This window comes from Periophthalmus magnuspinnatus, chromosome 6, assembly GCF_009829125.3.
Source record: "Periophthalmus magnuspinnatus isolate fPerMag1 chromosome 6, fPerMag1.2.pri, whole genome shotgun sequence".
NCBI classification, from domain to species: domain Eukaryota; kingdom Metazoa; phylum Chordata; class Actinopteri; order Gobiiformes; family Gobiidae; genus Periophthalmus; species Periophthalmus magnuspinnatus.
The window spans coordinates 26,071,203-26,215,381 of NC_047131.1; the positions used below are offsets into that span (position 1 = coordinate 26,071,203).

The 144,179-nt window shown below is 39.5% G+C and overlaps 2 protein-coding genes and 1 long non-coding RNA gene across 4 annotated transcripts; all 3 read right to left on the reverse strand.

Annotated features, from left to right (window-relative positions):
- Window positions 1-63: 63 nt before the first annotated feature.
- Window positions 64-5,059, reverse strand: tigara (TP53 induced glycolysis regulatory phosphatase a). 2 transcript variants are annotated; one of them, XM_055222718.1, is made up of 6 exons: window positions 4,922-5,059; window positions 2,231-2,268; window positions 2,056-2,150; window positions 1,746-1,823; window positions 1,553-1,663; window positions 64-573 (listed from the first exon to the last, which is right to left on the reverse strand). In XM_055222718.1, the coding sequence occupies exons 1-6, from the start codon at window positions 4,999-5,001 to the stop codon at window positions 178-180; spliced, it is 798 nt and encodes a 265-aa protein (XP_055078693.1). In that variant the 5' UTR covers window positions 5,002-5,059; the 3' UTR covers window positions 64-177. The 2 variants fall into 2 exon arrangements, with proteins under 2 accessions (XP_055078693.1, XP_055078694.1); XM_055222719.1 differs by having other exon boundaries at window positions 2,029-2,150.
- A 944-nt stretch (window positions 5,060-6,003) lies between these two features.
- ccnd2a (cyclin D2, a) lies at window positions 6,004-21,181 on the reverse strand. The gene is made up of 5 exons (XM_033967423.2): window positions 20,779-21,181; window positions 19,346-19,561; window positions 16,772-16,931; window positions 11,388-11,536; window positions 6,004-9,267 (listed from the first exon to the last, which is right to left on the reverse strand). The coding sequence occupies exons 1-5, from the start codon at window positions 20,971-20,973 to the stop codon at window positions 9,091-9,093; spliced, it is 897 nt and encodes a 298-aa protein (XP_033823314.1). The 5' UTR covers window positions 20,974-21,181; the 3' UTR covers window positions 6,004-9,090.
- An 18,444-nt stretch (window positions 21,182-39,625) lies between these two features.
- On the reverse strand, window positions 39,626-110,672 carry LOC129456347 (uncharacterized). The gene is made up of 3 exons (XR_008648722.1): window positions 110,538-110,672; window positions 47,685-47,730; window positions 39,626-40,183 (listed from the first exon to the last, which is right to left on the reverse strand). It is a non-coding gene; the product is annotated as an uncharacterized LOC129456347 (long non-coding RNA).
- Between the last annotated feature and the right edge of the window lie 33,507 nt (window positions 110,673-144,179).

The window sequence follows — 144,179 nt, forward strand, 5'->3', positions numbered from 1 at the left end:
TGAGACTTATTAGTTAACAGCGCTGTTCCTATTTACTGTAATGAACAACTACATTGTGCAAAGTGATGGCCATAAACTTTTAGTAAGCCCCACAACAACAAAACACTTGAGCTATCCCTCTATATTGAGAGTATAGGTTTGTGTATGTTGTTATCACATGTATTAACTGTGTTTTAGTCATTCCTGTAAGAGCTGAAGATGATCTGCTCTGTGCATGAAAACACAGTGGATCTGTGTATGTCTGAACCAGTCCTTCTCTTTCTCAAGGGAAACTATAAAACGACACAAGCCAGTGTTGGGACTCAAAGACAACATATGTGATTTGTTCAAAACCTGAGGAATGGAACAATTTAACTCTTCCATTAAATACTTGACAGCTTGACGCATATAGGCTCCATGAGTGACAATAAGCACATGGACGGGGGCATCCTGAATCCCGTCGTCGGCCCTCCCCTCCACAGGAGCGAGTCTTGGCGCTACAGAGGAGCCACTCTTTCCTCCTTGCATATCCCAGTGCTCGTGCCCAATCTGCTGGAGCAGTTTCTCCCAAAATGTTTTGAAACGCTCCTTGACCTGAACAAAAGTTAAAAATGTAAACCTAAACAATAGAAAAAAGGTAAGCGTACCCTCTCTTGTTGCATTGTTTGTACACATATGTGTACATAAAATATGCAACAAAGAAACCTTTTTTTCAAAATCACACGAAAGCTGACTTCTTTTCTGCTGTGCAGTGTGCACATCATATTTCCTTTACTGTTTTGGTGAGACTCGCAGCAAAGCACTGAGGTGATAAGTTTGCCCTTTGTTTAACGTCAAGCTTTACTTTGCCTACAGTCATTATAATGACTTACAAAATGGATTGTCACATAGAGGGATGTGAGTTAACATCAAAGAAAAAAAATAATGGATGAAGACAAAGATGAAATCTCTTTAAATAGAACAGATTCTTCTGACACCCCCACACAGAAGACCAGTCTAGTGACTTTTTAAGCCATGACTCTGACTGTGACTATGAACCTAGCAACCTTGTTATATAGATGGTGAATGAAAAGATTGAGGCTTTAGTGACCAAGTAAATGTACACCAAGTAAATTATTATGGGTTCTTCAAAAGGTAAATGAACGAACAAACAAAAACGTATATTAAGAGGATTTGTTTTACAATGCATGGTTAGTCATTACCATATACTGTTTATTCCAGTCTCTGGTCTCAATGGAGAAAATTTAGTAAAAAAGGTCAATTAAACCTGCTTTGTTATGGAATGAATTAAAGATGTTCAAGAATTCTTGATCACACTTACTCCTTGCTCAACCTAGCTCTGTTGGATCATGCTCTGTTTATACAAGCCGCTACTGCTATTTGGTACTCAATGAAACTGCAACTATAGATGGGGATTTTACACATATGTATCTAATTGTGTTTATTTCTAGTTTATTTACTGGAATTCATTTGTGGAGGTGGCACGTAAAATGACAAACATTCACAATATAACTTTTATATAAGTTATGAGTCTGTGTTCACCTCTTTATTTGTGTCATGTAACTGGACTCACCTGTTCTTGAGTCTCTCCCCCTGGAGGAGTGAAGTCTAGAAAAGACTGACCTGCTGCTTTGGCCAGTTCTTTAACTTCCTTCATTTGTTGTCCCTCTGCTATTCCAAAACTCTGTAATATAAGTTCAAAGTATAGAAAAAATGTGATATACTGTACACAACAACATGCATTTTATATAATGTAAATCCCAAACCTTTTCTTTAAGTAAAGAGTCATAAATTATTTGCAAAGCTGAACAGCTACAGTTGTGTTTCAAAATGGATTCTGCAGTCTGAAAATAAAATGGAAATTGTTGAGTTATTTAAAATGGAAGTTAATAGCAAATAAACCAGCAAAGATTATTTCATATTAGTGACCTGTTAAAAGCCCTCCAACTGACTGGTGTTACAAATTAAAGATAAAAGCACTATCAGCCTCACATCAGATCACTACATGTGAATTTCTGTTTGTTGAATCAAAATTAAATAAATAAATACCTGTCGTGCTCGTAACATATCGCTCACATAAACATTGCTGAACTTGTTGTCCTTAAGGTAGAGCCCTGCAGCGTCTGCCTGTTTAAATCCAATATCAGACAGTGGTGAGTCTATCGCTTGACCTGGATACAGAAAAGACAGATTCATTTTTTATTGTTAAAGAAGTAGCACATAGACTATTTACAGACATACTTACTCATACCTTGTAAAATACCCTTTCTGTTAAAGCTGGTTTCTCCACTGCAAAAGAAAAAAAATAGTGTTTGCTATAAGGGCTGTTTTACATCTATACACACTCTTTAATACAAAATGTCACATAAATAAAATGTTCTTAGTTCTTGTCATATCTGCATCCTCTCTCCTGGTAAATAGTTTATGTCCAGGGTGAAAAGGGTCAGCTGTTATCCAATCTGCTTGCCCCCGAGTCCTGGAGACGTACAGGTCCTGGAGAGATGGGAGGCTGCAGTAGATCACCTTCTTAGCACAGCACACAATTTGCTGCAGTCTGTGTCTGTGCCTGTCTGTTGTCACACCGTAATGGAGGAGGTGAGAATGGACTCAGTAATGGCCATGTAGAACTGCACCATCATCGGGGCTGGTAGCTTAACTTTCCTCATCTGCTGCAGGAAATATCTTCCCTGCTGGGGCTTCTTGATGAGGGAGCTGATGGGTGGCTCTCCCTTGAGGTCCTAGGTGATGATGCTGCAGCTGAAGCAGTAGGAGTCCATGGTGGTGTTGGTGGTATCAGGCAGAGTGAGGGGGGCCGGGGGCTGTGACTTTTCTGAAGTCCATCATCATCTCTACTGTCTTCTTGGAACTAAGTTCCAGGTTATTACCACTACACCAGGACACCAGCTGGTCTATCTCCCTCCTGTAAGCAAAATTATTGCTGTCTGAGATGAGCCCAATGAGGGTGGTGTCATCTGCAAACTTGATCTGCCTTATGGAGGAACAGCAGTTAGTGTATAGGGAAAAGACCAGGGGAGAAAGTACACAGTCCTGTGGAGTCCTGTGCTGATTCGAGTGTCTGAGACATGCGTCTCCTTTGGCATGCATTGTCACCGTTCTGTCAGGCATGGGCATGTTGTGCAAAGAGAACTTGTCCTGGAATGGAGCAGGAAGGATGGTTTTGAAAGCAGAGCTGAAGTCCGCAAACAAGAGTGGGTTCCCACAGAGCCCATGTGCTGTAGGATCAAGTGCAGGGCAAGGTTTATGGCATCACCTACAAACCTGTTGGCTATGTGGGTGAACTGCAGAGGGCCCAGGAGGAGGAAGGTGAAAGACCTGAGGTGGGACAAGACCAAACGCTCCGATATCTTCATGACTACACATACTCAAAGAAGCCAGGTGTAAGAGGTGACTGGTGGCCCAAAGGAGTATTTTGCCAGGACTAATTCAGCCGTAAATCTAAAAAGAACATGACCTGTGTGGGTCGTAGATTGCTCATTCCCTTGTTCACCACAAAACCCAACCAGAAAATGTGGGACAGTACTGCTCAAGTGTGGCCACTGTGTTTGGAAGTAGGTGTCAATCTATTCTCCAAGACGGATGAGGTTTGCTCCAGTCTCTAGTAGCAGGGCAGGAGATGGGTTCCATCTGAGGACACAGAGGCCAAGCAGGAGTCCTCTGCAGAATGTTTAATTTATATCATTTATATTTATCTGAGCATATGGTTATACAGCGTAACACAAAGAAGACACTCTTCAAATAAGTAAATTAAAAAAATTGACACAACAATGCTCAAAAGGAATAGACAGCCCCTTTCACATGAAATAGCACCAACTTTTCAAGTAGAAGTCCTAGGCCTGACAATGAAGGGTGGAAAAGAACTCAAGCAGTGGTGAGTTAATTTTTCTATCTTGATAGTAGCCTGTCTTATGGTTTATCTGTTATTCGCGGCATATTTTGTTTTCTCAGGGCTAGTCTGAACATGGACTAGCCAATAGCCAAAAGTAAAACCTGTGAGGGGCGCAGCACATATGACATAGAATGAAGTTGTAATGGAAAACAAGGGACTGGAAACTGCTGCCTAGATTTATGTGTTGGCCTATAGATAAACAAAACAAAAAAAACACAAAACAACAACATTAAAGGTCCTTTATTTTAGTTCAGGTCTCCCTAAATGACCTTTAAGCCATGCAGTGGTGTAATGTAAAGTGTTAACAATATGCTATATAAGCAACCACCGCTCAAGTGTACAGTTGGGTGAAAACCATTATCCCAGGTGCATGTTTTTCCATCAACAACATCAGTTTAACATCTAAGATAGAGATGAGAGCTTCTTCTTCTTCTTCTTCTTCTTCTTCTTCTTCTTCTCATATCCATATTTACATAATGCATTACTGTCATTTCTCTAAAAAGAAATAAAATATTCTGCACCTTATTAAAGATACACTCGATGATGTTATTGCATTGCCTGGAATGCTCCACTCTATGGTATTAACCTCATCTGTCTTGCATTTATCCATTTACAGGTGTTTTAATTGCTTGGAAAAACTTTGAAAAACATGCATGTTTACTGTGGTCACCTCTGTACAGATCTCCAGTCCAGTTACATGGTGCATCTTTAACACACAGACTATCAAAATAGACTTGAGGCTGCATGAAGGACATTGGGCTCGGCTACACACAGCTATACTGACACCTCGTGGTCAATGAACGCAAGTACGTTCTAGGTTTATATTTAGATTTTTGTGTTTTTGTGTTTTTTATGTTTTTTGTTTGTTTTTTTTACTTTTAACTTTGTGGGCATCTTCTTGTACGCCTGATGGCAAATAAATTGTAAACTAGACTAAGCTTAGCCAATGCCCTGTCCCATATGTGTCGGTCCTACAGTCTTAACGTGACATTTCAAAGTTTTATGGCACACACGCGTTGAGCTATTGAAACTTACTGTCGGACAAGAGTAAGTCCACAGATTAGAGCAGTCATTCTCTCTCGTTGGATATGAAAGCACCGTCCTGGTTTAATCATAACCTTTAGGCCACAGCAGAGGGACGAAGCTGACCGAGGCTCTGCTCATGTGTCCGCAGCCAGATTGACGCACGACACGGGGCGACAGCTATTAGGACTGTACCAACCAGCAGTGTCTGTTATTGTGTAGCCTGCCCATGGATCTATTCAAATAACTGCCTTCTGTATACTATGGATAGTTCAATCAACGTAATACATGATGCGTGGTGATTGACTGTTCTTAAAAACCGTCCCTGTCAAAGGACTCAGAGGAGAACAGTCTTCCTCTGCAATGCCACAGGGTCACAGCGACGTTCGGGGTTTAATTCCCTGTTAACATCCCTATTAAAAGTCGTCATAAGAATGCGTCCAAATGCAACCATTGATTTCAAGGATAGGTCTGTAAATGTAAAACACTATAGCCTAGGCATATAGAGGGGCTTGAACTCATCAATAGGCTTCTGACAACAGACAATGCACATTCGTCGTTCAATAAAATGTATAAACTAAAGATTATATAACCTTGCCAGAGGTAGGACTGTAAGTAAGTCTCAACTCCTCATGCCCAAGTCAAGCCTATAGTCCTATGCTTTGAATTTCAGGTCTTTTCAAGTTCAAGTCAAGTAGCCTGTACTAAACAGGCCTATTCAAACACAGCTTGTATTGTTTATATGATTTTTGTAAATGGTCTTTCTTAAAAAGAAAAAAAAAAACTCTTAGTCTCAAATAGACAAGTGGGGATGGAAATTTTCCAGTTTGTTTCATTAAAATTAAGAATTGAAAGTAGCCTAGTCTACACCTAACAATCAATTGTATAGAGAAGAGTTTATACACATTTATTATTAGAGAAACTTCAAGTCATCTCATGTCACACGGCTCCAAGTCAACAGTCACTGGCATTCAAGTTCAAGTCGAGTCCCAAGTGTCCTTAACATAGTGACTCAAGTCTAACTTTTATGTGGGCATGTGCACCAAAAGATGGTGCAGACTGTAAACAAACAAACAAACAAACAATAGACTTCATCAGTGAACTGATGTGGTGTCACACCCTTTAAAGCAGAAATTTATTGAACAGAGGTTGTGCAACAGACATTTGAGGTACATGACAAGAGTTACAATGTAGGGGAAACTTGACATCTGCACAGATGACATTTTCAGCTTTTGATTATGGCAGATTAATCAAGTTGTGCATATTACAATTCTGTAGCCTATGTACAATTGTTTAAAAGAATTTAAACTGAATCCAAATGGCTAAGATGTGTAGATAAGGCCACTGTTGTAGGAATGCTCAACCCCTGAACATAACAATCAAATGTAGCACCGGAATAAACACAGTGGACATGTCTGAACTGTTTCTGTTGAAACAACCCCAAAAGTATGTAAATGCAAGATGACTCTTGCTCCAAAAGTCCTTGGGGATGCAGTATACACTGACTGTTCCCTCTTTTTAATTAGGCGTTGTAGAACAGAGAGATAAGCCTGTCCAGGCTTCCAGACTGCAGAGGTATAGGTGATAATTAATGAAGAGTCTCCAGTAATCCTGAGGTATCTGTAATACCACTGATGCAGAATGTGACTAGTAGAAGTAGAACAAAGTAGATTTACAAATGGAAAAGACATGCTAACTAAACTGTCAAACTGTACAAAAGCATGTCCAGTCAAATACTCGTATCATGTTCTTCTATAACAATCTACTTCGGTTTTCTGAATGTATGTCTTAAGCAGTAAAATAATTATATTATAATACAAATGTTTATAAAATAGCAGCACACTCATGTGACACATCACGACTAGGCAATGTCATTTTTTGTATAAATGAAACAAATTCATAGCTTTTAGCAGCGCAAAACAACAAACCTAAATTCAAATATTGACACTTTTTCTTGATGTCTTCACACCTCCTTCTCTATCCTTGCTTCACTTTGGAATACAGTATCTCTCAATAGTAGAAAGCCCATATGTGGGTCTGGTCACCCCAATAATATGTGGTACATGATAACAAATAAACACAAAATGGCAGGGAGAGCTTACATAGGGCTGAGGAAAATGAGGGGTAAAACATTGTATGGCAAGTATCATAATTGCTTGGTTAAATTAAAACCATAAACTAAATCCATAATCTAATGGAAATTACACTCAAAGTAATAAACAATTTGAGCAAATAAGTCTGACACCGTGCAGTGCAGTGTCCCCATGACTATATCCTTACTTTGTGCTCTTTCGGCTGAACCCACATTACAACTGATGTAAAGCAGCAAAGCTCATAGGGAAGATGCAGTGGCAAACATAAACTTAAAAAAGCTAATTACAAGCCAGTACTGTCCACTGACCACCAACTGCAACACATTACTTCAGTTGGTTCAAAAAGCATACCTCATTGTGCAAACATATGATGTAAGACCTCCTCTGTTGTAGCTGTGAGACTGTTTTATGCAGATAAATAAAAAGAAGAAAATTCAAGTAAAACAATGTCTTGATCCCAAAATAGAGCCGATGGTCAGATTTAGCCTCTAATTCATATCAAACTAAAAGAGTCACTTTCAGTTGGACTCTCATATTTTGTTGCAGGAATGTTTTTGTTGGAATGCTGGAAAGCCTAAATTTGACACTTGCTTGAGAAGGGTATGTGTGATGATTGGGAAACCAGCCCTACAAAGTAAACCAAAGAAAAGGCTAACAAGAAAAAAAGGAAACATCCATTCATCTCCAATCACCAAATGTATTTTACTTATCTCCTAGGGAGCATGTTCTCAAAGTGCTTTACCATTGAAATCATATAAGGGAACACAACTCTATCTGGGACTCCAGATACATTGACAGTATTTCCTCATCATGTTCTCCACTAAGATGATTTTCACATGATCGGTATAGAGTCTTAGTTCCTCATGTATATCCATTTGTTTGGGCAGTTTAGGTCATATATCCAGAAATAAAATGATGCCGTTTCTTGAGTTAAAGATACTTTGTGAGGCGTTCTGGCAGCTTTTATTCATCATTTCCAGCTCCAGGCTGTACATTGTCCTTACAGCAGCATGCACCTGCTCCTCAGACATCCTCTGTCCTATCCAACAGCGCCACACGGGGGGGTCTCCATATACCCAGTTCACAAGTCACTCCTTACAGTAACATACCAAGCCTGTCTGATTTAGTCCACTGCTGATGCAGACAAGACTAAAGTCCTCTTGACTTTCTATACGTTCTGTCTGGTCTGACAATGGATTTTACACTTGCATTACCCACACAGGCTGTTTCGCTAAGCCCACAGACGTCCTGTAATGCAGTGATATAACATTGATGCCCTCCATATATTTGGACAAAGAATGTGTAGCCTTGGCTTGCTCTGTGACATTAACAGAAATTGCAAATCCATGACTTGAATGTGTTCTAAGCGTCTAGGAAAACACACTGCTGCAAACGCAGCATCACATGTAGCATTTACATGTTCCACTCTTTCTCTCATTCACTCTCTCACTTGCACACACAAGCAGCCTTACAAAAAGAGCTTACTGATCTAAAAGTTCAAATATGACAAATAATCATAATTATTATATATTAACCATGACGATTAAAATCCCATAAAATATGGAACATGATTCATTATTGTTTTTGTGTGTCTCAGCCATTAAGCATGTATTGACCTTCTAAAAACCAAGGAGCTTTAACACTTATTCCCATCTCAACAGTCTCATATTTTATAGTGGACTACTATCGGATACAAAAAGTGTAAGCAATTGTCAATAAATTCAGAATGGTCTCCACAGCATATGACCAAGCAATCTCATTGATTTTATCTATACAATCATAGGTAGAATGCAAATTATTGGCTTCCCTTTTGTAAATCCAAGGCACCAGAAGAGCTTCATTTTGAATCAAATGTGTTGCTTGTGAATTAGAAAGTCAAAATCTATTTCATGGGCAGGGTTTTTGACTTTACAAATAAAAGTCTACTAAAAATAATAATAAACTATCAAGCATAGTCCTCTTTCTTAAAAAGCATGTTTTTGCATTTTTTGTTTTTTAGCTTTTTTTTTCTGCTTTTAAGAAATCAAGTTTTTTTATTCCATGATATTTTTTGTAAATCCTGTGCAATGCCGCCCTCTGGTGGTTCATTCATAAGTTGATATCCCGGACATCTGTGGGTGTGGAAGACTGGTCCAGCTCCTCTAAGCCTTTGCCACTCGAGCCTCTCTGTGTTTGCTGCTGCTGCTGCTGCTGCTGCTGATGGCCCTCACGGAGACTGCTCACCAAAACACGCTCGATGTGCTCCTGGCATGCTTTGAGAACATCCTACAAGATACACAAGAAACAACTCTTTATCAAACTATATCACAACAAAAAGTGCGCCATGTTTCTTTATTAATAAATAAAATAAAACGGCAATATATTTAATGCAATCATTTTGATGTTTGACCGAAATGCAGTACCAGCTAAATAGTATAAATTTTGGCTCCTGCTGGTCCTCGACAAAGGAGACCAGAGTTTTAAATGACCACTGGTAGACACAGCGTGGACTTAAACATTACATCAGCCCACCAGAGTAGAACACCCAACACCCCTTGAAGTACTAGTGGGCATGCATTCCTCTCTTATCCCAGCACCCATATCCCACCTCCACTATCCTAAAACACACAAAACCCAAACACAAGTAGCCTTGACAACAGAGGCTGAAAACACAGGTAGTACTAAAGCTATGTTAATTACATCCACCTCCTGTGGGAACGCAGACTTGGGGCTTTCTTAACGAGAGCCAGTGTGTGTGCCTGCCTGCCTTTGGGGGAACTACTGGGATCTGAATGACTCGCCTTTCACCATCAAAGGCCACCTTTGCAATTTGAGAACCCACCTGGGACAAGAGCCTCTCAGCAGCCTCATATCCTCCAGGACGGAAGGTTGACAGAGCAGAGAGGTCAGGCAAGCAAGTCAGAAGGAAGGGAAGGAGGAGACAACCACTCAATAGCCTGTTAGCAGCTAGGTGGTACACTAACTGTTTTTGCTCTCTGGTGGCGTCAAAGTGCACAGCAATTGCACTCACAGAAATTGAGAAATGTTTTACTAATTCAAACATGATCTTGAAACTTCATTTTAAAAAAAGTACCTCCTCAAGAGTCATGCACAATGGAGTCAGAGCCATACTCAATATTTAGCTAGTAAGGGGAAGCAATGTTAATTGGCTTGAACACTTTAAGTCTTTAAGATACTTTGTCAATGAAATGTCCTTTCTTCCTTAAGCACCTGCATGTGCTCTGAAGGGCGATTTTTTAGTTATGTTGACAGAATTGGTCTCCTGTGGACTGGATTGGAAGGCCTGCTTCTGGGACCACATTTTCAGAAATTACTCTGATGTCAACGAAAACCAAGCAGGGCTTTCTCTTAATCTGCTCCAGAGGTTGGCCACAAAGAGGGGCGTGTGCACCCTCTCACACACAGTAACCCACTAACATGTGCTCGACTGGCCATAAAAACTCAATTCCTGTGAGAAAATTAAGTAAAGTGCAGAACATGTAAAGGAACTGCCTGTGTCTTGCCACAAGTATTCTCCCAGTGCCCCTTAAAAGGCATTCTTCCACAGTCACTGCATGGCTGCACTGCACTGCGGCCGTTCACAGTCTACGCCAAGCCCCTTGGGCTTTATTTGCAAAATGTTAATGACTTCAATGTGAGACTACTGGAAACACCATTAATGTGTTAGAGGTTTGAATATTATACAAAGGAGTGTACTGCTAGAAGAAGCAACATTAATAAAAATGACTGCTCAAACAATGACACCCGCCTAAACAATGATGCAGGCAAAGTTTCAGTCTTATTCTTGCTAGATCTGTGTGCAGTCAATCATGTGATCCTGGGCGTCTCTGGCAGTTCCCTCAGGCAGTGGCTCAGTGGTAGAAAACAAGAAGTACTATGTTGATATTGGTCTCTGACTCTCCAATCTAACCCTAACCAAAACTGTGGGGTGCCCCAGGGGTCACTGTTGGAACCCCTTCTGTTTATTTTTTACACATTATCACAAGGCTAGCTAATACACAGCTAAAATGTGTCCTATCACAACAATGCAGACTGTTGCTGCATAGTTAGTAGTACTGTGATTTGAATGCAATCAAAGCACTTTATGTACTCAATTTTGTCCACATAGTTGAGACATCATGACATGTTTTTAAGCCTAGGGCTCTCCGGGGCACTACAAGTAGTGTGAAAGTACTCTACTAATAAAAGTTATTTATAAAAGAAGACAGTGCCTCACTAATTAATGAAAATATTTTTCACTAAAGGACTCCATATATATTTGTCATTATTGTGCTATCCTGTCAAATCTATAGTAAACCACGCTAAAGCTTATGAAGACTTGTACCACGTTAGTTGTACCTAAACTCAATTAGATATGGTACACAAAGAGAGTGAGACAGACTTACCACCTCTGTGTTTGTGATTTTTGCCAGCAGGTCTGTCAGACTGTCGCCCCACTGTGATTGGTTACTTGAGTTGAGTTGTAAGCCACAGATAGCTGCTCCCACACTCCCAGTGGCAATCATCGAAGGAGGGTACATAGCAAATGAAAAATCTGAAAAATAAACGTAAATATATATTTTTCAATTAATACAAATATTTTATAGAACAAACTGTTATTTTCTATACAGTATGCATTTAAAAGACGAACGCAATGGTCATCCTAAAATATGTCTTGTATGGTTCTGGCTCTGGTCACTGCTGTCACTAATGACCAGGGGCCTGGATAATGAGGGTTCACTCGGCTTGTAAAGAAGCTGAAAAGCAACTACCCCAACCCACTGCCCACCCCACTCTCCTCTCCCCAGCCGGCCCCTTTTCTTCCTTCCACTGAGTAAATCGTGTGCTCCCTGAAAAAGCCCCATAGCCCTTGGAAAGGCAAGAATAAAGAGGCTCAGTGCCTCTGCCAATGCTCACTGCTGTAGGTCCTTTTTCCACGTGTGGTCACAGGCGTGCGTCTCAAAGACCAATAACCTTGTTAGCTCCCCTCACTGTTATTCATAATGCAAATGAGACAGCTTGTGAACGGGCCAGAATCCCGAAAAGGCAAGGCAACTGGCACACAGGGAGAGAGAGGCCGGCAGACAGGCAGCAGACGGACAGAGAGTCACACTCCTTTCTCTTTTTTTCTTTTTATATCTTGCTCAACTTCTACCTTTCTTTTTTGACAACACATGGCCTGCTTAGATGGGACTACTGAATGGCACACATGCCTCAGGCTTTGTTGCTACAACAAGCAGCAGTTTGCATTGGCTTTGCTCTTATCTCTTAGCATTTTAATTGAGTAGTGGGCCTTGTGAGAAGGCAGCCAGTGTGAGTGTGACTCTATTGTTCAGAGTCATCACCTCATTTTACCCGATTGACTGACACAGCATCTATTCCCTTCTCTGCACATAGGATTCAGAGAGTTTGCAGCGGACAATGAACACAGCCTGATGGGGGACAGGGCGGACAGGCGGGACAAGGGGACAGTGGGTCGAAGAGGGGAGACTGATGAAGGAGCTGGGACGGAAGAGGGATGGACCCTGTGGTCACAAGCGCACATTTCTAAAGAGAAGGGAGAGGTGGTGGGGGTGGGCAGCCCTCTGCACATCACTCTGGAGTCTGTGTCCAGACGCGGCGAGGCTCTACAGAAAAGAAAAGAGCCGCCCTCCAGTGACCTCTCCCTCCTGCTCCCCCCATAAGCATGCCTCTGTTCCTGGGCCACCTATAGCTGGAGGAGTGAGCAGTGAGGCAGAGAAGGAAATGGCACATTAACATATTGCCATATTCAGCAGAGATTGTTCTTCCTTTTTTATTTGGAATCAAAGAGGTGTGCCCATGGATAGCCCCTTAGTGCCTTTTTAACATGCACAGCCAGGCGCATTCCCATCTTGTGGGCTCAGTGTTGACAAATAAATGAACTTATTATACACCCTGTGTGTTAGCTGCTGGGCCCCTGCCAAAGAACCATTTATTAAAGACGACCTCAAGCCAAAAGGAAGGAGCGGACAAAGCCCGGAGCATTACATCACTGCAGTGAAGGCAAGTTTCTATAGTGGGCACATGGACAAAGGCATACATGGATTTACAGTACGTGTGCAGAGACAGCAGAGTGACACTGAAGGGGCAGCACAAGACACAGGGACAAAAGAACAACGCTTGCATGTAATGACAGATGTGGAAACAGACGGATGTGCACACAGCATAGGCAAAGTTTTGTGGAAGAGTGGAGAGGAGTGGTAGGCAGTGGGCAGCAAGCTGACTTTTCGCACTCCAAACAAGACAGGTCTGTGAGAGAACAAGGATGTGCGCGTGCAGCCGATGTGAGTCGACACTGCAGACTGGTGGCCACTGCATGTGGGGGGAAGAATGGCTGTATTTCAGGAGGGCCTCATTGATATTCATGTGGAGGATAAACAGTGTATGTAGCTGAGTGGGGACGCCTGTGATGGAAAGCTGCCTGTGCGCAGCGGCTGGCCGGTCTGGCCCGCACCCCTCTCACTCTCAATGAGCCTTTCTGCTGCCTTTGCCCCCTCTCCCACACTGCCCTGTGCTCCTGCCCTGGAACTATCCCCAGACCCTGGTCACTCAGACTGCTGCCCTACAAGACACACTCCTCCTGGGTGGCAGCAATGCACAGTATGCACATTAAACTTGTAAAGTAATTAAAGTTGGAAACTTGAAAAACAGCCAAAAATAGGAAAAGAGCTCACACACTCTGTCTGCCCTCTACCCTCTTTCCAGTGCTATAAATCAACTTCTTGTATTCTATACATGCTGCATTTAATAACCTTATTTATCAAAGAGGATACATTACAGCTTCTCTGCGCCTGCTGAATGATAAAACTGAAAACAAACATCATATTTGAACTGGCATCAGTTTCTCCACTAATGCCTGGTAGCTAAAACAAGGACTATGGAGAGTTCAGTTGGGCAACTATTTGGTAAAAACAAAAACAAAAGCCAAAGATAAAACAAAACAAACACAAAACAAACTTAAGGTTTATTATTTATACCAAGTACGAGTGCGCTGGTTGCTAAAGTGGCTTTATATGGTGCATCTTTTGTAAGTATAATTACTAGTAAGTTCTGTGGGGTTTTAAACTAGACAAACCTCCACGTCAGGAGCACCAGAGAGATGAAAATTTCTCTGGTGCGTATGAAAGTATGAAGTATGTATCTAAATTGTTAAGATTTTAACTCATCACGATGAAGGCCTGAACACCAGAGAGGGCATTTCCATTGACATATCCAGATGAACCATGGTCCTGAGAATATATGGAATTCTCCACACAGTCTCAATTAAGCAAATGTTCATTTCAGTTCAGTTTGTTACTATGAACAATGCTTCCGTTCCAGTCTGGAGAAATTATTTGTTGTTATAAACAATTTGGGAATAATCAGAAAGGTTCACGACTGTGGAACTCTTTGTCGGGTTACATTCCATTTGAGAGCTGTCTCTGTTCAAAGCCAAAACGTATTGTTGATATTGATTAATGTACTAGCACACTTTGGTCAACCCTGGTTGTTGAAAGACACTATAGAAACATAAATTGATTGATTCATTCTTTATTTCTCTGAGCTGTGTTTAATCATGTTGGATCCTTGTAATGAATGAACACTGTGACACACTGAATTGGTGAATCATTAGTACTTGTCTGTCTGTAGGCACTTTGGTTAATGTTTGTTAGCAGAGCGATCAGACTACTATCTTGACATACCACAGACAGTGAGCACATACTTCCCACAAATAACTATTGGACACCTGGTTACCTAAATGAAATAGCTCTTTAGCAAATGTTTAGCATTGCAAGTTACTTTTTCTTACACCACATGGCTGGCCTTGATCCAGAGTTTTCCTTTGATCATCTATGCCTATTCTCACATTTCTTGCATACTATTACAGCAGCCTATTGGACTGTGTGTTAAAAACTTAATCCGTCGCAATATGGCCTGAAGATGGAGTTCAATAACGGCTGCAGACAGGTCCGGGTGCATCTGTCTGCCCCATGCACCCATCCTTTCTCCCACTTTACCTCCATTGAATGAGAATAGAAGAGGAAGCTTGGAGTGCTGGGTGTCTGTGTGCAGGAATGGAGTCTCATAATCTCCCTTAATGAGCTTGTTTCTAGACTATTATCTGGCGGCCTGCCTCAGGGAAATGCTGCTGTTTCCTATCGAGTGGCCCTGCAGCACCGACCCTGATATGGCTCTGCATATGAAATGTAAGGACTGGCTCTTTTGTCTCTATTCTCACAGTCTCTAGCTGAGCCCCCCACCCATTTGCATAGTCATGAATGGACCAGACAATGTTATTAATTAATACAGAGCCAGCCTGCGCCACCTGACAAAATCCCACCGAGTGGCCCGAACGGAACTGTTTCATCAAAAGAGAGGAGCTATTAGGAATGAGGAGCTGTATTCTGCTCTTGTTCTCATCTCTCTCTTGTTTCTTTGCAAACACAGCAGTGGTTGTATGCATGCTCTTCTCTTGCAGTTGGCCTATAGGAGTAGTAGGGGTAGGAGGAAAGGAGAATAGGGCTTAAATGAGACTATGGATGGCCACAGGTGACCTCAATTACGGTGCTGATTTAAATCCACAGTCTTTTCCTTCTCAAAACATCTTAGGAGAATTCTCACCATAATCACTTAGGATGGGAGCCATTTATCAAACAATTTACTGAGAAAAAAATGTTATCTAATAGAAAATATATCTATTCACAGATACTTGGTTAAAAATTGTGCATAAGTCTTTTTGTATTCATCTACCCATCCACACACACTTAATAATATATAAAAGCAGTTTTTCATCAGAAAGTATACTTAGGTGACTATCCAAATGAAGATTGGTGAGTGAATATGTGTCTAAAGGGGTGAGTGGATCCTTGGCGTAAAGTGTTTTAAGTGCTTTGAAGGTGGAAAAGTGATGTAAAAAATGTGACCATTTATCAAGATATAATCAATCTCTCGATCTGAACTGCTAACAAAACTTGGGGAACTTGTCTTTTGGAGAATCTCAACATGAGAAAGCCACCATGTCCCACAGCTGTACGGCGGAGAGGCGTGAGAAGAGAAGTGGGTGAAAGAAAAAAGGGAAGTCAAGGCAGCGGGGGAAGAGATATAAAAACATGACATGCCTCAGAATTGGCCACACAAAAACAGAGTGCTCCTCTGGCTCCCCTCTCACTCTGCCTGTCTCTTCAGATCAAGTTAAAGGCTCTATCCCACGACTGGCCCAAATGTTTGAACTTTAGGGAACCATTCACCTGAAAAGCAGTAAGACAATGGGCAGGGCTCAACTCCACCCTGGTCCGCTCCTCCCATCCACACTTGTGTGTGACATGGGAATGGCCCTTAAGCATAGACACTGCTTTGAAATGTTATAGGGTGGCCTGAAAGTCAAGTGATACATCTCCAAAACATGAACAAATTGTGCCTCAAAAGAGATGACAATTGCATATGACAAAATATGATTTCCCCATGTAGATGACGTTCAAGAAGCCTTTCTCCAGTTTGTCCATAAACAGTCAAGTAATTCAATCAAACATAAAAAAACAAAAACAAAAAACATTCCTGATAACCTTTTTAGCTCCATTTTTATTTTGTTTTCTTTTATTTCTTTTACTTCATTTCAATAACCAAATTGTTGGAATTAAAATATAATAACATGCAACTATGCTAAAACACATACATGAGCCTTTTTGCCTGAGTCCCTAATGCCATCCCTGTTAAAAGGTAAGTCAAGTGCACAAAAATGCTAGAATTAATTTTTGATATAATATCTATGGTTATTTAGTGATTGTCTCACCTGTTGCACAAAGGGCAATGAAGGTTTGGACATGTTTGCGTATAAGTGCCAGCTTATCCTCGGGCAGGGGCAGCCTCCTCAGAATGTACTCAATGAAGTCGTTTGGCGTAACAGCTGCAAGGTTCCACTTCAACTTCCCCAACACCACCAGTTCCCATTCCTGCCAACAAAGAGAAGTATAAGACAACAACAATTTTACTTGTTACTTGTTTTTACAATATGCAAGATATCTAATGAACCCTTTATAAGAGCTATGTGTCCATAATAATGATTCACGTTAACCATAGTAACAATAAGGTTTCACACTGAATCTAAAAAAAAAGAAAAAAAAAAAAGAACCACATCCATGCTAAGCCTTGAAGCTATATTGTAGCAACTTTAACAAAGAAAGTAGCAAATGTGCTCCATTCACATGATTCACACATGTCAACTTGAGGTTCTGTGTTGGGATTATTGCCTTTTCACAACCTCACACTAGACAGTATTTTACAGCTGATAATGCTTAATGATGGTTGAAAAAAAATCACATGTGATATTAGTGGAATTAGCAAGTGCTCAGGCTGGAAAAGAGAAAAAGCAGTTATGCCAGGTGACCTCACTCCACTGTCTCCCTGTGCGCAGTCTATGTGTCTGGCATCTGGGGACTTTCCTAAAGAGGCCCACCAGAGGCTGCATTGCCTGTGTGCTGTGTGCGCTTACATAACTCTGTAAGAACAAGCTTATAACCACTCAAGAGAGGATCGAACTAGCTCAGATAACTATACTTCAAGATCTTGACACAAACCCTTATATAAACTTATTTTATAATAATAACAATTATTATTATTATTGTTACTTTTACAAATACTCACATATGTCAAAATGCAGTACATATTTTGGTTTCACTTTATAATAACTCCACCTTAATTAGCCTCAATAAAGCATGGACAAATGCTTAAATAGTTACTAACTCTGACTGATTCTTAGTCAGAGTGAGTAACTATATGTTCATTAAAAAATGTTCTTTCTTCATTGTAGTATAGTATTACCTTTTTTTATTTTTTTATTTGATAGGATAAAACGTTCTAATGACTAAATATTTTCAAATACCTCTGAGCGTACTAGCAAAGTATAACTGTCCCTCGGTTTCACCAGTTACCACTGTGAATGGAACGCTAGTTAACACATGTCAGATTTAGGTGTGGTGTGTGCTGTTTGAATCTTACTTTCACTTCCGGGATGAGAAAGGAACAGGGGGAAGGTTAGCTGATGACTAATTTGGGAAAATATTTGGTAGTTTGGTTCCGAGCTGCAGCCTTGTGACTGACGGGGACCAGTGATGCTCTTCATTTTTCCCTTTCATAGACATACAATGGACTCAATAGTTAAAGGATCATAGGATACTCTGGAATGGCTATCATTGAACAGATATTTATTATGAAATTCTACTAGTTTTATTTTTCTTCTAAAAGTCCATTGTTGTAGAGAAATTGCGTCATAATGTTTACAACTGATAAGATTGTCTGAGTGCATTATAGTTTGTGACAAATCAGTGAAGCCTGTTTTCTGTACAGAACTTAGCCACTTGACTATGAATGTCCTTAAGCGTCTTTGGCCTAAACCCAGTTTGAACTGTACACCTTACAACACAGGCTATATGCTGACAGAGGCACGCCAGCACCACTTCCTTCTGCCTTCCTCTGGTCACACCTTCTTTGTAACACTGTGGTTCTCTTTACAAGAAATTGTTACCAAAGATGAAGAGAAAAAATGTAGTGATCACATGTCCTGAGCAGCTGATCTGTTTCCTGTGTCTGTATGTTAGCCAAAATACTGCCTTATACAGAAAGACTGAGAAGAGGCTTCGCTAGAGCAGTTCAAGGCCTGACAGACACATCCTTAAACCAAAAGCTGGAGCAGATCTTCATAATATTCTATTTCTGGTTTGTACACAACAATGCTATAACAATACCCACAGTCATTATGGAAGACACAGTATGCAGTAGTCACATTGTGTTGTATTGCATTATAATTATTTCACAACATGGCTGAGATTGTTTGGTAATGTTGATGCTGCATTGGACTAAGAAAAACTGACTAATTAAATTGATAAATCCACAACAAGGGGACATGCGGCAACTTATACAACATATAAAACTGATATGTTCTACCCTTACAACCTATTAATGTATTTTTAATGTTTAAAGTATTGGAGTCTAACCCTGTGTGTGTCTCTCTGTCTGACAGCAACAGAGTCAACTTTCTGGCTGTTGTTCAAGCTGAACTCATTGCTCTATGCAAATAACTACCACTAGATGGCGATGGAGACCATCACACAGTGGTGGATACTGTAAGAGCTCACAGGCGCTTATGCAGTACAGTAAGAAGGAGCAAGTCCTCGTGGGCTATAGATCTATTTGTACACAACTGGCTGACTACATATCACGTGGCAATAGACGTGATTAATGGTTGCAAATAATATCTTATTAGTGCAATAAATTGGTAAATCATAAAAATATTCCCAGAAAAGAAACATACATTTGATAATAGAATTAGAATTTTACATAATGGCCACATGTGGCCTATAGACTTTACCAGGAGCTCTTGTGGTCTGATGGAGTTGTCTGTGTAGATGCAAAGCTTCTCCGCGGTTAATGGGCGCGTGTCTTTTAATTTGGATGCGAGGAACATGCAGACGGCTCCCAGCAGCTGCAGGTTACACTTTTTTGTGGGTACCACGGCTAAAAATCTGTCTAAGTAGTTCATGGCCAAAGGGAAAACTTCTTCCTCGCACTTCTGCTCCTCACAAACCTGTGCAGACAAACAGAGCATTAGAGACCACTTGGGTTAAAAGACTCTTCACATAAAAGTGCATATAAATTCAGTGACACACATAGTTGGTGCACAGCCAACAATTTGCGCCCAGCCCTGGAACCAGTTGCAACACCGTATTAATTCAATAGATATGATTTTCCCCAAGTACCCAAAAAGGTTACATGTCAATAGAATGGCATTCCACATTTCCATTCACTATAAAAATCAATTCAAGTCACAAAGCACTGAGCCAAAAAGAAACAAGCCCACAGCAGCGCCACAGCAGCTCCATGCGGAAACACGCTTTTCTTCATTCGTCATATTTTCATAAAATATTTAAAAATACAAATAAATTAGCTAGTTTCACTTTTTTCACATGACAATGTCCTAGAGACCCTTCTTTATCAAAACCGACAGTTCCTACATATAAGCCACCGCAGAATTTATGAATAAAATGACAAAATGTAAGACGAACGCCAAGTCAGACTGAGTGCGTCACACAAGAGCAATTGCGTTAGTGATTTCAAAAATTAAATAAAATTAGACGCGCCGTCTCAAGTGCATATTTCTTGCATGAAAATAAAGCATAAGGTCTGCTGTGCGTTCCTAGATGGCTAATGGGTAAAATTATCAAACACAGACGTGTCATTTGAACACACTTTTACAGAAAAGGCGTCGCGACAAAAGGGAGAGTCTCAGTCAGATAAGGCCCTAGCCCTTCGGACATTTCAAATATATATATAAAATATACGCAGAACTTTTTGTCAATATTCATCGTTAGGCATGACACAGGAGAACCTCTTCTATCCGGTGTTGTATGTCTCTAGTGATGTTATTACGTTTATGACACTATAAACAGTCGTTAAAAGAGCGAGCGCTCCTGTAAACCAACATGGCGATCAGAGCACAGGGCTGTCTTGCTGTTCTGCATACGTGTGCATGGAAATATTCAGCATACATTAAATAATAAGAGCACAAACAACTGCTCAAACCATTAACATTGGGTTCTTTCGCAGAAATGCTTTAGCAGTTCAATCGGCTTGACTCGTTTTGAGTGGACTTTGACAATATGACACAGAGAGACGCTGACAATGAGGAATAATCGCACTGGGAGGGCTGGGAGTTACGTTTAAGAAAATTGCACACAGTTTACCAAAGCAGCAAAGAAATCAAAGTTTTCAAAAGCAGAGAATGGCGAGCTTTGCTGTCTGTACCTCCAACATCCAAGTAGCGACCATCCTCCTCATAAAAGGCTGAATGTCTTTCTGGACGCCTTTGAAATAGGAATACTGCGGTAGGAACCTCTCTTCTATGGTCAACAAACTGTGCAGTACTCTGTCATCACACAGGAGGTTCGGGTCAGGTCTAGCGCGTATGTTCGTGTCCAATTCGAGGCACAGCAGCTCCATGGTGCCACTTTGTTTCACTGCCTGTCCGAAAGCGACGCTGGGCTTTGTGTCCGGAAGCGGTGGCGTTACGAGGATGGAAGAGAAAGTGTCGGCATAAAGACTGCAGGGGCTCCGTGATCGAGTCTAGTCCTGCCTCTCTGCGTCTCGCGTGTGCTCTGCTGCGTTAAGAACTTTTTTCCTTTGCCTCTTTCATCCGCCTGCCCTGCGTGCGGTACTGACGCAATCGCTCGCACTCTGTATGGACCACAGCACCCCCTCCCCATCCCCTGCTCCGTCTGCATGTAGCTTCACTGCCTCATTACCAATGCAAGGAGCAGACAATGGGGAACATCCACATACATTCAGACTTATAGTGCATTGAAAACTGTTGGTCTACTCTGAGCACATTTTACACACCCGTTTAGAACATCTTTAATCTTTAAAAGTCAGAATATATCCGGAACATATGAGTCTTGCACTTGCCCTTTTGCCATATTATTAGGCAAAAAACAAACTTAGACACAGCATACAAAGAGTTATAATAGCCGAACTTCTACAGGCACATGGGAGTGCACGAGAATCAGCCTCGTGCCTCCCACGCACCTCCTGCACGCACAGAGCGGACACACATGGGCACACTTTTTTCTTTCATGCTTTTTTTCAACAGCGACAAACTTGTGGTTTATGAGATAGCTTTCTAGGAAATGTGAAGCTGCTTGTGAGTTATAAGATAGGTCTATATTGAAAGATGAATGCAAGACTGTAGAGCCCAAAAATGAGGCAGGTGGAAACGGACGGGTCATTGAGGACATCATTAAAAGTGAGAGCCAAATGATTTCCCCCCGGACACAATCTGCATGTGTAAATATGTTAATCCCGCCTTTTATTCTGCACTTCAAAGAAGACTCCTGAATGGACGGGACTCGAGGCGCATGAGTACTGTAAAGAGCTGTTCACTTCCCTCCCAAACTCTTGGCTTTATGTGCTGCTTGGAGAGAAGTCGGGGAAATATCTCTTTAAAGTTTTTTTTAATGCTGCCAATGTAAGTTGTTTCCTCCGCCCTGCAGTGCGTCTATTTGCATAGCCAATAGTTCCTCAGCGATTGTTACTGGGCAGACTTGTTCTATACCTCCCTCCTGTCGCTCCGGTCATTCATCAGACGCGCGCGCAAACACCGTGCGTCTGTTGCGCGCCTATCGTCCACACGACCATCATCAGTTTACTATCGTTCATGTCAAATACTTTACTTAGGGAGTAAAGTTTTTAGGCAAACAAAAAGCAATTTAAAGCAAAATGCGTTCTTATTTAAAATGTAGCTATTTAAATATCTGGAATTTACAAAGATATCTATTGAGTGGCGTATTATATAACGCAAATAAGGAGCGCTAACACATGCTCCAAGAAGATCCTCAAGAGCCAGGCTGATGTGGGAGATAAGCAGGTGTTTGATAACAACCGCGGAACTTCTGGTGCGTTATGCTCCTGTGGCTTCTCCCCATTTCCCAACAACAACCAATTTAATAATAGCTTATTGTGTGTATTTTTTTACAGGCGCGTTGGGGGTTTATTTGGAGACAAATATCATAAACTCAACGGATAAGTTGATAAGTGCCTAAGTGGAATTTCCTTAATTTGTTTGATGAAAAAAACAAAACAAAAAAAATAACCAAAAAAAAAAACCAACAAAAAAAACAAAAAAAAAACCTGCTCATAAATTTCAAATAACCTTAGGCACGATTAGCCTACTCTATAATTTTGGGTCAGACCGTAAATAAGGAATCTGCGAGACAAGTATGTAATGGTGCGCAGCTGCAGCAGGCGGTGCGTCAGGAGCCGCGCTGGCCCCTCTCTGCACCGGAAGCGATCAATTAAACTTCAACATATGACGCGTAGCCTTCCTTAGACCTGACTGACCGACACCTCAAAAAGTGGCTGACTTTTAAATGCCATCAGGCTATAATATAACATTAAAGGGAAAACATTAGATTTATTTCCCAGACGACTATAACCTAAATAAAATGAAGCAGCCTGACGGTACACGCAGCATGTTAATGATTCCTCGGCTGCTCCAGGATGACAGGCGTGTGCGTTATTATCAATTCACGTTTTTTTTTTCGTAAGTTCCTTTGAAAAGGAAACCAGTGCTGGGAATGTGAGCCGACACATAATGGTCCCGTGTGAGAGAGCACAGGAGCGCAGAGGAGTGAGGGGAAATCATCACCTCAGAGATTTTACCAAGTGTCGAGAAATGACAGCTCATCAGGTGAGAGTATACACACTGACTAAAAGCCTACCAGCTCTGACCTTTAAATCTATGCATTTAACAGCATAGCCCACGTAATGACTCTTCACACTTTCTGTACAACTATGCTATAAAAGCAAGTTTGATTTATTTTTTATATTTTATTGTATTTTTTTTTTTTTTTAGATCGTTTTAGGGAGCATTTAAATGGCATAATTTGAATTGAAAATTCAATATATAAATATATAATTAAATATCTGTTTTTCATGATTTGATGTGACCTGTTTTAATGCAGTTATATGTCTTAATTAAAATAGGCCTATTAACTACATTTAAAAAAAATAATTATAATTGAATAAATAGTTTCATATCTGAAAGCATTTAATCATTGAGGATTTATGGACTCACCATTTGTTTCACCTTTTCCTTTTCAAAACATGCTTTCATAAAGTTATTATTATTATTATTATTATTATTATTATTATTATTATTATTATTATTATTGCAATAATATTTACATAATGTATAAACATTAATATTTTGGCACACAATTAAAATGTATTTTATGAGCCATACAAACTGTGCTCAGCTGAGCAGAATTTTATTGGCTTTTGCTTTTGATAAAGTCACTTATTTTTTACACGGTTTCATGTCAAAACCAACAGTTACTACTTCATAGACTTTGGAATGATTTTGTATCAGATTTTATCACAGTTTTCCAAATTCCTCAGATGTGGACTTTGAGTAGTAGCTTTTTGGTAGTATTTGGGAGCAGGGGGCACCTGTGGAGTCTGTCTGATGATGTGCCATGACTGACACCACGACAATGCAGCTTTGGCATTGAGATGAGCTATCAAACACCTCTCAGACTCCCCCAGATTCTTTGAGCAAACACATTCTTCCAAATGTTCCCAAACGCTGCTCTTATCTCATTAATAGGAAGAGAGAGAGGGCAAACAAATGGGCTGAAACATCACCAATAAGTCCCAACACTTTGTGAACGAAGCACCTGCCGTTACAATAGTGCAGCTCCTGTCTTATAGGACACTGGTCTACTCAAAGTGCATGCTCCACAGTCTCCCATTTAGATACAACCAAAAAAAGATGACATGATGCTAAATAATGTGAAAAATAAATATATATTTTTAATATATACATTTAATAAATTATGAGTTCCACAGGCTGCAAATGAATAAACCTCTGTTCATCCCCAATATTCTGTATACACACACTTAGAAGAAAGGAAGAGAAAACAAGATTTCAAAAGATTACAGCGGTAATTACTAATAAGACAAATAAATAATATGTGATAATGCTCCATTCAGTACATGCTATAGGGCAGTATAGCCCTTCCCTTAAAAAATACATAAGATAAATAGAGAGTCATCTCTTGTTTGAATCTTAGTCTACATTTTACACTGTTGTACTCTCAAATCCTGTAGATCGGTGGTTCCCAAACTGTGGTCCCCAAACTGTGGTCCCCCGCAGGGTCCCCCCCCCCAAGATTGTCCACACAACAAGCAAGAAAGACAATTGTTTTAATTCAACTTTACATAAGGCATTTGTTCACATTAGTCTCTTTAAGTTCTATCCTCCAATGGTTCTGTCTCTGTATGTATGAATGTGTGTGTCTCAGTGTGTGTCTCAGTGTGTGTCTCAGTGTGTGTCTCTGTGTGTGTCTCAGTGTGTGTCTCTGTGTGTGTCTCTGTGTGTGTCTCTGTGTGTGTCTCTGTGTGTGGAAGGGTGCGGTAGTTTTAATACATGTATGTGTTTTGTGTTTCAACTCCTTGTCACTTGTTTGTGTTTTATCAAATGTTTGTGGGATGTTCTTTTCATTGTCACTGTTTTAATTGTACATAGTCCCTTTAAAAAAATTAAAATAAAATAAATAAATACATTAATAATAATAATAATAATAATAATAATAATAATAATAATAATAATAATAATACAATATAAACCCAAGGAGAAAAAATGACATTACTTCTATATGTAGTGTCAAATATTCTTAGTGGGGCCCTGTGTGATCGAGGGGCCGTAGCACAGCAGACTTTGATAATAGCTGCTGTAGATAATTAAGTTCAGTCCTCAAATTACTGTCAAATGTTCTTTGTTTTATAATTCACTCAAATTTGTGAATCAGGTTTAAAGAAATGATTCATGTGCACAAATGGCAGTGATTTTCAAACATGTTCAATATAAATAAAAATTCTGAGAGTAAGTACACCACACTGTCCAATAGTAACTTAGTTTTGCATTTTAAGAGTTCTGGGGCCAGCTGTGACACGATCTGAGGTAAAAATAAAAAAAGAAGGGAGCGGACAAAGTACATTATGTTATGTTAGTTTATTATTTTTTTCTAAATCTAAATGCTGCTCTTTTTAACAGTTTTGGGTGGAAAAAACAAAACAAATAAAGAAATAAATATCTTTTATTTACACAAAATGACATCTATACTGTCCTAAACAATGCATCTCATCAGGCCCCTGCCTCTCCCTCTCTGTCCTCTACCTCTCCGTCCTCTGTCTCTCCGTCCTCTGCCTCTACCTCTCTGTCCTCTGCCTCTCCCTCTCTGTCCTCTACCTCTCCGTCCTCTGTCTCTCCATCCTCTGCCTCTCCCTCTCTGTCCTCTACCTCTCCGTCCTCTGTCTCTCCGTCCTCTGCCTCTACCTCTCTGTCCTCTGTCTCTCCCTCTCTGTCCTCTACCTCTCTGTCCTCTACCTCTCCATCCTCTCCCTCTCTGTCCTCTACCTCTCCGTCCTCTGTCTCTCCGTCCTCTGCCTCTACCTCTCTGTCCTCTGCCTCTATCTCTGTCTTCTGCCTCTCTGTCCTCTGCCTCTACCTCTCCATCCTCTGCCTCTCCCTCTCTGTCCTCTGCCTCTGTCCTCTGCCTCTCTGTCCTCTGCCTCTACCTCTCCATCCTCTGCCTCTCCCTCTCTGTCCTCTGCCTCTGTCCTCTGCCTCTCTGTCCTCTGCCTCTACCTCTCTGTCCTCTGCCTCTACCTCTCTGTCCTCTGCCTCTACCTCTCTGTCCTCTGCCTCTACCTCTCTGTCCTCTGCCTCTACCTCTCTGTCCTCTGCCTTTCTGTCCTCTGCCTTTACCTCTCTGTCCTCTGCCTCTCTGTCCTCTGCCTCTCTGTCCTCTGCCTCCTCTGCCTCTCTGTCCTCTGCCTCTCTTCCCTTTGCCCTTTGTCCTCTGCCTGTCTGTCCTCTGCCTCTAGCTCTCTGTGCTCTGCCTCTCCATCTTCTTCCTCTCTGCCCTCCATCCTCTGCCTCTCCATCCTCTGCCTCTCCGTCCTCTGCCTCTCCATCCTCTGCCTCTCCATCCTCTGCCTCTCTGTCCTCTGCCTCTCTGCCTTCTACCTCTCTATATTCTGTCCTCTGCCTCTTCATCCTCTGTCTCTTTATATTCTGTCCTCTGCCTCTCTATATTCTGTTCTCTGCCTCTTTATATTCTGTCCTCTGCCTCTCCGTCCTCTGCCTCTTCATCCTCTGCCTCTCTATATTCTGTCATCTGCCTCTCTGTCCTCTGCCTCTTCATCCTCTGCCTCTCTGTCCTCTGCCTCTTCATCCTCTGCATCTCTGTCCTCTGCCTCTGTCCTCTGCCTCTACATCCTCTGCCTCTACGTCATCTGCGTCTCTGTCCTCTGCCCCTCTGCCCCTTTGTCCCTCTGCCCCTTTGACCTCTGCCCCTCTGACCTCTGTCCTTTGCCCTCTACCCCTTCTCTGAAACTTAATACCTGCTTTCATGAGTGCATCACCTCCAAAAGCACTGAGCTACAGACAGTTTGTACTTCTGTGGCAGGACAAACTTTATCTGTTTCTCACACTATTCGAACACAACAGAAGAAACAATGTAGACAGTGCTGCGCTCAGCTGCTGCTGTGCACTGTCTCTCCCTCGGGCTCCTCCACTATTTCCCATGTTCATATCATGAGCCCTTGACTTTGTCACTCATGCAACAGCTGCTGGCTGATATGACAGCAGTGCTGTAGCCCGCTCCTCTCCTCTTCTACCACACGCTCCAGAACAATTGTTGAATTGTTCCATCGGGAGAAGTCCTTGGTGCAGAATGCAAGGACTTCTCGAGTGCCGTTGTCTACGTCAAGACAATAACTACATTTTTGCACAAGACACCTCTCCAGATTGTTAGAAATTGTGTCTGTTGGTCTTGTGGAAGGATCAACATCCTGAAGACTTCCACCTGCTTGCAAAACAGTCATACAAACACATTAGACTTGAGGTCAGGAAAGTCCCACAACAGTTTAGAGCATCACACTAAACCTGTCAAGTGCAGAAATATTCCAATACTTGGAAGTTGTTTTTTTTTGACCCATTTAAATATTACTCTCTCTAAATATGTCAGTCTCTCGCAGAAACAGGTGCTTTTTCAGAGATGTTACATTAAATTGGGTTTCCTGACACGGCCACAACCTCAAGTGGTAATGTCTTTGCTGCTAATAATAACAATAACACAAAAATAATAATTAAGTGATGACAACGTGTGCAAAACGTGTGAAAGATACATCCTTCAGACACTTGATCCAAATTACCATCCGGGTATTAGGCATATGCTGTTCAATGCTTAAGAGTGATGGGATGAATGAGAGCCCACCACACTGGCCCCTTGCTGTTCCCACCAGCACACACAGCCGCCTGAAAAACCTGATCCTTTTGGGAAACTGAGGTGTTGGGCTGTAATTTATAGGCAGTATCTTTCAAGTGTTTCCGTGGCTGCACTGGTGGCGTCAACCCACAGCCCTGTGTGTGTTTAACAGCTACATGTGTCGCTCCCTATCTCACTCGGAGAGTGGCACAAAGGTAAAGGGAGGCTTAACGGCCTGGGAAAAAAGTTGAACAGTGTGAAATTACCTTGATCCAAAGATTCCTGCCGCATACCAGCCCAATGAACCCATAACAGAGCAGGCAGTCAGTCAGGACAGAACAGCTGACACACACAGAGGCACCGAGGGGAGGGGCTGGCCAGGGAGGTGAAAGAAAGATAAATGAAGCAGGAAAGAGGCCCACCTCCACTAATCTTACACAGTCCAGCCACTGCTCAGGGTCAGTGTATCTATATCTAATGTACATCTTATGGTAATGCTGGACAACTGGTAGACGGCTCACTTGGTAACATTTCACAGACAGGAGCTGCCGTGGTGTGGAGCAGCTGGAGAGCTGAGCTATGTTGTTATAGAATTTAGGGCAAATTAGATGACAATGATTGAAGATGAACTGGGTTACACTTTCTCATATTGTCAATGATTTTTTTTGTTCCATGTCTTTGATGACCTCTGATATTTGGCATGCTATAGCATGTGCTTTATTTAGAATAACCACTTTCTGTGTTTGTGGGTTGCACCTGCTTTAGTTTGCCTGTATGAGATAAGTACCCTGCCCTGTCTTCTGCACAGTGCCATACTTAGGCACATGTGTTGATGAAACAATGGGTAGGCAGCCCTGGTGATTAGGCTGCTCCGGATATGAGCACGTCTGCACTATGTGCCGTATGTAGAGCAGTCAGGCCCAAAGCTGACTGTTGTGTCAGAGTGAGGATCAGGTGCAGTCTGAGGTTTTAAATACAGAATGAATAAAAAAATGAATAGAACAAGTGTTTTTTGTTAACTTTCACCCATTTTTCCACCAAAATCATATTCAATCATATATGTATCAAAATCTGGCTTTGCTACAGTTTTAAGGGTTTGCAAACCTCATGTGAAGATAAGTTTAATAGTTTGCATTGTGAAATGTCTGGATCACATTTCATAAAGGGCATATCCGCACAGAAATGGCTTTAGTTCCAGCGGAAAGCTACACAAACTACATTTGTTATGGGTGTATTTTTAACAGTGTAAAAATACACACTCAGTGATAACGATCAATAATGTGTAGGTATGTGCAAATCGATGTTACAGGGGTTTAACTGTCTCAGCAGTACAGAGAATGAATGTGTTACAGTCATCAATAAGCACTAACCTCAGAGTATACTCCACTGACCACTAACACTTCACAAATCAAATTAAAGATTGTGTTTAACATGATAATCCTCCTCTTATGACAGATGCAAAAATATTGGAACTTGCATAACATAATAACATAATAACATAACTATCCTTTTTGTTGTATATGTAGTCCTTTTTCTCATTTCTTGTTGGTAAAATAAACACAATTGTACATAAAAGGGGGTAAATTTATTTTTTTCATGCTGACAAGGTTTTGTTCCTATTAACGTTTATAATAAAAATGTATTCTTGACCGTCAAACTACAGTCCTGTTCTAAAGTAAAAGGAATATGTTCTTTTAAGTCCCAATGATGAGACTAACTTGACTTTACAGTGCATTCTCAACCATTGCCTTAAATAATACATTTTGATGATTAGATGAAATGTTTTTCTACTTCTATCTTAAACACTAGCTTAAAGCACTTGCACTAGCTTAAACCGAATTTTGGTAATTTTGCTTGTTAACGTGAAGGCAGCAGATCCATTCATGTTCCATTACTTTTGGAATGTCTGTTTGGAACAAGGGAGGCAGGAGCACATCACAGACTGGCGTTCACCTTTTAACTGGCCCCCTCCTACCCCACAGCTGTAATCATGTTAGCTCATTCAAAATCACATTTCAATTACTGACAGGAGTGTGACTGCTCAACATTTCTAATCTAATACATGTGTTTCCCCAAACACACTGGGTTGCCTTGTCTTGAATATAGTGGAAAAAAGGACAGAACAACATGCTGTCATGCAAAAGCTATAAAAAGAATGCTCCTCACTGATTCAGCCTCAAAAGTCAAAATCTATTTTTAGTCTGTTGCACTAAATGTAACACTGAGCTTTAAACATGCAAAATGAGAAGGTGCGGTATTACCTTCTCAAAAAACAGATATAGAGTTTTCATCATTTCATAATCATCTGACATCTGATGTCTGATATCTCTTCCAGATAAATTGTACAATCTCTGGTCAACTTGGTTACTGTGGAGTTCTTTATAGTCGCAGCTAATTAGCTTTTCTCCACACGCCAACGATCCAATGCACACCTCAACTATAGAGAAAAGTAAAAGAAAATCACCCAACCTGCTCCTCTGGACAAACACTTGACCCAGCCACACTCAGCACTAGGGCCCTGGAAGTATCGCCCCAGATGGGAAAAGTGGGCGTGACTGTGTGCCAATAGCCTTGCAATCTGCAACAGAGCAGGCTGAGGTCTGTGTGAGCGTGCATGTTTGTAAAGGGCTTTCCTCTCACCATCCCAGTGCTCTGGAGATAGCAGTGAAAACAGCAGAGGTACCCATTGCCGTAAATCTGTAGTCTGTCCCACTGGATGAGGCTAAACCTCCTCTGTCTCTCTCTCTCCTTCTCATCACATCTGTCTTTCACTCCGTCTCTCAGCCTCTGTGTGCTTAGCGGCCTTGTGTCATTATTATGGGCCAATTTGTGTCAATGCTAACATCCCATTCATCATAGGGTGGAATGGTTTCCGTCAGGCCTCCAGGAGCCTGCATACCTCACCTCTCACATTTTCACCATGGTGGCATCCACTCCGCTCTGAGGTCAAAGGTCAGAGTTCCAGACCTCCTGAGTGATCACTGGCTTCTCTGACTTCTCTGCGAACACCCCCAACCCTCCCCTGTGTCCACTCTGCTCCATTCAGAGACCTCCCATTCCTGCTCTGGGAACTTTTGCCTTCAGCTAATCAATGTAGACTAACCTACAGATCATTGCTTGCTAAACTTTATGGATCCCCCTAACTCTAGCACATCAAATTACACAAATTGGCTGTAGCTCTTAAATGTTACAAATTATGAATTAACAAATATCATAAAGTATCAGGAGTATGCCTATTAAAATAGTGTATTACAAAAATAGCCACGTTTATACTAAGCTGTGTTAACATTAATCTTTGCGGGGAAGGGAAAATGATGTTGTGTATCTATAGTTAAAAAAGTTCACTTCCACAATCTAACCACCACCCTCTACAGAAAAACATGTATTGCTGAAATTCGCATATCATATCAAATATCATTTGATATTATCATATCAAAAAGGAAGTTAGAAAGATGGCCGTATAGAGCAAAATAAGTATGTTGTCTACAGAGCAGATTTTCTTACCCAACATTTTCGGACCCCCATGGTCGTCTCACTGGAATCCCTGCATGTGGGCTGATGCTTTATTTCTTATGAATGACGAGCTGAACGAAAGTGCATTCCTTTGTGCTCTTGCAGGGGAAGTAGCTTTCCACTTACTTTAGTCTTAGAGGATAAAAAACAAACTTCAACACCAGGCGCAGTATATGATCCATCTGAAGATAAGAAGATGTCTACAGGCGTGACATTTGTGCCTGACATGCTGGTATCACCTGAGGTCTCCCCTTATGGGTCGCACAAAGACGGGATTGAAGACCGATGTCAAGGTGAGAGGTCAGGATTCAAAGCTGAGCAACACTACACTGGTTCTTCTGACCTTCTTATCTCAAACGCGGTTCACATGTCCATGTCCAAACCCTTGCATACATGCCTTCATCTCTTATTCAGAGCATGGCAAACAAATTAAGACACACAGATGTCTTTTTTAATTAGACAAGAGGTTTAAAGAGAAAAGTCCCAAAAATATTTATGGCAAGAAAAAATATATTTTTTGTCTTGTTTTGCAGTTAAAAATCTGGTTGGCATCAAAGATTGCAGTTAATCAAAATACTGCTAAGTATAAAAATATGGTAAATTAATAAATGTAAAACCACAAGAGGCGATAAAGGCCCTTGTCTCGGCATGCATCACCCTTCCTTGCAAAAGCACCTGCCTTGGCTTAGCCCCAACAGCACAGTGATCCAGGTTTAACATGATCAGACAACAGAAGTGCAATTTACAAAGAATTAAAAGTAATTAGCAAGCAATTTGTGATAGCCACACTCACTTCACACAACATAAAATATGACATTGGTCTAATCTAATTTTTACTTGGTCTAATGTGTGGAATGTGTTTCAAAAAATGTGGTGAATATTAGGTAAGTGATGCAATGTGATAGAGCAGCTGACTGTGGCTCCCCATTGCAAATGTTCCACAGTATTATACAGTTGTATCCATGCTCATCCAGTGTACGAGTGATTCATATTTCAAGTTGATCAGACAAAGCATGTGATTTACAAAGAATTATGCACCACCTGGCTCAACTACAGTTTTTACTTTGGTTTAATGTGTTGAATTTTGTAAGGTTTCAACATGTCCAATTTTACGATTGTTGCTTGTGATCACATTTACAACAGCCAGTCAGAGCAGTCAGTCTGCTACAAGCTTCGTTGCCTAGTGACAGCTCCTAAACTATAGAAATAGTGCGGCGGACACAAACACAGAGTTTGTACATTTTTTTTTTTTTTTCATTTATCATCATCGCTACAATAACTGTAACAGGCTTCTTACCTTCAGATCACACTGAGGAGCAAATATACAGCTCCTGTGGTCTTAACAAACAGGGTTTAATCCACAGACGTTTTTTCTTTTTATTTCTTTTTTGCCAATGTAGCCGATTTCTTGGCTTGGGATAAACTAATTGCTTTTCATTAGTCCAAAATATATTCTGATTAAGAATAATTTTGATGATTGTAGAGAGTGCTGTATTAGACTGACGCCCCGACAACTCCTGTGAATCCTATGGGGGTGTGGACAATAAATACAGTACCGGTATTTTTGATTCCATGTGATTTAAGAATGGTGATGATGATGATAATGATGATCATGATGATGTTGATATATAATGTAGCATGATAAGAGTATTTACTCTGCTTCAGCTCTGATTGGTCCACAGTTGATAAAAGGGGATACAGCTTCCCACAAGTAAAGTTGGGTTATGCAAAAATACTAATACATAACTTGAGTAAATAACTGGGTTGGGAGGCTTCTCCAAAGTTATTATTGAGATTTCTCTTACACTTTACTACAATTCAGCATTTGATTTTGGCACATCCCTGGCCTCTAGTGAGGCTTTGCAGCTACAAGCTAAAAGGATCCTTGTTGCCGTGGTATTTGCAGAAAATCTTTGCAGGACATTGGCAGACTGGCAAGGAAAGCACGTAGAGCACGCAAACTTGATTCCTCTCTCTGCCTTTGCCAGCTCTCAATTATGCCCAATTACACCTTTAACACAAGTGAGCTGCTGTGGACATTTTGCAGGGTGCGAGGTCAAGCATTTCCTGTGTCTCTCAATGACCCGACATGAGGGGAATTCTCTCGAAAGGGGGCCTCGCTCTCTTCCTCCCTCTATCACTCACTCTCTCTTTCCCTGCGTTTGACCCCTCCTCCACTAAAAGTCCAGACCCATATCTTAACCAATAAGTCAGATATTTGGGGCTTAACCTCGTCGACTTGTTAAGGCTCCCCTCTCCCAAATGCAAACAAACAGGAAAAGGTATGCACACTACAACAAGCACATGGGCCTGTTACAGGGCAGACATCAAAGACAGCTAAAATAAACACTTGTCCAAAGGAAAATGAGTGTTAAAAGATAAATGGTACAGCAAGGCAAAACTCTTTTAAATGGACATATGTGCTGTCATCTAAATTCATTAATACTTCTTTTTTGGCACTACATTCATTTTGATGAATACAAAGTTAGACATAGGTAGGTAGAACCCATGCTCAATCTTTGCAAACAGTTTTAGCCCAGTTTTAGCCCTGTTATACTCCATTTGTGTTTGAGCTTTATAACACAGCAACAGTCATTGCTGTACTTAAACAACTTTTCATAGACTGCTCTTTAGCCTCTGAAAATCCCCCACAACCTTTGAGACATGTTTGAATACACGTTTAGTAAATCTTATATGGCCCTGACCTGTAAAGAATGTGTTACATTTACATGTAGTAGTGGGCCATACGCCAATATCTAATGTGTGTGTGGGCGGAAGTTTACGTGTCAATATGTGAGTCAAATCTTTGAAAGAAAATGCACAATGGTAGTGTACTAACAGGTTGGTTTCCCACGCCCAGTAGGAAAATAAATACTCCATAATCACCGCCTATCAAAACAGGCAACGTACGGCGGCTGAACCGAAAATGGCACATTCCATGGGAAATCCATAGCGAGCAAGTACATGCTCGCTGCTCTGCGCTGACATTTCAGAGACACAAGGGAGAGATTAGAGACACATCTGGGAGGGCCGCAAAACCAGGATGAAAGATGGCCCAGGGAGATGGGGGTTAGGCCCCCTATTTTTATAAGATAAATTGGTGGTCGAAGTGACATTGCAATGAATGAACTGACAAAGATTAAATCCACCAGAGGCTTATAGGTGAACATACACTTCCGGGCTGGATGATTTTCATTTCCACATGAGGGAAAATATTAGTTGTTTAGTCATTCATTTGTTAAAAAAATCATTAGCTTTAATCTAGAGACTGACAACAGTTTGATACATTTTTATTGAAGGTAATGATAGCAAGGGAAAAAGGATTTTAAACCATATTCAGCAATTAGAATGAATGCATTGTTAGGTGTTTACATAATACCCAATGTGTGAACTTGTTAATATGCTCGCACAAACATCAACTAAAGTTTAATCCAGTCATAGGAGGCACAGTAAGTTTTGGAATAAAATTGCACGCTTTAAACATCTTTGAAAATACTCATCCACCCACCACCCCACGCAATCCAGCCTGCAAGCCACCATGCAAACAGGCACCCAGCTACTGGAATGAAGAACACTCCTGCCAACACACTAGGAGTGGAAACAAATATGAGAAAAGCCCTTTCAGGGAAAAAAATGTCCTTTTTCCCTTCAAATGCTGAGTAGTTTATAATTGAAGGTGGGGAAAATGAAAGAGGTCATTCATGACAAAGAGCCAAGATATGAGGAAAGCACATTTGTGTCAGTGAGGAGGCTCAGCCAAGTCGTGCTCTCAGCTGTTGTTCCAAGCCACACATATATCACACAGCCACTTCCTCAGCAAGAGAAGTACAGATTTGGAGGGGGTTATCGATGTCCATCAATACCAGAGGATGGTAGGTTTGTGTGGGCTGAAATGTAACCCTATTCTAGCCCCTGTCTGTTGCGATCTGGTAAATATTTGGTTGGATTTACTTTTGTGGTTAAGTATTGGGATTAAGCCAAACAAAGACAGACTGCTCCTTTACACGCTTCATGTTTGGAAAAAAAATATGGAGAAGGTGGCAGGAGTAACAGGTAAATGAGCCCAAGCGGGGCCACACTAAAAGACCATTGTGTGGCATAGGCTAGCCCATTATAGGAAAGCTTTTCCAGCTTTGGGCCATATGTCACTTTTATGAACAACGCGGTAGGAAATTGGGTCTTTTTGAGTTGTTTGGCCTGGGAATAATGAACCACTGAAAATGATTGTTATAGATGACCTTTCGGCACTGTTCTCATATGGAGCCAATTGAGGAGCTGCACCAGAGGCAGTCAGACAATCAGGGATAAATCAATTGAATGTTATGGGTCAAGGCGGCGGCTGCTACAGGAGGTAAGGCCTGGGAACAAGGTAACAACAGACTTCCTGCATGGAGGAGGGTGCAGAAAAAAGAGGCCCCCAATGGTAGTTCCTATTCATTCAAAAGGGGCAGGGGGCTTCAGTGCTGACTAACTGCAGGACAGGGCAAAGGGGTGGTGTCAAGTGATAGTTTTGAAGTTTTAAGTGGGCAGGGGTAATTCACAGCCGGTCAGTGAGTTTTAACAGACAGCAATCATGGGGAGGTTTTTGGAAAGCAGCGAGGAGTGTCCATGGAAAATTAGTAAAACAATAAACATCTTTCTAATTGAACTGACAATATCACACTAATGCATCTCTCACAAAAAATGGTTTGATTGAGTGATTGCTGTATTTATTTAGCATTTGATTTTATGTATTGTGATTTTTTGCAGGTTTGGAACTGGAGAACAAGGCATGACTCAAACATTTGAACTATATGTAATCCTTAATATGATGAAGTTATTAAGAAGAAGATATTAAGGATCACAGAAAAATCAGTAATGTAGTATTTCATGCCAGTTTTCTTCACCACATTCAGTTACACTTTATAAAAACTACACCATGAAGAAACGCCCAACTCAAAATGAACAAATAGTTAATCAATAGTTAATTAACAAAAGATTCAGGCTTACTTAATTAAGGGTTAAGGAGTTGAGGTGGATGGTTTGAATTTCATGGTGGAAATCGTCTGTTTAACTGTCAGATTCCACATTTGTTGATGTGGTTCACGATTAATAGTTCTGTAATTACTGGGCCTATCCACATGAAACAAAACATGACACAAAGTTCAAAGTGTTCTCTGTCAACATAAATAAACAAAAGTGAAATCATTTTGTCACAACAGTCTCAGAATGTGGCTCCATTATTCAACGCTCGATTGTTGTCATTTGAATAAGCCATAAGATTAATACGACAACTTTGTGGAGCCAGTCCCTAACCCTTTCCCTAACCTTTTTCCAAAATAGTTAATCTCCCAAAGACATTTACAGACCTCTGCTCTTCAACTGAAATTATGACATATAACGTGAACACAACCTATATACACACACACAGTGCAATCAATGACAGGATGAGAGGGGGGCTATGGACAAAGGTGTTTGAAGTCTTGTCGGTGGTTACAGTAAGCCCTCTTCAGACGCCCCTCAGACAAAACACACCCAGCACCTGATAAGGACCATGGTGAGACAAATTCCTCAGGGCAAAGAGCATGAGGATGAGGGCACGTTGTGTGGTCAACGTCTCAATACAAAACTCCCACACACTAAGTCATCCTTATCATTAGCTGTATATCTGCATTCACTACAATCACTTTCATTTTCTTTTTTAGCATTGTGTAGAGACAGTTGATGATCTTGTTACCCAGAAGAGATCAGACAAGTCCAGTTACTCAGGTTGTATTATAAGGTTGAACTTGGTTGGTAGGTATAATAACTCTCTCAGCCCACACAGGAAATGAATGCATGGACAACAGTTAAAAAAAACACATCTGTAACTGCTCTTGCTCATAAAAATAATGTTTGAGTTTGTAATATTTCACTGCGTTTCTTTATGATTATGATTTTGTATGCAAATGTAGCATTTCACATAAGTTCAATTCAATAGACAGAGGGGAAAAAGAGGACATGCAAACCAGACTAACGAGGCTTGCATCCACCTGTGCTATGTAAAATGGACAAAACATACATTTTACCACAAATCAGCCCTGTATAAACAATATGCACACTGCACAAAATACCAGTTGGTTGTCAGGAAGCTAAGAATGCTTCACTACTGTTTTGGTGGCTTCTATAGGTTGGGCAGTGACGGTAAATGTGCCCACAGTCAAGGCAGACCATCACAGCTGCTGCACACCAAAATAAGACACAAAAACATCAACAGGCTGCTGCCTTCATACAGTTAGACCAGGAAGCTCCCAGATTAGTGGACAGTCATTTTGCCTGTCAACACTATTGTTTAGTTTTAAGACAGCCATATGCCCATTCCCACTACTCTTTACAAGGCCCCCTTATAGACGCTACATATAAAGCAGAGAAAAGCTATGTTTTTGGATCATGTCTGTGAATAGAGTTGTCTTAATGGAAAACAACAGATTGTTTCATTTTAAGAACACAAGCACAAACCGTTGCAGCTGGTAATTGACAGACGGTATGTTATGGGAATATTTACAGCAAATACAGTTTTGAATATGATCGGCTTCAACAAAAAAACTGTGCGGGCTGTAAATAAAAATAATATAAAGTAATGTCACAACAACACATCATTCTAAAACTCCTAATAATGAACAACTCAGTGTAAAGAAAGGTGTTCAATATTATTGAACTGAAATGCAACAACAGGAAAAGCATACATGGGACCTACAGTAAATCAAAAGATGCGGTGAACATACATGAAAATCATAATCTTTTTGGTCACATTTTTATATAGAGCTTTTCCACCTTCAAGGCACTCAAAGCGCTTTACATCAAAGAACTACACAACCATTCACACACACATTTATACGCCAGTATACACAGGGCGAGGTGGGTTAAGTGTGTTGCCCAAGGACACAACGACAACATTCATCTGTGAAAGCTTTTTATGTTGTTACATAATTAAATTAACTGAACTAAACGGCTTCAGATACTTCAGGTACCAAAATAATAAATTATGAATGTTTCTGCATGTAAAAATCAAACTACAAACACACTTAAAGTTCCTATATTAAGCAAAATTGACTCTTGTGAGCTTTAAACACATGTTATAGTGTCATACAACACACCTTGTGTTGTCTGTTGTTTCATTAACACATGTTTGAGAAAACCATTTTTCATTAGTCTGTCTTCATCTCCAAAGCTCAAAATGCTCTGTTCCATCTTGCAATGTCATATTGTTGCAGTTGTAGTTTTCAAGTTAACAATTACCTTTTACTTTTTGTTCAATAAAGACTGGCAATTCCGCTGCTGAAATTATCCAAATGATTCTAGTTAAGGTGTATGGAGTTTAAAAACACAGTGAAGCACTTCCTGTATTACCACATGACATCACGAGGTGGAACAGAGTGTTTTGTTCTGTTTGTGAAAAGAACACAACCTAAATATGTATGATTTCTGTGTTATGAATGAACATGTCTGAACGAAACAAAACAGAACTCTGGGAATGTTTTTGATGAGGAAACAACATTATTGCATAGATAAGAAGAAAAGTGTAATATGGGCCCTTTAAGCTATACGCTATACCCACAGATAATAAGATAGGAGGAGCTGGAGAGAGCGAGAGCGAGTGAGAGGAGAAGGGGAGGGCGCTGTGCACAAAGAGAAGCCTGGATTAAGTCATGAGTGGCAAGCGACATACGTTGGATTTTTAACTTGTGAGATCACATCCTTTTTCCTAAACAGAGAAGGAACTCATCCCTGCACTGGACAGCTCTGTTTCCTTCTGTCGCCCTCTGTCTGTGTCTCTAAATGTGACGTCCACTAGCCTCAAAGAGTGGCCTGCTGACCATTCTTTGCAAATACAGCCTTCAACAAACTCTGCAGTAGTATGCAAGATAAAAGAATAAACGCAGCCATTTTAGTAATCGGGAAACTAACTAAAATAGACCTCATAATGAATGCATTTTGAATCCCGAACAAGTAAAGCATCAGACCAACTTTAACAGCATTTTAGGTTGTTAGGTGCCGCCGTGTGATTCTGTGTCATTTAACAATATGCAGCACAACCAAAGAAATGTATAAACTGCTGTTATTTAGACTGGTATGACCGGTTGACTTTGCGTAGTATGAAAGTGATGTGTGCGTGTGTTGATGGCGGCTGAAAGGGGCAATGGCACAAATTGGCAGTCTCACTTTTGACAGTCTACCCTAAGGCAGATTTGGCTACAAGTAATTTAAATAATGCAATGTAAAGCTCTTTGGGTGTTATACTTTTTATTACACATGTACCCAGAGTAGCTTTCATTAGTAACATGACTGTCTTCTTCCCACACTCCGCTCTTCTCCTCAGTGTTCCCATGCTGACCAGACGTGACCCTGAGTACAGTGTGCAGGGTGGAGCAGTAAACGTCTAGGCCTGGTGCTCTCAGTGGAGATGGTGCACAGATGGAGATGTTCTCCGCTTACAGTCGCAGAGCAGTAAAGGAGAAATCTGATGGATAGCGGAAGACACAGAGAGGAAGAGACGAGGGGGGCCATGCGCAGGAGGAATACAAACATTTGCAGCTTGTTATGGGAATTTTCCTCCCTCCTGGAAATAGTTTCTTCATGTTTTTAACTAAGTCGCCAGTTATTCATCCCTTCTCTGTCCCTCTATACAGCCTTCCTCCTCCCTGCGTCGATTACCCCGCTCCAGACTGGGCTTTCACTTTGGGGGGCCTCAGCCTCCCTCCCGGCTGACCAGGGAGCTTTCAAGGTACCCTGATGGATGCTAATGCCGGACTCTTTCAGATCGTTTTACAGCCGCAGTCTTTGATCTGCCAGCAGGCCTCTCTCCATGGCTGCCTGTCCTGAGAAAATGTAAATCCCCGCCTTACAGACACCTGTGAAAAAAATACTGCAGAATGAGAAGTTAGGCCAAAGAAAAGGGAAGAAAAGATACAGTATAGGGGCAAAGAAGGGGCATACTTTTGATTGCAACAGAGTTACAAAGGGCGAGATGGAAATTGTGCAGAAATAAGAGCGAGTGGCAAAACGGGGCCGGAGCGGAGAAACTGAAACATGCTCCCAACAAAGGCGCAAAAGAGGAATGGTCTCCACAGAACACTGGGACAGAAGGGACGCATTGGGCAAAAGAAAGAAAGGCTACAACGGCACCCAAAAGAAACAGGAAAGTCCATCTTGAGATGTGGCACTGGAGACAGCAGCAGAATAGCTGGGTGAGAATGAGCACGAAGCGAACAGTGGAGTAACAGTGGAGACAGATGGACAATTTGACTTGGAAAGAATGAGCGAGAAGTCAAAAGCAGGCCCAGACAGACAGATGATGCCTGCTGTGCAGCTCCAGAGGCGGATGTGGACAGCAGAAGTCAGGCAGGAGTAAAGAGGATCTCTGAAAGGATCAGTGCTGCAGGACAGCTGTGCAGCTGCTGCCACAGCCTCACTCACAGCAGCCTCATTATCGATCAGCACAGGCAAGTGTACACCACTGTACTGCACAGCACAGCTGCTGCACACAGGCCTTTACCAAGAAATCAAGTCAACTTGGGAGGAAGTTACTCGGACTGGTTTAGACAGAGACATTGTTTTACCATGGTCCTACGAGCAAGTAAGACTAGCGCATGTTCACTGCTCAGCACCTCTGCTTCCTGCTCTTCCTGTTGTACAAACAGGAATGATGTCATGTGCTGGTGGCTCCGGATGACCGTGGACAGTAGCAGTAGTGGCCTGTTCCTTGTCTGTTTGATTGGAGCATGTCCGGCCATCTTGGCCCCCCCTTGTCTCCCCCACAGAGCCCAGTGTCAAAAGGAAGGAAGCCACAGCCAGCACAGACAGTAAGGGGGAAGTGTGAAAGGCTGTTAGCTGGAGCTCATACACTCGAGTGAAGCTGCTCACTATAGAGGGGCAGTGTGCAGTGTGGGCAGAGACAAGGCCAGACTCACATACTGTATGTGTGCCCAAAGGTACACATCAACTGCACCACAGCTTTCAGGGTCAGGGTCAGAACTCCCTCCCCTTTGTCATCACTGTCACTTCCTGTGGCCAAAGAATGAAGCAGAAGAGATACTCTTATTCAGATCAGAGGACTTAAACATTCATTGTGATTATTATCATTATTAACCACAATAAATGCGACACAAAATAATACAAAAATACAAAAATAATTTTAATGTCAGTAGTAAGAAGTATTATTAATATATTATTCATATTTATTCATATTAATAGAAATGCATTGTGTCCCTTGAGCTTTGAGGTACATACAAACACACAAGCAGGCTGACTGTGTTGTTATGGTAATTGGTGACTGTGCATATAAGCTAGTGTTGCAACTAGTGCTATGGTGAGGAGAGTGACAGCTTACCTCAGTGGAAATTCAACTGACTCATGCACAGAGACTTTAGCAACTCTTTGTTCACACTTTACAGAAGACATACAGATATAAGCACTTCTGCTCACTCCAAAAAAAAAACAAAAAAACAAAAAAAACAAAAAACAAAAATGAATGTAGCCTGAAAAATCCCATTCATATAAAGTTGTCTAAAGAATGTGTGAGTGCTGAAGCAAATAGCAACACAAGCCTATTTGGGTAAAGGCCTTCCTATATGTTTGACAGTACTCATGATAGAAAAAGACATTAAATATGCTCTTGGACAACCACTGACAACAAATGAACAGTTTTGAAAATATTGGTTCCCTTGGGCATGACACTTCACCCACCTTCACCAAAAGTGTGGCAATTGGAGAAGGTGTAAGTTGAAATATATTGTGGTTGTTCTTGTATATGTTGTCAAGAGGGTTTGCAAATGATTATGTTGACTCGAAGACAAATTGTTGAAAACAAGTTTTGATTTATTTTTTTGAACAGTTAAAAACCTGTTCAATGAGATATCACATTAAACAAATATATCTGGACACAATAAAATATACAAAAGCTTAACTTATATAATGCCATAGTACAGAAATAACAAGCAAAGAAAAAAGGTGTTGGTAATGAACCTGCAGACTGGACTTACGAGTTAGAAAGTGAAGTTTGCATTGGCTGTAGACCAGTAGTCAAGGAATGAATGACAGTTACACACTAGGAAAACTGGTGGCAGAACTTCCCTTGCTTGAGGTAAAACAAGATGCAAAACTCAGGTGACAGTTAAATCCGTGTATGCTATAATTACCTCATTATACACCAATATTTATATGGGACAACATTCCTTGGATTTCCAGCTACAGTTAAAGTTAATCCATAAATCTACCCATCACTTCCTCATGCATATTATCATTTTGTTTGATTTATTCTTTCACGCCTATCAGGTATTTTTCTCTGTTTGCAGCTGATAAGTCTTACAGTTGGAGTCTGACTCAGCACACCCTTCGCCTGCTTGTGTAGGCCACTATAAATAAGTGGTGAAGTAATGTGAAAAACAGCTACAACTTCAGCTACAGCTGTGAAGGTGTGCACTTGCACTGCTAACCTCTAGCCATACGTATGTGAGTTTAAGGAGAGGTAAAAATAAAAGCATAAGCTGAACGCACACTAAAACCTAGACTTAAGATGGAAAGAATTACCTACATTACAGCACAATAATTTAGCTTATATGTATAGTGTTATGCTTATATGTATGGTGTAGACAGAAAAAAAAATTAAAATCTAGACTGCCACTCTACAACATCAGTCCCTCCGATTACCTCTGACTATTTACATACTTAACACATTCATATGGACGAAATGTCTTGCCTATGGACACAACAACAAAACCTAAGCCACTGTCGCTCCTGAGTGTGTTTACATTTGCCGGGACTTCCCATTGCTCGCTAATGTCCACAGAGAAGGCTGGAATAAAGATAAGGGACAACATAGGGTGGGGTTGGCTGACTTTATGAATGATTGTGATCAGGGACACGTGGATGGATGTTTGGTCGGCCATCTTCACATCACGCAGAGCCACTGACGACACCACTGGCCTTAAGCACAGTGAGCCTCAGAAAACATCCTAAATACAAAGAGAAGGCACATGCACAGAGCACTCACTCACTGCAGCCAGCTGCTACTTCATGACGCACACATTCTTCAGACAGGAAGTCCATTTGTGACATTTTTTAGAAAATACCAATACAAGTACTAGAATGCTGCAAATATCCATGCCTGTTTACATATCCACATCAATGGAAACATTTAATTTGTTTTAGATCATTTTCAACATACTCCTAAAATCATACACACATCTACCGCAAATTTAATTTTGGAAATATTTGATTAAATGCTTATTTCACCTCAATCAGGGTTACAAAGAACCTGGGGGGTATGTAAGCACTTAAAAAAGGGAGCACTTGGAATCAATTCACATTTAAGAAACAGAAATACAAGAAAGATAAGTTTATTACTATTGGACATTGCAGGCAAAAAATACTATCTCTATAAATACAGTGGAGGCATTTACTTTAAGCATGCTTTTGGAGAATGATTTTATACATCACTATTATTAAAAGAAAATATATTACTAATAGCTAACAAATATAAACAGATGAATGCATACAAAAGCATAATCAGTACACGGGTACTAGAGTGTGAGACAGCTGAGTACTGGGGTCATAATGTAAAATTGCTAATCAAGGCCAGAAATCCTTCATTACAGGCGAAACCAGTTGGTGCTTTCAAAACATGATTGTACAAATTCCAATTATTGTTCCAGTTAGCATTCAAAATAGCCAGGGGTTGTGAGCCAAACCAAAAAATGAACATGAAAAATCCACCACAGAACACACGTAGCTAGCTATCTGCAACATCTTTTTAAAGCTGGAAGCAATTATTAGGGTCTTCGGTGAGTAAAGTAACCACATAACACATGCATCATTAGGCTACTTAAGTCCTGGTGGGGGTCACATAATCTGATGAGATAGCTGGATAGAGGAAAATAAAGCAATGAATTGTAGGCGTTATATCGAGTAAATTTCGTTTTGTATGTATCATAAACAAGTTATCAAATCATTATCAACCTGCTGAAGAAGAAGAAGAGGATGATGATGAAATCTGAATCACGCTGTGCTTTTTACTACGACCTCCCAAACATCTGATGAGGACAAATAAGTAAAAAGGCCTCTTATCTGCAGGAAATAGCATTAGTCCAAATAGCACTCCTGGGTGAGGCTTGAAAGGGATGGCCCGGCTGTAGCCATCATTAGGGCTGTCCCCTGACGTGCGGCCTGCCTCTGATCCTTAGCCAGGGCTGGGCAGGAAGGCAGAAGGTGGGCATGGTGGAGCTGGACAGTCCTGGGTGGGCTCCACACTGGGGCCCTGCTCATGGGCGCCAACCATCAGCCTGGTATGTCGGTATGCACTGGGCTGTTCGGGCTCATGTCTGGGGACTTTAAATGGACTGGGGCAGGCTAACAGTGGCTACGTTAGCCTTAACATCAACGCTACTGACCCTCTGCTTCCTCTGTTGTACTGTCTTTGACCTGAGTACCAACCAGTGTGGAAAGTCCAGTTGATTGGCTTATTTTGCTTCTTTTATGAGCTAGTATCCTTCGTCTCAGAGGGTAACTGTCGCTCTGCTCTCCCAGAATGCATTGCTCTGCTGTCACTGAGAACTCAAGCCTTTCTCAGCACTTTGGACAGAGCTTTTCCCATGCCATACTTGCATACTTGTTTTGGAAGCAAGGGGTAAAAAAAAAAAAAAAAAAGAAAAAAGAAAAAGAAAAAAATGAACAAAAATGTAGCAGTGCAAACAATTATTCGTAAGTAAAAAAACAAAAAACAAAGACAACATCAATTTTTATACAATAATTATTGTGGTTATTTACTTTTTTTTTTTTTAACTGATGCTGAAATACCAAAAAAAAAAAAAAAAATCATAATGGCATGAAATGTATTCTATCATACTGTGATCACGATGTTACATTTTAGTTACAATTAAGTCTCTGCAAGAAGAAATGTCTTTATTTTTGCTAACTTTTATTTTATTTATACATGCAGATTAAAAATTCTTTTTTTCAGTCCACTTGATCCCCTGCACCTCTGTCACACCACCACATGACTCTTATTTCAGAAAATAAAACCCCCCAAAAGAAAAGAGAACAGTAAGTAACAAATGCGTTTCTTATTTTAAATGGCACTTTCACTTTTTTCATTATCTAGTTAATAACAGACTAAGTGACCGAAGCAGATCATTTTATAAAATCAAAGATGAGATGTATAAGTATTTTATAAGTAACTTACTTTCTGCTCCAGTCTGCTGAGATGAATAGACCTGTGCCCCAGGGACAATCACACAAGCTGCCATTTAGGAAAGTGTTTGTGCCATTGAACTTGGTGTATCACGTTTGCGACACAGGGTTGTAGTAACATGGCTTTGGGGCTTTAGGAAGCACTGCATCCACACCTACAGAAACCATCATACACCGTGTCAAGTGTCGCCATGACGACCCGCTCAAGTGTCCCCTTTTGTGAACAAAAAACACTTGTGATCCACACTAAAGCACAGCTGGGGTACAAAAGCAGAGAAACAAGGAAATGCATGCTCATTGAGGTCTTTGATAAAACAATCTCTTAATAAAAACAGGGATATGTTGTGGCGGCCTTATCCTGGGAGAACTATTAATACCAGTGAGACCGTCTGCCCCCTGAGGCAGCACATTGAGGAAGTCATCGATTCTTCCCACCATCTTCTCTGGGAAGAAAAGGGACCACTGTTTTCCTATTTGGCAGACTATGAACTATTCAAACTTTCAAAGTACAACAGCTAGCTCATTTTTTAAGACGTCATCTCTTTGATAATCTGTCACTCTGTTCAAATGCGGCATTTGTAAAGAGGTAATCCAGCATATAATCTAATATCTATGTTAGTCCCATGCCTCAACAAAATGCACATGGTTATATGAAAGATTAGGAATTCCAAAAGCACCATCAAATGATTTTGTTAAATGAATCTTTACTTTCCATTTCACAATGTTGTATTTTGTTGTTGAGTAACAGTGCTGACAATATTCTGTGATTCAATAGTGTTCTGCTGACATCTACATTAAAGCCAAACTTTCTCTGAGTGCCTTTAAAGTGTCAAAGGTTGCATGAGGAGTGCAGAGTGGTTAACAGGATGAAGATGAAGAAGACAGAACAGCAGCAGCAGCATCTGTGACAGTGTGCACCAGTGAAGCATGATGTGTGCATGTAGTAACAGTCTTCCGCTGACAGACCCAACCACCGGGGCCCTGCTGCCTCTGTGTGCCCAGATCTGGAGCACTTCAACTAGCACTGAACCAGATGTTTCCTCCGTTAACAAACAGGCAAAAGCTCATTCATTAACCACTTAACAATTCATATGAAACATAAGTATATAATAAAGTAATCACAAAGAGGAGCGGCCAATGTTCAAAGATCTTCCACAAAGTGCCGCCTTCCAATGAAAGTGAAAGCATTTCTTAACAAAGTGATTGATCAGTAATTTTAGGTAAATGATAAACTATACAAAATGATAAAATGAGTTACTATCTTGAACAAAGGATATACTAAAATGCTGCATGGAAAAATGCAGTTACGTAAACCTGAGCATCATGTTTGCAAATGACTATAGAATTATTAACCAAAAATCTAAAATGATTTCATAAAAACACAAAGTCAAACATGAACATATGATTCTGACATGTGAACAACTAAACACAGACTTGCACAAACTGAGCATTACCAGCTGTGGTCATGTGACAAAGATTCTGATAATGAAAGTAAAAATACATCCAGTCATAGTGAGCAGGATGATATAGGGCCAGTAAAGCACCGTACCCGACTCTTACAGGAATCTGTCCGGCTGCTGGTATCACATCATTGTGAGAGTGAGATAGGAACAGGGTCAATCATCCCTATTCTGACCTTTACTTGGAGGGAAACTGCAATGCATTCTTTCATTATTAGATATAACGCTGCATATGACAACTGCAAACAGATAAACGTGACTGGTTGGACTAATTGAATAAAATCAAAACTCTCATGTTATGTTTCCCTGTAGCGCATTGCTCTTTCACCCTGTGTGAAAAATGCAAAAAAGAAAATGAAACTTTCAACCAACACTAATCTCAAACCGTGCAACAATGAGTTATTCAGTTTTTAAAAAGCACAGGTCTAGTGTATGTGTCCAAAAGGCTGCTAAGGAAGTCCAAGTGAAATTTATCATCTGTATAACTATTACACACTGGTTTAAACTTTCCGGATGTACCATATAACATTTTCTTAAGAAGGACTAAATTAGGCCAAAAGCTTTATAGAACCTGGTGTCATTTCATACAACTTAAAATATGATCAGTGGTAGAGTACACAAGCTCAAATAAAGCACAACAATAACAGCAAGCGGTGGCTCGTGTGTCTGGGCGGATCACATGACTGTCAGGGGTAAAGGATCCTACCTGAGATGAGCTCGCAGACGCATGGCCTGTTCATAAGATCCATCACCTGCAAGGCAACACACACAATAAGGACACATCACTATAGTAAGTAGTAGAAAAGAAATCTGCAACTGCTGACACATAATAGTAAAGAGAGTCCAACATGGAAATCCCTATTCAGTTCTTATAATACAGAATGTTTTCAAAGATAAAGAGTGTTGACAAAAGTAGTTTTAAAATGACAAGTTACTGCATGAGTCATGGGTGAACTTTAAATTGTAAAAGTTCTGACAATGACCTAGTTGCCAGTAAAATCCCACTGTGTAACTTTTCGGCCCAAAAATAGACTAAAATGAAAGCATTTTTTTTGCACATAAACCTGATCCCTCTAGGTCTGGAAAAGAGGAAAGTTACATAGTGTTGCTTTAATACTGACTTTTACTTTTCAGTATTTTAACAGTAGCTTATTATTATACATCTTACTGCATGAATCTTTGCAAATAGCATTGATGTTGTGTCCTTGAGCAAGATACTTACTATATCTATACGCAGTGATGAAATGTAACAAAGTAAAAGTAAAAAAGTAAAGTAAAGTGCTGAATTTAAATACAAATTTAAGGTATCTGTATGTTACTTAGAGACATTTTAACTGGATACTTTTACTTTTACTTCAATACATTTGAGACTGTACTTTTTATTCCACTACATTTTTGAACAGGACTGACAGGTAAGATAAGTATTTTTTATTATTGTTTCAGACCTGCTGAATTATTTTTAAAACGTTCATAATTTGAGAAAACAAAAATATACAGATACTAGAAAAAAAAAAAAAAACATGCTAGAAAAAAACAAACAAAAATCAATTCAGTTGTTTCTTTTAAACAAAATTCAGAACAAATCTATATCAAAATCATAACTTTTGAAGCCTCATTATACCTCAAAATCTACGCAAAATACTTTTACTTTTTACTCTTTAAGTACATTTTTAAACTAGTACGTTAATACTTTTAATAATAATATTTGTTGTTTTTTTAATATGATACTTTCACTTTTACTTTAGTATTTTTTGCTCTGTATTTTTTAAATCGAGTACTTATTCCACCACTGCCTGTATGAAAGTGTGATTGTGCAAATTTGTGAAGAAACAAACTACATTTCTATGCGGTGACTATGATTTCAGATCATAGATTTCTTCAAAAATATACATTCTCCCCATTGGATGAAACCCTATACTATAATATACCTTTCATGCAACATTAGACCAGCAGCTACGCTAATACATGACTGGTTTTCATGCATACGCCAGGCTTTATCACTCATCACAATGACTTGGATGAAAAGAGCGGATTATTCCACAAAGGATCCAATTGACTTTACGCTAAGTCTCCTTCCTATCAGGTGTAATCTCCTCCTCCTACCCCCCTCTCAGGCATCTTATGTGGGACGATGCATCTCGAGCCTGGGGGCCTATCACCACATTGGGTCAGGGAGAGCTTGCTTTACTTCCGAAAGCCAATGCCCTGCCCTACCTTACAGACCTGCATCCACCCCAATCTCCTCAAGTGGGACAAAGTTCAGTTAACAAGCTAAGTAAAGGCGGGATGGAGCAGGGATGATGAGGGGAGGAAAAGGCATTCAAATGTGAAGTTGCCACAACACACCACCTTGTTTTTCCAATACAGTGAAAATACAAAACAGGTGAAGCAGATATAGATCCCCTCCAAAATTCAGAGGACAGGAAATGGGATCAGGCAAGTGACAAGAAAGACTTAAGATTGTGCACTGTGTGAGACTACTTTAAACACCCTCAATTATCCAGACATGTCTTTGAAAACTGAGCTCGGGACTGCGACTATTACCCAACTCCTAACAGATAACACTTAAGAGGTGGAGGAAGACACCGGAAATGCCTGCCATATTTTACAGCATGGCATAAAACGTATCTCTCTCCATAAAGACAGGCAGGTGACGACACTAGGACAAGTTACAGGTCTGATCTGCGGAGAGGGGAAACTGCTCACAGTAAGAATGCCTAAACAAATTCAAGAATATTTCAGAAAGACAAACCAATGACATTCATGAAAACAAGCAGGTGGTGGAGTTCAATGACCAATCTTCTGCTTATGAGACAACCACAGTACTTCACCCTAAAAATACCTCACTGAAATGTATGTCAAAGTGGTTACCGTGCAGTAAAGGTAAGCTTTGTTTTCATAGTAACCAAACAAACTATCAACCAACCAATAATAAAACATGTCCTGAGATAACTGTAGATACAGGAACAAAGCATAAGGGAATGTCCCACTTGACAATATACAACCTACTCTGTGTGCTTATTGTGCTAGCAGCTGTCTGTGTAAGTTATGCAATGTTAACAGTTCATCCAGGTGGGGGACGAGAAAAGCCCAGCGGCACAGGTAGAGTCGCAGACCTATTCTGACTCCCTAATCTCCCTTTTCTAGCACACACTTTGATTTGTGAGCTTGTTCAAAGCTTGTGTCAACATACCGCCCCATTTGCCACCCAGGTAAAGGCTGACACTAAACTTAAGTCTTTAGTCTCAATTGCGTTTGTTCAAAAAGCTTTACCATCCTTTTCAAGCCACTGTTAAATAGAAAGAAATACATATCAGGGTCCTCCCCAGTATCTTTTGTTGGAGAGTTTATTTGAGGTCTGTCAGAAATTCCTGTGCGTTTGTCCCCCCTGGTTAGCATGACCAAACAGATACACACCATCAATACATCAAATGAATTACAGTTACAACAGTGTGAACAATGGCAACAAAAGTGATTGAGATAATCAAAGATAGATGAATAAACAACGAAAAGCATGATGGATGTCTGCGAGCGTTTACGCACACAAAGAGTCAATGTGCAGTTACTTTGCAAATTAAAGTGAAATATAATCTTTCAACCACAAACCTTTTATCATGTACACTAATCTTCAATCATTTGCTCACAATAATAAGCAGAAGCTGGCCACATCTCAACAACCATTTCAGAAACGCAGTATAAAAAGGCTTAAAGTCATTTGAATAACTGTAATACTATTTTAGGGATGTCACAATATCTAGCAAAACAATTGAGCAATTATTCATAATTATAGACACTGTAACCAAAAAACAATGACATCTTTTATTTTCTTTCACACATAGCCTAAAACATTAACATACCACAGTTATATCTGATGAAATAAAGCTTTCTGAGTGATCTAATAAAACAGGAGGAAAAAAACAACTTTACATTTACTTTTTTTAGAGTATAGAGAGAATTTAGATACATTTTTCATTTAACTCACAATTTTTTGCCATTATATTGTGACCTAAAGAATAACTGACTGATCCCAACTGTTACACAACACAACATCCAGGAGCTCCACACCAAAATGACCAAAAAGTGTACAGTGACCCTAACCCTAAGTCAAAGGTGTACAGTGACCCTAACTCTAACCCAGTGACCCAAACCCTAACCGTAAGTCGCTATATTAGCAATTAAAATCAAATTGTAATCTCATTCGTTTAACAATATGCTTTTTGGTGATATCATTTGGTAAGCAATTCTCTATTTAATGCAGCTCAATGCGTAAGAACAAGATGCTTTCTACCCACCCACTGACTCCTCCTCCTATTGGTCAGCCTCTGTCATGCTGTGAGTGACAGGTGGATTAAACCAATCACAATGAAGACTGAACTCTCAACAGCAGGATGTGACTAGAGTGTTAGTTTTTATGGCCAATATAATCTAGGTCTACTTGGCATATTGCAACATCGTGACACTTTTTCTTTGTACTAGTAGGGAATATTTTTGTATTTTTCTGCACCATAATGAGATTTGAGCAGTTAATAAATATATTTTTAAACAATACTTTTTGGGGTATCATTTAGCACAAAATGTATTATCATAACAGGTCTACTTGTGGATCAGTATATAATCTGAGGGACTTCTGTCATTTTAAAATATATTTTAGCTAAAGAAATGACAAATTGGTCAAAAATAGGGATATTTCTTGTATAAAACTTGGAAAAATCACTGGCTTTGGATAAATTTGCTGGGACAGGGGACACAAGGCTCAAAACTGGTAAATAGGGACATCTGGTCACCCTATATTATATGCACACGACATAGTAACAGTACTTCTACTTAAGCAAGGATTTCAAGTACGCCTTCCAGCAAACACATACTGCCATAAATCTAACGTGCCTTGACCCTGCACAGAGTAGTTGTGAGAACAGGTTGTGTGTCCCACCCCTCACTTAGCCCCACACAGTCAGTAAACCTGTGCTAACATCTCAACATGCTAACCTTTCTGACCCCCCCCCTCCCCTGCAGTGGGACACCAGCCGAGAGACAGGAAGTGACACGGCCACAAAAGGTCGTCTCAGACTGTGCATTTCAAATGTGCAGAACAAGATGGATGAGGCTGGCCACAGTGGAAGCAGCGTGTTTTTACAAGTCAAAGAATGTCACGTTGTTCTTGTCAACAAGTGCAACAAATGTCTGGCTGGCACTGAAGCAAACTGACAACAATATATGCTTACAAAGGACCTGATGTTTTATATGGGGTCTGATGATGAAAGGTGGAAGGAATAGGCCTGTCTTGATAATTACTTTATCCACTTAGTGTTCAATATAGGAGAGCTGGAACAATATATCTGAAGCGGAATGTTTACCGTGTGTACAGTTTCTTTGTAAAAATGAGGAGATTTGCAGTATTTTTATTGTAACAGAATAGCATTGACTTGCAAAACGCTGAATAAGTAACTTCATTGACTAGGTTCATTCTGCTATTTATTTGTTGCAGCTCACGTCTTTTAATGATACAGCCTCTTTAGAAATGGTTTACTAAGATTGTCTTGCATTATTGCTATTGTGTCATAAAGTAGTTTCAGTATTATCGTTTATCAAAGTATATCTCCGCAGTAATATGTCGTGCGTCAAAATTTGTTAATGTGACAGGCTGGGGGAGGAATATGTTCTCCAAATCACTTCCTAAAAAAAGTACTGATACTTCAAAATACAAAGTTAACTGAAAGGAAACTGTAGTTGAAAAAAAATCTTTGTGAGCAAGATATGTAACTTGCGATTACTACACCTGCTTCAATAGCAATTAATAGTCAGTTTCCCCTATCGCTAACGCAGAAATATGCAGGTTTGATGGATCACTGAGTAAGATTTTACTTTAATAGGTGCTGGTCATAACTAAGACAGATAATAAAACAGATGTGTGTGTGTGTGTGTTGTGTGTGTGTGTGTGTTGTGTGGGGGTGTGTGTGGGTGTGTGTGTGGGTGTGTGTGTGTGTGTGTGTACAGAAAACAGGTTATGCAGCATGGGCAGGTGGCTGTATTTTGGTTTGGTTTGGTCCATGGCTTCAAGGCAAACATATCTAACAAGACCCGTTTGTGTCAGTAACTAAACATTTGGACTACTTTCAAAAGTGTCTGCACATCTTTCCATAAAATTACAGCAGAAGCTTATTGGCTTGTTTTTCCAGTCCGCCTCCACTGTTTGGAAATGTGCAAAACGGAAGTAAACAAAGGAGTAACGTATGTCAACTCCAAGATGATATTTCATTCAACTATTTGTGATAAGTTTGTTACTTTCCTACTTCCCTAATATGATTCAGTCATCACAAGAACAATTTAAAAATATGAACACTTCTCTGTCGTAATAAAATATCTGTTTGGAACATTTGATAATTATCAGTCCTAAACCAGTACGAGATATGCGTCATATTAGTAAAAAAGAAAGATAAAAAAAAATATTTCCAGCAGATGAGAGATCATTAATGTAGTCATAACTGAACAATATTCTAATAAGTAGTTTGAGTAGTAGTAGTAGTTCTTTTCACAAATAAACAAAGTATCAACTAAATCTGTTGCCACATTTCCATGTATCCAACCTCGCTTCTTTTTTTTTTTTTCTCCTTTTTGGGTTACCTGCAGAAAGACTTACAAGAAGTGATCAATCAGGTCAGGGAAAAGACCTTGGTACTCATGGGAAATGAGGCATTAAGCGATGACAGAAGACTTTCAGATGACCAGACACTGAAGGAAAAGGTAGACCACACTGAATACGGTCAAAACTTTAGCTATATTTGTATATATCTTAAGATAACATCTATTCAGTTATTCACATACTAAAGCCATTTTAGAACTATTTAGATATAAACACATATTTATTGTTCTTTAAAAAGGTATATATATATATACATTTTTTAAGTATAAAATGTATTGAGAATTCTTTTTCTAGTATTTTTTGAAAGGAACAAGTGAGTCATCAACATAACCCACTGCAAAATGTATAGGCAATGGTCATTGTCTCTTGCCTTGAATCCTAAATACACACTACACACAGAAGTACTTCAGAAGATGTGAGTCTGGTCACCGGTAAATTGTCTCATTTTCAGATGGGCATGATAGACAAGTGGATTAGCCAATCAGGGACTTGCATGGTCAGTTTGTATCGAAACAAATATGGCTGTATATGAAGAAAAAGAGGGGAAAAAATATGACAAGGGACTGAAAAACTTTATGAATTTCTGCAGAATAAATGAGTGAAGCACAAACTGTGGTGAGAGAAATGCAGTTTAGTTTGTAAATGACCAAAATAAACCAATGAGCTCCTTTGTTTCACACTTGCATCACATGTCAGGTCAAGCTCGAGACGTGATGGAGTGCGTTTAGACCAAACTGATATCTGTATAACATATAAAGAGAGAGATTATTCTGTATTTGCTAGACAAAACAAACAAGATTTTATAGTCACAAATGAACTTAAACTTTAATTTGATCTTCAATAATATTGCAAATGAAGATATATAGGTTTCGCATTAACATAAAAGCCCAACTGTATGGACGTGACCAAACAGCTCTATATCCCATAATCATAAAATGTATCGCACGCATCCAATGAAACACATAAAAGCATTTCTCCACATAAACACTGAAACTCTATACCAACTCTATATCACCCACATATACTGTACATGAGGACTAGTATATCCCTATGTCTCCACACACTGGCATGCCCGCTCTGATACGTCCAACAGTGGTGAACAGCTGCATGGTCGGCCCTGGACGCGGACCAGCCACCTCTCAGGCCACAAAGGGCTTCTTGTGCCCCCAGCTTACCACGCACATAAAACACAAGAGATAAGACCAGACAGTGTTTGCCAGCAGCAGCAGACCTCCCCAAACAGGAACTGCAAGTGCAAGTGTTCCCTCACACAGAGTTATCTACACACAGGGATCCACACGCAGTCAGGGCCAAAGAAAGTGTCAGGGGTGACTTGTGCTGAGAGTTGTGTCCTCATGACTGACCTATGTTTTTTTTTCGCATGTCTTTCTCAGGCATCGGATTAAAACACGCTTAAAACGCTAACACTGTTCAATTAATGGTAACTTTACAATTACATCAGTCCATACAACAGCAAGTGGACACTACGTACTCTGGAAGTATAGAGTTTTGCAACCGCTATATGATTTTTCTGTTCTCTCTGTGCCATTTCATATTGTCACATGTTCTACAGCACATGTGTCAAACTCAAGGCCCGTGGGACAAATGCGGCCCGCCACATCATTTTATGTGGCCCGCGACAAAGTAAATTAAAAGGTATGACTGTCTTAAAATGCAAATCCATATGGAATATTTGTAACTTGAATAAACAATAAATATAGAAACGGTAAATTAACATGATTAAAAAGTAGTTGCATTTATTTGAGGTTATATTTGGTTACATTTAGTGACATCTCACAGTTACATCTGGCCTTTTGAGATCAACCATTTTGTTGATGTGGCCCTCAGTGAAAATTAGTTTGACACCCTTGTTCTACAGTTTGATTTCTTTGCATGTGTTGGTATCAGTATTTTTAGTTTTGCTTTGTTTTGGATGCTTTGCTATCCAATCCAATTTTTACAGATATATTGTATAAGCAGCTCTAGAGGTAAAAATATGTCTACTGTGTGTTGTTTGGATCTAATTATAGTGTTGTAGTAATAGTATTGTCTGAATAATTCAACGCAGTTTAAGACTAGACTGGAAACCCACCTCTTCTCCCTGGCATTTAATATGAGCTAGACAGGATATCAGGATATCTTGGTCTTTTATTGTTCTTTTCCTATGTATCATATTCTCTGTATATTTGTTTTTTGCTGACTTTTGTGTGAAGCACTTTGTTCAGCTGAAGTGTTTTAAGTGTGCTATATAAATAAACTTGAATTGATTTGAACTGAGTCAAGAAATGCATGATTAGAAGAGGTGGAAAAAGTACTCAATTTTGTTACGTAAGTACAAATACAGATAAAAGTAAATGTATCACATGAAAAAAAATAGCAAAAGTATTAAAGCACCTTTTAAAAAATGTACTTAAAAAGTAAAAAGTAAAAATATTTCGCACAGATTTTGACATCTAATAAAGCTTGAAATGAAATGATTTTGATACAGATTTGAAGCTTTACCGTGATGGCTTTACTCTTGGTTTCATTAACTACCTAAAAATACAGGAAATAAATAAATACAATAAATAGATAGATAGATAGATAGATAAATAAATAAATAAATAAATAAATAAATAAATAAATAAATATATTTTTTTCTCTTTCTCTGTCAACAGTTCCAGTTCCAAATAATCACATACCTCTCACAGACCCACTCTTCGGCTCTGTCTTTTGGCTATAACATTATGCACAATTTGGAAACACTGATGTCTTACAAGCATCAGTTGAATACCTTAATTAATATATTTAAGTATTTTAAATATAATAATAAACCCCCCCACACAGGTTTGTAAGTGATTGATCTTAAGACTCCTTTATGCTCGCGTCTTTGTGTGAATGAAAACAGCTCTTTTGTTTCCTTAAAAGACACTAATGTGACGCCCCCTGAACAATGATGCTGCACTCTTTTTTTCTTGTGTCTTTTGATATGTTTTTGCTGAGTCATGTTCTGCCCAGTCACTCTTTGGAGGACCTCACGGACACAGGGCCACACACACCATGACACAGTGGACTCTGTGTGGCTTTGCTCAAGGTCCACTCTTCCACGGAAGGGAGGAGGAGGAAGAGGAGGAGGAAGAGGAGGAGGAGGGAAGCCCCTAAACGTAACTAATGCTTTTGTCCTCTCTCATCTTCTGTGTGCATGACTGCTCACGATCACGGCTTAAAATTAAAATAAAGGAAACAAGACAAAAACATCTTATAGCAAGAAATTAGCGGAAATAGAATCCCAAATTTGAGCTTACATTGTCTACAAAGCAAAAATTGAATGAAATAAAGAGGAATGTAAATTTTAATAAATAGAAAAATATGACAATATCGAATGCAGCCTTTTTTTAAAATGCAAGGATGAACTTAACCAATAGTGATCCCACGTACGATAAAGAACCTCATGATAAGATTAATGTAAATTTATAATCAAAAATTGACCTCAGCAACCCCATAGACAAACTCATTGGCCTTTCTGCATGTCTCACATATTTATGCACTAATAGGGTGTGTATGGTTGCAGTGCCAGATGTCTACAGAAGATATTGGGAAGGGGTAACGGACGCCTGCTCGACAAATGCTGCCACATCACCCACCAGTTTATTTTGATAATCTCTGCTTCATTCATCAGCTGTCCATACTGACCAGTGGAGCTGCAGCTGTAGCTCATTCATAACCTCCACCGCTGGCCACCACTCATACAGTAAAGTGTGGCTGTGTGCGCTCTGCACTGTCAAATGTGCTAATATGCATGTACAGAGACAAGCAGAGATCCCTGCTGCTTTCAGGTCTAAACAACAAAGTTTAGGGGATTTTGCCGATCTGATGTTTATACCAAAGGTGGAAGCTCAAACATCTGTGTACGCAAATATTACTACAGGCCACACTGGTGCCAGTGAGACACCTGCCAGGGTCTATGGGGAACACAGCAGCCTCAGATACAGGAAAAGTTTCTGTAGCCTATAACGTTCTATTCGTGTTATATCTCTATTTACAAACAGTGCATTTATATAAATATTGAAAATTATGAAATTATTTATATCTATAAAAATACTTGCTAATTTTAGCAACATGGTGCAGAAGTTTCAGTCAAGGCAAAAGCTGCATGGAGATGCTGAAGTTATCAGAGTCCAGTGAAGGTGTATGGATGATAACACACAAGCAGATTTTTGTTTCAGGTTTTTGCACAGGCATGAAGTGAATTTCTTCTTTCTTTTAATTTTAGCTGTTCACTTGTGGAGACTACCTGTCTAAATCCTCTCCCATCCTCTGCATCCTATTTTCTCAAACCAACAACAGACATGCACTTCATGAAATCTAACAAACAAAAAACAAACATCATCAAATAACAGAAGTACAATTTTCTGCAGCACTCTGTAGTTCAGCAGGACAGCAGCCATTGTTAAACTGGGCCAGAAGCAATACAGTATTGAAGCCATTTTGTAATTCACATAATTCCTTCTGTATTTTTTTTTCTTTAAGTCAGATGCCCTCCTGATACTATCCAGAAATCACTGAATTGTGATGCCTGGTAGTGCAATGACTTTCTTCTGTTCTTCTGAAACACCAACTTGGCCCAGCTGGACAAAAAAATAAATAATAAAACCAATGCATTAAGGATAATGATTTGTTTTAGTTATATGAACACAATGATGACACATGTACACTGCTTCTCAGTGATTCTGAGGTGGATTAAGGCTAACTGTGCCTGTCATGAATGGAGGTGAGTCTGGTGATCATTGCTCTGACAGAGTGTACTCATTCATGGTGGTGAGGGGAAGTGTGGACCAGAGGCAAAGAGGAAGTGCCTAAAGTCTAACCCAGCTGGCCACAATCAGCTGATTCTGCATGTAAATGAGGATGTAAACATTCACACTACTCTCTGGGACTCACAATTAAGGCATCAGCACTGCAAGTTCTTCCTCAATAAAACAAAAAGTACCTCAAGTAATTTGTTCATAGTTCATCAACATTTGTATTTGTATTTATTTATGCAGTTGTGTGGCTCCATGTCAACATCAGTGCTTAGACAAATGCAAAAAATAGAGATTTCGTTTTTGTTAATAGCAAAGTGCATAGTCAGTTATGCCATGCAGCAATGTACTGTGTGACATATTTATTAGGCATTTACCTCTTTCCTTCCAGTCAACCTCCAAAATACAAAACAAGTTAACCTAGCATACAATGTGAAAAAAGTTTATCTAATATTACTTACTTTTTTCTTTTTTTTTTTTCAAATAACTCTTAATAGTAAACAAAATGAACTAGATACAAATACATTAGTTCATGGTGTGCACTGTCAGCCTCGTGCTGTAGAGGCTGTGAAATGGTTTGTCAGTGGAGTCTCAATACTCAACTTGTCAAATGTCAGTATGCAGCATCGTCAGTACTTATTAAAGATTTATACATAAACTGTAACTATAAAAAAGGTAAATCATTACTTTACATTTCATTATTGTATAACACAGTATGAATCAACAAAGGCTTACTAACACAAATGGACGCTAACTTCCTGTTAAAAACAGCAGGACTGATTCTCTGCTGCTGGTGCCAGCCCCCTGCAAGTGTCAATGCTTTGAATAATCTCATTAAAGCCACAGTATGTAACTTTAGACTAAAATAAGATCATGTTTTGAAGAAAAGCCTTCTCCAACTTGTCTCCATGGAAATGTTTTTCCTTTGGCAATAATCTTCCATATGGCATAAAGCCTGGTGTGCACTGCACATTTTTTTTCATCTTATAAGACTGTTGGATATCACACTACATGACGTGAGGAATTTAAAGCGTACCACAACCACACTGTGTGACGGTGTACAAGATCTGCTGTGGCTATGGTGCTTCTAAGTTTGATCTTGGTCCTGGTCTCATCCCCAGACCTACAACCCACAATTTTTAGCTATGACTCAAGATTTTCCCCACAATCAGAAATATTTTATTGCAGACGGCCAAAATGAGGCCGTCAATGCCCAGCTTAAAACATATCTATCTCAATGGAGATGTTATGAGTTATGGTTTTGATTTTCTATTTCTATTTTTTAGGGGGTTTAATATTTATCATGAGGACTTTTTTCGCGCTAGTGGGAAAATTTTGGTTATTTTTCTTTTACTATGAGATTTGAGCTGTAGAAGTCTGAATCGTGAACGACTCATTATAGATACAAACTAACTTTTTAACTGCTGCATTCTGTTATATATTTATTGCTGATTTTTTTTTTTACAGTATTGTCCATTTATAATACTTTTTAGGGGATAATTCTACTTTATGGTTTGGTTTCATTATTATTATAATTATAATAATAATAATTATTGTTTATCATCTATGTTTAGTTTGACACAACATCGCATGTCATTGTGTTATCGTGACAGACCAGAGTTAGGTTGTAGGTCAAATAAGACATTCTCTGTGCATTCAAGCCTCAAATACAGTTAAGCCAATGATGAGGGAATACTACTATAACATATTCATAAAAGTTGATTTTGCATAATATGTCTCCTTTATTACATCCCATTGCTGTTGACTTTAAAAAAAAAAAAAAAAAAAAAAATTATGGATGCACTTGTAACTCTCCTTGACTCCACTAAGTTAAAGTGTTGTCGGGCAAAATAAGGGCACATGACGGGCGGGGCCTGGATCCCATGTGATTGGTTGATGATTGCCATGTTTGGAATGATGGAAAGAATCTTGGTAATGTGTTTCACCAGAGTGCATGGAATCGCTGCACACAAACGAGGAGGCAAATATTACTGAGTTACATGCATATTGGGCTAAGGAAAAAATAATGATTGTTCAAGAAAAGTGAAAGTATGCACACATTAACACATTAGTGGAAAGTTTCCGATACATGGTTTTGGGGGTGTCACACTTGGATGGGAGATAAGAGCTCACAGAATAATTGTTGACTGGTACAAGTATGGGAGATAAGGAAATACGATAGTGTAACATTTGGTTCAATTATTGTCCAAAGTGGATGTGAAACAGAGGTGTGGTACCTGGACTGTAAGGGGCAGGGCATTTAACAACTTTCAGTCTGAGTCAGGGTCCAGTCAGTGTTCTTTCTGTTTCTATAGGGAGGAATGCATTGAAATGTATCACCTTTTTGACTAATGTGTGAGTGCATGACTGTAATGGTGACTTAATATAAAATATAAAGGAATTAGGTTATTGGCTATATGTTTCATTAGGCTTGTTCTATAAAGCTTTAATGCTTTTGTGCTATATCTTCAATTAAAATGCATATAATGGCAATGGGAAAAACATGCACTGCATAAATATATTATATATATTTAATTATGTGAATTTAAATCACATTTATTTAAATTCAGTTTTATTCTTGTTGCATAAACTGTAGTCAAAATAGCGCCCTCTATGAGGACATGCTCTCCCTGTCTCACAGCACAGGCCAGTACCACACAACAGGAGTATTACAGCTTCTTTATCTGCCGCATACACTCAAACCACTCACCTGCAAAGCTCAAATTATAATTATATCATTAAGGTAGAAAATGTATAAGGGTAAGTAAGTGAGAAAAATATGAGAGCAGGAGAGAGTGGGGTCAGAAAATAGAAAACACCTTCACTGGACAACATGCAATAACTCACAGTTACCCTGCTGTGCTTCACATCCATGTTCTAAACCGTCTGGCCCAAATGACTGTCACTATTTTCCTCACCTGGAAACCTGGACAGGAGGTTATTAATAGAGTCAGCTCTTCAGACCGGGGTCACCCACTCAAATCACACACTTTCATTATGTGCCCACTGTTAAAATTGCATTTAAAAACTTGATGAACTACATTTGAACATAATTTACTGGGTTTGTTGCACACAAGACACACAAGTCTAATGCTTAGCAAATGAAAAACACACAAGCCTAATGTTATCACTGTTATTTCCGTCGGCACTCTATTGTGACACTACTGTTTGCATAGGAGGCATATATGGGCCACACCTCAGAGTGAAAATATCATCACACTTGGACAAGACTTGGCTAATACTGATTAAAACACATGTTTTGGTGCTGTTTCTACTACTGTGATGTCTACAGTCACTGCTGGCCAGCTTTGTCCTTCATCTAACCCCATAAAAGCCCCGTGCTCACTGGTGGTACTGTGCACTGTGTGCAGTGTGTCCTTCTAAAGGCAGAATTAGCCTCAGTGGGCCTGTAGTCTGTACCAGGTACCATCTGGCTCTGGTTAGCCCGGTCAGCCACACAGCACCAGGGCACCCAGGAATGTGCTCCACGCTGACAAACTCTTTAAAAAAGTCACATATACTGGGGGCTTTCTAAATGGCAATATACCATGCCTCAAAGGGTCTCAAAATGAAAACTGCTACTACTCTACTATTCATACTTGATTAAAAAGTACAAATTATTACCAGTCTCTCTGCACAATATGGATTTGGATGTAATTGAGTTTATGTAAAACACACAGTCACAGTTTTGCTTTATACAAAACTAAGAAGACAACCTGGTTCTGGTGCCAAACACGAGCAGATTGTTTCTGAATAAAACTTTTTAGTAGCCCTGCTGTAGTTGGCTCTGACAGGGGGACGGTGGCCAGAGATGAGCCCTCTTTTGTCCCCTCTCTGTCACCTAATCAATTAATTTGGCAAGTTCTAAATGAAGCCATATAGTGGTACTAATGTTTTAATATAACACCATGTGTGTGGCAGAGCCATGTGTTTGTCTCGTGTTAATACAGAAGCATCTCTAATTAGCAATATACTGTAGAAGAGTGAGAAGACAAAAAAGCACAGTTTTTTACTTGATACTACTAACTTTTTATATGGTCCAGACTCACATGGTCACGCTTATTTGACAATGAGATAAATATAATAATTAGCACACAAAGAAGCTGAGCAAGTTACAAAGAACAAATGAGAAACAAAATCATATGGGATAAGCTGAAGAAATGTTGGTAAGCAGTCCATCTGAAGTGGACTGCTGGCCTCAGCAGCTAGTGATTACTGATTAGCCAGCTCAGTCCTGTAGGGAGCCCTGTCTGTCCTTGGCTTGGGAAAACAACATAAAAGGGAGCCGGCTGTTTTGTGACGGGACTTGAAAGCGTGGTAGCTATCGGAGACATTAGCCTTATCAATGGCCGGTCACTCGAGCCAGGCTATATGAAGCAACAAGGGCACTGGTTTTCCACCAGTAGATAACCGACACATAACTCTGCAGCACTCACACATATGACAGGCATCCAGGAGAGGACTGGGAGAGCAAGGGATGTGGTACGAGCACCGACCAGACCAGCCTAGGAGGGTGTGGGAATGGAGCAATTCAACCGTAACACTGTCATTCAATCTACATCCAATGCCGATATGACTAAGAGGTTAGCCAGTCCAAAGCCACTTTGATCATTGAATAGAACACCTTGACACTTAGTGTGTGTTTAGAGGTCTCCAGTATGAGTCCACTAGTCCAGTCAGATGACTGGATTGACTTTTTGGAAATGCATACAGTATATACACACTGCAACCTTTGTTTTACAGTCAGCAGTTGAGCCTTCCAGGTATCTCTGCACCCATTGATTTTTGTGGGGTAAGGTCATTCTGAACAGCTGTTTATAGACGTGCAATTCATCTGCAGTTCAAAGAGTGCTGGGGTCTATGGCGGTGACTGTTTGTACTTGAGAGAACAACAACATCATCATGTGCCCAGCCTTGTCAACAGCGTGGGTGGCAGAGCACTTAGTCCATCTGTCAGTCCTGTTCATATCTGCTATCACATTTACCTAATCAATGTGTGGAGGCTACATCAAGTCAACCTAATCCTTCTTTATGGACCGCCGCTGAGCATCTATAGTGATAAATGTAATAAAGTTTATTTGAAATGATCTGATCTGGCAGACTTACTTCTGATAAAGACAGATACCTACAGCTATTGTTTGAGAGCAATCACACTCCTACACACATTTATAGAAACTTAAGGAATGTGAATGTAAACACAAATAGCTAGAGCTATGAAAGGGAATTTTGCAAGTAGTTTCCAAAGCTCACCTGCCATTGAGGCTACACAGATTTATACAAAATAACCAATTGACAACTTCAAAATAAAATATTCTGTATTATTCTTTAATGGCAACTGAATATGACATTAACAGTTTTATTTGAATTTTGTAGTTTTGCTTTTAAATGGGCTCTCATTTGTATATATATATATATGTATATATATGTATATATATATATATATATATATATATATATATATATATATATATATATATATATATATATATATATATATATATATATATATATATATATATATATATATATATATATATATAATTTTTAATATTATTTTTTTCTCTAACTCTCCCTTCTTTTTGAAAACAAAGTCACACCAAGGCCTGCAGGTGCCACCATGGGCATCCCTCCTGCCTGATCCTGCTAGTTCTTGTTTGGGATATTTGCTGTGCACAAACACTTGGTCCAAGCTTCAAACAAAGCCGCACCACCTGCCAGCACGGCTGTTTGAAAATCACTTTTCCTCCATGTGTCTCCCTTTCTCTAGAGCTCCATGTTTCTCTTTGTGCCAGTTTGAACAGACTTCTGGTCTTGTTTTCCTTCTTCTCAGCTGACTGCCTGGCACACCTTTCCAGGGCCAAAGTCCCACACATACTTACACACACACACTCAGTTGGACATAGGCAGGCACATGTGATCATATGCAAATACTGTGATGGGAGTGACACGTACAGTCCAGAGAACATATACTAACATATAGAAGTCTCCCGCGTCATCCCTTTGCTGCGGACACTTGACTGACTCTTGTGTGGGCCTGACAGAGCAGGAGAGGGCACTCAGACGCCTTTGAACACTGAAGCGGAGCGGAGCAGATCACTGTACCACTGACTCCACTGTACTCTGAGCACAAGTGCATGACTGAACAACAAAAGCCAATGACTCTGCCCTAGAACACTGCTATTTCAACAATATAATTGATGATATGACAGCACATAAGGCAAATGTCACAACCAACATTCTATAGAATGTCAAAGAAATGGCGCTCTTTGAGAGTGAAGAAAAAAATGTTGCTTATTCCCTCTAAATATGCAATCAACCCTTCTTTGTTTGTAATGGCAACATTCAACTTAGATCCAAGGAAAAACTCATACAATACGACTGCTCATGTTAGTCACTATAGAACCTATTATATGTACCTTGGTTTCAAAGGTGGATAAAACACCTAAATAATAAAAGCAAACTGCACTCCAAGTTGGGTGTCTAAAATTTAAAGTGAAATTTCTTGGCTAGTTCTAGAGAGCTGTTCTTTATTGGGCACTCGCTTGGACAGAAAGGCTAAGGGACTAAATGAACCAGGAAGAGGTTGGAAGAGTCATCCCAAGGAGCAGACCTCCCTGGAGAGGTGACCCCAGTTAATTCCTTGGACACTGGAGGGACCAGGAAAATCCCCAGGATTGTCCTGGTAGAGCTGGGGAAAATCTGGGCATTTAAACAGGGACTGCTGTCTGCTTGACCTCAGTAAGGTCACTTTTACAGTCCTTCTTGATGTCATGACAACTGTGCACTATATTTCTGTTCAAGTCAGTTCATGTCTAATGCAACAGGACAATTGGTTCACTAAGGGGCTTCTGAAGGGGCCTCCTGAAACAGGATGGAGGAAACTGAGCTGGGTTTAATACAAACCATCTCAATCTGATTTTAATTTGAGCTGTATAGTTGGGAAGTGAGCGTACTTGTCCCTCTAAAGTACAGAGCTAGAGGTTTGTGGGAAACCTACACAAAGTAATTGAGACCGTATTTTCAAATAGCACAAACCAGGTCTTGACTCAATCATGTCTGGCTCCATGCTTTGAGACAACAGGTCTACATCATTGCTTGACAATGTGTATACTGTATGCAGATTCTACGGTTCCAGTGGAATCAAAAATAGGAATATGAAAAGCATAATATTTGAACTATGTGGCAATTTATGCGCAACAGCTTGTACACAGTCTGTACATACTTTCAGTTAAAGTAATGGTGCTTGCACTCACCTTTACCTGTGATGCTAGGATTCAGTAATGGTTTTGAATTGAACAAGTTACACACAGTGTATATTTTTTCACGTACTAACAATATTTAGAATCCCTGCATTCAGATGCATCACTGATCATAGGTATAATATCACTGTATTAATCTGTTAACATAAACAATGGGTATTTAAAAGGATGTTATGACTATAGAGCAGTTTGTCCATGATCAAAATCTGTTATTACATTAAAACTGTATATAAAAAGAAAAACAAATCATATTCCAATTTCCAGTAAAGGAAGTAGCAATTTCTGAGTCAGTTGTTTTACATTGTGCAACAAAGTGGAAATCCTCTGTGGACGGATGGACACAACGCTGAGAAAAGGGCTTATCATTATAAATACCCACCACAGAGACATGACAAAAATATAACACAGTTCAACAATCGATTGTGCAGTCAATACAAGTGATTCAACTAATGACACATGCTAACAAGCTCTTATTTCTCTTGAGCTGTCATACTGACTGTATGTGGGTGGCTGTTTTTGCTCTCAACTGTCCTACCTGTAGGCATAAGACTTTTGTTCCTTTTGCCTTTGATCTAGGCTCCATTGTGGCATAATGATTAGCCTCGATCAAAGCTGATTAAACATACCCCACCTACAGCCATTTCTGCTTTTACACTGCCCTCTGCGGTATTCACAAAACAATCATTATCTACACTCAAACAAAAGAGCTAGCAACCACACAAAAGACAACCCAAACTGCATCAAGTATTTATAATATGAATGGAGCAATCCAAAAATGTATTCAAAATCTCTGATGACAACACTGTATTGCCACTGTAAGACTTCAACTGACAATTCACATACAATTAAGTGAAAATCTAATGACCAATAGTGACCAAGACCAACAGAGACAAGATGAGAGTGGAAGTGGTGTACTGGCACAAGCCCTGAGCTTTAAACAGTGAAGCAACATATGAAAGCAGTTATGGTGAGTGTGACGTCACATTATTATACAGCCAAATACCATAACATCCTGAATGAGTGGTGCACTTTTTTCTGTCCAGACGGGGGGAGCAGCGCTGAAGGCGGGGTGGATCAAACACTGTGGCCTGGGGCAGATTAGATCCAATTGCACTTTGTTACAGAGGCCTGCATTTATTTTCTGACATTTACCATACAATAAAGTCAGACACAGGGGCCCCGTGGAGGCCCAAGCCTGTGTTTTTGGACCCATAAGCAGATGTAGTGAGAATGGGGCATCTGACTTCCATTGCAGTGTTCAGCTTGTGTGATCCATTTAGCCACTACAGTACATGATTAGTGAAGACCCACCCACACACATGATGTCACTGAGGTTCTGCATATGACGTTAGCTGGTGAGGGGACAGGTCCCACTGTTGCTTTTATAAATATTGACAACACTGTAAGAACTATATCACTGCAGTACTGTTGTAAGGTAAGCTCCCATACCAGACATTTGTTTTGAAAGCTTAGGAATGTCAAATATTAAGTTAAAACCCTAATGTATGGAATGAATGTAGATGCATCTATGTATTTTTATGAATGGTCTTTGTCAGTCATACCATGCACTATTTATAAGATGGGCATAGTAATCATAGCTGTATTTTGGCCTCCAGCTGGCTCTAACACTTTACACAACAAGTGGGTGTTAACAGTCCGATAAGTCCTACTGTACTCACACTGCAGACCGGCAGCTTTCTTCTAACATCTCAGCACTCTGAGAATTCGTCACTTGAGATAAGGACCACAGGTAATCAGTTCCAAATAGACATCTGTGGTTCCCACAGCAAACAACGGAGGCTAATAACCCACTGGATTCAATCAGATTGCATCTCAGTCAGTCAAGATAAAGGCAAAGCAATAAAATGAAACAATCTGCTGCTTTGACACTGAGAGCGCGAGAGAGAGCGGGCTCTAGCTTTGCTGGGCCAGGGGCTGGAATGTGCTCTTTGAACCAGCTGTATTGAACAGGAGAGCAGCATGCACACAGCACACAGCATGCCCAAATCTTCCAACTGGCTCGGGATGTCTGGTGTTGGCGTGGGTGCGTCAGACACAAGGCCACCGGGTCAGGGAGCTGGCACCCTCACCCCTGGCACAAGCCTCTCCCCTCAGGGGCAGAAGGCCTGACACTAGGCTCATGGGGAGCACCAGACAGACAGGGGCCTACCAAACAGCTTGTGACCATAACCAACAGAGCCCTACAACAATGAATGCAATTATTTACAAGAACACAGTCCAAGGCTCTTTGAGTCACTCACTAATGTGCCTGTTTACTCACGCTCTTATTCTGCGGATGTGTGGAGCGGCTATGACCCCACTGGTATAGTCATCAGCAGCTCTCATCATTCTCTCTGGCCATCACACTCAGGTTCAAATGAAACAAAAAAAAATAAACTGAAATACTAATCAAAAGTGAGGAGAGTGTTTACAATCTGGTAGTCCATTGTTCTTAAACTACAGTTTGCCACACATTTCTTTTTCACATTTCAATATAGTAACACTGCAACATTTACAAAAGGCAATTTCACAGCACTATAAAAATGGATGGATTTGAAATATCATGCAAAATGTATTATGGTGTCAGGACTGTTTTACTTGGGTGTCAAGTATTTAGATCAAGGTTGAATTTTAATTTCAGCATAAATTGGCTAAAACATAGAGCAGTGACATATTAGATTGACATATTTGACCTAAATAGAAAATAGAGAGGAACCAATCCCCAGCCAGACCCTAAGTAGGTCCCTGTGATAGTGGAACAACGAGGACTGTAGGATGCTGAATACAGAAAATAATGACCTTAACTTGTGGATTTCCCCAATTACAAATGTATGTGTTTGTGTTCCTTAGTGTTGTATGCACCTTTCCACTGTAGCAGATGATAAACAACAGTTATCATCCGTCTGTGTCAAGTGGCACATGAAGCCAAGCTCAACATCTGAAAGGCGCCTCTCTCTCTGCTCCTGACTCCTCCATGACATCTGAAATTGTGTCCACCCACAGGACAGCACGGGGCTTCTCTGTATTCTAAAGTTCTCGCTGGGTCTAAAAAAGGCAGAATTCAGGTTGGTGGGGGCAATATGAAACTGCAGGGAGTAGCCTCAGATCCCAGCTGCCCAGGACTGACTGCGAGTGTCAGGCAAGCGCCAGGCTTCCTCTGCCTCGGGATGAGACTCAGATGACACAGAGTTAGAGGCACACAAGGACTATCATAAATAAATATATAATATGCAGATAACAGATCTCAATACGGTCTGTGCACTTGCAGCGTTGACAATACTGTGGAAAACATTGAAGATCTGGAACAAGTGATCAGGGAAGCCAGGTTATTTTGCACATAATTATCCTTGGCTGCTTTAATAGCTCAAGTAACCATTACTTGGTTGTTATACAGTTATAAACATGCTGGGCCTCAGTTTTGTTACTTTTAATATCAGTTTGTACCCTTTAATTTCTCAATCTACTTATGTAAAAACTTCAGTGAAAAATTGGATGCATTAACTTCACAATATTTAAACCATATGTAAAGACCAATCTCATCTGTCTCCATGCACACTTTAAATGGAATAATGGCGCTCTGTAGCACAAAGAGGAATGTGAGAGTGGGGCTCTAGTGTAAGCAATAATAATTACAGCTCGTACAGCACTGTGGAAATCCCCTGGCTGAGCTGCCCTCAGCGCTGACCCAGGAACAGGCTGGGGTGCTAATCATGACATTATTTTCCACAGGGCTCACAGAGACCTTTTTTCTGCTTAGGCAGGTACCCCCAATGATGGCACATGCTGTGGGCACAAGCTCTGACTAATACTCCTGTGTTTACTTTTAAAAGACTCTATTTCTATGTCTATAGTAAAATGATCCTGGTGTCCTGCAGGCCCGCTGCCTGAGGGAGCCTGTAGGTGGTGGTGGTCATTGTGTGCTCCACCCTGGGGCTCATGGCAGAAAGTAAACTCCGCAAGACAGAACCAGTTCAAAAAACACCTAAACTGGCAGCAGAAAAATAGGCAAAAGCGGGCCAAGTCTCCAGTATTTTAAAATAAGAAAAGTATTATAAGAAAAAGTGACAGTAAATAATATGTCCAAAAGGAGGCTATAAACTATTTTGGAGCTTCTTAACATCCAAGGTTTATTAAGTAGTGGGTCCTAATTTGTGCATTTTTTGTGCATTTTAATTTTTTTTTACATAACCACCTTTCTAGAAAGCTCCTATCAAGGAGTACATTGAAAACCTGAGCTATCCCATAATAAGGATCATAGCCATTTCTGATATGGACAGGTGCATGCTGAAATATAAATATAACGTTATATGACCTTAAGAGTGCTGCATCTTGGCAAGTAGCCAACATGTTAACTGGTAGAGTTAAGTGGAAGAGTCTGGCATGTGACCTAGTATAGCAATAGCAGTCCCAAAGAAATACTTTTACCGATGCTCCACCTCTAAAAAAACAAGAGACAAATGAAACACTCAGTGTATCTGTTGTTTCCCAAAACAAAGTCATTTCAGGCCACTCCACCATTGTGTCCCATAGACTCCTGATGGGGTTCCTCTTGGCCAAACTCACTAGGCCTGGCCCACCCTGACATTGGCACCAGAACAGCCAAGCTGACATTTATGATCTATCTCTTGGTGCTCTTGGTGCTCTTGGTAACAAGCTGACGGGATGGACACTGATGCCTGGCTGGAGTGCACAGTATCTGTCTGCGTAGAGGAAGGGTCAGTGAGTGCATCCTCCACTCCTGCTGTCTCTCTTTTCACATCTTTGGTTCCTGAATCTTAGTGCTGTAAAAATGGTCCTTAGAACATCATCTGTTTATCTGCACCAAATATGTAGTTTTGACAGTCTATAAAAAGGCCATAACAGGGCACTGTCCCTTTGTGGCTCCAGAGCTCTGTGTTATGTGACATTAAAAGCAAGATCCTGCACCTTCTCATCTCTAAAAACAAAACAACAGCAGATACCATTATGAGTCAAAGACAAAAACTAACTCTGTTAGCTCTGTTTTTACAATGACTCAACCTTGACTTTGTAGACTGGCACCAGAGTCTAACCATCAGGATACTCCATTTGACTCAACAGTGAGAAGAAGATGCAGAACAGAAATAATTTCCAGACAACATAGTCAAGTACAACTAAATCTAGATAATGACAGAAATGGGTACACAGACAGCTACTTCTTCTACAGAATAGAACATGAAAGCAGCTACAACACACCAGACCTCAAAATCTAGTATGAATACAACTTGCAGCAACCACATTTTTTTCTAGCATGATGACTTTTTAAAAATATTGATCCCATGAAAAGTAGAAAGACATATGAATCCATCCATCCATTTTCTTCCACTTCCGGCGTTCTCAGGCCAGCCAAGAGACATAGTCCCCCCAGCATGTCCTGGCTCTTCCCTTGGGCCTCCTCCTGGTGGGACATGCCCGAAACACCTCCCTAGGGAGGCGTCCAGGAGGCATCCTGAACAGATGCCCGAGCCAGTCATATAAAAGTGCAAACAAAACCCTAGAGCAAAGAGAGCAAAACTATTATTAATTGTGGTCATAAAGTTCATAAAGATGCAACCACTGACAAGCCATCCAGTCTTTAAAGGCCTCTACATCAAAGGCTGGAGCAGTGCTGTGCCCACCCCGTCCAAAAGACCACTTGTCCTGGTTTGGATCTGATCCCAGAGGTTTTTGACATTGATGTCTCTGAGGCTCTTTCAGACAAACCCGCTCTTTCCTGGCCCAAGTCTCCTGGTCTCACAAGATCTGATGTATTCATAACCAAACAGTGGTACTCTGGGTAAGAGGAGCAGGGACAAAAGATGGGACAAGGGCTTTCTCTGAAAAATAAAAAAAATCTAACTTTATTTGTGCACTTTTCATAAGCACATTTTCATAAGCAGAAGTGCTGCCAATAGAATTGTTATTTTAAACAGATATGCAACTGTTGTGATCTTATCTAAGAGCCCTTGTCAAGTCACTACCACAGCATTTGTGAGTACTACTAAGTATATGGCCCACTTTATTATCCTAAAAGGACATTTGCCCTTGTAGGTAAATTTCTCTCTATATTAAAATTTGCATTTCACACATCCTTCAATGTCATGGCAGCAAAGAGTCCAGAGTGTGCGCTTCCTGTCCCATCTCCAGATCCTGAGCTAGACTTGGTCAGGACAACCTTAGCTGCAGGATTTGATCTACTGTAGATGTTTTGGGCTAAGGTGAGAGCACTTATGAGTCCAAGGATGAAATTAGCTAATAACAATAATACAGAGACACGACACATGACTTGGACAATATGACTTCACCTGAAACAAAACTATTCTGTTATTGTGGCAAAATAGGACTCAATTATAAACTGTTCAATGAAAAGTCTGTAATGTGAGAATGAGCCAAATGGGTATTTTAATCTAAAGACAAGCTGTATATTAGTCATTGTTTTTTCCATTCACCTTTAGAGTAAAACGTTACCCCTTATGATTCATCCATAATCAGTGGGTATTTTTTGTCATTTTATCATTGTAAAAAAGCATGTACATTAATGTTGTGTCGAATACAGTGACATTTTAAATAGAGAGAAGGTGAAGCAACCTTAGTTTTGCCTCTGAGTGGCTCTTGGCTCCATCTTAAATATTCAGAAATATTTTGATAAGTCTGCTAAATGCTTGTCAAAATGATTCCGCTGCATGACACACAGTAGTAATGCAGATAAGAATGGAGGGGAGCCCTGATCCCCCATGTCCCAGGAGAGGTCCTGGGGAAGGTCAGAGAGAGGCAGGACCACTGGTGGCCTCCGGGTGATGGTCATTGTCGCCCGGCTTTACCGTTCTCAGAATTCCTCAGCTGACCTAAACCTGAGCACAACTATGATAACATTTGTGATTCAAATCATGTCTCTGGGGACTGCTTCACCAGGTCTATGCTCAGAAAAGTGCTTCAAACTGCCCCATAGTGGTAAGGATAAGCTAAATGCTCTGCCTCCTGCTGCACACATTTTTACATGACAAAACTGTGCCTTACATTAAGCAGCAAAAGCTCAACCTGAAAAGAACCTTTATAGTATAAAATACACAGAGGTCCATATGGCTGTGTAAATGTAGCACATTAAATACTGTTGGCAAGTTTAGGTGTTGGGCAGAGGCAGCTTTTTCATGTTTTACATTTTTCTGTAGAATACATATTTTTCATATTGTCATATATAAGAGGCCCGTTGTGCGGAGCACCTGCATAAGGATTGTTATTTACAGTGTATACTTTTGCACTAAACTCCCTCTCTCTTTCCTATAGCTTAGGAAACAGAGATTTCACTGCAAGATAGGCACAATGGAGTGGTTCACATTTCCTACACACACTTAAAAGCAAACACTGTTTACTTACTCAAGTGTTCCAGTTTATGCCCTGTTGTAACAAACTGGTGTCTACCCTCTCATATAACATGTTGAGGAATATATCAGTGAGATTGGACACTTGGTTAATACATTTTATGAATGAAGTGAACTTCAAAATCTTAAAGAACACTTATATAATGAATGTCCTATTGAAAGAGTCTGAAAAATTAGATCAATTCTTATCTGTGTTACTCTGTATTATAATTATGTTATGTTTGGCTGAAAACCAGGGGATTTTTAAAATTTTGAACTTTTAAGCCTGTCCTGTCTTCCCTTTGGACCATGCTCATTGAGACCACCGACCGCTGTTACCACACTCTGCTTTACACGCATGTTTACCAGTCACATAAAACATGTGCACAGGCCGCTCTGAAACCTGTGTGCTAATCTTCACTAAATCGGCCCCCCGTTTCCCTCATTCAGCTTTATCTGTCTTTTGTTATCAATGCTGGGACTGCAGAATGGTCGCGGGTCACAAGGGTAAGACTTCTTTTCCAGCATCTGCTTAAACCAAGAGCTGGGGGGCAGAGGAGAAAGGACCTCCGCACCAGCTCCAGCCCCCCAAACTCTGATATTTTTTGGAAGTCTTTAGCCTTTTATTCTGTTTTCCCCTTTCCCTTTCCTCTAAAACACAAATAAAGTGTGTGATGGATGAGTGAGCTGAGGCAACACCTCCCCCATCAATCTGAGCTTTTCAGGAGGAGGGGTTGGAGCATTCAGGGGCCTCCATAGGACCCACCAGAATGCCCCCCGCGCCTTTCTCCCACATAACATAGGGAACATGCATGTTATCTGCAATACATACATGGGGATGCAATGACCATTAGGCATGCTGTCAAACCACACAGGAAGGCTTTATAGACAGGCTGGGACCAACCTATGTAGCTTAGGTTAGTTATGCCTAAGCTACATACACAATAGCTTACTCTTACTAAAATTATTCAAATGACCTATGTTTCACAATGACAGGAACCTACAACATGAAAAAAATTAATAAAAACGTGAGGCAAAAACTGATGCGCACTATTTATCATATTATGTCTTTTGTTGTCTTTTCTCAGAGACCCGATGCGTCTTGTTTTGTCTTGAGGGTAATGTATCTTGGCCATTCCCTATAGTGCAGTAGTAGAAATGCACTTAATACTGTTGTCAGTTTGCCTTTACTAAGTAGCGTATACTAGAGTAAAAATGACAAGACTTTACAAAATGGATTGCCTGTACAGAAATGAACAATAGATAGGGTAAATATATTCTGTAGCATAGACACACCAAATGGTCCTTGTTAGTGGGTGCAGAACACAACTCTCCTCCACACAGCAGTCTCTGTGTGTCTGAGAACAGCAGCTCCAGCACAAGCAGTGAATTCCAGGGCAGTGTCGTCACCAGGAGCCAGGGAAAGGCAGGGAAGTGGTTTAAAGAAAAAAAAGAGCTGCTTTAAAAGCTCTGTGAATCTGTGGGTGGTGCGGCGGCAGGCTGGATCTACTGTATATGTACCATGTGTGCTGAGGAGGCTGGAGGTGATCACAATGAAACCATCTACTCTCTGTTTAATCACAACACGTTTGACACAAGCAAGTGACTTAATGTGTATGCAGGTGAGAGTATCTGCCAAACCTGTTATTATTTCATAGCTACAGAGACAGACGAACGATTGAAATACGGGGGAATTCAATGAAAAATGCACAAAGCCTTACAGGTCAGATCTGTGGAGAGGCAACGACGCTCAAAGTAAGAAGGCATGTTTTTAAGGTGTTTTTATCACCTGTAATTAAAGCACATGATAGTAGTGGGTCAGAAAGTAGCTGGCCCTTCACCTGAAAAGTTACATTTTGCACCTTTAACTATGCCAAGATTTTTGCAGGTATTATAGAAACAGTCAACATCAACTTAAACAACTGTTCAGATTTTTTTTTCATCCAGTTCACCTTGTAATATTTCAAATTACGTTGTTCATTCATTTATGATGGTGTTTATTTACAGTGAAACGATGCCTGATTGATCATTTGTCCTTAAGCTTCAATTATAATAATAATAATAATAATAATAATACATTTTATTTATATAGCACTTTTCAAGATACTCAAAGTCGCTTCACAATACATACAAGAATAAAATATCACAAAATTCAATCTGATAATCTCAGATGCACTTACATTTTCCACTGGTGATCATGTTAAACATCTTATTTGATGTGTAAAAATTAACCTGATGAGCGGATAAAATGTCTAAAGGCCCCTGACCTGAAACAGTCAAGACAAATGGGATAAATGCTTACAGTAGAACATGTATTATGTATCTTATAATATTGTCTTATGTAACTTATAATAGTGTCTTCTTCTATCTATCTTCTTCAATATTGTGTTGTGCCAATAAATAATCAGTTTACAATAATGCATTATCTTATCTAAAGCTATCTTTATGGTTTAGCACTTTATACTCCAGACATCTGACTTGACCACAGTTTCATCCCTGGGGAGTGATGCTGCTGCTGCTCGGAAGTGTCTTGTTTGGTTGGTTTATATCTAGGTGCAAAGGGGTGACTTCTTTTTCCTACAATCTCAAGCTCAAATGATCAGGAATAACATAGGCGTATAAATAGCTTTTGTGTGTGGTACAGAGGCTGTACCACTGACAAACAGGAGTGTTAAGCCAAAGCTCATAAAAGCCCCTCTGAGTAGTTCGAACTCAACTGTAGCCAAACTAGAGCCCATTCAAATACCAGACAGCTTCATGTGGTGGGTGTTGTTGTCAATTTTGTTTGTAGGATGGTGATGGCTTCCGCTGTTCAGATGCCACATGGGTACGTTGCATGTGTTTGGGTACTGCAGTCATACGCAAACAAATTAACACATCAGATCAGATATCCTACAGGCATAAAATTATATACACTCATTTATATCATATCATATTTATCATGACAGTGATTGAGTGGCGGCTACACACAGTAAAAGAGAAATAGCTTAGCCAACAGCTGTGAACGTTTTCCAGCTGAAGTGAAACATTCCTGTGTGCTGGTGGCGCTGCACACTCCTGCGGCCTTCCTCTCAGCTCCATGTGGTATTTGTCCCTAACCAGGCTCCAGAGAGTGGGAGAGGAGCTGCAAACTTTCCCAAGGATATCAGCCAGCCACATGGCACATTTGTGCTAACATACTTTCCTTTAATCACTGTTAAACTGGCAAGATAAAGTAAAATATGCAAAACTAATAGACTGATTCAGATTGTTTAGACATTAGCTCATTAGCCTATATGTTGCAGCAAGTGCAGAAGAAAGTGTTTCGTAAAATATATCACACTTTCTATTTGTCTTTCAAAGGGCTACAATACACATGTTAATGGTACCTTCTCTCTTTTAGAATCTCATTCACTCATTTATTCAAATCTTTCCTCTGTATATCTGCATAAATGGCTTTTAGATGGCCAGTTGCAGGAGTAATTTGATGCATGATCATCGCCTGTTGGCACAGATGGTGTGGGCGCAAGATTGGAGCGGAAGTGTTCTTATCATCAGCTGCTTCAAGCTAACTTTGAGAGACTAGTGTACTTATGGAACAACATGAATCAAGCCAACCAACACTGCCAGTGTCCTTAGTAATAAGACGACAAAAAACCAAAAACAAATACGTCCTAGCATTTGCTACAAAATTTTGTACTTCAACAAAACATCAGTGCATAAACTAACTTTTGCTTGAGAAAAAAAACTACAATTTGTTTTCATAAATTAATCTTAATTAATCTTAAGATGAAATATTTTTCATCATAACATTACTGTACTACTAGGGCTCATGATACAAATGCTAAGTTTCATGTATATGTCTTTGAGCCAAGTCCAAAAATACTGTACTTCCCTGTATCTTTGCCTACATCCACACCATTATCGCATACGCTCCCTGGAGACAAGTGCCACAGTCAAATAAACTTTTGACTGTCCACATGGGAGCGTGTCCCCATGTGCTGGGGTGTGTTAGCGACTGCAGTGGCCCACACATGAGCAGGGCTAACCAAAAGCATTTACTTTGACCTCCATTTTGTTTATTTGTGCAGCCTTCTGAGCGGACGCCGAGACGCATACACTTGCTGCCGTGTTGTTTTAGTCTTGATTACACCGGCACTTAATGTCTAAACTGTACTGCAATTTGCAAGCAACTGTGGAGAGCGGCACAGCCAGAAAATACCATTTGAAGTCTTTTTTAGCTCTGTGGTCTGTCATCATTTAAGCTGTGAATGACAATAAATAAAACAAATTTCAGACAGCTGTGGAGTCCGTTTAAATGTTTTATATCAGTGTCTCAGAGGGAGTTAGTCCTGCAGAACAAGGGCCTCTGACAGTTGGGAGGATGCAGCCATCAGACCTTGTGCACCGCTAAGAACTAAAACAAGAACACACTTCCCGTAACATATGTCTCCTCTCCTCCTTTTTAAAACTCAATGTGTTTCTATGTGCGGTGACTTGCTTTTGTTTCAGCTTGTGGTGTTACTGAGTTCGCACACACGCAGTGAAGTCTTGCCTGGGAAATTTCTGAAACGTATTGTCTAAACTTTGAAACAGTTGCAACAGAAAGCTACTTATGAGTGCAAATATTCAAAAGTCTGTTTACAGTTTGGGCTGTGTAAAGATATGACAACACATCACCTTCCAAGCTGCTCTCTCTGTTCCAAGCTGTCTCTGCTGTTTCCACATAAATCTTTCCATATTTACATGTGGATTTATAAATGTCCAAGGGCGACATTCTCTTTCTCTCATCGTGTCATCCCACCCTTTCCTATAAGAGCAGTTATTGTTAGCACGTGGCATTGCTCCGTCCAAACAACAAAAGGGCTTGTCCACCTGACATCATCCGGCTTTTAATAGATCTGTTAAGGTAATAAATGCAGTACGAGACCTCTGCTGTTTCTACATGGTACTGCAAATACATTCACTATGATGGAAATTTCAGTCAGTCATTTTGTGCCTATAGGAATTTCCAACATCACCAATCACACTCCTTCATACAGAGGCAGGTGTTTTGCCCACATACTATGATAAACACTGGTGATAACATTGCCAGCTAAAGGTGCACTATGCATATTTTCTGACTGGGTGGAGGAGTTGGGTGGAGTGTCTCCATGGTGAAGATATCGCTTTGCTTTGAATCTTCCACAGTATGACATTGAACGTATCTACTTGTGTGTGGTATAACTGATCATTATCCCCAAAACATGCATTTTTACCGTGATCAAGATTGTCTCTCCACAGATCTAACCTGTAACTTGGTGGGGTCTCCTTCTTGTCTCCACGGAGATCAATAAGTAAAACGTCATACTGTGAAACACCAAAAAAGTTACACTGTGCACCTTTAATGGCAGAAAAGTCTGTACGATACAACTACATTCAGGGCCAAACGTTAGCGTCAGTATTTCCGCTACACTTTATGAACGTAGACATATTATTTTAAAGTTGAATACTTTTGCTTGCTCTGCATATTTGTTAAATTAGATATATGGCCTACTACGTACAGACTTACAGAGCGCAGCCTTGGTTACATAAAACCCCCCCCCCCCCCCACACAGCCCCTTCCTTCTCACATGTTGCAGAGTGTGACTGAGTGCATTGCTGAAAAGGGGGACAGACAGAGGACCCTCTCAGGACGGACCCGGGTTGGAGTGCGCACACCAGAGAGACGTCCTCAAACAACATCATTACCCCCCCACCCCCCCATACCCGCCTCATCCCGGGCTACAGACAATAGAACTGTTCAACCAAAATAGTGTCTTCCCCAAGCCACGCTTCCGTCCTGTGGCGTGTCCGACCTCGCTCTCGACGCACTTATCAAAAACAGAAGAAAACAGACACGAGACAACAGCCGGTCAGATAGATGAGGGGAAATGATATAGGCTGATATTCAAGGTGTATTTTAGTCAGTGTATGCTTGTGCTGGTTTTTAACCTTAAATGTGGGAAAAAAAATAATTAAATTAATTTATGTACAGATCCAGTAGTTGCAACAAAAGAGTATATCAGTTAGTCAGCAAGTATTTGTTCTATAAGTCGACTATTCAAACATTTATATTTATATTGTAAGCTGACTGAAGGTTTCTAGATAGAAGATATTGAGAAATCACAAACGTTTTCTCTTTATTGGCATTTTGTGCCATAGTAGACATGTATTTTAGAGCATAGCCCACATAATGATTCACAATAGTTAATAGTCAATTATTCGAATTAACAACAATAGTAGACATTTTTTACTACAGTGCGTGCATTCCTCTGTATTTGATAGAGGAATTACGTCCTCTATCAACCAGCAAAATAGATGTATTTAACCCTTCTGCTCTTGCTCTTGCTCCACATGATCAGAAAGATGGACCTGGTGTTTGCATTAGCCGTTGGCACAAGCTAAACTTCTCTTGTGATCAGTCCACTTGAATGAGAAAACAGTGCCTTAGTGCAACAAAGGACACATATGCCATCTACATTGTACACCCCCCAAACCAAAATGAGTACAAAGGGACAACAACCAATGTCTAGACACATCAACAACATAACAAGGTGATGTAATATAATGTATACATATTTTCAACTTAAAATATTGCTAATTTGCTACTAACTTCTATGGCAGACCAGACTGGGACACATTGAGATTTGTTTATACTGGTGGACATGAAAGTCTCCTTGGGTGAATAAACCATTTAAAAGGCATTTTAATGTGTGCATTAGTGGTAGATAACAGATATTATCAAATTCTTTCATATTATTTTAATTGAAATCACAGTTACAGTCTGTACTTGCCCACGTTTGGAGAAACAACCTTGTGGTTTTTCTGGGGGTCTGGCCTCTGTCCATTAGCTGTAGCTTAATTACAATCAGGTAATCATCATACTTTATCTAGTAGCCGGACTATTTGGCTGAAAGTTCAAAGTACAGTATTTAGTAGTCTCCATTTTCTATTATGTTTAGTAGCCATTTTCACATAACGCTAAAACAATGATTTAAGAACACAATCTAAACAAGATATAATCAGTAAATTATTCACCGAAACAGAACTAAAGACAACAAATCTATGAATGAATGAATAATTATAATAATTAAATAGATGTTATAGTAGTTGCAACAGTTATTGAGATGTAGAGGTGGATGTAGTAAAAAAGAGAAGCATGATAAACTGTTTGCAGGTTCTGCTTCTGTTGCTGGAATTTGGACTGTATTGGTTTGCAGTATTCATAAGGAGTAGAATGAAGTAAAAAAAAAAAAAGTGTGTGTGTGTGTGTGTGTGGGTGTGTGTGTGTGTGTGTGTGTGTGTGTGTGTGTGTGTATATATATATATATATATATATATATATATATATATATATATATATATATATATATACATATATATGTTTTTTTTTTTTTTTTTTTTACACTGCTGAGTATATGATCACAGGTGGTTACATAAGCAAACAATTTCTGTCTGTCTGTCTGAAGTTCTGAGCCTGGAGACAGTGCAGTGAGAGTCCAGATCACTGCTCAAACTCAGCCTTTTGTGGAGACACCTGAGGACATCTTTGTGTTGAAGAAACAACATCTGAGGTGCTTTCAAATGACCCTCAATGAGCTTTATTATGCTAGCAAGAATTATGCTTCTTCTTGGAGAGTTATGTTCTAAGTAACTGATGAGGCAACAGTGGCTCAGGTGGACTCTATTCATTTGTCAATTCATATTTTTGGTCAATTATTCTGGATGAGTTTAAAAATGTGATTTTTTTTAACAGAATCCTATTATTACATCAAATCTAATCACAATCGCAATGCTTGTCAAATAAAGAAAAAAGGCAATTTGATATTTTTCTCAAATCGTTCAGCCCTAACATATGCAAATCCAAGAAAATTAATGTTATAAAGGCATGTAAGTTAGTCCCCAGCAACCAAAGCTCCTGGAAGAAGAGCTTCTTTGAACATTTCAAGCCCTCTTCCAGTGCTATATTGTTCTAATACAAAAAGACCACAAAATTGGATAATGCAACTTATTAAGTTTAGATTTGCTCTGCTGTAACATGTATTTACATAGCAGTAGTTGAATATGACTTAAAGGGTGTTTCATTAACATAAGAGCACAAACATCTAGTGCAAATGCTCTGTTGAAATTCAAAAGAGCATGACAAAACCAAAGGGAATTTTCGGAGGAAGTATCAATACACAAGTACAGTTTTGTGAATGGAGAACCGCTGCAGGTGAAATTCAAATAAGAGAACAGGTAATGACAGACAGCACAATTCAAACAAGTGGAATTGGTCACACAAGCACTGATCATCAGAAAGTATCCTGGCCTCTCCAATTCAAGTAACACATACCAGCCACACTTGGAGAGAATGCAGAGCCATACAATTAAAAACAATTGGTAGCATTCCCTTAAGGATTTTCCCAGACAAAAGTGCTGTCCGTATCAATAATGTCCCCGGTCTGTTCCCTCCCTTGCCTGCAGTGCTGTGCTATCATATCTAGCCTCTTTGTGAGCAGGGGGATTTCCAGCCTCTGAAACGGTGAGCTGTTGGGAATGGGCAAAGTCACCTCTGGGCAGCACTTGTTACAGCGTGTGGGAACAGAGAGGAGCTCCACGGGACAGGTTAACACTGGTGACAAACACATATGGGCCATTTGGGCGAGGGCTGGCAGTGACACTAGAGTATAAAGTAGTGCGGCTGAGGTGACAGGTGCTACTAGGTACTACACTGGGAGGACCTCTTAAGTCATTTGCATCTGGTCTTGATGGATTGGGATTACAGCCAGGGACTTACAACCAACAAAATGATGACAAAGACTCCTGAACTTTTAAGGCAAGCACATGGTTGTTTATCCAGCAAAAAAACTAGGATTAATCAAATGCAATGATCATGTATTAAAGGAGACAATATTGTAAGAGCTTTTAACTATGAACTATACATTTTCTGAGCACCCAAACATCAAGGTTAAGAGCTCAGAAAAGTATTAACAGTTGACTATGAGACATGTTTCAAATGTAAAGAGGAAGTGCAAAACAGCAGCCTAATACAAATGCAGTAATTGTTAGAATATGGTAGAAATGAAACATATTAATAATCTTTGAATCAGTAGAGGCCCTTTAGAGTCATATACAATATACACTCATCTAGAAACTAAGTGAAATGCCACTCATCTCATGCAGGAAATATTCATTAAATGCTTTTGTTCAGTTTCAGTCCCTACTGCTACTATTATTTGTTTAAATCACTATGGATCATGATAGAAAATGAGTCATTCCGTCGCAGAGCTATTATAAACTTACTGATGCTATTTACCAGCTAATATATGATGCTGGTAACCAAAATGCCTTTTTGTGCCCTCATGTACATTTCTATGTTGTCACTAGTCCAAATGTGCTGACAGAAGGTTAATCAGATTTCCTGGACAAACGCAGAAACCCCCAGCTGTACACAAACCATTCTTCTCTTAACAGACTTGTAATTGCACAGACAGACAGATGCAGCTTACAAAACAACTTTGAGGAGGAATGCGGGCCATTTGGCATGTACAGTACGACAGATGAATGGCTTTTGTGGAGGGGTTTCACCGGGCCGGGGTTGACAGAGGGCTAAAGTCAGTGCTCCGGGCTCTGCAGACCCGCAGCACAAAGACGGCCCAGTCTATCCCAGCCACGCTCTTTCTCTGGGGGCCTTTTCACCACTAATCCACTGGGCTTGTGAGCAGCAGCAGGACAGGTCAGTAATGCTGCTCCACCTCTGGCTTTGGCACCATTATAGAGGCAGAGAAAGGGGCTCCACGCTGCCTTGTGTCTGTCTCAGTCTGTGCCAGCAGCCGATCCCAGTGGCTGACAGGAGAGCGCTGGAGGGACGTCTGAGAGGTCATTGATGGCCAGGTAAGCTGCTGTAAAGCCTTCTGTTCCAATAGTGGGCCCTAGCAGAGAACTATGGGGCAGTCTGTCAGATTCAACAGCACGTATCGTACCTCAACACCGCCCCTCTCTCGTGTTCACAGTATCCACCCATCTTCTGGTGTTCTCAACCACACAAGCTATTTTTTTGTAATGGAAGCGATTGCTGCTGATTCAAATGCTCGGAAAATATGTCACATTCCTCATGGCACCTATGTCTCTGTAGTGGCTGGACTTTCTCACACAACTTAAACCCTATTTTTCTTTCAATGAGAGTACTCTATTGTTGTTCGAATTGTCCATCCATACCCTAGCAACTTCCCCAAATCGGTATGCCGCAGGAATGCCTGGCTCCACTGCCAACTGGAGCTACCTGGTAAAGGGGATTAGGCCTGCTTTATCCTTTAGTCAAGAATGCGGAATGACTGAACTTCTGACTAAGTCAGACAAGCTTGACGTTCAAAGCCTCTATTCCAGGGTGATGCCTCAAAACTCGTCTTTCTCTGACATATAACAACATAAGATATTTCAAATAACAAAAACAAATGTGCCACTGCATCTATTGAGATTAGCTCAAGCTCTGTACAAAGTCACATGTAACACCAAATTGTAATTGTCATAATTCATCTGTACTTCTATCGTAAAAACAGTTCCTCAGAAAATAATTATAAGGCCAACATTTTATTCTTTGCAGCATCAATCAACATCAAAGAGTGAGAACGGTCCTGCTCCTCCCATTGGCTCCTGGGCTCTCAGGTAAAAATAGCTATCATCGATGGCATTCTTTTGTCGTGACATTTGCTCAAGGTGACTACCACTCCCAGTTACCCTGCAGCCACTTTCTCACACTCAAGCCCATTCATGAACAGCATCACCGCACATACCTCAACATCAACTCAACTGACTCCACACACGTCTCCAACAAAACATTCACTGGAACACGCCTGGTAATTACCTTCCAGCCAAAACAGGTATTTTGATCAAATATTATCATATCCATATTAGACCAAATCCTTGTTATTATATCAGAAATCACCCTTGGTGCTGATTACAAAGACAAACGTACAGCAAAACAGAAACAAAAGTTAAAATGACATTTGAGGTAAAGGTGTTGCCTGTACATAAACGTTGATTTCTAAGAAACCAAACCAAGCACAACCAAACAGAGCTTTGCATTTTTGGTGAGTGCTGGTTCAGTTCACACCACATTAGACAAATGACTATGAAAGCTAACAAGGTGTGTCTTTGTTTTGGGAGGGCAAAAAATCTCTGTCTTTTTCAACAACAAGGGATTTGTAAACAGGAACCTCTCCAGTGTTGGGTTAAGATTTGCAATCTGCCTTTTTCAGTCCCTCTGCATTATTCACATGAGCAAAAATGAAGGAACTGAATGTAATGCCTCTAGTGCCCTGTCTATCTTGGAGGGGGGAGAGTTCTGAGAGTGGGATGCTGCAGTCGGCCTTGCACTCTGCTATAGACACCAGCTGACTGCCTTTAGAGCCAAGTCCTCATCAAGTCAAACACACAAAAAAACTATTCAAAAATGCAAAACAGTGTTTAAATGAAATAAAACATCTTACTTACTTCTTGGATTAAAAAAAAAAACAGTCTAGTAAAGCTAAGAGGTTTGGACATTCCTCGATAACCTCATGGGCCGCCAGATAAGAGGATCCTGGGGCTGCACCGACACCTGATGCCCTGATCCTGGCACCAAGGACCACTGAAAGATTCCACAGGCCTGTGAAAGCAGCCGGCTGCACTCGCTTCAAACATGCAGCAAATTCCAGGGCAGCTCTCAGGGGAGAGCTACTTTCTTGAAAGGTCGCACAAAATAAATCGTCCAAATATTTGACAATTATAATCTTAGAATTATTACATTTTAGTATTAGCTGTTGATTTGGTGTAAAGCTGCTAAATATAAAAGATAATAACAAATAAATTGGTACTTTCATAAATGTTTTACCCCTGTTGTGTCAAAATACATAAAGGATAAAATAGAAACAGAAGAAACTGTATAAAGTAAACACAGAACTTCCCATTCTGCTGAGAAGTCGCTATAAAGGGGAGTCTGTGTGTGGCTCTGTCCAGATGGACAAATGGCCAATATGGATGCACCAGGGTCATAACAGAAACCGAAGTATCAAAGAAGCGGGTCCTGGGTCTAGAAACTTAGCACTTTCAAGTAGCACTCATCCAAGGGTATCAGATAAACTTAACCCTGCTGTCAGAATGACCGCCTGGAAGGAAATGAGCGGAGGGTCATGACCTTGAGAGCACAAGTCAAATGATGCTGGCCACAGCAGACACACAGTGACAAGGTCCACACACAGCCCCTGCCCCGGGACGGCAGATGGTCCCAAAATCTGAGTCGAGAAGAGAGAAGCCTCTAAAGACCCAGGCCCTGCATCACCCACTCAGCATGTACTAATGATGAGCTGATCACACACCACCAAATCAGTTACTTTAAAATGATTTAAACCATGTCTTAAATACACGCTTAACAGCTTTTTATATGGGCTGCACCAACACGATGTGTTGGTCCAGCAAAACACAACTTTGAGCATTCTGTGGATACAGACAAAGGTAAAGCATCCTACTATAATTTTCATCAAAGAAACTTCTTCATGTTTTAAATTTAAGCTGCCAACTTTCTCAAAGCTTTACTAAGAACAAAAGTGTTCATGCTATTGAAATGTCATGACCTTTTCCAGTTGCATTGCAGTGGATATATATTTTATATCGTCCACACATACCAAGTTGGATATACAGTAGAAATACATAATCTACTCTAATCCCTGTGTTGATCAAGCCGCTTTCCTGTCCACACATATCACCTCCTTTACTCAGCAGTGACTCACAGCTTTCCTCTGACAACCAATAAAAAAGCACACAATACTGGAACCTACCTTGTTTCTCACTCACATGAATACACCAAAACAATCTCTCCTTGTACTACTACTACTGCAGATTACGACGTTCTATGAGACTTGTTGAGTTAGGCCCCAGTTAGTGTTTGGATGGGAAGCCACTGGGAATACCAGGCAACTTAATGGGGCGACAGTGTCTGTAGTGCATACTGTTGTTGTGTCCTTGGGCAAGAAACTTCACCCAACTTGCCTCAGTGTCTCTGTACACTGTTGTATTATGAGAGTGTTTGTTAGCACAAATGAGGGACAGTGGCTAGCAATTAGCCCATGGCTACAATCCTTGCAGTGTCTGTATATATATAAATAAATATCAGGACAATGTAGACATTATCAATCCAAGAGCACATTTCTTAAAACCTCATTAAAAATTATGTTTCTGTGCTTCTCAACTGTAAAACATCTTTGATTATCTTGAAAAGTGCAAAAGAAGTGCTATGCATTATAATTAACATCATAATCAAGAAATTGGACACTTCCCATGACAGAACATGACAAACACAGTATTTCCAAATCATTTCCTCTCTTCAGCTTGTTTTTAAGTGTTTTACGATATGTAGCAACATCTAATGAAACTCTGTCTTATGAAATAATGTCTTTGCATATAGCTTTCCCGGCAATGACTCCAACTGTCAAATGTAAGCACTTCTGGATGTTAACACCAGTGCATGTAGTCATCTTGATCTTGAATAAGAAAATGTGACATTTGACAGAACACCCAAATACACTCATACGAGAGGGAATTCTCCAAATCAGTGTTTTTCAGTCATGAGCCCCATTCGAACAACCTCTGCATATGCACAACATAAAAACACCAAAAACTGTCTCTCTCCAAAATGATCGTAGCCTCATGTTCATGTTTTATTTTATTTTTATAAATAATATTAATTCAGTGGCCAGCACATAAGGAAACTACATTTACAACAGCATTTGAAAGGTGTCAAACCGTCATTTAAGATTTTTCCCCATATCATCTGGGGACCCACTGATGTAATTTCACTCCCAGATTGAGAACCGCCATTCTAAACCATTTTAAGGACAACAGCAGAATTGTAGTTTTATTTTTTCTTTATTTATACAGAGAGAACCCCATGAAAGCGTACAGACTCTCCTTGTCATGGGTGCCCTGCCTAAAATACAAAGACATACAACAAAAACAAACAAAACAAATAAGCACATTTAAAACATTAAAAACAGATGCAGGTGTGAGGATAAATGTTTGCCACCAGATTATTAAATTGCATTAGTGCCACCAATGCTTCCAGTTTTGCATGTCCTTGAAATATATTCCATTTTTTAGTGAAGCCTTTTTTCCTATTGAAGTTCTGGTGCATTCAGTGTTTAGACTTATGTAATCATGAGATCTTGTATTGTAAGTTCCCCTTTCAATATTTAACAAGAAAGAAAGAAACCCAGGCAGTCTATTTATAAGTATTCCCTTATAAATACTTTTTAGTATTAGATAGCAATGGCCAACCTACTTTTTCATAGAGTGTACAGTGATGGGTTTTAAATTCATCACCTCTTATGAAATGAAAGGGCTGAGTGAAAGAGTGTGTCTAAAAGTTTCAAAGTAGAGGCTGAAGTCTGCTTGTGTATTATATCTCCATAGTCCAGTACAGAAAGAAAGGTGCTTGAACAATTTCTTTTCTGTAATGCAATGGGATATAACATTTGTTTCTGTAATAAAATTATCATTTAGATCATTTAAATGTTACAAATTGGATAAATACAATTAGCATTTGTCGTGCTAATGTATGAAGAGCAGTATACAATGCCATACAATGCACTTATTGCTTTGGCATTCTGTACTGGATCACCACTCCATAACAGGCTGCTCCAGTGGCACTGATGGATGGATCAAATGCAGAGGACAAATTCCCCTTACCTCAACCTTAACCCCATCTAAGCTTGAGATAAGCCCAAAGACTGCACTGAAAATGCACTTGCCATCATTTTAGACTAACATGCACGGACAGAATGCAATCCAACAGACAAAAAGCGTGTAGATGTATTGAATAATAATGTAATTTGGAATAAAGTGTGTCATTTTTTGCATACTATATAATGTAACGTATTATATGAACACAAACATAATTAGAATGAAATGAAATATATTCCAAATGGCAATGTCTTCTATTAAAATAGTTTGTGCAAAGTAAACCTTTTAATGTAGTAAACCATAACAGATATAAAATATGGTTAGATACAATATATTTGAAATGCAAACAGAATCTAAACAGGAAACTGAAAAACAGCCCAACAAACCAGTAGCATGACATTCCTCGAAATCCTCCAAAAAATGAATACCAAGAACAGGATGTGCATGCAGCCTGCGTCAAAGCCTCTCCATTCTGCTGCTAGCCACTTGTCAACGAATGCTTTGTTGCTATTTACACATCACACTCAAACTATTACATATTTTCTGACCTATGATGGTGATGGTAATTAGCACAAAATGCATCTCAAGAGTCTTGATTTGCCGCTAGTTACATCATCTTTGGTATCTGTGAAAAAGATAGATTACTCTGATTTCAGTGCAGTTGAAAACCATGTGACCTAAAACAACTTTGATGCTACAATGAGGTTAGCAGCTGACCATAGCGTGTTCTGCTCAAATGTGTGGTTACTGTCGGGGTCGGGGAAAACTTGTAGTTTCATCTTTGCCTATCAATGCTTGATAAAAAACAAACAAAAAGGAATACACACATCACTGTGAATTATATATACTCAATATATCAACATCTGTCCAGGGACTAGTTCTCTGGCTTGACATAAGCCCAAAGACTGCTCTGAAAATGTATTTACCATCATTTTAGACTAACATGCATGGACAGAATGCAATCCAACAGGCAAAAAGTGTGTAGATGTATTGAACAATAACATAATTTAGGATAAAGTATGTCATATTTTACATAGTGTATAATAATGCGTATTTACATTAATAATAATATATGTCGTCTATGTTGTTTTAATGTTTTCTTCATCACAAACAGACCTAGAGTTGTGTTTTGTTTCATTCACACATGTTTAACACACAAACCCTGCACATTTAGGCTGATTTCATATGTCAAACTGAAAACACCCTGTTCCACCTTGTGATGTGGTAAAACAGGAAGTGCTCCACTGTGGTTTTAAACTCCTTACACCTTCACTAGAATCGCTTGGATAATTTCAGCCCTGGATTTGCTAGTCTCTAAACGAAAGGTAAAATGTAGCTGTTAACTTGAAAACTACAACTACATGACATCACAAGGTGGAACAGAGCATTTTGAGCTTTAGAGATGTAGATGAATAATAAATGGTTACTCAAACATGTGTGAATGAAACAAAACACAACTCCAGGTGTATTTTTGAGGAGGTAACAACATGATAACATGGTTTAAGCCTCACAAGAGTCAATTTTGGTAATATAGCACCTTTAAAATATATTATAACAATTTGTTGAGTAATAATATCTTTTACATCAATGTCAGTTTTATTTTGGCAATGGAGGTTTCTAGATTTCAGGGACTACTGATGCAGCCGTTAGTCCCCAGATGGCAGCACACCTGTTGGCCACAAACAACTCACAAAACCTCGTAGAGCTCCACACCTCCAAAAAACAAAATAATGTCTGATATAAGTGGAGTAACTTTAAAGAATCTTTTGTGAAGGTGGGCTAAAAGTCTTCAGTCTATTTTTAACCCTATTTTGGATTAAAAATAGATTTAAAAAGACAATATAGAAATTACTTTTTGACTAGTCGAATAATTGGAAATATAGGTTGATTACTAAATTAATTGTTACAGCCTAATCTCCAGTAAACCAATGGTCTTTGTCCAAATCACTTTATCTAGAAGAAGTTTTAGCTGAAGGTAAATGTTCTGTTCATTCATTCTAAAAAAAAAAAAAAAAAATACATAGTCTAAAAAGATTCTTTGTTTCACCATGAGTCAAAGTCAAAATTCTCAACCGGAGAAAGTATAAGACAATAATATATTTTTGGGTAAAACACTACTGATTGTGTTCATATAAATAGTTGAGTTATTTTCCAGTGACTCACTTCTTCACTGCTTTTGTTTCAGGTTTCTGAGTTCTTAATGGAAAGATTCTTTGCCTTGTTTTTAATGAAAGATGAGTTTAACACTGCATCTTTCCTATGGTGTGTCTTTAATTACAGTTGGAACAAGTGATACAGGTGGTGAAGCCGCACTGCCATGTGGTTATAAAGTATATATGTTTGTTTGGCACGAGTCCATCATTTGAGATAAACAATTAATTATATCTGAGCTGTTAAGGGCCTATTATCTGTTGCACTAGAGCTGCGCGTTAACCAAGCTGCTCAATACATTTCTTAAAAAAAATTCAAAGTATGCAGATTTAAACATTAATTCAAACTTTTATTATTTTTTATTTTTTTATTCAAGTAGAAATATATTTGAATGTGATTATTGTGCTTTTTATTGTGTATATGAACCAATTTTGGTCTATGTTAAGATGGAAACCTGAATAGAATAATCTTTGAAATGTTATTTCATGTAAAATAAATAAATAAAAATAATAATAATAACAACAAAAATATAATAATAATAATAATAATAATAATAATAATAATAATAATAATAATAATAATAATAATAATAATAATACATAAAATAAATAAATAAATACATAAAAAAATCTTATTCTTCAACTGATTCTTTCAAAATGGTGCAAATGACCTAGAGCAGGATGCAGGAACATGTACTCGCTATGATATTATAAATTCCACTAAAACTATCAAACAACTATCACTGCAAGTTCTGTTAAAAATGCCACATAGCAGAAGCAAACTGTATCTGCTGCCCTTAGCTCCATGATGCTGATTTGATGAGTAAAAAGCAGAGTGGCTAAAGGCTTCCTCACTGCTCATTCTGAGAGCGTTAAGGGATATAGGAACAGGTGTATGAGACAAATCAAATCAAACACATTTATCTTACAGACAGGAGGCAGAAATGAAAGAATTTGTGTACAGAAAACAAAAAGATAATGATAAAAAACACAACTGTCTTGACGAAAGACCATAGCTATAATGAGAAAACCATAGAAACAATAATAATAATAATTCGAACTGCTTGATTATATTGTTCTGTACTCCCTTTAGAACTTACTAATGTCTTATCCCCTTATTATTTGCTATTGTACGCTGCAATAAAATGTCAATTTATAGCATTTTTGTGTAAAACATTTGATTTTGCAGGTATAACTATGTATAAACCAAACAAACTAATCACAATCAGTCAAAATATGGGAAATAATCAACACAATTAAATATGTTTTAAATCCAGAATTCAAAAGGGATTTCCCAATTCCCAATGATGATCCCACAGAAGGTTGTTAGATGCTGGCACATGCAGCACAGTAAGAAAGGCCTGCTCTGGTCTGGAAAGGATTACAATAAAATGAATGCAGCAGTTCCATCTTAAGGTCACAAACAGGTACTGCAACCTCTGTCTCTACCTCAGAACAGTGCATTAAATCAACTGTGTCTCCGTAATGCTGAAATAAATGAACATATGCTGTATGTAGCACATGTATGATAGAGAAATGGAACTGAAAGCCAAGATTATCATGGTGGGCCACAGCATCAGTGCCACTATTGAGCAAGTTGTCCTCCGAGGAATCTAAAGGTCTGCATGTCATTGACCAGAGAGTTCCTTTAACCAATACGCTGTTTGTTTCAGATATTCAAAATGCTAACCCTATTATATTCTGTTGCATTCTTGAAAGGGCACTGAAATGGAACTGAAAATGCATGTATTTATAGCACGAAACTGTGGTAGGTGAGTGAACCCCTCCCAACACCTGAGCAGTGAGATTTTCCCATGAAGCATTTCAGCAGAGGAAAAAGGACTTGAACTGATTGTATGTGGATAAGTGGATTGAACAAATAGTGCAGTGAAAGCAATCAACAGATTTCTCATAGCTATACCATAACCTCAGATCAACTGCCTTTATTACTTTATAAAACTGGCCTTTCCTGAATGCTGCTGCGGGGATGTATTGAGTGCAAGGCTGGCAAATGTCCTGGAGTTCAACAACGTAAACCCTAATGCCACATTCATCTTTAAGTTATTACAGTATGTTCCGACAGATAAAAGAAAAGGCCACTTTAGGTGAACAACAAAGTACACTTAAGACAAGGGCTGCATGTGGCTGTGATCACGGCTGTTTACTTTATTGATGGCATTCACACGACTTGAGTCTTTGGCAAAATCCGTATCTTTTAGACTCTATTAGACCAATTAAGCAATCCGTTCCTTATGTCCTCAGGTTCATAGGATACAGTTATGCAGGTTTAAACTTATGTACAAAGTTTCTGCTGGGAGTATTTTAGTCCAACACTGTGAAGCACATTTTTGAAGTGAATTTTTGGCATCAAAGTACTGCATGCAATACAAATAACTATATCTGGCAACATAAACTGTAGAAACATGACTGACACGCAGTTACAGGTGAAAGTGATTGTTGAAGGGGCAAAACACAAGCGTAGACTAGCTTTGTGAAGAATGGGTGTACAGTAGAGATTGAAGATGAGGAGGTGCAGGGTGAGGGTGGGCGGAGCTGTATGGAGCGTAACAAGTAAGCATACATAAAGCCTGTCCCATTCTTCTCCCCCTCCCGCGCTCACCATTACAGCAGCATTAGAAGCTGAGCTGCTCAACTGTTCCAAGATGTCAGAACTACAAAGCTCCCTTGAATGAGGGAATGTGGGGCCCAGGGCGGCTGGGGAGTCTGCAACAGCTGGCCCAGCGGTGGGGCCTCTTGTTCCCCTCGCCCTGCAGCCGCTCGCCCTAGCTGGGGCAGGACAGGGGCGTCTGCTGAGGGGCGTTTCAGTCTGTGTGTGGAGAAGGGAGGTGTGGAGGACTCAAGCAGGTATAAGTAGGTATATGGTCCCAAGGATGCACATTTTACTGAAATAAGTTGGAAGAATGTGTATTGCTACGGTTCTAGAAAAAAGATCATGGGAAATGGCTATAATGAGCAGTTTTGTTGTTGAATGACATTTCACATTGGGGAAGCCAGTGCAAAATTGAGAGTGATCTTGGGTGTATTTCATAACGCAGAGCATAAAAAGCAGCCACACGTGCACATATGGACAGAGAATCTCCATCTGCTCGTACTCTCTGTTCGGGGAGACATGGCAAATTACAGGGGAGCCAAGACTTGCGGCTTCCATCTCGTCTTTGGTGTCAGAGAAGTGTGACTTAAAAGAGAGAAGGATAAAAGCAGACAAACTATTTTTGACAACTGTAAACAGGAGAAACCTCTGAGCTGCTCAAGCGTAGAAGGAAAAATCTGATTTCAGTGGCGTTCAGTGAAGATATTGAGTTCAAATAAAGCAGAAATCTGCAGTAGCACGAGCCAACATCTTTCATAATGTAAAGATAGACGTTGCTATGGGTATCCCTCGCCACACATGATGCCGTTTGTGTGGGTGACAAGCACAATACAGAAAGTGGATATGGGATGAAGGCACTACATCTGCAGACGCACACGGATATAGAAGAGCCACAATTACAAGCTACGAATTTCAAAGAACAAACTCAACGCAGTCAATGTAAACTGCCATATGGTGAAAGCATCCCAATGGTGTGGACTAGCATGAAAGAATGAACACTTTTGTCCATGTTACAACACTTAGAATGTATTGTTGCTGCGTTTATGGAGTTTCCACACTTCGGGGGTATTGCCATAATCAAACACATATGATCATTTGAGAGCTTTTTCTGATGAAAGGATGTGCCCCGCCACACACACACACACACACACACACACATACACACACACACGTATATCAGAATTTGTGCGTATACAAATCATAGGATATGTGCTGAGCAAGTATGACCTCAAACATGGTGAAATGCTCACTTCTAAGCAGCAAATAATGCTGTAGAGTATGGGTGACTGTATATAACTCCACAAAGAGGGGAGTCATTCTAATGTTTATAATTATGGAATGGTTTGCCTCTTCCTTTTAGTGAGCCATGTGGAACTCGGAACGGCTAAAACTCTCTGGGAGTGATGAGAGGGCGATGGAAAGAAACTGCTGGAGAAGTCAGAGAGAACAAAGAGGGTAGTCAAACAGTAGTTAAGTTTTAGCCCCCATACTTGAAATGTTGCCTTTAGTTTGGGGAAAATAAAGCTGGAGTCTAGTTTAATCTATAGAGAATTTTATACTTATTGCATGTGGATGAAGTTGTTTCTCTGCAACCATCTAATCAACAATGATGCCAGTCTGGATTGTTATTCTATTTGTGTCTTTTAGATTCAGCAATTCTGCACAATAAAGTAGACAATCCAGAAAGGACCCAAGGGACATCATGTGTGCAAAAGACAAACCTATGAATTAAATTTGCCACAAGCTGGATGAAAGGTTCTGTGTAGTCAATTCCTATTACAGAAGATAGAAGAGATACTGTCCTGAATATTCTTGATAGAAGTATTTGATTGCGTAGGGCTCCTGGTATATGGTGTATGTATGGTTCCTTGTATGTGGTCGGACAAAATAATCACCTGACGATTTCTCCTGCAGCAAATGAAAATACACAGTCTTTGGGATTGGGGTCACATGGTGATTTGATTGACATAATGACATGGAAACAGTCCATTCATCCCCTGTGTAAACGGTTGCCAGTAACAGCGGCTGCTTTGAAACCTGATCCAGCAGCAATCTACCTCCGATACATCTAATGTTAACATTAAGTGAGGCAATAGCCCTCATTTCCTCTGTTTATTATTACACACGCTGGTTACACAGAGAAAGTAATCTTACACAATTCACAAGTGAGGCGGAAAAGAAAAAAAACACAAAGAGGAAGCTTCCTTGTGTGGGAATGGAAAGGACAAACACCAGAAGTCAGCGCGGAGCAGAGGGGCTGAGTTAGCTGAGCAGTTAATCAAAGTTTGATTTGGAATTAGAACTGCATCAGCTTCTTCTCACAATGGGTCTTTGTAAAAACTGAGAGGAAAAAAACTATTTTGGGAATACGATTGAAAGGTTTAGCTAAAAATCGCTACACATTTTTCCTTTTCTCTGTTGATTTATGAATGGATTTAATCATTGCAATATACAATGGTCACAACAACTCTTTTAAGTTATCCTGTGAGTACATTCTTTCTATTTTGCTCTATAAAAGGGTCTAAAATTGTTTGACATTATGTTCAAATACAGTTAAATGAGTTATCAGATATTCAATTTTTTGCATCTGTTACGTAAGGTCAGTAAATCTAGCAGTTGTCATTGTGCAGACAAAGGCTATACTCTTAACTTTATGACCTTCTGGTTTACTGTACACTTCCCACACTTTTTGGGAAATTACTTGTGGCTTCACGAACTCAATCTGCCAACATTTTAGGTCTGTTTCAGAGAGTTTCAGCAGACACAAGGCTAGACACACAAATGCCACCAAAACCAAGTCCAATGTACTTTCCACTTTCCTGTCAGTGCACATTGGAGACAGCAGGCGAAACAGCACCAAATGTCACTCGAAATCCCAAATCCCTACAATGAGGGAATTTAAGTCTGCTCAGTTACTGGCAAAACACATCATGTAATAAAAAAATGGTGACCACAAATTGACACTGCAGGTTACAGGCACTGAGACATTCTACTATAATCTACTGACTTGACTCCTGAACTTTTTCCATAATACTGACATGATTTCACTGGGTGTGAGATAGAAACTAATTCTTTGTATTGTAAGCCAAGCCACTGTTTTGAGGGCCTTAGGACAAGTTGGACTGCTCACAGACTTCTGAAAAATGATTGGTCCTTCGTGTATGCCATCAGCGCTGTTCCTTATAAGTAATTTGGTATTCAATTTGGAGACAGACTTGGACTTGAGTTGACTTGCATCGCATGGCTTGATAGCTTGTGAAATACATTAGACTGGCACATGCAGTGATGTCATAAAAATGATATGGGTTGGATTTATATCAGGCCTTTTGGAGACTCAAAGTTTCCCACACTGGTGGAAAACTACTACTATAGCTGAAGTTTCTCTGGGGTTGAGTGACAGAAACTTATCTGCCCATTTGCAGCAACCACCAAGAATATTCGTAGGTAAGTTGGGTAAAGTGTTTTTTTTTTCAGATCAAGGTTTAGCTGACAGTTTTGCCTGCTCACTAGCGGTCTTCCTCAAAGTGGTTATGCTGCTGGTCCGGCCAGCTGATTTAAACAGGTTTTAGTACTGGCCGGCGGCGATGTTTGTTGTCCTGCCTCCACCGATAGAAAGACAGCTCCTCATTTAAATCAGCTGACCGGACACGACAGTAACATCATGTGACCACTCTGAAGAAGCCCGCTAGTGAGTAGTCGAAACTGTCAGGTGTGAAAACAAACTAAATCTTGGTACAAAAAAAGAGTCTTTTAAAACTGAAGCCAGATGAATGTCATTGCACTGTCTCGTCCAATGATGCTCCTGGCATTGAACCACTGAATTTCCAGTAATCACTCTGCTGAACAACTGTTGGAATGTTCAGCTTTTCTTTGTATGATCCAAATAGACACTATGGGTGTAAAAATAAATTTGATATATTTAAATTTCTTGACAAATTACTCACAGAGGACACACTCTACAATGACTCACATGTCGTGACATCTGGTTGATGTTGGATACATTGTTCAGCCAGTGCAGTTACTTAACACAAAGCATAATAGAAGGAAAAAGAGAAAGCCCCCAAATCAAACACATTATAAAAATAGGGCCACTACCGTCATGTTTTTCTTCTAGTAACAATAAGATCCAACAGTGCCAACTCCAAGTGCACCATTGACGTGATAGAGCAGCAAATGATGAAAAGGGATGGCAGACATCAGAGGCAATTTTAGAAAGGGAGTAACTTGATTACACATAATACTGAAATAAAAAGTTAAAAATATACAGTTGGTTGGTAAATACGAAAAGACATACACATAAACAGTAAATTATGTCTTTCCAAGTCTGGTTTCAAAAATGTCTACAAAAAAAACCAAACATTGTGAGCGCGTCTAGTTATTCAGCCCTCATTACCGCATCCCTTGTGTTTTGATATGTGATGGTTGGTGGTGTGGCGGTGGTGTGGCGGTGGTGTGGCGGTGGTGTGGCGGTGGTGTGGCGGCGGTGGTGGTGGTGTGGAGGGCAGCTCTGCTTGGATAGAGTGAGGTTGAAGAGACCCACCTCCCTCTTCTCCCAGCGCTGCCTGAGGAATGCTTTTCTTCTGTCCCCCTCAGCCCCATGTGTAGACGCCCTCTCGGCAGGGTGTGTTTTGCATGTAAAGCAGGCTGCAGATGCTGTCCGCCCAAACAAGGGACCGTGAGGGACAAGGGGGAAGCAGGACACAGGGAAGGCCCCACCACTGTGCCACCCGCCTGGCCTCCCCTCCTCAGCAGCACCTCTCATTACTCCAGCCCTGTCCCGTATCAAGACCCTATGGCGCAAAGCAACAACGGAAGCAACTCTAATGCAAATATAGACTGTAAATATATTAGTAACAATTGAGTAGTTGTTTTCAGTGTTCTCAAATGATCCAGAGCAAATGTATTTTTATTTTAATACATGCAAAACTCATTGATACTAAAACTTGCATCGAAGCTGGATACTGATTTGAACAAGCAATGATAATGCTTAATAATAATATCACTACTGACTTGTGGTATCAAAACTGCTAAGTCTTCACCTTAGTATCAGCAACCCACATTCTTATAAAAGAAACATCCAAAGAATCCTTACACCTGTTGAACCTGAAGACCTGCATCACTGACCTCATATTCTCTATGCTGCCAAAAAAAACATGCCTGTTTCTTAAACTGGAAGGTCTGTCTGACACGAATAGAACATGTCGTGATTGGAATGGGCTACGTGGGTTAAGTTTCTCGACAAAAGGGGCAAAAAGGGGTAAAAGATTTGAACATTAACCATCTTAGAGACAATATCATTCAGAGAAGGGTATAGAAGTATATACCTAATCAAACTGTTATTATTGAAAACAAATAATAGTCTAACTGTATAAAACATTTGTTCCATCTCTTCTGCCACCTCTCTTGAGCCCCATGTACCACTCCCCCCACTGACCCCCCTCCACATCTCTTACCCCACCTAGCCGCCCCCCGCCCCCGGCCGCCCCTCTGCCACCCTCCTCGCACACGCAGTTGTTGTGTCTCCTGGGAAACGGGGACTCGAGCGCTGTATGGAGGCACGCTGAGCCCAGACATGCATTGACCGCAGCACTTCAACGCACAGAAAGACCTTATAGAGAAAAGAGAGTGATCGTGGCTAATAAAATGCTTCTTTACAATCCTGTTATGCATATTCAGCTTGACATGGCTACATTCAGGGGGAAATAATTATCAAGTGTATGGCGTGCATTAATATTGCATTTGACAGCAGACAGGTGGCTGGCTGGGAGCAGATGTTAGGAGGCAGAACTAGTGGAGTTAGACTAGGACTGTAAAGGAAATGAGAAATGACAGTTCAGTACTATAAATGGGAAAAAAATACTATTAATATTTGCAAATTTAGCTGAATTTATGCTACAAAAGCGAATTACAACTTTTAATATGCAATTTGTAGCTTTTCACTCTTAATTGAGTTCTCAAGTGGTTCTTAACTTTATTTCACATAGCCAAAATAAATAATACTACTCGGAAATGATAAAGATTTCATCTGAAACTCGCTTTACAAATTATTCACCCACTGATTTTAATAACTTTCCAAACTCATTGAAAACAATAGTTCTGCTCACACCCCCTTTACATAGGGGCAGTTGCAGTCCTTCTGAGGAGCGCACACAAAGCTCCACAGTGTGGCCAGATTGGGAGGGTGCAACTGGGATGACATAATGCTGTTTCCATTCAGGCACTAGACTCCCAGGACCGGGCAAGGCAGAACAAGCTGTGGACAGGAGTGTGGCGGAGAGTGAACAATAATAGTAAGCTCACCTTTTCTACTGCTGTGAGCCCCTGAGCCAAAAACAATCCTTATGAAAAAATATATATTGTTTTAAATACTTTTCAGAAACTTGAGAGGAATATAGTCTAGCTCCTAGAATGTTTCATTTGAACATGCATGGGAATATCTGAGAGTACACTTTTAGAACAAAAAAAATGTTGTGATGTTTACTAATGTTTTGTACTAACTTTTGCAATATAAAACATGTAGCCCTACAAATTAACTGTCCATTTTTGTGGGATTGAAAAGAAAAACTGTGTAGAACCTCTTTATCTTTAAAAAACACAAATAAAACATACATTTTACAATGATGTACTTGTAATTTGGTAACAGCAAGTGCATTAACTGACAGTAAAGGAGTCTTCATATTTCATGGTGTGTTTATTAAGTCATGATGCAGAATGAAGAATGACCGTACCATCTGAAGCAGCAGCTATGTGCTTCTATTGACTGTCTGTAAGAACAGAGGCACACTGCAGACACACAGGTCAGGAGGCATTTGGAAGCACTCTCAAACCTATCACAAATTCCTGCTTCTTGGCAGCCCCACGGTTTCCCCCTCGTTCTCCCTTTCCTCTTTTCAGCAGAGCTGGCAGTGGGACTGGAGTCTACATTCTGCACTAATTAACAACCTTCAGAAGAAGACCACCAAACTGGAGAACTGGCACACTCAGAGCACGCTTACAGTAAGACTCTCTATCGCTCTGTTGTGTCTCTGTCCTCAGTCACTGTCCAGCTCAGACACGTGTGCCCCTGGAGTTACCGGAACATTCACAAAACACTTGCTTACACTGCACATTGCTTTGATTAATGTTTCATTGCAATATTACCAGGTCTGTAATAGCATGCTACCATAAAGTTTTGCAAAGTTATCTGTGTCTTTAATTTAACCCAAACCGGATGGGGTTATTTATAAAATGTATCATTTCAGCAACTTAAGCTGACTAACATCGTCAGTCCATGACAAGGGGCTTGTCATTTCGAAAGTGCAAGGCGATATTGTTCACTCATTTATAGAGAAACAGATCATGTATAAATAAATGTCAGGATGTAATCTAGGAATTTTGGATCCCATTCCTTACCCAAACCGACATGTCAAGACAAACTGATATTCTATGCAGGTAGAAAAAATGTGAACCACGGCTTCACCAAATACACTATTCTGTTATGTAATCTTGTGCCCACAAACCAAAGTTTTCCACATGGACTTTTAGAGCTCCCACCCACGCCACATGATGTCCATGAAAAATGTCCCAAAAACATTCACGGGGATATTTAAAACGGCAACACATTATGTTTGGCAAAAAGTCAAAAAGCAGGATGTGTGCAATCAGGAAGTAATAGTTCAAGATTACATGATTGTCTCTTTCTATTTACAAACACATTTGGCTGTATTTGTGGAGTCACGTACACATGAGCTTATAGACGGCAATGTACATAAACCCAGACACACAGCCACTCTCTGCGTCAGAACCTGGAGCGGTCGCTCTGAGCATCAATTGCCTCTCTGTTCCTCATGCTCAGCCTCCGAGTCTCCGCTGCCATCCTCCACCTCCGACGTCCACACCACATCATTAGTCATGGGAAAGGCCGGCCAGACAAGCAGCCAGAGAGAGACAACATGGAGCTGCAGGCCCTGTCAGGTACATGCTGCTGTCAGGCCTAACACAACAGGTCTGAAGAAGGTCAAGGTCAAAAGGGTTTGAGACACAAAGCTCATTTTACTAACCGGGCTTTTAAGTGAGGTAAAGTTCCTAAAGGTGCACGAACTGGAGTAACTACCACCTGCTTGTGTCTAAAGAGATGTAACTGCTTTGCCTAGAACATTCCTCAGTATGGCATTAAACATGTTTATCTTCATGGAGGCAAGCAGGTGACAACATCAGGTCAAGTTAGAGGTCAGATCTGTGGAGAGGTGGCTAGGCCTGTCACAAGAATCACTACATCAACTTATCGTTATCAATATTTATCGTTAATACATTTTCTTTGCAAAATTTGGGTCAGTTTTGTTGATAAGAGTTGAGCTGTGGAGGGGTGGAATTAGTCCCTTTTATGGCTAACTATTGGTACCTTCTGCTATTTATTTCAGCTCATGTCTTTTACTGAATCTCTTTAAAACTGCTTTACTGGGATTACTTGCATTGGCGTAAAGTAGTCTGAATATCATCGTTTATCACAATATTTCTCTGTAGCAATATATGGTGCTTCAAAATGTGCGATTGTGACAGGTCTAGAAGTAGAATGCATGTTTTTGAGCAATAAAAATGTGTACTTGAATAAATGCAACATGGTTAGATTCAATTCAAAAGTTAATGCTACGTTTCATGTATTCTCTTTGGTGAAACTATTCAAGCAATAACTTCAGAAAACAGCATTGTTCAAGTATAAATTTAATGCTAGCGTTTCCAAATCTGTGTGCCAAGAAGAAAATAACTTCTTCACTTTTACCTGACAAACAATTGGCTCAGTCTGAAAAGGCAGTAGATTTAGAGTCAAAGAATCACAAAAAGACACAGAGACCAGGAGACAGTTTGTCTTGTTTCCCAAAGAGATGTTGTGGCATGTCTCTGATCACAGCGAGCCTTCAGCATCAAGTGACTGTGAATAGCAGCAAGAGGAGGACAGAGCAGGGGAGAACAAGGGGACTGCTGGACCAGAGCAGGACAAGTGGTGCTGGCTGGACACGCTCATTGTTGTCTAAGCTATCGCAGTCAGGTCAACCGCTAGCCACGTGCTCCATGCCACAAATTATTACGTTTCATTTTGGTACCTTTGATCATGCTTCATTACCAAGAGACAATTGAGTTTCGAGGCAAGCGGGTACCCCCAAATGAACTCCCAAAATGAGAGAGGGAGGGCCTGGAGCAGGAGAGGACAGAGAATCCCTGCATTCTCCACTGAAAAGGAGGACGACCATGGACAAAAACACATTGTCCGTGGATTTAAAAAGGGAGGCTTATGGCAGCTATGAAAAAGTGCTTTGGGGAGAGGAGAAGAATGCCCACTGATGCGCGCTCAATGAGATGTACGCTAGAGGAGCCATACAATAAGACGCAGGCAAATTGAAAGAGATGGAATTTTGAGGCAAATGACACTCGAGAGTTTTCAAAATAACTGACAGCTGCACAATTGGGCACCAAAACAGAGCGCAATCTGCCCATAGATGAAAAGGCAGCCGGATGAATAGCAGCTAATACATACAGAGATACTGTCCATTCACAGCACAAGTGGATAAGGAGACAGCCGTGAAAATGGACATGAAAGGTGAAGTTTTACTCTGATAAATGAAGTGAAGGAACAAAGGCAGGACAACAAAGAGCACTCAAAACAATTACACAATTAGAGAGAGTTTGAAATAAGGTGTTCTGTTAGTGGTGCCAGTGGAAATTATGGCAAAGAAAAAGTTGACAAGTTTCTCCTTTTTATTTGTTTAGTAGGGACAATACATTCAAACATGGTTATTAAAAAGAGCTTGCAGCTGGTTGGGCTTTTATTTACATTACAATTCTAATTTATGAAAAGAAGTTTTAAAACAAATACCCAGCAGTACTGAACACACACAAACAAAACACAGCATTTAGATATGACAAAAAACCCACTGGATCCATCAAAATGATTGAATGTTGTTCTTTCCTAAATGCTCTTCACACCAGCACATGACTTGCAGTGATGCAAACTATTATTACATAATGTAAGATAGTGTAGGTCCCATAATGGGACGGTGAGTCCAATAATTCAACTAGCCTTCCACATCCATCTCATTCTAATGATCACAAGTGCACTAGTGCTCCTGTGCTTTGTTGTCAAAGGTGAGTATCAGAACACAATCCTTTTGTCACTCGTCCTTTTGCTGTGTAACACAGACATTTTCCATTCTGTCAGTGCGCGCTGCAGCACACTGGCTCCTTCTAAACTCAGCCACCACTTCATTAAATGACTTCAGACTCTTGGCAGAGCCAGTGGGAAAAGTCTATATTAACTGTGTGTGAGATCCATGGGGTGACCAACAAAGGCCATAGTTGTTCCTCTGTGCTGGATGCTGCTTGGGGGAATTCTGGGGCCTGGGGTACCCCTGAGCTCGGACCCATGTCTGCTGTCCCACCACACTCCCCTAAAGACCTCACACACATATGGACAATGCAAATAAACTTGCAGCTATGCTCACTGAGGTCACACAAAGCATGGCTGACCTCTGCCCTATATTTCTATATAATGCATTTAATGGTCAAGGGGAGAATTTAGGAAGTGCAGTATGCAGGAAGTTACAACATTAGAACTTGCACAAAAAAGTAAATCTCCTTAAGTAGACAGATGTTTGTTGCTTGGTTGCATCATATAAGCCTTTGCTATGATTGGATAAAACTTGTCTTACTGATGGTCACAGCTAAAGGATCAAGTCATTGGAGCTCCATCAGTAAATGCCACTACAGTCTGGACAGGAAATTCTCTCACTGTTAATAATACAAAGCAAAGATATTTGTCACTGTTACACACAGAAGAAACAAGTCAAAGTGATAGAGGTACATAAAACACAAAGTGGAGGTGTCTTGACTGAGTTTCTTGGGGAGAAGGACTTGTATGGTGACCTTAAACCAATCAGCTGGATTTATTTACTCTAATTAGGCAGGTTAGGGCCACAGGGCTTACAAACAAACTCATTCATCTAAACCTGACAAGTCACAGGAGGAAAGGCCAATTAGCCGCAAGTCCTGCAGCACAACAAGAGGCCAAAGCTGTTTACCTTACAAGGAGGACAGACTTCACTCAAAGAGGATGCAGTCAAATACATTCGTCACAATATTTCTGACTATCGCTACAGCATTCACAGTCAAACCTCAGTACATTGGAGATTGCCTATAGAGCACCATCATCCACACAGCTCACCTTTCACTTCAGCCCTTCACGGAGGGAAGTTTACTTTCAATTACCTTTACCACAAAAACCTTCACCCAGACAGTTGCTCGCACACACAGCGCCAGTAACCTCTGATTGACTCCCAACCATCCCGGGCCTCTATACCACATTACAGAGCGAGATTCAGAGCACAAAATGAAGGGATAACATCAGGCGACAATATGGCTCAGTTCTGTGCTCCGTGGGGTTCGATTTGAGAGTGTCAGAAAACTACATCCTTCCTACAGTGTGGAGCGTGCTGAATAGGCTGCTCTGTCTCTAATTGGGCGCCTTTACTTCTGATCAGTGTTTGTGAAGTCTCAGTGAGGAGATATATTCAAGAGCAGTGCGATATTATAGGGAAAGAAGTAGGTGAAATGTCACATATTTAAAGGGCCCATATAATGTATTTTAGGATCTATGTTATAATGTTGTTTCCTCATCACAAATGTACCCGGAGTTGTGTTTTGTTTCATTCACAAACCCTGCATGTTCTTCTCTCAAACAGACAGCACTTTGTACCACCTTGTGATGTCATGTAGTGTGCCAGTGGGTTTTTAAACTCCATCCCGCTCTCGACATAAACATCATTGGTTGAGCAGTCAGATCCACTGATCCGTAGGTTGGCGGTGCGATTCTAACTCACACAGATGAATGCTGTCGTTGTGTCCTTGGGCAAGACACTTAACCCACCTTGCCCTCAGTGTCTGTGCCCACTGGTGTGTGAATGTGTGTGTGAATGTGTGTGTGAATGGGTGAGTGGTTCCTTGTTGTAAAGCGCTTTGAGTGCCTTGAAGGTAGAAAAGTGCTATAGAAAAATGTGACCATTTATGTGACCATACGCCTTCACTAGAATCATTTGAATACTTTCAGTCCTGGAATCGCTAATCTCTACTAATCACAAGGTAAACGGTAGCTGTTAACATGGAAAACAGAACAGAGCATTTTGAGACTTGGAAATATAGACATACTAAAAAAAAGTCTTACTCAAACATGTGTGAATGAAACAAAACACAACTCTAGGTATATTTTTGTTCTCACATGGCCTAAAAATCACAAGAATCAATTTTGTTTAATATAAGGCCTTTAACGCTCCAATATATCTGTCACAATTAATGTATGAGGAAATATAAATAGAGGAAACCAAGTACCAACAGTGAATTTGGAACTAAGATTACTACATTGAAGCAGTACACAAACAGGTCCAAAGGTGGAAGAAGTACTCAATTTTGTGACTTGTAACAAAATTGAGTACTTCTACACCACTTCTAAAACAGCAGAAAAAAACACTCAAGTAAAAATAACGTGTTAAAAATAAACCATTTAGTCTTTTCAGCAGATCTCAGACAATAAAAAAAATAATAAAAAAGTACTTTTGTGTCCTTTTGTGGATTAACAAGTACAGATACCTGCTCTCAAAATGTAGTGAAGTAAAAGTAAAAACTTTCCGTTTTAAAATGTACTTAAGTACAGACACTTAAAGTAGTTTTACTTTTACTGCATTATGTTCCACCACTGAACAGGTCTAGAGTGAGACTGAACCAAAGCTTTTAGGTTTTGCAGGCCATGGTATGGTCTTAACTGTTACGTCAGGTTTAATAATGGCTTTAAAGAACAAATACTTTAAAGATCAAACCGAGTGCAATGTCCAACCCAAGAGTAAGCACGGGCCAGTCTCTGTCTTTACCATGTCCAAGTGGAATTATTACTGGTTTATTAAAGGCCTATGTCTGATCTCCTCCATGTATTTGGCCGAGTACAGATATATTGTATTCAGCTCTTGAGGTTAAAATAAATCCGCTGTGTGCTGTCTGCATCTTACAGAGTCTTTATAAAGCGTCTTATTATCAGATAATCAAGAACTGTGGATTGACATGCAAGTTGTTGTTAGCTTTATCGTCATGGCAAAACTCTGTTTTGTTTCTCTGATAGTAGATAGCAGATAGAAAAGCCTTTATAAACTCATTGCAGTGAATAATTGCATGAGAATGAATAAGGTGAGAAATAACTTTGGAGCAGTGCAAAATGTTTAAAATGAACTAGTTCTGTCTTTGATGTTTTTAAGGCAATCTGCAGGTACAGAATATTTAAGTAAACTGGACCAAAACCAACTGGCTACTAACTAAACCAAAAAATGAAGCAAGTCATTTACAGGCACTGTGTTAATCCCATAATGGAGTTACATCACAATAAAAACAATACAGTGGCAATTTGTTTTATCATATGACAATGAATTTATTGCACAAACTTTCCCATGATCTAATCCACTTCCATCCTGTCTGCCAGACACACTCTAGATTGCTTATACTTCTAATGTAAACTTCCAAGTCCAGGTCAGGGTCAGAGGTCACCCAGACCTATGCTGAAAGCCAAGGCGCTTGATTTCAAAGAAGCACAGGAGTGTAGCATGTTAAGGCTGTTTCCTGCCCTAAGATAGCCCCCCTCACATTCCTGATACAAGCCAGTCACACTAGAGGCATGGTCCACACACTATGTCCCAGCAGATTCTCATCATCTGTTCAAATACACTAATGTATTCTAGAGCAGAAGGTTACAGTCTGAACATGCATGGGGCTGTATGAGGCTCTGTGAGGGCATAACATTTGACTTTTAATTTGAATTCTTTTTTTTAATATATACATTCTCGTGATGACAAAACTTTGCCCTGATCTCTGAAAGTTGTGAAAAGTAATAATAATAAACTCATAGTGGTGCATAATTAGGATTGTCAGAATTCAAAAGGTAAATTAGGAATAACTGCAAACTGCTTGAAATGAACTAGTTATGTTTTCAAGTTTTTAAGGGAGTAAAAATAAAGTAGCACCTTTAAAGGGACATTAAATGACAGTGTAACGCCAAAATAGTTTTCTTCTTTGGGAAGGAAACAAAGCAACGTCATTGTCCTACTATTTCCCTCTAAATCAAACGAGGTGTCAACTCAAATGTGAACGTCTAAGTCTATACTGCTCTCTAGTGGACATTAGTAGGAATCTCATGCGCAATCCAAATGTAAAAAGTTTAGGTACTATGAACTAACTTGTCACATTGTCATTGACTATGCCCCCATTATATTATTATATAATATATTATCAGTAAATCATTAGTATATTTGATTTACATAAACAACGAACCTATATTGATCTATTCACCTACAAAATAAATTAAACTAATTACGTTGGTTGCCTATGTACAGTAAGTCATCAAATCTTCCAAACAAGATAACAATGCCTGAAAATAAACATTATTACAATGCACCATGAAATGTACTGCCAGAAAATGATCATCTAAACACAATGCCTCTATTTGGACATTTGACCCCCAACACTGCACATAAAGCACAGACTAAAAGTGTACATGACAGTCATAAAGCACAGACTAAAACATACAGAACATTACATGACAGTCATAAAGCACAGACTAAAACATACAGAACATTACATGACAGTCATAAAGCACAGACTAAAACATACAGAACATTACATGACAGTCATAAAGCACAGACTAAAACATACAGAACATTACATTACAGTCAGTTCATTTTACAGCGCGGTTCCACTTGTTATGACATAATACAGCCACTAGAGGTCAATGTTTTACTATGTACTACACATCACTGTCAGTTACACTTTGGAATTATTAGTTGCTATAGGACTCTTCTGATAAATAAACTAAACAATTCAATAAATGTTCAGTTTGATCATTTAAGAGGGTGTTTTTGTAATACAACAATAAAGAACTTGTCATGGATCACGTGATGCAGACAAACTGGTGCCACTGTTTTTACGTCTACATGACTTAAAGAGACATAGTGTTATGTTACTTACAACGAGAATATGTAGGAGTGAGAATATAAGAGCTCTTTTGGGAAATGCATTGACTCGGCGTGACGAAAACACTCAGGGGAATTCTGCAGCACAAGTGTGTGGTATGAGCAGCTGATAGACACATCAAAGGCCACACAGTCATGCACAGCTTACTGTATGTACTGCCATAAAAAGATGTTCTGACGTTCTGCTCGACTGAGCTCAACAACAGAGTCCAAACAAGTTAGCACTGTTTTCACAGAAATAAAGTACAATATTGAACACATAATCAACTGGCCATGTAACAGTATTTAGTTAGTTTTAGCACAGGGGCATCTTATAAATACATAAAAATACATCTCTGAATTATAGTCACAATACAACATTTTAACACATGTTTGAGTTAAAAGGATTCATTAATTTAAAAGGATAACTAAACCACTTTTTCAATTAGATTGATTCAAAAATGGCTTGTTTATAATTATTCTGCAGATGCGTTTAAAAGTGTAACTTTTGCACTGTAACTGTAACTCTAAAGGACATTTATTTCACCCTGTCATTTAGTGTGCTCATAATTACTATGTTTAAAAATCACAATATTGCCCCTGAGTGAATCACCAGTGAATATTTAAAAAATAATGTCACAAAACCCAAGCTTCCACATCTGTGAACTGTATTACAACATTATAATACAAAATTATTGTTAGAATATGCACAACAGCCCATGACACTGGAGACATGGCTGAAGCTTTTGAAATGTATTCTAAACCTATGCAAAGAAAGGGTTATTTGGGCTCCTTCTAGGATCCACATTGTATTTTTTTTTTTTTTTGTATATTTTGACATTTACACATTTATTTTGATGTACTATCAACCCCCCATCCCCCTAAAAGAGAGAGTTAGAACAACCTGATAAAATAGCTCTTGGGCTTTAAATGAACATGCGTGCGATGTGCTACAGGAAGTGATGACATCATGCTTTGGTTACTGTGAAAACAAACACAAATCATCTGGTGTGTCACACACTTGAGATTACAATCAAGCGTGTCAGTTTCAGATTCAGGAGAAAGTGCTTTGAAATATCAGCAGTAATAAAGACGAGGCGTGAAATTTCAAACGATCTCTTTTCTCTGTGAATGACAAAATGATGTGTTTGTCTTCAGGCGTGTTATAGGGTCATCATTTTTCACAGAGTACATCAAACTGTAGTAACGATCTAAATAAGAATTAAAATGACCTGACAGTACATTTCATGTAAGTCCATGAAACATAACTGAACAGAAATCAACTTCATTATTGAAGAGTTTCTGTGGCGGTTGACATGGACAGGCTCCTCTTTGTCTTATCTCCACAGAGTAATGGCAGCAGCGGATTCTATAGATCAGAATCTCAACAAGCTTGATTGACACTGACAACATTTCAACATATGTTTTGCAGAGGTGGGCCTTCTCATGCTGTCTTGATTCACTGTGAGCGAACTGTTAACGCGTTAATATGGAACTATATTAACAATATAACATCATTCCAACATTGATTTCCAACTCCTGCTTTTGTTTTTCTCCTGATATTTTAAGTGTTTTGTCCTTAACTTGCAAAATAGGCTTGTTTAGACCAGAAACATACTCTTATAATGTCTGGTATCACTACTTTATACTTCTAGAGTATTTTATGTTGAAATAATGATCCTCAAAGTTGAGAACAGTTTTTGGTTATAGCAAAAATGATATTATGCCATCAGAAGAACCTGATCCTCTAACCAAGATTAAAGTTAAATTTACAGTGAAAAATAATTACAAAGCCGCCCTCCCATTTTTCTGCCAAAAGTTCAGCTCACGCACAGAGCAGGAAGCCCCCTCCCCTCGTCAGCTCCTCCCTCCGCTGCAGGGCGGGTGGGTGTACAGACTGAAGGAACAGCCAGATGTTGATGTTCCACAGAAACATACCCACATCCGCTCCAAGTCAAGACCGTTTCAGGCCTATGAGCGGCTGTTACACTTTATAGCATCGTCACAGACAGACAGGCCAACAATACATGTATGATTTTAAACACTACTGAGGTAAATAGACCAAGATTAGTCAAACACTTTGTTAAAACATATGAAATGAATCAAAAACAAGGGAAATAGAGAGAAACAACAACCTGCATCATGACAAAAACAGGAACTATCAACATTTACACCAATGGCAAAACTTAACACAAAGAAAACAGAAATATATTCACACTTAAAGTAGCATGATTTAAACAAACGAGCAAACAGACATCACAGTAATTAAAATAGCCACTATTTACAGAACTTAAGGAACAAATGTCTCAATACAATCATGTCCATGTCTTTACTGTACTGTACTGTCAATGAAGGTTCATATACAGACATTCTTTTTTTGAAAAATCACTTTCCTCTATTACTTTGATATTCACATTAATCAGAATAACATTTTATACATCACTTGACATCAACCTCATTTCACAACCTTTGACAAATGATTATGCTGACAGAAAAAAACTGAAACAACTGAGTCAACCTGTGCTCCTTTACTCAGGTAGGCAAAAAGTGAAGTGTAGTGTGGCAAAATGTAGGTTGACTATAGGTAAAATGCTCTAAGAATTACAATAAAGACTTTACTCAACACCTCATAGACCTGAGATTAGTATAGACTTCAATGCAGCTTAAACTCTTTTATAAACTAATCCAACACAATACGCCCCCCACATCACTGACATCCACTAAAAATGCAATCTTTGGTCTGTTTTAATAATAGAAAAAAAGCATGAAGGGCAAACACAGCTATCGCTCTTGTGCGCGTAGAGGTGAATGTGCAGCGTTTATCAGTTTTTAATGCAGACCTTTAAAACTACATTTGGAGAGGAATGCTGCAGCAACAACAGCGCCCAAACCTCTGCCATGGCCCTGCTTGTTACGATACATGACAGCTGTTTGAGACACTCCTCTGTTTTGAGTCACGAGAGCGCACAACTCGACGTCCACTCACTTACGCGCACAAACCCTGAGCCAGACACTGAGAAAACACATAAACGGGACAGACAGAGCCTTTACGCACCTGTTTACGAAGAAAGTCACGCTCTGCAGATGGACATTTTTGCTGTAGATGCCACTAAGAAAGCCTCAAACAACGTGTAGAAGTTGTTTACAACGTTTCATAGTAATTTCCGATTGGTCTGAGTAAGTTTTCGTCAACGCCTCCATTGGGCGGAGACTGTGCAGTTTTCAGTGGGAGGTTACTGGAGACTTTGGCGCCAGATAGTTGAGGTTTATTCGGCTTATTGACAGTTTATAACCTGATTTAAAGTGGGCTGGGGTCTGTTTTTACAAGCGCTTTGTGAAGGTCCAGAATAATGCAGTATGATGTTGGTCTAGGCCTAATACGCACAGGCACATAGGCTGAGTACAATGCAGTCATCCTCTGTTATCTTAGGTACCATGCTGTTACTGTCCTGCCACCATGCCAGTACTATTCACCAGTGTTGGGAAGTAACTGAATACATGTACCTAAAATCTGCTCTGTGATCACAAAACTGCAGCTTCTTTCTGTCCCAAGTGTCCGCACAGAGACTGGTAAAGTGGCATTTCAATATTCTGCGCCTTCAACATGGAATGATTTACAAAAAGTCTTGAAATTACAAGAACTGACTTCAGTAGTTCAGTTTAAATCTATGTTGAAAGGTTTGGAAATAAGGTCTATGATTTGTTGCTTTTAAGAATCCATGAAATGTGTGTGTAATGTAATGTAACTGTGCTGCTGTCTTGGCCAGGACTCCCTTGAAAAAGAGATTAGTAATCTGATTAGTAATCTCAATGCGACTTTCCTGGTTAAATAAAGGTTAAATAAAAAAAATAAAAAAATGTATATATATAAAATAATAGAAAATATATATATTCTGAATACACATTTTGAGTAACTCTATTCCAGTATAGTTACTTTTTTCATTTGGTGATGTTCAGAATACAGTTACTTCCTAAATTCCTGAGGTAAAAAGAATACATGGCGCTACTTCATAATGGAATTTTGGCTTTGAACTGCACAGTATTAGTGAGAAAAAAAACCCAAACAAACAAAAAACAGCTCTTACAGTGTGTGCGTGTGCAATTTTCCATTTCTAACTAGACATAAATTAATGCATAACAACAAAAATGAAGTTGTATTCCACTTATTCAGAACGCAGTACTTTGTTTGGCCCATGTAACGGCATACAGTACAAAATACATTTGAATTCAGGTATTCAGTATTCAGTAATTAAAGACATTTTCAGAGTATTCTCACTGCTGAATATCTGTTTTATTATCTGTCATTACATTTGATTGCTTTCTTATGGTTGTTTAACGCTCACATTTAACCTACAACTGGTTTGTTACACGATAAAGTGAAAATTGCATTAGCTTTATTAGTTTTTTAGATGATTAGATTAGTATTAGCAGTATTACATGTGTCAATATTACAAAAAGTAGCTGTACATTGATGCAGTAAAAGTTGCAGATAATGAAAAGCTTAATAGGCAACATCTGAAGTAGCCACATACCAAGCACAAACTCTCCACTCTATCTCACCAGTGTCAGCGTGGACATTCAACTGTACCATCGCATTTGTTAATTGGCAATTATAGCTTCAATTGATTTAAGCTCTTTCCGAGAATCTAATGGGCTCTTATCTGTTCATATATCTCTCGCTGTACAGAATACAAATGTCCATTAGCGTAGTTGTGCTAATAGCAGACACACTAGGACACTTGATCTTAAAAGTGACCGTTAGAAAAGCTTGTGCTGAGGTCTAGTTAAATAATTACACAGATCAGATTCAAAAGTGTGAATTTAACACCAAAAGATACGCCCCGACTCCCGAGAAACAGGAATACGACAGAAGATTTTACCGAAATGCTAAATATAACAATAAACATCTTTTTTTTAACCCAAATTGAATCAGTAATTGTGCCAAGCAGTGGTGTAAAATATGTCTAAATTATGGTAAAACTGCATGCATTAGGCTGAAGGTCGTGTAACTACATTGTGATGATTCAAGCCCTTGTACATTTGACTTTATAAGGAAATACCGCCCTGCTATAGTCAGTTACAATGAGTCAAAAGGAAGGAACGATGCTGACGGACATCCCATTTTATAATCCAACACGTAAACTATAGTTAAAATGGTATTGGCTGGATATAATTAAGTCGCCTGACAGACCTACAAAGTATTATAAATTCTTGTCCAACTTTTCACATTTACTGCATCAAATACTCACTGTGAATACACTTGTCAGTTTTGAGAACAACACAATAGGCCTGTTCCACATTGAGATTGGTCTCAGCCAAGCAGGATAATAGTAGTGAACACTTTAATCATGGCACCTCTCTGCAGGACTTGCTTGCACACAGAAAGGTAGAGGAACATGACAGCAATCACAGCCTTGGATTGCAGCCCACAAATGTCCGAATAGACCCTCTGGTGAGCCTCAGAATGGAACAGTGGAAGTGGATTACAGTGTCTTCATTTGACAGGCAGCTCGGCCAGGCCCCCTCCAGAGAATCAGAACATTACGTAGACGCTGCTCAGGACTATATCTTATGCCATTAGTCACAAGGCGCAGTTGGGTTTCTATTCATGCTCAGTGGCTAAAGTGCGTGTGAGTTCTGAGTACGACAGTATCCATCCGCTTCTAAACACAAGGAGCCTGCAGCCGTTTGGCCTAATCCAAGCTCAGATCAGTAATTTCATTTACTATACACTTTTATTAGCCATATAACATAGGATTTGATTTGGAGCGGCTTCTCCTCCCCCTGAAAAGTCTGAAACTGCAGCGAATACCAACAGTGTTAATTAACGTAACAAAAACATAATCCTTAACCTTAAAACTTTATAAATATCAAAATACTGTTTGTGTGTGTTTTTTAATGCATCATTAACTACTCAAACTACGCAGCATGCATTCCTATTTTAATCTAATTAGTGTATTTGAGAATAGAAAGTGTTTGTTTTCTCAGCACAGCGTTGTAGACTGAGGGAAGTGATTATTTAATTAATGCTCATAGTCTTATCTTTGGTTTTAACTTGTGCTGGATGTTGCTGCTTTGTGTGTTTGTCTCATTATGACTAACCCACCTCTCTCCTGAGGACTGGACCACAGCGCACATGTAATTCAATTAAAAAAGAAAGGATAGAAAACAGATTTTTTTTTTCTAGGCGGTCTAGCAATGCCTAGACTCTTCACTCTTCTTCTCTCTGTTTCTCTTTTTCCCCACTGGGTTTTTGGGAGTTTATCCTTGTTAAAAACGAGGGTCTAAAGGTCTATGCACTATTTGCTTTTTTCCTGTGTGTGGTCAGTCTGCTTGTCTTTTATTGACCGATGGTTCACAAACAGTTTCATTGTTAGATTTCTTTTTCTGTTAGTTAAATCCATAATTGTATGAAGTCCTGCATGGGGCTGTTGTGACTTTGGACTGTACCACATTAAATTGAATTTAAATGTAGCACAGGAGACAAATGTAAACATCTATGTATCCTCCACACCCTCTCAAATCAGCGTGAGAAGATTATGATGCTGCTGAATTTGTTTCAGATACAAAACAATGACAGATGCATTTTTCAGATTCATACACTGACTCAACAAAAAACAATTAAAAGTAGGCAATCCTTTAATGGCAGAAAAGCCCATGTCTGTTTGCTCATTTTGGGGTTGCTAGGAACCACTAGCATGTTAATGAGCATCGTGCTAAGTGCCTAATCCCCATATAACTCATTAGAGTGTGGAACAACAGCGCTGCTCAGATTGGTAGTAATTAAGAGTAATCCCTGACACAGGCAGAAACTTCAGAGAACATTCTCTCTCAAAACAACTGTCTCTGCCGCGCTTCAACCATCAAGAGCACGTCTGCTGCAGCATGGCATCTCTAGTCTCCAGGGGCTACTGGGAAAGTTAGGATGTTCTCAGAATGATCAAACTATGTTTTACTCCATTATACCTTTAGCACACTATTCATTTCACAACACTGCACAGTGCATCTTTAAACATGCCAGCCCTCTGTGAGCAGGTGTGTCTATGATGTTTCAGAGAGGAAAAAAAAACCCAAAACAAAACATTGCCATAGCATCCGACAAAGACAGAAGCATACTTCCTTTGGAATTTTCATTTCAAATATTCATGCTCACAGTGAATTCACAAAATATATATTCTGCCATAACCCATGTGCAATAGTTGTCAGTATTAGTAAGTTATCCAGTCGTCCAGTTTAACATGGGCAATAGAAATTACAAATTCATTTTTAATAAAAATGTAAACTCGTGTAGAGCTCATGCAGCAACTTCACCAAAAGAGCTATCACTTTCTATGGCATGTACGACACTTAAAAATACTACACTGAAAGTCAAATCATGTCAAATAAACAAATAATATCACAGACCTTTCATTTTGTAATGTAACATCCACATTGAGTGTATATGCTCAGAATTGAAAGACAAAATTTTGCAATTAGTAGAAAGTATCACCAGAGGGCGCAAGAGCACACAATATTTAACAGGCTATAGGTCACTGTACAGTATACATAAAAACACAAATAAAATGTGTAGAGTGCTAAAAATCTAATATCTGCAATACAACATGTATCTGGTTTCATAAAAATGGTGATGGTAAGTTGCTGCTGTAGTTCATGATGATTGCATGCATTACTCTGTCACCTCACTACAGATCACCATGGATCCAACAGGCTTCATACAGAGCGAGTAAACAAATAAGTCACGAGCTCATAAAGGATCATTAATAATTATGATTCATGTGGTTTGCAGACAGACACCTGTGTAAAACGTGAGCTTTGTGTACACTAGAGAACATCTGGTGATTACTGGTGCAGAGAGTCTTATGTACAGGCTGAAGACACTGAAATGATGCTGTCACTCACACATATACGTGTCAGTACAGTATGAGATCAGTGTGAGATGTGGAGATACTGCCGGTCTTCTTAAATCATAAATATTTCTTGTTTGTATCGTCACTGTATGAACCATGAGTCCAGAAGTTGAATAGAATATGCTCTTCATAATTCATCATTTATATTCCATTATTATTATAAAACAGTGTGCACAGTGTGTACCTGTGGTCATCTTTATTATGAATGAATAACAAAAAAAAAAGAAATAGTTCAAACAGTCTGAACAGAGCACATGTATCATCTTATGCAAATGTAAAGTAGATAAAAATGTGCGTGTAATGTGTCAGCATTAGTATATAGTATATAACAGGATATACCACATGAAAACAATCTACTCAAGTAAAAGTATTAAAGTACTTAAAGAGTAAAGAATAAAAACGTTTGACATCTTTGAGACAATAAATCTTCAAATGTGATTTTGATACAGATTTGTGCTGAACAGAAACAACTGAATATTTTTTTTTCCCCTAGCTGTTTTTATTTGTATATTTTAGTTTGCTCAAACAAAGAACGTGCCAAAATTAATTTCCTCAACCTTTTCAGCAGGTCTGGAACAATAGTAAAAAAAAAACTTTTATTTTTCAGTCCAGCACAGAAAGTACAGAAAGTACAGAAGTATCCAGTTGAAAGCACAGATACCTTTTTTTTAATTATTATTATTTTTAAACTTAAGTAAATAGAAGACTTACTACTTACTTTGTTTCATTCCACCACTGAAAAGACAGGAATAAATTTTTTCACTTGTGAATATGAATTTTACTTGATATAATCATGAAATCATTGAGATACTCCTGAGGTTTTCTGGTCTGCAAGATCATTTCATTTGTCAACATAGGCTTGTATTAATAACTGTCACAGCCCTGAGTCTAAACACACACAATTGACCTCTTCAGTGTATTTTTCCTGCTAACCTTAAAAGCGAGTTCTGCCTGACACTGACTTATGGTGAGAATTGAAACTCTCAGTAAACAATATCCTGATTTTTCCACTCTGAGTCACATACAAAAATACAGAGTAACAAGTACACTTCCCATATACAAAGGGCTATAATGTAATCTATGTAGCGATAGCAACCTTTGTTACCTCTCTCTCGGTTTCCTTTCTTTGATTTTTTTTAAACCTTCTGAATATAACTCACAAAGGTCAACAGAAGTCTTTTATGCAGTGCTTCGTTGTCAGATGTTACTTGAATGTAGCTTGTGGCTATGTGCAGACTTGGATATGAGATTCTCAGAGATTGCCTGGATAAATGCTGCAGTACATAAAGTAAAAAAGAAAACTAATTAACATTATCTTGTCTTGTGTTAAAATGAAAATGCAAGTCCTAAAGTAGACCACTGTACCTCTAACTGGCATTGTACAGTTTCAGTATTTTCTCCACCCAGAGCGAGGTAGCACTGATTACACCTCCTGTCCTATTTACCTGGATTGTGAGTCTCTCTCAGCGGGGGCGTCTTGTTAGCACTATTCTGGTGGCTATAGGGTCCAATCCCCTGGGTCTGATTACTCCATGCTTTGTTAGGCCTCATGATTGTCACTATTATCGCCGTACTCATCACACCACTGTGGAACGGATAGTAATTGTAATTGCCCGCTTCGTAACTCAAGAGTGTGCCATTTTTGGTCCTCCCCATGGCTTTAATTACTTGAGATAATATGTAATTAGTAGGATAATCTTTGGTCTTCAGAGCTTGTTGGGGAATTGTTATGTCTTTCCTTTGTAGTTTGAAGAAAAATTTGCGCTATTTGAGTAAATAAAGAAAAGGTCAAAATTGAAAAATGGCGCGCTTGCAATATATTTATGGCAATTTATGAAAGTTCAGTTGAGCCCATAGACTGTATGTATGAATGGTCATAGCTAACGCCGTACTCCAAAAAGGAAGCGATCATGGATGCACTTCCGGCTCCATCGACTCTGGCTCCAGTTCACTTTACACTGAAAAACTAACGTCCCTCTCTCTGTAACTGCTGCTGTCAGGCTTCTCATTTTGGTCTTAAAATGTTCGTATTAACCCGCTCTAAATGATCCTGGTGTTTTTATTTCACTATTATGTCCGTAAATTAAGATATGAACATTAATAACAGACAAATCAGGTGCCTTCCTTCCCCAAGGTTGTTCCTGCTAGCGTTGGCAACATGTTTTTATTGATACCACTGCAGTGCCTGCTCCCTGCTAAAGTGTTGTGGGTGGGAGGGGGTGTAACCTTCAACAGCCTCACTCCCGATTGGCTCTTTGGTTGCTATGATGCTAGTGGTTGGAATTCCTAATAAGGAACTCAGCTCCACATTCGCCCCTATAACTGCTAGCCTCGATGAGCTTCAGTTGACTGGAGCCAAACTCTATAGCCATATCTCAATTTAATGGCTGCATCCTTCAGCAGCTACATTTGAAAGCCAGTTGAGTCACGATCTGCGCAACACAGTCCACAAATGTGGCCGACAAATGTGGCCCGCATTTCCATGTAGATCGGCCGTGAACGAAGGACACATCTGAGCTAACACAACTGTAAACATAAGGCCATAACACCCACAAAACTGTCAAAGAAGTTTAGTATTAACTGCCTGATTCTTGGAGATTTGAGCTAAAATTTTGACTGTAATCTGCAGCTAACGCAGTGAAAAGTCCACTCAACTTTCATATTTGCACAGATTGCCAACAAACATCAGATTTCTACTGTTAGGATAAAAGAAGTCCATGGAGTAATTCATAAAGCTACGAGGAGGAAGCGACCATGTTTTTATGGCCATGGGACTAAACACTTGACCAGCTGAGCTTGGAAGTAGGACAACACACATTTATTTCATGTATTAACCCAAAAAGGCACAGTTTAATTATGTTAAACTTGTATTTACTTGCAAATTAAGCAACATAAGCCTCCGATTTCTGCATTTAATTCTGTGTTTTGTTTGCTTTTTACAATCCATGATTGTTTTTTTAACTGAAGAGTAAAGAACTCTGTTTGGAGTGGTCAGATTTACGACAGACAGTACTATAACAAATATGTGCTCACACTTGACTAGAGACCTGTGTCTGTTATGCCCATCAGACCTAATCCTATAATGTGGAAACTGTTTAAAATGTTTGATATTAATTGTCTTTCCTCATGTGTAGCCTCCTGTATGAGGACAGGAAACACTGCTGGGGTCATAGAACTGGGGGCTGATCAGATGCAGGTGATGCATGAAATGGGTCAAATGCAGATGACAACAATGTGAACTTAACACTACACTGGAGAGGTGTGGACCTGCTGCCAGCACAGACTACTGCCCCTCATGAGGTATGGGACATGTTGCATTGTCTATTGAAATTTAGTAGTAGCAGTGATGAGGACCGTTTAAAGTTTAGGTTTAACTTCTAATTTCTTGCAGAAGTTAAAATATTTCATTTAAATCTAGAGTAAAGGTAGTTTCTTTTAATCTTAGCTGAAGAACACCTAAACAGTTTTATCATTGAGGAAGTGGACTATGGTAATGTTCCAATTACACAAAATTGATTCATACTTCACATTTGTGTGACAAGAAGCAGAAAGTTTTAAAGATCAAAATACAATTTGTCCATAATCATCACGACATGATGAGTTTGTTTTAATGATGTTTCTGTCTATACTGAATTTTGATTCACCGTGAGATGTGACAGTTATTTGACATCTCTTTTGATAATAACTAATTCATTTACATGGACTAAAGAATGTTTAAGCCGTAGTAATCCAGCTGTTCACATTTTACAAAGATAATGAGTTTGTTTTGACTGTCACATGATTCAGTAAAAAAGAAAAAACACAGTCTGAGAATATACTGACATACAACTGTTTTTTTGCACTAACTTTAAAATGTTGTAAAGGGTTTAATATTTGACTATTCACATTTCCAGAAGTTCTTTCTGATTGTAAAATAAACCATCTTTACTCAAAGAGAGATTTTCTTCTTACACCTTCTATACACCTTTACCATTTATGTATTTCTTTGTCGATATCAAAATCTTACGTTAAGATTTTAATTAGATTTTAAGTTTCAAAAATTAAATTAAATCATGTAGGCTATTTTATTAGAACATTGTCAAATTGGTTATATTTAAAGAAGTTAAACATATTCATTTTCATTTTTGTGTTTTCAAATGTGATCCTATTTACTGTAATATCTTCATGGTTTAACTATTTGATCACTAGATCACTTTTGATCACTTTTTAATCGATCCATGTGCGTACTATGCCTGGTGTGTGTGGTTAGCATTAGCGTTAGCAGCGTGTCTTGGTTGCTAGATGATGGGAGCGGCTCTGTGGTTAGACCTGTCCCATGTTGGCACGGCCTTTGCGGTTCACGGAGACCATACGGAGGAGCAGACTTCGTCAGCCGGGTCCTTCAAAGGATGCAGCCGTTGAACTGGGACACGGTTTATAGGTGATGTCACACTCCCTTAGTCCACTTCTTTACACAGTGGTATAAAGAATGGTAGGTCTATGGACGAGACCAATCCTGAACATCTGGGCATTAGGAGATTGGATAGTATTTACAAAATAACACTCACAACTATTTCACCAACTGTCTACTTTTCAAAGCAACTTTCAAATACAGAATTTCACTTCTGTGATGTTGGCAACATCACAGAAGTTACTTTTGTGTTGTTTTACCATAAAAATTTCATCAAACAGAATGTAAACAAATATTCACCTTGTTATATACAAAGGCTGCTCTCTACACTGAACACTGGTTTGAATTATTTAGGATGATGCAGTCTACATCTCTGTTTATATGTTAACTGTCCCCAACTCTGAGAATGAACTGTGTTTGAAGTGTTTAAGAACCACAAAGACACTTAAACCTTTGAGGAAAACTATGTGCAAACAAATACATAAAGCAAAATCTATTGAGCCACAGCGACAGCATTCTCAAAGTGTGAAGGCTGATCTGGTTTGATCCCAGGTCTGATTTGGTTGTTTCTTTGTGCTGGTCCCAAGCTCAGATAAATGAAGATCACTTGCAAACCATAAAGACTTTAATTCTGTCTGTCTAAGGACTGTCTTTTCTCTTCCCAACATCTTGTCATGTCTTTTGCCAATCACACATTCCTACCTTGTGTCTGTCTACTACTATCAGATCTATCAACCTCTATGGGTTCAGGTCTAAGCACCAAAGTTCATCCATCAGAAGTTACTTACTACACTCATTTTTGTCTGGGTCGCCCGTGGCTGAAATAAAGCATCGGAATTAAGCACCCTGAAAAATAATTGTAAATCAACACACTGTGGGGGGATTATGTGCTGTGGTAAACATGAAAAGGACCAAAGGAGAAGCTTTAAGAAGACAAGGATATTTTACAGAATGAAAGGTTAAAAATGATTATAACATAGTATTGTATTAAAATATCACATTCTTCTTCCATGTTAAAAATATCCATAATATCGTGAAAGTGTTCCATGATCTGTGAAGCCAAACCTTGTTCACGTGCAGGACTCACATCAGTGCTAAGTCTGTCTGACACTGTGCAGAAATAATGTGATGAGGCTGTGGGAGTGTGAGGACATAATGAGCTTTATAATTAGCCTGTGGGTTAGAGGTATGGCCACTCCAGGTCAGGCCACAGTGCCTTTTGCCATAGGGTTAATGCTAAATTGTGTGCTGGAACATCCCTTAATTCTTTGCACCTATAACGCACCAAAGACAATTTTCCAGATAAAATTATGATAAAGCACAAGATTTTGTTGGATTACAATGTTTTAAAAAATATGAATACAGCATAATGAAAGAATTGCTTTCACGTGGGGTCATAAGGTCAAAGCTGTAACCAGTAAATGCTTGACACTTGGTAGAGGAGGATACAACATGTAGTATTGTACTATTTTCACAACCCTGTAAGCGGAATTTAGGCTACATTAAAACATTGGAAAGGCTTAGAGCATAATGCAGATTGTAGTTAATGTGTGAGCAGATCTTTAGTGGATTGCATTTAGCCAAGTCCCCGGTTCAGAGCATGTGGCCTTCAGAGAGAATCAGTCCAGCAGATAAGCTATAACTGTTATTGTGTCCCACTGCTTTATAAAACCTTGTGAGGTGTGAGGGATTGTAGTAACTCAGTGGCCTTTAGATAACCTAAAAATGTCACTCGAAAATCAGAATTTTAGTCCTGAGGTAAAGACCGGTAAAACCTGCACCAGTGCTTGAAACTACGAGTAGCGTTGGCAGGTGAAACATTAACCAAACATCGCTGCTTCTCACTCTGCCGGGATAGGGTCCATTTCAAGCCTAGTTGAACATCTTGTAATTTGACCTCATATAGAATAAATTTCTAAATGTTTCCACAAATTGAGATTGTTATTTGTTTTTGGATGAGCGAGTGGATTGTCCATCTGGAGGGACATAAACACTAACTTGAACAGAGTATTTGAAAACATATCCCCACCCGTTTACTGCAAAACTGCAGATACTGAATCATTTTGCTAATGGGGTTTGAAGGCCCTTTTTGTTTTTTATTGTTTTTCTTTTTATCTTTGCACAATATTTGAAAATATAGCAGTTAAAAAGTCCATCCCTCCATTTTGTCAGCATTTCACATTGCAGGGCTGTGGAGACATGACATATCCATGCACTAGGTTAGACTTCTGTAACGTCCTGCTCTTCAAACGAGCCTTAAGACAATTGCAGTACATCCAGAACACGACTGCTCGAGTCCTGACTAGAACCAGGAAGTACGTGAACATAAGTCCCGTGCTCAGGTCTCTGCTCTGGCTCCTGCGGCTCAGAGGACAGACTTTAAAGTAGCTCTGCTTGTGAACAAGTCTCTCCATGGACCAGCACCAAAGTACATTTCCGACATGTCAGTGCCGCGTGAACCATCCTCAAAACGATTCTGTTTAGCTGTGCATACGACTGAAAGTTTTTTTTTATTCTGCACTCTTCTCTTTTAAAGTAAATTTTATGATGATTATTTATGTTTTGCTTTCTTTGTATTGTGATTTTAATGTCTTTCTTATTCTGTAAAGCACTTTGAATTACTTTGTGTAGGAATTCTGCCCTAGAAATAAACTTGCCTTGTCGGGCAGATCCCAAGAGCCCAGAGTCAAAGTCCCACCAGGGAGTCCCAAGTCTTCTTCAGAGATTTTCACAGTTTTCGAACGACTGTAGAGAGTCTGATTTTCTGAAGTGAAGGGGGAGACAATTCTAGAGGATGAGGGCAAAGATGTTGAAGGGCCAGTTCCCCAAGGTCCTGTGCTGGGATTTGACAGTGGGAGTGAGGAGATTTGACTCAGCTGATCAAAGGCAACGGGACGAGCAAAAGAGGACGTCTGTTGAGACACTTTGTACTATATGAGATGATCACCCTACTAACCAAGTGCCCATTAACGTAGCTGAATCGTAAATAAGTGAATCATTATACACATTCATTAGACCTCCCCAGAGAAATGACAAGGAGCAATCTGTAAGCCACTCGGTGTACTCTTTTCAGTTTGAAGGAGCATTGACTCTACTCCAAGCTTTCTCAACCTGTCTGTCAATCTCTCTGGTCTCTCTCGTACCAGTGTCCTGCAACCAGGACAAATACCACATATCTCAAAGTATAGGATGAATCAAATGGAGCCAAAAATAAGTGAAAATGTGAAATACTGTGCTCTGACGTAGAAGGCATCAGTCTGAACAGTAACAAAAAAATCCCGTCTTACCAAAAGCAGAGAAGCAAAGAGGCTTAAACTGGTGGTGTTAAATCAAAATCTCCTCCGCTGCTTTCACACTTCCCTACTGCTCCAACTAGCACAAGGCTCTGAGGGATATGTAGTCCAACCGCTCTGAACAGCCTACACGCTGCGGTAATAGTATAGACACACATTCAAACAATAGACTGAGTGAAAAGACAAGACGATCTTTGGCCCCGTGTAATTTCCCGTTGGCTTGGCTGATCTGGAACAGGGACAGTTTTCTGAGAATTGTATTGTAAGGTGGTCCATAATGTGCCTATGGAGGTGTGAGATTTAAAAAGGAGTTACAAGCAGCAAGTAAATAAGGAAGTGATTGGAAAAATAACAATGGTAATCTGCAAGACAGGTATCTAACCGACGTACCAGTGGTTTCCATGACTCAGACTGGGTGGTAAATGCCTCATGAAGCTCACATTCACCACATTACAGATCATATTTTGTTTTAGTCTCTGAATTTGCATACACAACGGCACAACTCCAAAGGCCTAATTAATGCCAATCAGCTTGAACCATGTCTTGGAGCACACTCAATTCCCCAATATTAAATAAGGATTGAGAAGTTATGGTTTTATTCACCCGAAACAGCTCTTCATTTTGTTTCTTTTGGTATAACAAAGTCTTTCTACTTAATAGCTACGTAGGTGGGATTTTATGATGCGATCACTCTTGTATTTTCCATAGACGCACGCTGTTATACTGTCCACAAAACATGACTATAAGAGTGGATTTCTAGCTTTGTTTCTAAGGCAATTGTTGCTCATCTCTTGTGAGGCTCAAAGCGGCGGACTTGATCAGCTGGAAGTCTTTGATATATTCCTCTTTGTCGCACTTGGGGAGCAGAAAAGGAGTTAGAGCACCAGAGAAAACTCTAACGCACTGCTGATAAAAGCCACTGATGTAATGAGAGCCTGGTAAAAGGGAGCGCGGAGGGAAGGCAAATGAGCAGCAAACGCACTCATTTACATGTAATGGTCCATTTCACACGGCAAAGGTCAGGACAAAACATATGGAAACATGAAGGGGATGGCTGGGTTAGAGTCTTTCCATATAGTTGTGCTATAGAGCCCTCGACTCCATGTGACTAAAAATGCTGAGGACATCAATGAACGTCAACAAGCCTGAAATGTTGTTTTTGGAGTATCTTTTTCAGTAAATGAAACTGTACACAGAAGTTTATCTTAACACTAAACAGAATAAACATTTGTGACTTGTTACCTGGCTCCAGTGTGCTTTTAAACAATTTAGATCACGTAGACTGTGCCCTAAATCTGCACTATCAGACATTTGATTTCCTTTCCACTTTCTTCAGGCATCAATATTTGATTTCATATAAATATTTTACTACGACAAACCCCACAGTCAGAACCTTCCATTTTTGTAATAATAATCATAATAGTAATAATGATGATGATGATAATAAAAAATAAAAATAAAATAATAATAGAATAAAAATAAAAATAAAATAAAATAAAATAAAATAAAATAAAAATTAAAATTAAAATTTAAAAAAAAAAAAAATAAATAAATAATAATAATAATAATAATAATAATAATAATAATAATAATAATAATAATAATGTTATTTATTTGTATGAGTAAATATGTCAAGCTCTATACTGGAATGCCTGGGGAAAAAAAAAAATCTATATTGTCTTTCTCTATTGTGTCTCTTTTAAATGAACAATGTTACAATCCAAAACACTTTCCTTCTTTGTTTAGTTATGACTTTGATAAAATGATTTCTTTGGAAGTTACACCAAAGTTTTGACAGTACAAATGAGAAGTGGCATACCGAAATGTGTTGTACTATGCTCTGTGAAGCAGGGCCAAAAGACAGTAGCCTTTTCAAGAGTGTCTGTGCTCCTCTGATATCAATGAAAAGGTTATTACAACACATTTCTTTCCTTACAGTGCTCCCCTCCTCTGCCCTAGCCCTCGTAAAGAACAGAGGAAAGCAGCTCTCTAACTCTGAAATAGAGCTGATTTACCGTTTCTGTGTCCCCCGAGAACCCAATATGGCCCTCGTGTCTGTCCTACTGCTGGGTAATGAGATCTGATGGTCCAGGCTAGACATCTCTATGATCCTTGGTCAGCATGACTAAATACATTCAAACTCTTAAGATGTCTCACTTACTTAACCAATCAATGTCATCGAGCACAGCACACGCCAGGTCCGCTCCTCACACCGTAAGCACCGGCCAAATTCAGAATGATAAGTCTATGAGAAAGTTTCTGAGGGGCTATGAGCCAAAAGAGCTGAGTGAGCACAAGTGTGGGGCTTAAGCATACAAGGCCATTTAGTGTCTTGGCCATATTAGACTGGATCGATTAATGTGGTAGTTAAACCAAATGGGTCTCAGTTAGACTATCTGGAGCTGGAGAATTGTATAGCAACTCATGCAGGTGTTGATGCAAAGGTGTGTTTTAGGTGTTTTAGGATGTAGTCACTCTTGGTTTGGTCCTCATCTGTGCCCAGGTTTGTAGATTTGGATAGGTCCAGTTGTCATTCTGGTTTAGTTCTGCTTCTAATCTTGGCTTAGCTCCTAATCTTAGCATCAGGCAAAACAAAAACATCTCCACTGAGACTGAAGCAGGTGGCGGACTCAACACAAGAAAAGTTCTATAGTGCACCATCTATGTCTCACTGGCAGCAGGTGAATATGGACCAGTGGATTCACTCTGCCACTGCATCCAACAGATCAGTGTGTGGATGCAAAACAACTTTCTTCTGCTAAACTCAGACAAGACTGAAGTCATCATCTTTGGCCCACAGAAACATAGAGAAAGTGTTAGTGGTCACCTCCAGTCTTTCTCTCTAAAACCTTCAAATCAGGCTAGAAATAGGGACTCAGTCATAATGGACTCAGACTTGAACTTTAACAGCCACATCAAATCAGTAACATCTGCAGCTTTTTACCACCTTAAAATATTGCAAAAATAAAAGGTATACTGTTAAAGCCAGACTTAGAGAGACATATCCATGCATTTGTCTCCAGTAGGTTAGACTACTATAACGGCCTGCTCACTGGCCTCTCCAAACGACCCTTAAGACAGCTGCAGTACATCCAGAACGCTGCTGCTCGGGTCCTGACTAGAACCAGAAAGTAAGAGCACATACGAGATTCAAGAGATTGCTGACGTGTGTGTGAATGAAACATGCATACAATATTGAAAAATGTACTATGATATATTTTTCTTACACAACCAAAACTCACCTATATCTGTTTATCTGTTTAAAGGTCATTTGACATTATTCAAAATCCAAAAGTGTTGATATTTTCTGGCTTCCTCCTTCAGTGCCACAACATGCACAGATATACTGTACGTGCTGTCATAAATAAACATCTTTGCCTCGGTCTCCTGGCAGCCGTGCCACCACTAAAGAGCTCATTAGCTGTTGGCAATAGTAATGTTGTTAAAGCTCCGCTCTGCCAGAAAACTGGAATGGCACTCCTGCACTGTTTTATCATCTCATAAAACCCCATACACATTCAGGCTCCTACTCGTTCAGTATTATGATGCTAACCTGATTTTCAAAGGACAAGTCACCAACTCAAAGACTTTTACATTGTTATCTAATGTTAAGTTTCATTTAAGTCTGCTTCTATTCTGGCCATAAATTACAGCTGGAATTATTAGTCCTCGTGAACAAAATGACAAATGAGCCTATACAAATGTTTCTTTATCTTTTCTTTTGGTTTAAAGTGAATTACACAATATCTAGACCACAAAATTCACCAAAAGTTTGCCCCCCTCTCTTTGTAGCTTATCGGTCTCCTTTATAGCAAGATTTAACTTATTTCTCAGTTGAAAGACCACTATTTTTTGACTGTGAGGTTACAGTGTTGAAAAGGGCATCTAAGGAAACCCATTTTGAACTCCGAAGCGTTGCGACAATAGGAGTAATGGTGTCAGTGAATGTAAAACTTGCTGCTACATTTCCTTACCAGAATGTGTGTGTGTTGGAAAAGAAAAGAGACTTAAAGATTAGTATCATTTTAAGACATCAGAAGGAACTGGGCCCAGGTCAGTTCTTGCCAAGACAATAGGCGAAGTGAGCATAATGAAAGAAATCACAAAATAAACATACAGTGCGAAATAACACTGAAGAAAACAGACATTTATAGAATGATGAAACAGCTCAAAGCATTCTGGGTTATGTATATGAAAATACAATGAGAAAAAGAAAAGAAAAAGAAAAAATAGGTGATTCATTTGATAAGGATGTATACGACACACGGAGCTTTGGAAACAAAGTTGTATAGGATTCATGAATCATTGCCTTTGAAATCAAAATGTGCAATAATTATTTTGTGTGTGTGCCAGTGATTACCTGCTTGGACTATTTAACAACCAAATCAAGAAGGGCTGCAATGTGAGATTAGACGAACCGAATAAAATATTGTAATATGGGATTAGTTTTTCTGCAGCATGCACTTTGCATCCAACGCTTTGAGCTCACCAAAGACTAAAGATAAAAGTTATTCAATACTGGTCTTGACTGCAGAATTCTGTGCTATAATTTCCCAGGAGGGACTCTCTATCTCTAATATAAATATTTGAATAATTTCTTACTTAGAAATCCATGTTCATTTACCAGTGTGAACATATTACTATAACATAATAATAATAATAATAATAATAATGATAATAATAATAATAATGATAATAATAATAATAATGATAATAATAATAATAATGATAATAATAATGATAATAATAATGATAATAATAATAATAATAATAATAATAATAATAATAATAATAATAATAATAATAATAATAATAATAATAATAATAATAATAATAATAATAATAATAATAATAATCTTTTTTGCTCTTTGAGTGATTCCCTTAAGGTTGTGTAGTTGAGCAAAATTAGTTTTACCCCAGTACCAAAATATTGTTTAAGCAGCGCTTGTGAGACATTGTAAAGCCTTTTATCATCTGAAAATCAGGAAGTGCACCTTTAACATGCTAGCTGTTGTTGGCATTACCGTGATGGCAAAACTCTTTTCTGGTCCCTGGAGATTATGAAACACACTTATCAACTCATTGTGGTGAATAATTAGGATGCTCGGCGTGCATAAGATATAATAAATATAAATAGAAACTTGTGTTTTCCACAATTTGGAAACAGTAAAAATCCTGTACAGCACATTTAAGGTAAAATATAATGATATGTCTGTGCTAGTCAGATTCAGATGTGCTCCTTTGTGCTGACTTTTAGAAATGTCACAAGGTGCTATTTCTGTAGCCAGCTTGCCTGACGCTGTATTCGTTAAGTATAAAACTGGGCAGCAGCTGGTGAATGGGTCACAGGAGGACAGCAGCATTTATGAAGGACATCAGACGTCCAGCTGAGAGGGGAATCACTGAAGTCAGCCCAAATCAGCCAACTGAACCATGCAGCTTGTCTTTGGATGTGGATTTGTCTTTGAAATAATCAAACCTCATGAAGTGGACAGAAGAAGAAGAGGGGACACCAACCAGTTTGAGTTCATGTTACACAAGTATATTTAAGCAGCTCTTTAGGTCAAAATAAGTCTGCTGAGTGCTGTCTGCATCTAATTAGAACACATTCACTGTGTGATAATCAGGAAGTGCATGTTAGCGTAGTGGGGACTTTGTGGAGCAACCAGCAGGTGGCAGTGGTGCAAAAACTGTAAAGGTTTTCCCGCAGTCTTTGGTCTCTCTCTGACTTGCTCACTTCCACCTGCTCTGTTATCTGCCCTATCCTCCATGATGATAGGCAAGACAGTTGATTTAAATTAAAGTCTAGCATTTAGGTGAACAAACGTAAGTTAGTCCATAGCCCTCTACTGTGGGCAAAGGTGTGCTCCCGTCTGTGGTGATAAGTCTGTGTGCGTCATGGCCTGGTTGACCTGATGTCACTGACTGAACATTGAACGTTGAACATAAGAATGAACCAGCTATAGACTCTATAGGTTATGGTGTTTGGCGCCTTTACCTTTTGTTCTGTCTTGTCCTAATGTCAAGCTGAACTGAAATATGTAAATCTTGTACTTGAATGGCTGGAAAGTAATTGTAACCCGTGAACATAAAAAAGCTAACTGTTCAAGTGAATGAAATTATATTAGTCCTTTTATTATGAATGCAATTATAGCAATCAAATGTTCTAACTCAACTTTATGCAATTTAAAGTGTCACTATTTAAACAGGGACTCATTTGCCTCCATCAACCAGCGAGCCTCCGTGCCTTATACTTTAGTTTGTTGATTTATTTTATTTTTTGGTGGCATTGCTTGGTTTATTTTTATCTTGTAATTTATTTATATTTATTTTGTCACCCACTCGTAATGCCAGATTAGCATAGTTATTAGCTTTACCGTCACGGAAAAACTTTGGACTGTGAGAGATGTGAAAAGTGCTTATAAACTCGTGTTAGTAATTAGGATGCGTGGAGCATAAGGTAAGAAGAATGACATTGGACCAAACCATTTGAAAAAAAGAAAAAAATCTGCTTTTCATGTAGTTAATACAGTAAAAATCAGCTGCACTGCCTTAAAGTTGTGTTTATAATTATTCAAAGTCTGTACTGGTCCAATATTTGAATGTATTTGTTACCCAAGGCTATTTTACTGTGCTGAAGTTGTGTCTAAATTTGTGTGTGCGCGTTTGTGTTTGTGTCTGGGACTGGCAGCACCTGTGCCAATTGTTCAAGCCTGATTTATTCCTTTATTTCATGATTCCTGAGTCACCATGGTCATATCTCCATCTCTCTGAACCTAACATCCTGTCTCCACCTCCGGCATACATATTACTTTTGCAGCATCTTCAGCGTTTTCTGCTAGATTTTTTAAGGTTAAGGTTAAGGTACACTTTATTGTCGCCATGGGGAAATTTGTTTCCTGCATTTGACCCATCCTTACCCCTCATCAAGTAGTTGAGGCAGGTCAAGGCAAGTTTATTTGTATTGCACAATTCATGCAAAAGGTAATTCAAAGCGCTTTACAGAATAAGAAAGACATTAAAAGCACAATACAACAAATCAAAACATAAATAATCACAAATAATCATCATAAAATTTACTTTGAAAGAGAAGAGTGCAGAAAAAAAATTAATAAATGGTATCAAGTATCATAAATCACACAAACAAGGAAATGTTTTTTTTGCATATGTTTTGTATGGTGTGTCTTTTTCATTTATATTTGCATTATGTTAAATATATGTGATTTTTGTGATTAATTCAAATGCAATAGTTCATTTTAGATAAACAGATAAATTAGATAGAATGGATACATAAATAAATAGACAGATAACCAAAGGGCCAGAGGAAATAAATTCCCAACACATACATAAATAAACAGGGAGCATTGTCAAACCTAATAGCATCAGGGATAAGAGATCTCCTAAAGAGCTCCATCCTACAGTGCACGGAGAGGAGACGGTTATTTCTGCTGCTTCTGTGAGCAGCTAGAGTCACACGCAGAGTTTGTCCGGTGTTAGAGAGGACAGCCTCAGTATTCCTCCTCATGCATCTGTCAATCAACACCCTGACTGTGTCCACCCCCAACCACTGATCCAGCCCTTTTGACTATCTTGTCCACCCTGTTACGGTTTTTCACAGAGATGTTATTTCCCCAACAGCATAAAAAGAATAGCAGCAACAACAGATAAAACATAAGCATTTGATTGTACACATCAAAGAACTTTGCTTTGGCTCTTTTTTGAAAAGGCTCTCGGCGTTAATATTCCAGTCCGAGTTGTTATCAAAGTGGACACTTAGATATCTGTATGTGTGCACTGATTCAACGTTCTGTTTTATGTTGACTGGCTGCAAAGTTCTTTTTCTTGCAAAAGTTGATCAACATTTCTCTTGTCTTCACATTGTGTTGAATATGAGGGCATTCTTGGTGCTCCATTCACAAAAAGCTGCGATCACATTCCTATACTTTGCTTCCTGGTTATTTTTATTGTATTTGAATTGTATTTGAAGTCAGCACAGAGTGTAAAGGAAAGGGGTGAGCACAGTTCCTTGTGGTGCTCCAGTGCTGCTCACAACAGGGTCCAAGATGGTGTCACCAAACTATAATCAGAATCAGAAACAGAAGACTTTTATTGTCTTTGTCAGTGAACACAACTCGCAAACTAGGAACTTTCTTTGGTGATAAAGTGCAACATAAAACACTGAATAATAATATATAAATTAAAAAAGAGGTAGCTGCCCAGTGAGGTATCAGTGGCTCCAAGTGATCCAAGTAGGCTGCTCCAGTTTTTATTTAAGGATTTTGATGGTGTCAAATGCTCTAGAAAAATCAAAAAACATAACTCTAACATATCCACCAAGCTCATCTAGGAAAGAGTAAATCCGGTGCAACATGTAGAGAACAGCATCCTCCACTCCAATTGCAAGTTGAGTGCGTACTGTACTCGTGGCCTTAAGATGCACAGAAGGAGCCGTCTTCTTGTTCCTTCATGTTGTGAGATGTCAAAGCTTCTGTTCTGAGCTGGTTTATCACAGTTACACGTGCTTCTTTGGGCACAGGAACAAGACAAGATGTTTTCCACTGGACAAGAACTCAATCTGAATGAAGACTGAGATTGAAGTCTGAACAGGTATTGCCAGCTGCTTCACACCGTCTTTTAAAACACGCGGGCTCACACCAACTGATCTTGGACCGTTACTGGGATGTAGCCTCCTCAGTCTGTCTCTTATCTCATCAACTGTAAGAGAGAGGGATTAACAGGGAAGGGAGGGTGTAATAAACATTGATGGAACACCTCCCACATTCTTCCTGGAGTGTATTCAGTTTTAGAGCTAAATGTGTATAACAAACATCACTGATAGCTCTATACTTAATTTGCAGACTATATTACTTAAATTGAGTGATCTCCCGTAGATCAAATTTGCTGATAAAGCCCCCCACTGATACAAAACCATGAACTATTATTCTATTATTCATGAGTTTGGACAAGATGGCTGCGTGTCCCTCTTATTCTTGACTGTGTACACTGGTGGGAGGCGAAATTCACTCAATTTTATACGCAAGGCAAAAAGAAAAGCACTTAATGTCATACCCATTAACTCATCTCCCCATTAGACGTCAGACTGGCATGGGGAGAGCCAGTAATTATGAAAATGGGTTATGCAATGACTGGCACCGGGGAACATCTGTGGTGTTATAAGATACAGTATGAATGACACGATGAGAGACGAGGAGAGACAGAGAGCGATGTCTTTAGGAAAGCCCTGAGCTACATCTACTGCCCCATATTGATGTTAAAAGTCTAACGTAATATAGGCCTGCAGAGTCCTTCTCCCTCCTGCCCACATCCATCCTCCTCCTATTTCCCTAATACTCAGAGTCAGGGCATGTCTAAGGCACACTATTCCATCAGTTAGTGCCACCGGCCAATCTCTTGCATGATTTGCTTTGTCCTCATTCTTGTAATAGCATTTTTCAAACTCATACAGTCCCCTGCCGTACTAAAAGCAAGACCAGTGTTTAAAATATTTTTAAGGCCGCCATCACAAAGGCTCTACAGTAAAGGTCAGCTTTCCGATTAACTTTTGAAACTGTGCCGGATGATCAGTCATGACATCCTGTGGGTCCAAAAGTGGCACAGGGCCAGCAGAAGAAGAGCTTGATGGTATAATTGATTGTTCCTCAGCACTGTGGTAATTATGTGTCAGCTAAAGGAGCCAGCGATGGAGTAAATGTTGTGTAAAAGCATGAAAAGGCCACTGTCACTTGTGTGTCATGTGGACGTGCTGCTGTTATGTCTTCAGCTGCTAATGAGGGATCTGCATGCCCAGCAACAAGGTCATCAAATATAGGATTTCTTATAATGGCAATATAATGATCTCGTAATCTCATTTACCATTAGGAAATGGACATATATAAACACTCCCACTCATGCACTAGCTTACCTCAGCCCTTGAGACAACAGATGGAAGTGAGCCTTTGGCTATAATCCGGTGTGCTTACATTCATGTTGTATCATGTCTGTTCATTAGCATGAATTGTCCCAGTCAGATAAATAAATACATAGACATTGGATGCAAGATGGGTGAAATGTCTTGCCCAAGGCCACAACAATAGTGTATAACTGAGTCACTTCCACCCTACTGGGCAATGGTATTCACAGTGTCAAGGTGGTATTGCCAGAACCCTTACATTTTAAATAACAACTTAGACTGTCTTTCTGACTACTAATTGGAGAAAATTGACAATGCTCCTCAGTGGCATTGCTCAGATGGCTGGCCCTGGCCTCCAAAGTGCCACAGTGAAATAGATGTAGCATTTAGTGAAATGCCCAAAGCGCAGAGATGTCAGCTGTGATTAAGTGCAGGTGCCCACGGTTCACACTGTGGATAGACTGCAGCCCCTCATGACCCTGAATAAGTGTAACCATGTGAAAATGAATGAATAAAGATATGCACTAACGCTCTCATCGCTGTCTTAAAATCAAACTCCTGTGACTTCCACCAAAGCCGTGCACCTCAGACGTGAACATGATGGATGATAGAAGCCGTGTGTTCTGTCATGCACTATGCTCCTACATTATGTTGTCATAGCCTGTCACAAAGTGTGGCCAGCCCAGAGGCACAGAGAGGGATCAATGCTGAACACCACTTCTCTCCAGATACATTTCCCTCCGAGGAGCAAGGCTGCAGTTGGTAATAGTTTGTGCATGAGTGATTCTCCCGCTGCCTGTTGACTTAGTGATGTGCACTGTAAAAACAGTAGCCATGCTGACTGGAATCATGCAGCCTGCTGTTAGAGTGCACAGAGAGACACCGTTACAGGTGCTCAGTGTCTCTCTTTGACTTCATTGACAGAGACTGCAATCCAGTTAGTAAAGATGAATTCCTTTTGAGAGCTATATGCATTTGCAAAAGGAAAGAGAAAGACTATGTGTGAAATTCTGTTGAGGAATTTATATAAATAGAATATTTAATTCCATTTGCAAAAATAAATATCTATTTGAAATGGCAACCTTTTTTTTTTTTTTACAATTTAACAGGCTTATAAATGACTTGATTTACTTTACGGCACAAAGAAGTCTCAGCTTTACACCTGCATGTTTACCCATACAATATATTAATCATGAGCATACAATAGAGAGAGTTGTTTTTTAATCATCTATAAAAGGGTAATATGACAGACATTACAATATTTAATATATTTAATCAAGAAACTGACATGTTTAGAATTTGTTCTCACAGTAGGAATATCCTTTTGTTATCAAGAAATAAGATATGAATAAAGCTTTCCAACAGAGAACTTCAATTTGCCCCACAACATCCCACTGGCACCAATGAAACCAGCTCTTTAAAAACTGTACATTTGTTTTCTTAAATGGATAAAACACTGTTGTAACACTATTTGGAGGTGCAGCAGGGAGCATCTTTAATTTATCTCTCACAAATCACTTATTCCAATAATATTGAAAGAAATACTCTAAAATTAATCTGTTTCCTCTATAATTTGAGTCACCATCTCTGTTCTTCATTCTTTTTCCACTTTGTAATTAAATTCCTCCCACCTGCGGAGCATCTCAGGGACGTCTAATACAGTCATTCTCCCACATTACCTTGTCTACATGTGATGTGAGTTTATGGGATTTTCATTCTTTACATAGTTTATTCAAAGCTAAATTTGAGTAAGAACATCATGCGTAGATATTTTTTCTGTATAGAACCATGTAGAAATCAACATCCTGGTCCTATTTCTGCTATATTAAAAGTACGCAAAGAGCTGTTGGCAAACAAAGACTCAGCAAACTGTTTAAACTTAGCTGTTGAATAAATTTATTAATTTTTTTTTTCACCTTGGGCAATATTATCTAGAAAATTCTGTCCCTTGAAAATAGGCACACGCTTTTTCCATTGTTAGTATGCTTGTGTAACAGGGAGAAGACGACAGCGTTAGGGATGCACAGATCCAGCCTTTTCAGTTCCAATACCGATATCGATACTTTGACTTCAAGTATCTGCCAATACCTGATATTAGCCGATACAAGTATAAGGACTAAAAATGATAATCATTTCTTAAAACACAATTAACTTCAACTAACAAGAGATCCAATTGTGTTATGTTATTTATCCTTCAAATAAGACAAGGAAAATTTATTTGTATAGCACAATTCATACACAAAGTAAGTCAAAGTGCTTTACAGAATAACAAAGACATTAAAATCACAATACAACAAACCAAAACATAAATAATCACAAATAATCATCATAAAATGAACATTAAAAGGAAAAAAGTACAGAATAAAAACCTTTTAGTCATGTGTACAGTTCAACAGAACTGTTTTTAGCCTGGATTTAAACATTGTCAAAGTAGAGGCCTGTCTCACATCTTCAGGAAGACTGTTCTGGGTTTTGGCTGCATAAAACTGAAACGCTGATTCCCCATGTTTAGTCCCTGAAGTCCTTAGAGTGTGAGATGGTTCATATGGCTCTAACATGTCAGAGATGTAGTTTGGTGCTAGGCCATGGAGAGACTTGTTCACAAGCAGAGCCCACAGGAGCCAGTGCAGAGACCTAAACACAGAACGCATGTGTGAAGTACTTCCTGGTTCTAGTCAGGACCCAAGCAGCAGTGTTCTGGATGTACTTGCTGCTGTCTTAAGGTTTACTTGGAGAGGCCAGTGAACAGGCCGTTACAGTATGTAACACCCTTTAGTTACACACACAGTGTAATCCCCAATTTCTAGTTAACCTTGTTGAACTATACAGTCTGAATGAGTTTTGTACATGTAGTGCCTTTATTTCACCAGTAGGGTGTGTATTCTGCATCCTCAAGTGCCACTGACACAGGTAGCCTCTAGATCCCCCTACATGTTTTTTACTGATGCCGATGAGAACAGACACACTAGCCGAGGAGAGAGCTTGCAAATGTGAAAAACTACAGACAAAGTGGTTGACACTTGTATTTTCTTTTGAGTTATTGATCTGGTGAACTATTCGAACCCACGAGGAGGTTTTTGGACCGGACGTTGCCGTGTTGTTGTGTTTTTTTTATCGAAGAGAAACTCCGGTGAGTAGCAAGCCATTAGCGCTTAGCCTAGCATGCTAGCGGTTGGCGGCCACAGCTAAATTGCTAACTCATTCCATGAATAAATTCTCAGTGTGTTCCCTTATGTTTCCGAGAAGATGTTTAAAACCAACCGGAGCTATATATGAGATGTGAGTTTGAGTGAAAATATGGTTAATGTCGTATTTTGTGTGAAGGATCATCAGTGCTAAATCGAGCTAAAAGCTATTAGCCTTGAACTATGGGTGAATGCAACCTAATGCGAAACAGCTAACCAAGCTGGTTCGGTGAGCTAAAACACGTGTAGCTGTGTGCAATTGAGTTGTTGAGGAACGGTAATTCAATGAATCATCCTCAAACATGATTTATATGTGGTTTAATTCATATGTTGTGTACACTCTGCGGTGGTTAAAGTTAAAAAACAGTTAAAACATTTCATATTACACACTTTGATGTGTGTTGACTGTTTAAACATTCATTTTATAGCCGTATATGATACGTTGTCAACGTGAATAGTCAAGTTCATTTGATTTAAGATTAGAATGAGAATAAATACTGTACAGTTAATTAAAAAAAAAAGAGATTAACAAGAGATATACAACTGCTGCTTTATGCAGGTTGGTTTTTTTGAGTATGAGTCGATTCTGATGGCGAGCCAGAGCCAAGTCTGAGGACCGTGGAGCGGGAGACCGGCTTGCATGCGTGGAGGGTGTGACGTCGGAGCAGCTCATCGTGCATCTGGGAGAAAACGCATCTATACATTATACAGATAAGATAAAATCACACTACCCGGGTAGATGGACAGTAATGAATAAAGAAGAAAACTAATTTTGGACACTGACTGAAATTAACACTTGATTTGTTTTTTTGGACTTTATTGGACTGTGTTTACACTTATTATTTTGGGCCCATTATTTCATTTGTACTTTGAAGAAACATTTTTCATTTGCACTGCGAAATATTTTCTATTTCTTTCTTGTACTTTGAGTTTTTGAGAGTTGTAAATTCATTAATGTTGTTGTTCCAACTGAGGTTGTTGAAAGGTAAATACCAGGTTGAGTTTACTGGGTTTTGATACATAGAGAAAATATTAACTTAGTCATAGCTGAACAAATTCAGTTGTTGGTATTCAAAGTGGTTTTCCGGCCAATAAAGAACTATTTTGCTACTCTTTTATAAACTGTGGTCCACGTCATTCAAATCCTCCCTGAGCGAAACTATATCTTCTGATTTTGGCCTAACCTTTAAAGTATATGATAGTCACCTTAGCACATGTACTGTAGATATGTGTTACAAGTAGTCTAACCTATTGGAGACAAATGCATGGATAAGTTTTTCCAAGTCAGTTTAGACAGTAAACCTTTGATTTTTGCAGTGTTTTTTAGATGATAAAAAGCTGCAGATGTTACTGATTTGATGTGGCTGTTAAAGTTCAAGTCTGAGTCCATCATTACCCCTAGATCTCTGGCTTGATTTAGAGTTTTAGAGAGAACTACTGAACAGCTTTATATGAATAAAACTTCAAACATTATGCGATATTCTAGGCCAAAATCAGCCCCTAAATAATCTTATTGCATCCAGTTAAAGGCCCAATCAGCTCAACTGATATCATGGGACTGATACCCAATTAAGCTATTCTATGCAATATCGGTATCGGTGTATCCCTAGATGGTATGGGTAGTTTAATAAAGGCATAACAACTAAACAATGCCACTGGAACTTCCCAACTCCAGAAACTAATATAAAGGGCACAAGGAGTGGATAGAGGTTTATAAAATAAATATTATTTCATTATAATTTTCATTTCATTATTATTTAGTTTATGTTATAATGCCATGACTATAACACATTCTCAATCATTTTACATCGACGGCAGGTTACACAGTCAGTCCAGACATGCACCTTAGAGGTGGAAGGCAGAAACGGACAGTTATTTGTCTAAAGAACGGAAGATGATTGACAAGACCCCACACTGACCTTATTCCAGAAGGATCCACGAGTGCCGGCATTATCATTTCGATTGCATAAAGTCAAGAATAAGTTTCATACAGAGTACCAAGTCAACAAACATTAACATCAGGCTCAGAATGCTGCTACCCAAATCTGCACATCTGCATGTGACGTCAGAGGAGAGAGAGGTCACGCCAGGTGAACAGCCTCTAAAGTAGGGCTGCTTTCTTACGTGCTTGACCAATGGAACATTTAAAGAAAAATAACTGCACTCTTTCTTATCGTTGCTTCAGTCCACAATCAAATTAAAGTTTTGCTGTAAGACCTGCTGGATATGAATTGTTGAAATAGTCCATTAGTGAGAGCTACCTCTTTGTAATAGCCTCATTCCCTCCACTCTGCACCTAAGAGCCTCAAAGGTACTGAGCACTAAAGTCAAACAGCAGCATGTGGCCAGAGGTAGGAGTCCAAGCTGGAGGTCATTAATACTCCACAGAGTCAACTCAGGCGGGCTCAGGTAAAACCATAAGGTTGGTAGTTTGATACCAGTTCTGACAGGTGCATATGTTGTGACTTTGGACAAGACATTTAAAGTGGCTGTACCAGATTTTTTTCGATATAGCTGAGCAACATTTCTTTTGCCCCAGTACAGATATTGTATAAACAGCTCTTATAATAGAAATGAGACCAAGTGAATGAGAAAATCAGGAAGGAGCAAAACTCCACTCTGGTCTCTGAAAGTTGTGAAAAATGTTTATAGATAGGAGGCATATAGGAACTGGAATGATCCCTCATGACAGAAATACATTTCTTTACATTTGATCCATCCTTCAACCAGTGTCGCTGGGACAACTGTGAGCTGCTGCTGTACAGTGCTCAGGAACCATCTCTTGGTTCTCATGGTGTGGGTTGATAAAACCCCTACATGAAGCACTAAATACAAGCTTAAATGATAATATCATAAGTTCTTAATGAGACAGTGCATATCTCCTTCCCCTGCCTTTAAAATGTCAAAAATATCCCTAATGACAGAGGTCTTGCTAATGCATCGTAGGAACAAAGCCTGTGCCATGACTCATGAGAGCGTCAACAGGAAGTGCAGTCTCCTCCATCAGTGTTCATATAAGCCACTCTTATTCACACAGACCAGGGGGTGGGCAGGAGGTCAACACGTAGATGCTGTAAGATTTGAGCAGTCTGTCTTCTCTGCCCTGTCCTATGGGAGGGGTGTCAGGATGTTGAATGTCCTCGTTTGTCCTGTTCCCTAGTGTATACCTCCTCACACACATTTCCCTTGTCTGAAGTACTTTCCTTCGGCCCTTTGTTCTTTCAATCACTTTCACACAGGTGCTTTTCATCTTTCTTGTGAAACACATATCCCATTACCATGAGACCATTAGCCGGTTACAGAGGATCTGAGGAACACAGTTCTGTTTTTCTGACCCACTAAAGTGCTCAATTTCACTCAAACTACTGTCCAGTTTCACTTATGAGATGGCTCCAAAGTATGAAGTGTCATTTGAGCATGTAGTGGCTCATACCTCAAATAATGTGTGTATGCTTTTTGTTGACATGTACGCTTATATTTCAATGGATTGTTTACACTTGCACCATTTATACTCCAGATCCAAAGTAGAAGTTACATAAAAATAAATTAAATAAATGAAAAAATATGTTAAATGGTCACATTAATACATTTAAATAGGGCTTTTCTACTTCCAATGAGCAACTGCCAAACTTTGGGTCAGTGGCCAGATGCTGCCAGTCACTGCTGCCCAATGTAACCGAGTCACGAGAAAGAGATACTTTATGGATTTGTGATGAGAAGAATTACCCCTAATGTTTAAAGTTTTTTGGGGTTTTTTTGGAAAATGACAATAAGTTGGCAGCTTTAATGCTGCCACTAAGGCACACATGAACACTGTTCAATAATAATGCCCTGTAAAGACTATTGTGTATAAGAGAAGCGCTGTGACAACATTAAAACAAGGCAAAACACTAATTAGAGCAATCCCCAAGTGCACTTACAGTGTGTATCCACCAGTGTTTATGAATGGAAATGCTGCTGGTCCATTGTCTGTGCATATAGGCACACAGAGGCTCCATGCAAAACACCATAATGTGGTTACAAATAGTTTCTTTATCATCCAGTGTCCTATTATCAAGAATGTCCCATTAAGGTGGGTGTGGTGTCTCCTACACCAGGGCCCATTTGGCTGCTGTGCTCTGTACTTGGTACTATTGCTTTGGGAGTGCTGAGCTGGGCTGCTGGCTGTTGACTGCTCTCACCATTAAAAGCTGCCAGATTAACACAGCTAGGCAGCCCTATGGACACCCCTCCTTTCTGCCAAGAAGTCACAGTCCATATGGCCCCCTGCATCGTCATGAGCTGCCACAAACACTCAACCAGTCTGCCCCCAATTGGCTCAAAACTATATTACATAGGCCCACAATTCAAATCTAACTAAAATGATCATGGCTAGATGAATCACATTTCAATGTATTTATTTCTAAAAAATAAAACATACAGGTACTTACACAGTTGCTATATTTAAAACCACTGAATAAATGCTAACTTCCATGGAATATCATCGTTGGTCTTTGGTTTATCATAATTTTAGTAAAACCCTTTTTTTTCCTTCATTCCGCTCAGATGTCCACACAACGAAGATACAGAAAACCACTCAGGGATGATGATGTGCACTGAATACTTATCCAATCTGATGTCCTGCTTTACAGCACTGAGCTACTTTCTGCTGCACACGCCTCCTATAATGACACCATACACAAAATATGGTTTTCTTTTTAACTAAACTGGTAAAATCACAGTAAATGCTGCAAACACGGAGTATTCATTGTCTAAAGGTGTGAAAGCTACAGGAGCTTTGTCAGTCCCAGTGATATTCCAAGGATAATGTGTTTGAATTATTGAAGACCTGACATAACGAGACAGTGGATAGCCATAATTCTCCTCTCACCAATCTTTTTATGAGCACGAGTAAGTTTATAAAGTGCAATAACTGACCTGGTGTAACTTTTAAAGCTTGTTATAATTTATAATGATCATATGCTAATGTTTTTTATTGTCAACATGTCAAAACTATAGAAACAGGTTTGCATAAAATGATTTAAGGTAAGGTGAGCTAACACAGCATACGTAACATATGCTCATTATACTAAAGGAACTGTTTGTACCATGTGGTCATTATGAGACAAGAGGAAGTGGTTTAATAGCAATCATGAAAACTTAAAAAAAGCTTTTTCGAAATCTGAGCCTCACATATTTTACATTACCACAATATAATTAGTCATGAAGTAATTTGTTCCAAGTCTTCCACAAAAGGCAAAGATCTTCAACCCAACCCCCATAAGATTACTACTATTTTTGTTACAGTATCTGCTGGATGGCTGAGAGATTGCACATACACTGTAGCGTAGTCTTTACCCACTTTTTTGCCAAGTAGACTATTCTTTACTTACGTGATTGTGTCATTCCATATCAAGAAACGATAGTAAAAAATAAACAGTCTTTAACAGCTTCACAAACAGCATGTATCATCGAGTAAGAAAATAAAATTGGAGAACCAAGTAAGTACAGAGCAGTGAACGTATGCCAATGACAGTGAAATGGGTGGATCGGCAATATGGCGTCTTGAAAATAAGCGAAGATTGCTCAAACATGCACAAATCACTCCAAAAACAACTCAGATGGTAAATGAGATAGGGAAACTACTATAACATAGTCAAAAGCTTTGGAAAGTCTTTTTTGCATAATAGGTCAGCTTTAATGTATCTTTAAGTTGGATTATTGATGGTCATAAGACATTTTTGTGATCATTATAACTGCACTAACTTGTGGAGAGTGCTACCAAACAGAAGTCATTTCTCTGCCATCTAAGGTGTTAATGTGCATGCAAGTGGTTTAATTGGGCAAATGAGGATGAAAGTGAGACGCACAGTTGATGTTCTATTTTGATCCAAATGCTGGAAGAAGCAGAGGAAAAGTCTAATTATGAGATGTAATATAAACTATAAGATGGTTTAGATTTTACTATCATACTACCAAAATAAGCTTCTACGACTTGTATAATGTTATAATTCTTTTCCATTATCCTTAACCCACTTGTTATATTTTGCATAATCTTCCTGTATTCAAGAGGGCAAGTCATTTTTTCCCTACCCCAGGACTTGCCAACTGTCCTGAACTTACTTATAATACTGATCCACATGTGTTATATATAGCAGACAAAAAGCAGACATTGTAAGGAAGGCATAAAGAATGGATCATGCTGACTCAATAGATTTGAATTTGTCACACAAGCTCTTGGACACACACTGGCTTGGACTCGTCCTAATTGGGTGTGAATTGTAACTCGTCCCCTGCAGTGGGCCTTTCTGTACTTCACCAGGCAAGCTTTTAGTGGGGAGATTGTACATCATGACCTGACATCCTGCTGTCAGTTGCATGAAGAAACATGGTCGGTAAATATTTTTGGCCCTCCTGACCTCACAACATTTGATAACATCATTTCAACTGGCACAAACAAAAAGATAAAACCAAAAGAGCTTCCTTTAAAGTTCTCACTTTATTCTACAGCATAAGAAGAAACAAAATATGTTTGAGGTACATGGTTCAAGTTCAGGTTTCGATCATGCTCACAGCACTTCACACATAGGACTGTTCAGTGATGATGTCCATTCTGGGTACAAATGCCAACAAATTTCAGCCAATTTCTAGTTTTGTTTTTCATCAAACAAGAGACAATTACCTTTCAAAAACCATATTTAACCAAACATTGAATTAAATAAGGAAACAATATAGTTCTAATCTAGAGCAACACAGATTTACCAGTGTGCATATCTCTTAAATGCCAGTCACTGCTAACACTGCTCACTCACCCCACACACCACCGCCATCCTCATCCATAGCCTGGTCACTTCTCGTATTGATTATTGCAATTCTCTTTTGTTCGGACTCCCACAGAAATCACTCCATAAACTCCAACTGGTCCAAAACTCAGCTGCCCGCATTATCACACACACACCCTCCCATCACCACATCACACCTGTCCTGCAACAGCTCCACTGGCTCCCCATCACGCACCGCATACACTACAAAATCATACTCCTCACATACAAAGCTCTCCACAACCTGGCCCCTCCATACCTGTCTGACCTCATTCACATCTCCACACCCGCCCGCTCCCTCCGCTCCTCCTCTTCCCTGCACCTCACTGTCCCTCCTGCCCGTCTTGTTACTATGGGGAGCAGAGCCTTCAGCTGCTCTGCTCCCCAGCTCTGGAACTCCCTCCCTCACGACCTCCGCAACACACACTCACACTATCTCAGCCTAGCCTAGCTCATAACCTCAACCTTGTACACTTTCTGTCACACTTATAACCTTGTTGGTGTTAAACATTTGCAATCCCTTTCAACATATGGTGTGTCATGGCTTAAAAAAAAAAAAAAAAAAAAAAGAGGAGATTGTAAACATCGTCTTCAATCAGCACCTTGGACCCAGAAGTGACATCACACTTAACAGTCCTACAGCGGGACCGGACCAGGCTGAAAACCATCTGGAAATATTCATTCTACATGAATAAAAGCCTTGAAAAGTTCATCCTATTATCATCGTGATTGCCATTTAAGACAAAGTACTGGCCATATAAAGACTCACCATAATTGCAGTTCTGCTTTGAAATCATTTACTGGCCCTGAAATGTTCCCATAATCTAGAAAACAGAATCTACTATACCTAAAAAAATAGACAGAGTAGCATAAACTAATATCAAAATAAGTGTTTAAATAAAGGTGTAAAGAGTGTTTGATGTTATTTTTCACTTGCAAATAGAGTCATTTTAGCGGCAGTTTAAGTGTCACTCTTAACTGTCTCATACTGTTCATGCTTATTTCTGGTTGTTGTGGCCTGGGGGTAGATGTTGAGCTGGAAATAGTTCAGCACCATGGAGAGCTCCTACTTGGCTCATTCCCTGTCTTTAGATGGATCAAAAGGCTAGAGAATGCCTGTAAGTGAAAGACGCAATAAAACAAGAAGATACCACTCAAAACACTGAAAAATAATGCCACCCTTCTGGCGGGTAATTACTGTATGTGTTACCA

What these genes read in the sequence shown, in the direction of transcription:
- tigara (XM_055222719.1), bottom strand. Translation starts at nt 5,001, where the DNA reads ATGATTAAACCAGGACGGTGCTTTCATATCCAACGAGAGAGAATGACT. An exon ending in ATATGTTACGAGCACGACAG is followed by an intron (nt 1,824 to 2,028) that starts GTATTTATTTAT and finishes TTTTATTTTCAG; the next exon opens with ACTGCAGAATCCATTTTGAA. An exon ending in ACTCTTTACTTAAAGAAAAG is followed by an intron (nt 1,664 to 1,745) that starts GTTTGGGATTTA and finishes CTTATATTACAG; the next exon opens with AGTTTTGGAATAGCAGAGGG.
- ccnd2a (XM_033967423.2), bottom strand. Translation starts at nt 20,973, where the DNA reads ATGGAGCTGCTGTGCCTCGAATTGGACACGAACATACGCGCTAGACCT. An exon ending in TCGCTACTTGGATGTTGGAG is followed by an intron (nt 19,562 to 20,778) that starts GTACAGACAGCA and finishes TTGTCTGCACAG; the next exon opens with GTTTGTGAGGAGCAGAAGTG. An exon ending in AAATCACAAACACAGAGGTG is followed by an intron (nt 9,268 to 11,387) that starts GTAAGTCTGTCT and finishes TGTATCTTGTAG; the next exon opens with GATGTTCTCAAAGCATGCCA.